Source organism: Phalacrocorax carbo, chromosome 3 (assembly GCF_963921805.1).
Source record: "Phalacrocorax carbo chromosome 3, bPhaCar2.1, whole genome shotgun sequence".
NCBI lineage: Eukaryota > Metazoa > Chordata > Aves > Suliformes > Phalacrocoracidae > Phalacrocorax > Phalacrocorax carbo.
The window spans coordinates 3,838,756-3,960,397 of NC_087515.1; the positions used below are offsets into that span (position 1 = coordinate 3,838,756).

At 42.2% G+C, this 121,642-nt stretch overlaps 4 protein-coding genes and 1 long non-coding RNA gene across 7 annotated transcripts; 3 read left to right on the top strand and 2 right to left on the bottom strand.

Annotated features, from left to right (window-relative positions):
* Positions 1–6,516: 6,516 nt before the first annotated feature.
* On the bottom strand, positions 6,517–13,778 carry LOC135312425 (uncharacterized). The gene is made up of 3 exons (XR_010371936.1): positions 9,800–13,778; positions 7,909–7,997; positions 6,517–6,795 (listed from the first exon to the last, which is right to left on the bottom strand). It is a non-coding gene; the product is annotated as an uncharacterized LOC135312425 (long non-coding RNA).
* FAM89A (family with sequence similarity 89 member A) lies at positions 13,253–19,826 on the top strand. The gene is made up of 2 exons (XM_064445663.1): positions 13,253–13,843; positions 17,787–19,826. Exons 1-2 carry the CDS (start codon positions 13,592–13,594, stop codon positions 17,943–17,945), a joined length of 411 nt encoding a protein of 136 aa, XP_064301733.1. The 5' UTR covers positions 13,253–13,591; the 3' UTR covers positions 17,946–19,826.
* On the bottom strand, positions 19,515–47,250 carry ARV1 (ARV1 homolog, fatty acid homeostasis modulator). 2 transcript variants are annotated; one of them, XM_064445661.1, is made up of 7 exons: positions 47,014–47,250; positions 38,724–38,843; positions 37,000–37,153; positions 35,558–35,782; positions 29,018–35,089; positions 25,183–25,276; positions 19,515–21,047 (listed from the first exon to the last, which is right to left on the bottom strand). In XM_064445661.1, the coding sequence occupies exons 1-5, from the start codon at positions 47,110–47,112 to the stop codon at positions 34,983–34,985; spliced, it is 705 nt and encodes a 234-aa protein (XP_064301731.1). In that variant the 5' UTR covers positions 47,113–47,250; the 3' UTR covers positions 19,515–21,047; positions 25,183–25,276; positions 29,018–34,982. The 2 variants fall into 2 exon arrangements, with proteins under 2 accessions (XP_064301731.1, XP_064301732.1); XM_064445662.1 differs by lacking the exon at positions 47,014–47,250 and adding an exon at positions 42,750–44,244.
* Positions 47,251–47,296: 46 nt separating this feature from the next.
* TTC13 (tetratricopeptide repeat domain 13) lies at positions 47,297–87,431 on the top strand. 2 transcript variants are annotated; one of them, XM_064445659.1, is made up of 23 exons: positions 47,297–47,535; positions 50,947–51,041; positions 54,521–54,596; positions 57,321–57,391; positions 58,978–59,043; positions 60,524–60,616; positions 61,724–61,840; positions 62,599–62,709; positions 64,289–64,371; positions 66,766–66,907; positions 68,381–68,555; positions 68,993–69,149; positions 69,900–70,030; positions 70,381–70,513; positions 71,023–71,115; positions 75,352–75,435; positions 76,481–76,565; positions 78,899–79,008; positions 80,398–80,533; positions 81,239–81,318; positions 82,461–82,539; positions 84,490–84,569; positions 87,269–87,431. In XM_064445659.1, the coding sequence occupies exons 1-23, from the start codon at positions 47,316–47,318 to the stop codon at positions 87,390–87,392; spliced, it is 2,541 nt and encodes an 846-aa protein (XP_064301729.1). In that variant the 5' UTR covers positions 47,297–47,315; the 3' UTR covers positions 87,393–87,431. The 2 variants fall into 2 exon arrangements, with proteins under 2 accessions (XP_064301729.1, XP_064301730.1); XM_064445660.1 differs by having other exon boundaries at positions 78,902–79,008.
* Positions 87,432–92,901: 5,470 nt separating this feature from the next.
* C3H1orf198 (chromosome 3 C1orf198 homolog) lies at positions 92,902–116,477 on the top strand. The gene is made up of 4 exons (XM_064445664.1): positions 92,902–93,354; positions 101,382–101,432; positions 111,574–112,125; positions 114,036–116,477. Exons 1-4 carry the CDS (start codon positions 93,007–93,009, stop codon positions 114,090–114,092), a joined length of 1,008 nt encoding a protein of 335 aa, XP_064301734.1. The 5' UTR covers positions 92,902–93,006; the 3' UTR covers positions 114,093–116,477.
* Positions 116,478–121,642: the final 5,165 nt, after the last annotated feature.

The following is a 121,642-nucleotide window of genomic DNA, read 5'->3' on the forward strand; positions in this document are numbered from 1 at the left end:
AATAAAAGCCAGAAGGGCTCCCCTGGTGCTTCACGTTACACCAAAGCTTCAAAAAGGTACAGATAAATAAATTCAACCTTTGCAAGACAAGGAAGTGAAGCAAAATGTTGCAGAATGACTTATTTAAAGGAGTTTCAGAAATGTGAAGGAAATACACAGCGCTGGGTTAAGACGAAAGGGTGATACAGAGCGGAGTAGTATAAAACTCAGAGTGGTATAAAACTTTCACAGGAAAAAAAGGAGACCGTGAGGAATTAGAGTCTAGAAATTAAAGTTAAGTAAACCCAACTGTTGCATATATGAGCAAACAGGACCAAGTTGGCATAGAACGGCTTAAATTTGTCTCAGCACCTTGCTGCCCCAGGCTCTCTGATAGTCAATGTTTGTCCCTACACTATAAAGGATTTGACACCCTAAACCCTCTGTAGCTTTATCAGTTCTTTGGCCCATGTTGCCGTCATCCTAAACTAGGTCTGGCACAATTTAAGTTGCAGAGGACATGCATAAGGGAATATCCTTGCACGCAGGGCTGTCGTCTTTTTGAAAATCATAAAAGCTTAAAGTAGTTAGCAATTTCCCAGCCACTGACATCAATAAATTATATGAGGAAAGTGGGTTGGAAAGGAACGGAATCTTTGGATGAAGTACAAGAAGAAAAAGAGGGCAGGCACTGCTGCTGTCTTATCAGAGCAAGGACAGGATAAAAGTCTGATCTTCTCATAGCCCTTTGGGCTGGTCCTTAGAATCACAGAATCCCAGACTGGTGGGGGTTGGAAGGGGGTTGGAAGAGCTAATCCCCGCGGGCGGGCAGTGCGGCTCCGGCCCCTCCGGCCCCTCCGGCCCCTCCGGCCCCTCCGGCCCCTCCGGCCCCTCCGGCCCGGGGCTTCGCGAAACAGCGCCGGCTGAGAGCTCGGTGTTCCTGCCGCCGCTGCGGCAGAACGCGGCCTTCCCGAGGACCGAATCCTCTCATTTCTATACTTTTTCCTTTTAAACGAGACACTCTCAGTCATCTCCCCCCCCCCCCCCCGTTTGTAAAGCGCTTACGGGAGCAGCTTCCGAAGTGAGGTCCCGCACCCTGGTCCCTCTTTCCTCGTGGGATGCTGCCATAATCCCAGACTGGCGGGGGTTGGGAGGCACCTCTGGAGCTCACCCCGTCCCAGCCCTGCTGGAGCAGGCACCCCCAGAGCAGGGGCACAGGGCCGCGTCCAGGCGGGGGGTGAATGTCTCCAGGGAAGGGACCCCACAGCCTCTCTGGGCAGCCTGTGCCCCTGCTCTGGCACCCGCACAGGGAAGGGGTTTGGCCTCATGTTCAGGGGGAGCTTCCCGTGTTCCAGCTTGTGCCTGTGGCCCCTTGGCCTGGCGTTGGGCACCGCTGAAAAGAGCCCGGCCCCATCCCCCTGACACCCGCCCTTCAGATATTTATAGCCATTGATGAGATCCCCCTCAGCCTTCTCTTCTCCAGGCTGAACAGACCCAGGTCTCTCAGCCTTTCCTCCCAAGGGAGGTGCTCCAGCCCCTGATCCCCTTGGCAGCTCTGCGCTGGCCTTGCTCCAGCAGCTCCCTGCCCTTCTTGACCTGGGGGGCCCAGACCTGGCCGCAGCCCTGCAGGTGTGGCCTCACTGGGGCAGAGCAGAGGGGGAGGAGAACCTCCCTCGCCCTGCTGGCCACGCTCCTTTCCATGCACCCCAGGGCACCGCTGGCCCCCTTGGCCCCAAGGGCCCGGTGCTGGCTCAGGGTCACCTCGCTGCCCCCCAGCACCCCCAGGGCCTTCTCAGCAGAGCCGCTCTCCAGCAGGTCCCCCCCAGCCTGTGCTGGTGCGGGGGGTTGTTCCTTCCCAGGGGCAGGACCTGGCACTTGGTCGTGTTGGATTCCCTGAGGTTCCCCTGGGCCCAGCTCTCCAGCCTGCCCAGCTCTCGCTGGATGCCAGCACAGCCTTCTGGCGTATCAGCCGCTCCTCCCAGCTTGGGATCATCAGCGAACTTGCTGAGGTTACGCTCCGTCCCAGCATCCAGGTCATTGATGAATATGTTGAACAGGTGCAGCCATGGCTCGCTCTGGGGCAAGGGTGCTAAACAGACTTGAGCTCTTCCTCCTTTCAGGCCCCTACAAGGCAGGCTGAACAAGCAGCACCTCCAGCCAGATCAGGGATGTGTCCCTCTTCCACTGACTAGCTGACCCAGGACTTCAACACCCCTGACGCCACCACTGACATCCATGTTTGCAATTCATTTTGCATGAACAAATTCTGCAGCTGAAGCTTTTGCTCAAAACCAATGGACTCTGTTTCAACTGTCTTAAAATGTAGCTTGTTTTCTCTAAAGGTCGGTTGCAACAATCAGCTTTATTTTTCCACTGTATTTGTATAACCATTCGCTTCTACACCAGAGAAGAGATGATGCCAGCTAAACACAAATTTATGCCAGTATGGCTTTAATGACTTCAGTGGAGTGGAATTAAGTGATGAGTTTAGCCTTGCTTGGTAGTGTTCCCTTCCTTCTGTTTTTCATAAATTAACCAGTTGTGATCATGGGTTTTTAATAAACTGACAAGGTCTAATTTCTTCTTACAGCCATGGGCTCCCTACCTGATTAGCATAAAACAAGGCTTACTAATATCACTATTTTTAGCCATCTTTTAACCTACACTGTTCTTGTTTATATTTCACTGGAGTGCTTCATTTTTTATTTATGCATTATTTTATTTTTTGCCTAAATACCAGTAGAAATGAAGCAATGCGTGATGATTGAGGAAAAATTACCATACAAGCAATGTTTAAAAGAATGTAGTTGAACAGATCTGTAAACTGGGAGGAGAGAAAGAGCCAGAGGGGAATAACCCTTTGTTCAGGCTAAGCTGCCTCTGTCATCCGAAAGGACAAAATTAAGACAGTAGGGCATTGCCAGGCTGCACTTCCTCTGCCTTCTGAGAAGGGCCCAAGCGGAGTTGTGCTTTGCTAGCTGAAGCTATTTTCCTTCCCATCTGCTCAAGTTGATTTAGAGAAGTGCATTACGCAACCTGCCTGCTCTGCCATGGTCCTGCTGTGCTGAGGTTCAAAGAGATGTGGCGGTGCACTTAGCACTGCGAGGAGAAGTTTTGAGGAAAAGGAGTGATCATATCAAACCAGGCTTTTCAGTCTGAAACGGTAAAGGTATTGCTATATGGCTATCAGAAAAAAAGGGGGGCGAGGGGGAAGAAGAAAATAAAATAAAGAAAATACCGGAGGAAAGCTGAAGATTAAAACTGAGAAAGGCTGAAGTACACTCAGCTGTATCAGCAAGAAGCAGTAATGGCATGAAAACCAATCAGGACAAGACTAAGGACACATTACCTGCACAGCTTGCGTGTTTGGCAGCGAAGCCGTGGTGTTATCGTACACCAGCAATCCAGGGTACGGTCACCTGCAGTCCTTCAGATCCTCTCATATCGCTGCCGGTATGGGAAGCAGCATTTGTAAAGCACGCATTAAGTGATTGTCCACAGCTAAAAAAACCCCAAACATTTTAGTGGCTATTTGTGGAATGTGATAAAGCTTTCCTGTTAATATTTAGTTTAACGAAATCCTTCAAATTCCCCACATTTTCTGTGTCCTTTACATAGGCTAGTATTAGAAATGACACCATCTTTCTTGACCCTTGTCTGTGTGATTATTATAAACCTCCCAGCTCTATTTGGCAAATCGGTGTTGCTGTAAGGGCCTAGCTCCCCTGGGTAAAAGGGTGGCAGCAAGTTTGTTAGTCAGCTTTTCTCTGAAATATTCAACATCCAGACACCACAGACATCCAGGTGCTTTTTAAGAGCAGGGAGAAGTGGTTGGTCACAATGATCTGTGTGACCGTTTCCAGCTCAGCCTAGCCTTGTTTCTTCCAGAGGTGAACAAGAAACCCCAAACACCATACTGCACTGATTCAGCAGGGCTATACGAACCTGTCTCGGGCTGTTATGTCACAGGTTTGCACTAGTCCTAGAAGCCCCGTTTTCCCCAAGAACAGTCCAAGCTGTACTTCAGGAAGGTGCGGACACACAAGATGAAAAGCTAAAGAGGCCATACCTCCCTTGACAGTACAGTTGCATCTGGTGCTGGCTTCAAAAATCGCCCATGTGCACTGATTTGGCTCTCTGCTGTGCTGTGTTTATGTATTACGAACAGCTCCAAGAGTCATCGCTGCTGCCGGGATGCATTTGACAACCTTCATTTGCTGCCTCCACTAAAAACTGACATGAGCTCCTCTTTGAGGTTGAGTATCGCTTACTCAATGAGCAGGACAGGCACAGGCCTTCAGTACAGAGCTAATTTCAGTCCTAGGACATAAACCAATTCCCTCTACAGCCAAAGCCAGTGGACAGACTGTCACGACGTCCATGAGATTTGGATCCAGCTTTGCGGGTCTTGTCTTAGGAATGCCAGAGATCTCCAGAGCATATTAGGAAGCATCTTCCTATGAAAATCTTGGAAACTATCTTAAATCACATGCTTCTTGCAGTTTTAACTAGCTAGGGCTTTGCTGTTATTTCATTAAATGAACGAGAACTAAAAGTAATTCATTTTCAGAATCAAGTCCAGAGCAGAGACAGCGAAGTATTTTAAGTTCTGAAATTATTAAAAAATCACGGTATTTATAAATTATTACTTGCTTATCTTCTGATTTACGACAGTTCACCAAAGCGATATAAAATTATCATCTTACCCCTCTCTCTGCCTCAAAGCAATATCAGAGCAAAGAATGGCTTGACAAGAATAAAGTTGGTAAATATAAATGGCTTCATCAAAAAAGCGAGTGCCACAGGACGAAGTAACCTGTTTTCAGAGCACTGACAGAATTATGTCAATTCTATTTTAAAAATTTTTGTATTCATTGAAACATAAAAGAGCTGGTTCTTGTCATTTTTTGCTGACAGTTGAAAATCTATGAGAGTTGTGAGGTATCTTAAAGTTACTTCAGGTCACTGATATTCCAAAAAGTTCTGAAAACTCATAATTGATTAAAAAGCAACTGCACTCTGAAAAGTGGCCATGTAAAAATGGTAAGTTGAACTCAAAGCATGCATACCTTGCTCTCCAAATCTTATTTCTCACACTGTAGGGGTCTGTGGCCTTGTATAAATGACATTTGGTTTACCCTGCCACAGTTTCTGATAAAGAGGCTGAGGGAGTAAGGAGGGTGAGAAGGGAAAAGTTCCTTTTGCCCGTCAGACCTGTAAACTCCAGAGCTGCAAAAGATCTCCCCCGCTTTTGTCTCATTAGCACTCTTTAGGGATGCAAAATCAAGTTACTGGTGGGCCTTAAAATTGACTTTTAGGACGTATTTTTTACTATTGCCAACACTTATACATCAGTACAAAGTTGCTAGTTGCTGATGCACTAGACATTCAGAGGTAAAGGAACAGGCGTCTGTGAGGCAGTAAGCTTGTACAACATCACATTGTCGAAAGTTCATTTTCACAGCAAGCGTTGGACTTGTCAGCAATGGCATTTCTGACGGCTCCTGTGCAGGCAGTCTCTGCAGGCTTCCATCTTCCTTGGCCAATTCAGCAGAGAGACAAAGAATCCTGTAGTTTGCTGTTGCCCAGGCAGAATGACTCTTATTTTTCCAGACTTGCCAAAAATACTTCAGAAATCCCTGTTCTTTCCTTCTAACTCGTCTGTATGCCTGTTTGTTCCTGTCAGCCGCTGATTACGGCTGCAGCGATCGGCTTGATCTGATCTCATTTCCAGCACGTATGTTTGGTTTTTGCGGCTTCCCCTCCCTGCGGATATTTCTTGTCACGTTTCCCCCTGCAGGGGTTTTAGTCTTGTGTTTTGTTTTACTTTAGTTTTTTGTTTCCTTTTGCAACCTTAAGAGATACTGCAGGTTGCCTTTTGGTTTAGGCTCCGTCTGTGCCACGCTCCAGGCGGCACCAAACTGTAAAACGGCAAAGAAATGGCTGGATTATCCTAAGCTTCGATCCTGCCACACATGTGAGTTGTCTCCAACACTACGACAGGTGCCTAAGGGGTGCGCAGGAATCGTTGCACTCCAGCGCAATTCCCACCTGGCAGCGGCGCCTGTTGGCATTACAGCTCTTCCCCAACAGCTCTGCCGAGGGACAACAACTCTGAAAAGCTGGTGGGACTTCGGGGAGGGAAGATGAACCGAGCCGTTGGATGCCCCAGGGCTCTGGATGTGTTTCTCTCGATCTATGCGTCTGGGACCACGATGCCTGGCTGCAAGAAATTGAGCAGAGCGATTGTGTCGTGAAGCACACGAGCTCAGCACGTGATGAGAGGGAGCGTCCTCCCTCCTGGCAGGCACAGCTACAGTTCTTGGGTAGGAGTCAGAGGAACAACCATGCAGTTTGCAGGGCCTGAGAGGGGCATTTCTAATAGAAAAGGAGGGAGGAGAAGAGGGGTGGATTGTTTTGGCGCTATTTGAAATGCGAACCGCTGTGACAGTATTTCTCTGACAGATTCACATCAGGTAAAAAGTCTGGTATTGTAAGGACTTACATCAAGAAGTTATTTTCAAGCATTATGTTTGCTGCATGAATATATTTTATTTTTAAATACTGACAGTATTTTAACGTTATTCCTTTGCCTATACCATTATAAAAGTTGATTGCCCTCACTAAGTAAGGCTCAGTCTTGCTGCTGCATCCTGGTGCACATACTGAAATGGTGCATTTCAGGCGCCTCATGCTGAAATGCTGCAGGAAGCAACGATCATAGTTCAGCGAGTAGAACATCTGCCTCTGAGTCAGTAATTACCGAGTGCCCCTGCGTTGAATTTAGGGGTCACTGGGCTGCTGAATGTGCTGTTCCTGTATGAAATATGAAACAAAAATTCTAATCACTTGTTGGCCATTAAATAACTGGTGACAGCTTCCATCACAGACTCACAATAGCTTTGCTCCTCTAACTCTGCCAGGTAATTACATTCTCTCTACCTAAATGAACTTCCAATTACAGAGAGTACTTTTCTCCTCTGAACTGCTTAGAAATAATGTTATGCACTGTTAAATTATTGCCCTTGTCCCACCTCAGAGGAGGCTCAATTTCAGCAGAAGACAAAGAGATCCAGGTCCATACAAGGATGCTCCACCCAAGCTTTGGCCCAGCCTTGACTCGGCTTCTGGATTCTGTGCTCAGCCTCAACCATCCTGTGCAAGCCCAGCTGCGGGAAGGAAGAGGCCCTACTGAAATCTGCTCGTCTTGCTCCCCTTCTGAGAGCCTGCGTAGGAGCGCAGGCTGCGTGCAGCACCCGGCAGTAACGCCAGGGCAGTACGGGAGAACGGCATTTGGCCCAGCCGAAGTGTAGGGCAGGAATTGTGGGGTTTGTGGCCTCAGTTTTGCATTTGATGATTCAGCAATTCGGGTCAGACACAAATCTGTCTATTTGCATTGTGGGAGAGGGAGGTCATTTTTCAAGACTATATAAAATATATATAAAATTATGCCCCCCTCCTCAGCAAACATTACAGCCATTCACAGCTGAAGAGAAGTGTTTATCTCCTGAGCAGTGTAATCTATGTCTGTCTTATGGAGAGATGTTATCTATCAGATTTTTGTATTCAGCCTGGAGAAAGAATCTCATATATATATCTACTATGGGAGAATGCAGAATAAAGCAAGAAATATGATCTCTTTGTTAACATTAGTTGAACATAATACTATATAGTAACTTCCACATTTGCTTACAATCAACCATTTTGCAAATAAATAAATAATTCTGTTAAAAAAATTATTGACTACTACTCCTCACTCAAAAATGCTTCAAGGCAGCCATCAAACGCTGGACACTCTGCAATACTCTGCACCCTGCAAGCACAAATCCTTCTCACTACTTCTGCACACCCGCAGCCATCCCTGTTCAGCAGCGCTTTCGTTCTGCCGGGCAGTTTTGCCTGCAGATTTAGGACTCCCGTCATTTTTACCTCAGACGACCTCAGCCCAGCTTAGACAGCATCCTCCAGATCTGACCCCGATGCAGATGTCACTAAAGGAAAGGGTCTGCTCAGTGTCACTAGGATAATAAGACAAATACTCTTAAAGCCTGTAGCTCTGATCCCCCGGCTATCTGCTTTCAGTAATCAGATTCTGGAAAGCTGTTACTCTAAGTCAAGTCGGTACTGTTAAGAGTAAGACGCGCGGCGTTGTGAGGCTAACAAACTGAACTAACGGCAGAGCAGCAGTAATAAATGCCCCCTCGAGCCGCCTTTTTGAAAAGGCAAATGCTTATCAGAACTATACTGAGCTTAGAGGAAAGGGGGGAAAATATCAAAAGTCGCTTTGAAGTCCTTTTGTATTTTTGACACAATAAAAGGAGATGAAGGGAAGATGTTCAGAGCCATTAAGAATTGTGGAAATCAGGCTAGTTTATTACATAATTATCTCACAAAACTGCTGGGTTCTTTCACGCCCATGAATTTTCAAATAATACTAAAATAAATTATTAACTCCTACAACCGACCATTGATTCCCATTTCATTTTGGTGGATTTGCTGTTACAGGCTGATGTGAAATACTAAAATGGCTTGCTTTGTTAATTACAGCAGAAATCCTGAAGACAAGGACCACAGCGCAGGAATATGAATTTGCTGTGGTCTAAACGACAACTCTTTTTTCTGCTAGGGTTCACATAGGGGGGAAGAATCTAGGAGACTCAAGAGGTAGGAAAAAAAGATGATACCACTGCATCTAATTTAATAAAGTGTGAGGACAGAGTGAGGAGATTTTAAAACCAACGTTGCAGAGTACTGAGTGATGCACTGTGGAGAAGATTTATAGTTTGATCTAAGGTTAAACAGAGATGTGAACAAGCCAGATTTTGGCACCAACAGGAAAATAAATGGTTGGTTACCTCAACTGGGAGACCCACCAACTTCACTACCAGATCAAGTCCTCATTCCTCCTCAGTATGATCCTCTCTATAATCCTGAACCAGAATTTCTGATATGAAAGTATGGGCTTTGATTCTTTTTTCCCCTTCACAACACAAACCAGCATCACTTGGTAACTGATTGCAATGTACAAAAACACTGAGAGGAATTAGACCCCTCATCATTGCAGAAATGTAACTGCCTGTTTGCCACATGCACATGCTCTTTGGATTTCCATACTGCTTTATGCTGGACTTAAATTAGTTCAAGAACCCATACCATCCTCATTGTGAAAAGGAGGGGAAATAGAGCCCTGCTTTGAGAAGCTGCCACTTGCAAACAGAGAAAAAAAAATAACCCTACATGCACATTATTGCAGGCTGGAAGATGCCGTCAGTGGTGCAACTGTTACTCACACACACTTAGAGATCTCTACAGACCAGCCCCTCCGTGTAACCTCTGATTCCTGCTTCCTTCTGAATCTATTGCCCTTGCTCTGCCCAGTCCTAACCACCTTTCTGTCATACCTACCCCTCATGCCCTGGCCATATTATTTCTCTCTTGTCATCAAAATTTTGCTTTTTTTTTTTTTGGTTCTCCACGAAAAAGGAAGAACAAGAAGACTGACTTCACTGCAGAGAGCTAAGGGCAGCATTAGATATCGCAGAGGACGTGAGGAAGGCAGCCGCGAGAGCACACGTGTGGCAACCGAAGCAAGAGGGACAAAAGCAAAAGGCAGGGATAGGAACTACAGCATCAGAGACCACAGCTAAGGGATGCTGCTTTGGAACAGGGCCCATGCAAGGACAAGGACAGGAACTGGTGAGAAACCAGCAACAAGAGGAACAGGCTGGGAGAGCAAAAGGTATGTGCAAGGGTTTATAACCACATGAATACATTTCATCAAGAACTTTAAACTGAAGCCCAGATCCCCAAATCTCCATACCTCTGTGTTTCTAGCAGTCAGTTTTGAGCCTCGCAGACAAAGGCTGAGATGTCCTCCTTAGGTACCTGTATCTTGGGTATCTGCAGTATCTATACAAAAAGGTAACAGCCCACTATTTCTTGTGTTTACTCAGGTAGCTTAAATAGGAGGCTCTCTGCTCTAGATCTAAGGATAGCGCTTTGCTGGGGACCTAGCTGGAAGCCACTGTGATATTCTGTGTGTTAGAATATACTTGGCTTTTCATCTTTTAGGCATAGATATGGAAATACACCTGGAAAAAAAAGCGTCAAAATTAGGGCTCAACCATTTTTATTTAAAACCACTTCTCTGATGAAAAATGATGCCTAAGAATTGAATGAAGTTTAGCTGAAAATCTAATTTCTCTCTGGATATGCCATGACGTGGCGTCACATATCAGGTGCCAACTACACCAGCATCTTCTAAATCCTCCTTAGCCAAAGGACCGAACTTCACGTCACTCCCAGAGCACCACAGAACAGCGTGATCTCTGTTCCTCCACATCAGTGATGAAAACCATAGGCCTCGTGAGAAATAGAGTATGTTCAGGCACTCTTGACTACAGGAGCAAATGGAAGAGTAAAGCGTGTGTCACTAATCATTAATTTGTCTTGAATATGCCCAGTTTGTGATATCTGGATCCTGACCTGTCCTTGACAAGCAATCCCAACTGCAAGTTAACCCAATGGGAGACATCTTGCAAACACAACAGGGTCTTAAAAAGGCCAATGGCTCGGGCAGATGGGCTCTGATGCACCTTGTTTGGCGAGTTTTAAGATACCCCTACTGCACAGCGGACAGAATGTGACGCTAGCCACATCACTGCAAAATCTGCTGTCTTACTTTAAATCTCTAATAAAGGTGGCTTTAAGCAAAGGTGTTGCTCTGCGCAGGGCAGCTTGAAGCAGACGTCCTTCTGTCAGTTCTGTCGGACAGAAAATCAACTCTAGGAATCACACACCAGGCACTTAAAATTAGTAGATGGTTTTTTCCATGACCTACCTTTAGCTCCCCGTGTCCTGGTTCCAGTGTGGATAACAATGCCACCTTCTAGCACAGCGTTGTCATAAAGAAGAATTTGTTAACGTTTATACGTAAGTCAGTTATTAGAGGGGAAAACTTGACAGAAAAGGCTGTAGGAAACAGTCGTAATGTATCAATTCAAGATACACTATAACGCACATAGATCACCGCATTGGAAAGAGGAACGTTAGTAAATGACGTACAAGTGATACACAGGCATTATGCATCCTCCTAATGAATGAAGAAAGGAAAACACATCACATATGAACATGTAAATTAAAAATATACCATAACACATTTGCCTAAGGAAATGGTATGGGACACCTCTCTTCTGGCACTTCCTAATTCTTTATGACATAAACTACATGTATTTTTAATGTGGGGTTTTTTAGGTAATGTCCTTAGCAAAGGCCTGTTTAGATGAGTAACGCATTTCTGTAGTTCAATTCTAGAAATCAACAAAAACTGAGAGGTTTATACAGCTACCGAAAGCTTACTCCGTAACCAAAAGACATAACTGCAAAAGGCTCCGGCTTCCATTATCACCACGTTATAACTAGGTCAGACTAAATAAAGCAGGAGATTTAGATTTTAAAGGACAGTTAAGAATTTAATATGAATGAAGGCTAGATAAGGTTATCAACTGAGAGGAGGGTCACGAGAACCCAGGAAGTAAATTTTTTTACTTTTTGGATGACAAAGTTAAGCAGTAAGCCAGAATAATGGTTTTTGCAATAGTAAAGGTATGGCAACAAGGTGCCTAAAGGACCCGAGTGTGGAGAAAATGCATCTAATGAGATCAGGCAAGCTGAAAAAAATAATTAGGATAAGCTGGTCTAGATAAAATAAGAATATTCATAAGCTTTTCCAAATAGCTGTCATCTGGAAAAAAAACCAGGGGGGGCTGGTTTGGAAGAACAAATAAATCTATTTGTTAGTAAGCACAAAGATAATACAGTGCCTACATCCTTATCAAACTGAATCAATATTTTTGCTCTCAGGCACTCTTGACGCTTTTAATATAGGGATGGTTTTACATGCCTTTAGTTCCATAAAAGCTATCAGCACTGTTTTATTTTTTGCAATTGACCTGGACAGAAGTAGCACCATGACAAATGGGGGGAAAAAAGTCTTCTTGATTCCAATGTACGAAGCATTAAAAAGCACATCAGGTCGTCTGAAAAAATCAATGCCTAAAGTAGTGTGTAAACATGAATAAAGATTGGCAAAGCTTCCTTCACTGTAAGAAGTTTTAAAACTATCGTCACAGAGTCTGATAACATTTAAACCATGAAAAAGCCATGCGAGTCTGGGAACAAAACTGAAAATCACATAGAGGCTTAACTCAAGGTCACTGTATCTGGTTATTTCTTGAAGAGGAACCCCACAAACAAAGCAGGGTTGTGGCAATAGAGCTGCACCTTTAAACAAGCTGGCTTTGCAATGGCAGCCCATTCCCAGAACTCCAATTTTATACCTGCTTCGGTTTGGATTTTGAATGATCCAAAATGGCTGTAATTTATTCAGGAGACGCCAGAGATACAAACAAACTATCAAGGGAAAAGGGGGTGGAAAAAAAAGGTGCAGAAAGACACTTAGAGTTGGACATACCGGCAGTTTCAGGGACCCCGTGGCACATCACCCCTGCCCAAACCCACCCTGCCCTGCAGCGTGGCGCCCTTTCCATCACCCTTGCACGAAAGCAGGTGGCTACTTCTGTAAGCCAGAGCAATAAACCGCTCTGAGAATAAACCTGGAATAAAAACAGAGAGCCATCTCTCAGTTACTAGTGATAGGATGAGAGGAAACGGCCTCCAGCTGCGTCAGGGGAGGTTTAGATTGGATATTAGGGAAAATTTCTTCACTGCAGGAGTGGTCAGGCCCTGGCACAGGCTGCCCAGAGAGGTGGGGGGGTCACCATCCCTGGGGGTGTTCAAAAAACATGTAGACGTGGCACTTTAAGGCATGGTTTGGGACCCATGGTGGTGTTGGGTTTGATGGTTGGACCTGACGGTATTAGAGGCTTTTTCCAACCTTAATGATTCCGTGATTGAGAGATTTGATTCACAGAGCAGATACACTGAAGCACGTTTAGTTGCAACGCTTGGAGAGAAAGGCTTTTGATACAAAGCACTGCTGCGAGGATGGGAAGGGAAACACCTCGATGGGGAAAGCACCTTCCCGTTACCAGGTGACTGAAACGCCACCCTCGCCACGGAAGAACCGGGCACCCGCCGCCTGTAGCATTTAATCCGCTTCCATGCCTGCTTTCTGCATTTCACCCACACACGCACATCCTCCCCACAACCTCACCGCGGCACCCCAGGACCGAGCCCTGAGGCTCAGCCCCGGCCCCGCAGCCGCCTCCCGCCTCTCCCCGCCCCCGGGCAGGCGGCAGCCGCGTCGCGGGGGTGTCTCGGCGGAGCCCAGGCCCGCCGGCCCCGGCCGCAGCCCCCAGGCCGAGGCGGGAGGCAGGCCGGCAGGCAGCCGGGCCTTGCCCGAGCGAGGGGACGCGGGCCACCGCGGCGCGCCTCGCCTGGGACAAAGCCGCCGTGTGGGCGGCGCGGCGCCGGGCCCAGCCCCTCAGCGCGCCCCGCTCCCCCGGGCACCTGCGGCCCGGCCTCCCCGCCGCCCAGGGCCCCCTCCCCGCCCGCCTCCCTCCGCCCCGGCCCGTAGGCGGGGCGGGCTCCGGGCGGCGCCTCCCGCAGCGGGGCCGAGGCGGCTCTTTCCCTCGGTCGCCGCCGCCGCAGCATGAGCGGGCCGGGGCTGCTGGGTCCCGGTGGCGGCGCGGGGCTGCCGCCGCTGCCCAAGAGCCTGAGCGGGCTGCTGAACTCCTCCTCCTCCGGCGGCGGCGGCCAGGGCGGGCGCTGGCGGGACCTGGAGCGGCTCTACGCGCAGAAGTCCCGCATCCAGGACGAGCTGAGCGGCGGCGGCCGGGGCTCGCCGCGCCCGCCCAAGCCTCCCAACCTGGACGCGGCGCTGGCCCTGCTCCGCAAGGAGATGGTGAGCGGGGCGGGTCGGGCCTCGGCGGGGGCGGCGGACGTGGCGGGCGGCGGCGGGGGGCGCTGCCGCCGCCCTGACGGCCTCCCCGGGGCCGGAAGGGCGCCCCGCTCCCACTCCGGGCGGCGGCGGAGCGGGCGGGTGCGGGTGGGCCCAGGCCCGGCCCCGCGTAAGCCGGCCCGGCTGCTGCGGGGGGCAGGTGCCCCCTGGAAGGCACCGGTGACGGCAGCGAGGGAGGGAGGGGACCCCTGCCCTCGGCAGCCTGCCTCTGTAATGGGGGACACACGCCCTCCCCCGCCTGCCGACCGAGAGCCCTTTAACGAGCGCCGCGGCATCCATTTGAACCCGACACCCATCTTAAGAGGCTGTCGTTAAAAGAGAAAACCAGAAGTATCGGCGCTGGTTCGTTCAGTTCAAGTGAAGTGCAATTAAACATAGTTTCCTTCAGGACTTTGTTTTGATTCCGCAGCGAGCGCGGCGTTGTTGGTGAAATTCCTCCGGGCGACCCGGCGCACCTTTTGATTCAACGCTAATTCGGGTGTCGGTGCTTTGCCGGTGCCAGCTGCAGCTGTCGTGCCTAATAATAACCTCGGCGTTGTGCACTTGGTGGTCTGAAACATATAAAATATGATATTGCTGAAAATCTGCCTGTTTTAAGGCCGTTTTTTTCTGATGGTAGAAAGGGGTTTGAGGACAAAAAACTGTTGAAAGACCTTTCTGTGGGTTTCGAAGGACAATGTAGTGTGCTGAGATCTTAGTCTGCCACCAGTGTTTCAACAAGTAGTTCAAATACGGTTTGGGATATTCTTAAAACTGAGTATTAGAGCTGCCCCTTTGCATTAAAGCCCAGGCAGGGCAAGTGGCTAATGACTGCCGGGGCTTCTTTCAACAGTGCTCTAAGGGGAAACAAGGATATGATGTTAGTTGTCTTAATCCTTTCCAAAACAGCAAAGATAACTGAAGATAAAAAAGTCTAATCTGTTTTTCCCAATGGAAAAATCAACTGAGATGCTTGTTGAAGTCATTCGCCAACTAGACTTCCCCTTTGATACTCTGTTATCCTTGATGATAATTTGATAAAACACTCCTGAAAAAAATAAACAACTTTACCTCTGAAAACATCAAAGACTTTCAAGCAAGTGTCCTCGGTTCCAGGTGTGCTTTTTGGGGCCTGTACAAATTAGAGAGGCTCTCACGTACAAATAGGCTTCCTTTCATCAAGTAGGTGATTGCACTTTAATATTTATATTGAACACTCTCTTCAAGCAGGCAAAGATCGCATTGCTACTGAGTAATGAGCTTGCCTTAAATTTTCAATAGTGAACGAGGAAGAAATGCATAGCAGCATCTTTTCATGCATGATCATGCCAGGTACTATGTATATAAGTTTTTAAAGACAAGGAAGTGGTAGATTTAGATCGGAGGGGGAGGGATGAAAGGAGAGGTTGCTTCAGACTGTGATCTTGAGGGAACTGTGCCTTACAGGTTGCCTTGTAGGCGCTACAATAAAACTCTGGAGTCAAATGCAGATTGGCTGAGATTAAAAACTTTATGCTTGTGCTAGCAGGCTTGGACATTTTTTCAAGCTTTGGCTACCTTGGGGATCATACTTGAAAGCTGTGAAGAGCTAGAGGCTGCATTTTTCTCAATAGACTTATTGTTCTTGTTTGATTGTTTGACACTAGTGGCAGCTACAGAAACGTAAGATACTGAAATACTTGGTGTTAAGGCACGCTAAGTGAATTCTGGTGAGCAATTTCTGTCTTGGAGGTTTGCTTGGCATCAAACTGATCTTCACAGAAAGGACTGAAGAGCTTTAGAGTGCTGAAGAGGGAGAGCTGCTGGTGAAAGTGCTCCCACTTTCCTCAGGAGACAAAGAACCAGTCGTCTGTCTCCAGGTTGAGTTTTCTGGCTCAACTCACTCCTAATCACTCTTTGAACAGTTCTTCACCGCAGTCTTTTTCCTTCAAACATTTAGCTCTGATGCAAGTCTGCCTGGTGGGTGTCATGTTTGCATGTCATAGCGTTAAGGCGAGCTTCACAGCATCCTTTCTCACCCTAAGGCGAGCAGTTTGTTTAGGTGGGGTGAACCAAACTTCATCGACTGCCACCTCCAAAGGCTGATGTTCAGACTTTTATTCTTGGGCAGGTAAACAGTCATTAGCTTAACAAGTCTGAAGAAATTACTTCAGAAGGGCTAGACAGAGGGGTCTGGCTATCGTATAAATAGCACCCTTTTATGTTTCCTCCCGCAGTCTTGGTTTGTTGGTTTTTGCTTTACAAATTTTTGCAGGAGATTTGCGCAAGTGCTGGTTTCCTCTTAGAGAACAGAGAGCAAGGAAGAGCAGCATATGCTTCCTGAGGAGTGCATGCTTAAACAACAAGGGGAGAGAAAGTTGTCATGTTCATTACAGAGGAAAATGGAGATGGGTAAGGAAAGCAGCATAGATCTGAGGTGATGGAAAGGCTTGTCTGTAACCTCCTGGCAGCCCGCGCAGCGTTCTGCGTCTTGTCCCATGTCTTGTCCTAAAGTCCTCTTGTTCGGTCTGTACGGGACATCATGTCTCGGCTTTGTGACCTCGCCAAGTAATTTGTGTTGGTCCTGAAAGATGCCGTATCCTATTTTTCTGAGTGGGAATGGCATAATGGTGTGTGATACTTTTTTCTTTTTATTCCTTCCTCCTCTTCCCACCTTGAGAAAAAGCATGTGGTAGGATAGTTCAGCAATGCCAAAGGAAGATCTTCATACCAGCCTCTTGTGGTTTTCTTGTGTGCCGAGTGTATCCGTCCTTAGAACTTAAATATGTAAGGAGAGATTTTCGAGGTAAGAATTCTCATTCTGAGTGAAATGTAGCGTGGCATTCAGGGGCAGTAAAGGCTCGTATCATTTTTCTTTTTCCCTCTGAACATGAGTTGTAGTGAAAACTTTTGTTTGATGAAGCTGAGGCTCACCAGCAGCAGCCCGTCAGCTTAACGCTTGTTTGAAAATTTAGGCAGAAATGGCCGATTCTTGAAAATTTTAAATGGGGTAGTGGTTTTAATTTACTGCAAGGCAAAAGCTAGATTTAATTTCATCTGACTTGGATAGGTGACAATATCAAATGAACTCTCCATTTTGTTGCCAGAGAGGGAAACCGCTTTGAGTTAAACTGCTAGCTTTATTTTGCTTTGTGGTGCAATGTACTGGTTTTGTGCCTGGCATAAATACGCAGGCTACAAGGTAACTTTTTAAAAATGTTGATCCAAATCTTTAATTAGCTCTGGAGCTAATGTTTTGGAAGTTTGGGGACGAAAATATTGGGCGCTTAATTATAAATCAAGCCTGTGCTTGAATAGCACATGAAAATATTCTTGACAGGCTATGATGTATGTCTTTATCTCACTTCTGCTTTAGTTTTGCTGCCTTCAAGTAGCATGTTGCATTGTGCTAGACATACCTAGCCGTGTCAGACGCCTATGTATGTCGGTCGGTACAGAAAAGAAAACGATAGTAGAAGATACTTAGCTGGAAAGTGGAAAACTAGCCAGAGCTGCATTTGCAACTTTTAATTCCGATACTATGTCAGAAAGATGTGTGAGAGGCACACGGGGTTACTGGAGCAGTGTGTCTCTTGCATTATGAGGAATATAGAGTTTATGTTTGTATCTGTAATGCCTTGGATAGGAGTGACCCGCTTATTGGAAGTTAAGCAGGGCGTTGTAATATGACAAACAACAACACTTGGCTCATGTCCTGCTGTATCGCATTGTGTTCCTTGGTTCTTTTTTCCAGTTTGTCCCGTGGGGAGTCTGTCACCTTAGAAAAGGAATTATACTTCCATATTTCATAACTGTTTAGGGAGAAGGAAGCTCAATCCTCTTTAGCAGCACAAGACACATAGCATTATACTGCCAGTAAAATCACAATTGTAATACTGCTTGTTTGTTTGTATTCTTCCCCCCTCAGGTTGGCCTTCGGCAGCTAGATATGTCATTACTGTGTCAGCTGTACTCCCTGTACGAATCAATTCAAGAATACAAAGGTGCCTGCCAAGCTGACTCTAACGCAGACTGCACATATGCTCTGGAAAATGGTTTTTTTGACGAAGAGGAGGAATACTTCTAGAAGCAGGAAGATTCACCTCCAGGTTGACCAAGGTTCTTTTGTCCTCCTCTCCCTGTAACACACCTCATCAAGAACGACTGGAATCTGTACGGATCTCCCTTCCTGAGGAGGAACACCCAGCTACCCCGAGTTGTGTTAAATTCACTTATTTTAACAGGCTGTCAGTACAGGTTACTCATGCAAATACCACTTGAGGAAAAGTGCTGTACTCTCACTGTTGAAGAGTCCTCAGACATGCTTGACAAGAGTTTTCAATTTAATTTGCAAGGTGGGTGTTTTCAACTTACAAACGTTGGTAGCTTATAACTGGAATTTTAATTGTAGAAGACAGCAGTGACTTCCTGAGTTGTAATAACTTTGTAAGTGGGGAGGGAAGCCTCCGCTGTGGTGTAAATAGATAGAGGTGATTTTTGTTTTTTTGGTCAATGGTATTAATAAATGCATTTTGAACAGGCATCTGGATGCACGCACACCCTCAGCTCTACTAAGCTAGTTCTGCTCTTATCAGCTGCATCCGGTTTTGTACTGGGTGGATTGTTTACACAGTTTAAATTTTTTTTTCTCCGTAAGCTACATCTGACTTTTCCTTATTTCTGGCTTACAAGCTGTACATGTGATAGTGAATGTTATCAGCAGGTTTTTTTTTCTGTTGATCTAATTCACTTTCTTGGTACTGCCACTTGGCATTAACTTTTATACTACGGTCTGGATTTCTCACGTCAGTGTAGCTCTTTGACCTGCTAAACTCTGTTCTGAAATGGTTTGCTTAGCTTTTACTGCACTGCATAGTAAAAGCACAGATTCAAACATAGTCTGTCTGCCACTGTGTGGCTTGGAATACCGTGAACTCTTGTGCAAGTGTTCTTGATCATATGAAGAATAAGGAAACCTCTCATATGACAAAATGGGACAAATTGCAATATTTTATACTGAGTGAACTTTGTTTCTGTAAGGTAGACTACAGCTCTTTTTAAAAATGCAAAAGAAGTATTTTGAGCACATACTTTGCATATGTTAAAACTTTTTATACTAACTTGTTCTTTGAAGTGTAACTTATTTTTGTTCTCAGAACTTACTAAAGCACTCGGTTAAGTTTTTATTGTTTCATAGTGCGTACCCATAATGCTTCATCAGCTTGGGAAATGAGAGTTGCCAACTATCCGAGTCTTCACCCCTCTCTGTTTTAAGTAAAATCAGCTCTCAATGCAATTTTCATTTCTTGACTTTAATGCTAAAGATTGCTGCAAAGCACAGTGCCTGAATCTTGACACAAGCTAACAATTAAGGGCTTAAATCTCAAAGGGTTTTTGCATGGTTCACGTCTGGCATGTATAGAGTTTACGGAAAGAACTGGAGATCACATTCTGGGGTAGCTCCTCTCTTACTAGTTTTTTAGCAAAGGCTAGAATGTTGCAGTGACAAAAGCCAAGAGACTTCCAGGGTGGAGTTTTTGTGCATTCCCTCTAAAACCTGCTTATTTTAGTGGAATTTAAAGGCCACGAGAGTAAAGACTGTGCTGTAATTGTGTATGTGTGTAAGTTCTTAATCTAGTCTGTGGCAATGGTTGGGTTTGTTTTTTTTTAAATGTTAATTCTGGTCTAATTACTTCACTCACCCAAACCTAAAATGAACAATAAGGCAAACACAGATAATCCAAACGGCTACAACTATATTTAAAAAGTTGTGTATGTGTGTATATATGTATGAGTGTATATACATGCATATGTGCATACAACTTAATGCTTTGACTTAAGAATGTATCAGCTTTGAATATAATTTGCTGTGCTTTTGGTATTTAGATGAGGCTTTTTCTAGTCTGTTAAAATACTGCTATTTTCTTGCTCTTTTCCCCCAAAATAAAAAGCATGATGTTTAGCGTAACCTTTAAATGTTGTGTGTATTTTAATTTACCATTTTAGTGAACCCGAACCCTTCCCCCTTCCCAACCTCCCCCTAAAAAACCAAGGACTAGTCATCACCCCTGGATTGAAGCAAGCAATTTAAATTACAGTGGAAAAGGCTCTACCTGCCTATATTTGGAATGGGAATTTCCTGCTTCTCTGTCTTCACTGGATTTTACTTATTTTGAATTCAGCGGAGAAACTCCTGTCTCTACTAGAATTAAAGATTCTGTTTTACAAATCCTTACACGGTGCCATTCATTAATAGTCCCGCTGGTGAGAATGGACTTGAGCAAAATTCATGGTGCTTTCTCTTACACAAATGAAACTTAAAAAGCCACATTATTTATGTTCTAATCTTAACGCAGTGCGCTTGTGAGTTGGGCAATGTGGAATGTTTGGCTGGTATTTGCTGTACCAAGAGGTGCAGAAAAGTCTCCAGGCATCAGTCCACAACATCATCTGCCCTGGAAAAAGCATGAATTATTAGGACTTGTGAAGTTTTCAGCACCTTGTCCCTTTTAATAAAACCTTCTTGCATGGGAGAGGAGTTACAGCGTTTGAATTTGCCTTAGGAATATAGACTATGAAGGCTGGCTAGCTAGCCAAAGGTTTTAAAAACAGTCACTTTGTTATTAAGTCAATACGCAGTTGTTCCAGGGGCAGATTTCTGTGCCCGGTGTTTCCCTTGTGAGCTCTCTCTCTTCGCCGCATTATAACAGCATGAAGTAGGGCAATGGCTTTGCAAGAGAGGTGCTTGGTGAGAAAGTATAGCTTAAATACTGAGTAATTGTTACATGCAGCTTCAAGTCAGAGTTTGGCTGCGTGCATGACAGGACAAGCTGTGTTACTACAAAAGCTTGCTACCCTTGGTCCAAACCACACACCACCAACAATCCCTTTACCATTTTTAGTCCATAGTCCCAATCTGAATTACACATAACCTTTTAAGGATACATTTTAAGGGTATAACGAAAGAAACTCTTGAAAACTTCCCTACCCACTGAATACCGTGCAACTCGCTCAGTCCCGAACAGCGCAGCCAGCTTAGCTGGTACCGAGCAGGCGCAGGAAAAGACACGTTTTTCAAGGAAATAAGGACAGTCGATGCTTCTGTTGCTCAGAGGTGGAAAACTTGAGTGCAGCGGTTCAGAAGGCAATCTACAATGGGTAGCTCTTCTCTGGTCTTTCTCCAAAGGGCCTACAAATGTGGTAAAGCGGTTAGAAATAAGGAATTATTAGGTCTGTGCTAGCTAGATTTGAAGATTTACTTTTTTTAACTACAGACCTCCCTCATTTTATTGCCGTGACAGCTGCAGAGTCATCCAGTCACAATTACATTAGTCCCTTGGAAATGATCTTAGTCTACAAAAAAGAGTCTGGAAGAAGTGCTCCGTTCTGGGGAAAGCAGGTGTCATACAAAACACGGTGGCAGGTGCCCTGGCAGCTAAAACGTGAGCTTTTACATTCACCTTTGGCTCCTGGTGAATTCTCTGTCAGCCCTATTGATTTTAGTGGGGATGGACTTTGATAGTAGGGATCTTCCTCCTGAAATCAGAACTGCTGCTTGGTCTCTTATTGCCACGACTACGGGAGAGCTGCATGGTAGCTATACTGAGATACACGTGGTGTTCAAATACATGCTACAAATGTTTTCAAAGGTACTACTTTGTAATGTGGTGAAACGCAGTAGGAGCTTATCTGATTAATTTGTAAAAAAAGACCAGTGTTGCTTCAAAGAGAGCTTTCCCATAAAGGTGGGGCAAAATTACACTCTCTTCATGGGCAGCTTGGACTTGGATGCTTGCTAAAATTGAGTTCTTAATACAAAATTTAGTGTAGTCACATGGAATTGGAAGACTAGGAGAAGGATTATGCAAAAATTATATTTGTAATTAATTTAATTCTACTCATAGGTAACCAAATAATTTTGCTTGACCTTCAAAATAAGTTGATTTTTTTAAAATTATGTTTATATTTTCTTGTAAATAATACAGTTTGCAAAATTTTAAATGCAATTAAGAGAGTAGCAAATCCCCCAGAATCTTTATTAAAAAGTTGATCCACTTAGTACCTATTTACAAGCGTAGGGTTTTGCCTCATACGTAGTCTAGCTCCTAAGGAAAGAAAGCTTATGCAGTGGCTGTGTCCATACATTTTCTGTCAGACTGTTTGCTATAAACCACATCTGATAGAAATTGGAAAGTTGCTCTGTTTTCACAAACCTCATTAAAAAAAAAAAAGCAACTGGAGGAGGAGAGAGACTCACTGCTGCTGCTTCCATGGACAGGATCACAGGTAAAACTCACTTTTTGATTTCTGTTTGGCCACCCCGCATCCAGAAAGCCAAAGCCGGGTGGTCACCCTGCTGCTGGCAGCTCTGCGGCAGCCCGGGCGTGTTCCGTATCTTCCACGGTGCTGGGTGCCATGTGGGAAGGAGGGGAAAGCCTTTGGCACATCTTTTAGGGAGCGAGGATGAAAACTGGATACGGCAAAGGGCCCAGGGAAGGCCCCAGGTGTTGCCTTTGGGACTAAATGGGACGTTGGAAGGGGTGAGTGTCGTGGCGAGAGATGCCACAGTCTTTGGAGGATGGAGTTTGGAAGGAGATACTGCGGTCACACAGAATCCCAGACTGGCGGGGGTTGGGAGGCACCTCTGGAGCTCATCCCGTCCCACCCCTGCTGGAGCAGGCACCCCCAGAGCAGGGGCACAGGGCCGCGTCCAGGCGGGGGGTGAATGTCTCCAGGGAAGGGACCCCACAGCCTCTCTGGGCAGCCTGTGCCCCTGCTCTGGCACCCGCACAGGGAAGGGGTTTGTCCTCATGTTCAGGGGGAGCTTCCCGAGTTCCAGCTTGTGCCCGTGGCCCCTTGGCCTGGCATTGGGCACCACTGAAAAGAGCCCGGCCCCATCCCCCTGACACCCGCCCTTCAGATATTTATATGCATTGATGAGACCCCCCTCAGCCTTCTCTTCTCCAGGCTGAACAGACCCAGGTCTCTCAGCCTTTCCTCCCAAGGGAGATGCTCCAGCCCCTGATCCCCTTGGCAGCTCTGCCCTGGCCTTGCTCCAGCAGCTCCCTGCCCTTCTTGGACTGGGGGGCCCAGACCTGGCCGCAGCCCTGCAGGTGTGGCCTCAGTGGGGCAGAGCAGAGGGGGAGGAGAACCTCCCTCACCCTGCTGGCCACGCTCCTTTCCATGCCCCCCAGGGCACCGCTGGCCCCCTTGGCCCCAAGGGCCCGGTGCTGGCTCAGGGTCACCTCGCTGCCCGCCAGCACCCCCAGGGCCTCTCAGCAGAGCCGCTCTCCAGCAGGTCCCCCCCAGCCTGTGCTGGTGCGGGGGGTTGTTCCCCCCCAGGGGCAGGACCTGGCACTTGGTTGTGTTGGATTCCCTGAGGTTCCCCTGGGCCCAGCTCTCCAGCCTGCCCAGCTCTCGCTGGATGCCAGCACAGCCTTCTGGTGTATCAGCCGCCCCTCCCAGCTTGGTATCGTCAGTGTCCTGGGACACAGGTTATTTAAGATCCCACATTTCATTAATTCTGCTGTTCACAGCTTGGGAGGATTTTTCATGTCCTTTTCCAACCTGTTTTAGAGTCTGGATATACGCTACTTGTCATGTATTTTTAATGTTACAGTCATTTGTTGCAAATACACAGTTTTGCTTAACTGGAAAGAATGCCTTTTATTTGCCTTGCTGCCTAGCTAAAGCCATTCATTTTGCTTGAGGAATTAGGTTGCTCTGAGGGCAAGGGGAACTAATTCCCCCACTCCGTTCAACTGACTGCTGGGAATGTGAAATGGGAGGATTAATCAGGTACATGCCAAAAGGAACCCTTTCGACAGGTCTTGTCCAACATGCAGCTTTGTGTCCTTCAGCCACTTCAAAAGAATTTACTCCTGTTCTCGTGATGCCTGCCTGTACCTGTAGAGGTTATATTACCACAGTCGTTTGAGGTTCATATTACTTTTTATATACTACATGCATTTTCTCAGAAAACAGCTCCTCAGATGTACATTTTTCCATTCATTGTTATCTTTGGTTTATTTGAAGCTACTAAATTTACCTTGAGACAATGCTGTATGACCTAAGGAAATAACTAATTTGTTTTCTTAGCAAACTAGTTACAAGCTCTGTCTTATTTTCAAACTCATCTTATATTGATTTCAACTTTTTCTGGGAATTTCAAAGCTCCCTATCCTAAGCGCTAAAGCTTCCTAACTGGCTGTTCCATGGTCCTGGCGGCCCTAACGACGCAATTAGCTTTGCAAACATCCGAGGTCTGCTGCAAGGACTAGTTTCTGCCATGGCTTAAAGAACCCGGGGATGGTGGTGTCTGTGCCCAGTGGCCTGCGCACGGTGACAAACTCTCCCCAGCTGAGGTTGTCTGGAAGAGCAGAGGTGGCCCCACAGAGCCCAGATGTGCGCCAGGACAGATGTGATGGATTAAACCGCAGGTGAGGCTCCATGTGTGCTGGCCTGGCGCCTGCAGCTGGCAGGGCCGTCACGCCTTGTAAGGAGTTCTCCCTTGAGCTGACCAGCAGTGAGTTTGGCCATTTGTTTTTAAACAACAGAGGAACTTTGGAGGGGATGAATATTCACTGCAGAAGTCTGTTTCCCTTAGTTTTTTGGCTCCCTTTCATCCTTTCTATTCAGGAAAATTCATTAGATGAATGTGGAAACAACCAGCCCTGATTAATGAAGCCCACATCTGATTTCAGAGGAATGTGCTTTTAGCAGTAGAATTTGCATTTTTCAGATAAGGTTGGTATGCAATTTAAAGAGACAAACCCATTTGTTATTGAAATTCACAGGCTTGTGACTATTTCAACTCTACTGAACTTTTGCTGGGGCTTTAAATGCATTCGTGCTAAGACATTGTTAAGATAACGTCTTTAAGAGAATGTCATCTTTGAGAACTCCTCAAGTTAAAATGAGAGCAGAAATCCTATGCAAATCATAGATTATTAGAATTTAAAAAAAACGTGACCGAAGCAGACTGTTTAGAATTGCAAGTGCATAAAGAGGTCAACCCTGCGTGAAGCCACTGCCTTAAATTCGTGTTAGCAGAAGCAGTTCAGTCCTCGCAGTGCTAATTACTCTCTTCCAGAAATCACAAGCATTTCTCGCCTAGGTCAGAAACATCCCTGTCCCTGTGATTATCTGGCTAGACACATGAGTAAGAGTTTTAAAGCTCGTTTTGGCTCAGGATACCAGGCACTGTCACAAACAATAAAGCTGCCTGTCTGAGCCCCACCAGCTCTTGCTTAAACTCTTCTGACTTGTCAAACAGCAGAGCCTTTTAAATCATTTACAACAAGACAACATAATAAGGTCGTTACCTGAGTTATAAAAGCACCTGGACAACAGGGACAGTACGTCTCGTTATTTTTCCTCTCCACTCAACCCTTTACAGTGTCTTCAGTTTTACTGAACCTGGAATTTAACAAAATCCCATAGCGTTAATTATTTGTATGAAAGCCCTCATGGCCTGCAATTTCATTAAGATATTGGAAAGTTCAAGCAGGGCATGCAGAGGCAAATTAACAAGGAGTGATGGAAAGTTTTGAACAGGTAAAGTACGAGCTTAAACAGGACTACATTTCTAACTTGTTCCATTACTATTAAAAAACGCAATAGGCTGTTCATATAATGGAATAACATTCTTGTTTATATGCTACATTACACAAAAGGTAAAATACTGAAATATTAAAATAGTTGTTTGGTATAGGGGAAGGCCATTTTATCAGAATCAGCTGAAAGAAAAATAATCAAATCAGGATGAAAATCAATTTCTCGCAGTACTACCATATCAAAGTCCTGTTACTATTTGGATTTTACCCTGTCTGAACACAGCACGTCTACGTTCTAAGAGTCTCTGTTCCCTTTTTTTTTCTTCTAATATTGTACAAATCATACGTAATTCTGGCTTCTATCTTTGAATTACCCTTGCTCTTTCGGACTGATACTTAAGTCACGTTGCTGAAATTGCAGCAGCATGTCCTTAAATACATTGCATCATACGATATAACCTGTAGAGAGCAATGGAATATACAGCACCTACTCCCTATATAATTTATACCTCTCTGTGTGTGCATTTTTAATAGCGGAAAGACATTTATGAACAAAGCTCTAGTATATTTTGGGGACCATCATTGTGCTTGCATAAAGGATTAAAATTTAATGATAAATGAGAGAGGTAGAAATTTGCAGTAATCTCTGTGGGGAAGAAGGAATTCTGTTTTATACATTTCTTTATCCTGTCTCACGTCCTTTTCGGTAAGATTTGTCTGAGGTTTGAGCTTTCATATGTAAATAGATTTGTCTTGTCTCCAGTGCTTTATGTGGTTGCACAATAGGACTTTTTTCCCCTGCACCACTTATCACTAGCCAGTCATTCAAAAAGTCCTTTCTGTTTCTGGTGCAAATGTAGGACTGTTCTAGGCTTTCAATGTCACTTCTCATAGAGAATAAAACTCTTTTCTATGCCTTCAAATGCAGGTGCGTAGGGACAGAATATGTCAATCAGTATTAGAGAAGCCAAGCATATCTCACTATTACTGCAGATGTTAATCTGAAAGAGAGTCCGCTTAAAAGTGTGTCAACTATGGAAATTTAAACTACAATTTCTTTTACAAATTAGAAGGGAGGTTGTACAGATGCATTTATCCTCCAGGAAGAGATCTCAATTCACCGAGCCCATTCTCTCATTCCCTTCTGAATTAAATGCTTTAGTTTGTAGGCAGTGATCAGATTTTTGTTTCTTAACTGTGTGTAACCCAATGTGTAAATTCTTACTGGAAGCCTGTAGCAGATTTGAAGAGGTACAGGCTGCCTTATTTATTTAAAAGTCCTAAATGCTTTGCAGTCCTACAGCCAAGGAATCTGACTGATGGATTTTCATGTTGCTGGCTTAGCAAAGCTGTTGCAGGGGGGTAAGCAGAGAATTTGAAGCATGCAACCTGGAAAATAAAAATAGAGGACACAAATTTACTAAAAGATAAAGCCACCATCTTCACAATGGGTTCCTCAAGGAAGATCTTATATTGGCACAAAAACATATTGCTTGAATAAATGGCCATAGCTGAAAAGCTGAAAAACTGGGCATCAAAGCGCCGCTGCACACAGTAAGAGCTGACAGGCCCCCTAATTTAGGAAAGGCAGCTTAGCTTTGGTCTCTCAGAGCCATGATCTCCGGCTGCCAGCGAGCACATCTGTCAAGAGTGCCCGTCCAGCTGCGCGGCTGGAGGAAGGACCAGATGCCCTCCCGGTTCACTTCTAACCCTGTCCGATGCGGTGAAAACAAAGCTGTTCCCATCGGCAGTGGCAGCGGCAGCTGCTGGCTCAGGACAAAGCGCTGAGCCTTCGGGAGCAGCTGCTGCTGCGAGTTTAGAGGAGCCAGCACTTTTTGGTATAATGGCATGAAATTACAGACAGCATCTTCCACCCTGGCATTATCGCGAGGAAGGATCCACACGGGAGGGCTTCCTGTTTTGCCATCCTCTATCAGGATGTTTTGTAGAGGATTAAAAACACCTCTCTGAACTTTCCATCAAAGCACTCCTGCAGCTGAACTAGGTTAGCATCACCATGCTGGCATTTTTTAAAATAAAAGCAGATGAGTAACAACAAGGGAGACGCGATCCGTTCATGTTTCTGATGCTGTTTTATCAGGGACATGGCCTGGTGTTTTTTACATCTGGTACAATCGGTCCTGTTGTACAATAGTCAATCTACTGTGAGGATAAGGTGGCCTTTTCTTTCAGTCAGCGTAGGACCTTTATGTGGTCAGAAGCTGCACAATTTCATAAATACGTAAGGCAGAAAATGCACAGGCTGTAAAAATAGGATTGACCTTCCCTCTCTCCTCATCTACACACCCACCATTTAGATAAATTGCACAATTCAATTGAGCAGGAAAAGTGTTTTGGGAAAAATCCACTTAAAATTAAAGAAGTGTAAAATAAAGTTTGAAAAGATGCCAGTTTTAATACTAAATCTTCTCATATGGTTATATAAAAGAAATGTATAGCTACCATTGTGTTCATCCACAGCAAATTTAATTTGCTTTTCCAAAGGAAAGGTTTTGAATAATCTGTCCAACCTTGCTGAAAAAAAATTCTTCACTGCTGAGCACTGCCTTATCTTCATTGTGCTCTCTCCCAGGATGGAGTGAGTAAGAGATGCATCGTGTTTTCCTTGCTGTGCAACCCACCTGCCATTTCCACACTACCAGGTCAGAAGAATGTTCTCCCAGGGGAAGAGATTGCTGTTGTTGAAAACATTGATAAGGAGTATGCTCAAAGTGAGACATTCACTTTTGCTCCCTATCCTGCAAAGTCCAAGCCATCTTCCCAAGTGCTGGTATGTGGCACTTCATTATGCAGTGGATGCTCTCAATGGAGAATGTTTTCCTCCTAGTTATTATTAGACTTTTGTTGGCTTTTGACTTCTGGTGATCAAGAGAATGCTGCAGTCCCGCTGAGAGAAAGGGATGCTATCTCTGCTGTAGTCAAGACATGATACATCAGTAGCTTTGAAGGTCAGAACCAAAGCTTTATACTGCAAGTGAACTGAGAGACCAAAGAAGGGATCAAAGTTTAGGACTGATGCCTGTATGACAGCATCGGATGGGCTCCAGCATGTGAGGCAGGGAATCACTATGAAGGTAACACCCGTGGGTGCTTACAGAGTGAATGAGCAGTTCTGAGAAGAGAATGCGAGGTGAGTAGAAGCGCTTCTGTGTTGTTGAGGTTCTGTTTTCTTGTTTAAATTTGTGCAATGTTACTGGATTCGTTTACTGAAAAGAAACCAATGGTTTATAATATTTTTTTTAAAATTAATTTTTATGCAAGCCCTACCTGCGCTCTCTACCTCAAAGCCTCCAACTATCAAAAAAGATACCTTAATATTTCCTTTTAGATAGCTGAATGTAAGATCAGTTAATGTGCCAGGTCCCTCCCCACCATGTTTCTTAACGAACTTCAGATTTATCTTGGCACACAGCAGCTGCAATAACTTAAAATTCACAATAAAAGATTAACAATTTGCTGCGTATACCCCTAAAAGTCTTCAGATATGTATGTTATAGAACTGGATGCCAGCAAGGGTCAGAATTAAAGCTTCCTGTAACATAACAAAGATGACTTCTTTAAACATGTCACCTTCAATACTCACATTCTCTGGCTCCTGGCATGTCTGTTTCAATATCTGACATTCATGGTGTTGACTGATGCCCAACAACCTGCAGCTGGGAGGACTTAATGCTTTTCATCTTTTTAAGCGGACATGAACAAATTAATCCTCCCCCAAATCCTGTGACGGTGGAGGTACAATCGTTGTATGGAGCCACATATACGACGTGCTCAAGGTCGCAGCAGTAGGCGGTCTTGTAGCCAGGATTAGGATTCAGGTCCCCACTCCTCTGCTCAGAGAGCTACGGCAGGGACTTCTGTGCAGCTGATGGACAAGCGTTCTTTTGCCTAAAAATGTATTCAGAATTACAGTAAGAGATTAAGAGAAATTATGGGGGTCACCTGGATTGATTTATTTCTGTAGCAGTCAGCACATGTACAAACCGTGAGTTTATACTCCTATGCCACTCTGTAAAGGAACATAAACCACATTTTTACCCAGGAAAAAAAAACCCAGACCAAATAATATCCATTATTCTAATGAACAGCAAATAAAATATCATTGGCAGTATTTCCTAGCCGCTTTGCAGACCTCCCATTTATTTATACAGGGCTCAAAAGAACTTCACAAATTTAGGACAGCAGATCATGTTTAGGAAAAAGATTTTACAAAGCTCCTCATGTTCAGATCTTCTTTCTTGCCACCTCAGTAATACAGTAAGCGTTATTGGAAAGAGTAAGAAGGTCAGAACAGCATTATAAGAGGCAGGAGAGAAAACAGGAATCTATATACTTTCCCACAAATTCTAACTGCGGCAACCTGGGTTTCAGATTAATTCAGCAACAAAATTTCTATTGATTTTTAGCAGTGGAAGAACAAATTCACTATGTCTTTTGCCACATGGATTTTCTCTGAGCTCTGTGAGGCTGCTTAGAATAATCCCAGCTTGCAGGACTGTTTATGTCTTAAAGTGGTGCCGTGCAAAGATAATTTGCATTTTGTAGCTTTCATGGTGCACATATTGAATTGATCTTGATCTCAAGCCACCAAAACAAGTATTTTGCGACCTGTTTCCCATGACTAACTTCACTCTAACATTTCTCCAGACTGAAAGTAAATGGTGATTTTGAAAGCTTGAATCTGTGTTTTGAGACAAAAAAAATTAATCAAAGAATATGTACTTCTAGCCCTTTTACATTCCTTCCAGTTTTGGAAACAATAGTACTTTACTTTTCAACTCCAGATGGCACTGTGGTGCTTAACGCTACCCATGGGGGTAGAGCAGATGGATTGCAACAGCATGCAAGCTCCTGAAAAACAACGGCTTTCTTGTTTTATGAGAAATCAGCTGCTAATAGTTTTCCAGTGCAGATGTCCTATTTTACTTTCAGTTTGGTGAAGACTGGGCTAACAAATGGCAGTTTCAATGCTTGAGATATGACTTGTCGTGGAAGAATGGACTCGCTTGTCTGTATCTGCACGAGGTCACGAGGGTAGTAGCCCTTGCCTCCAGCAGCAAAACCTAATGCAACGCATACTATTGCGGAATGAAGGTCTGCTGTTGCACAGCTCCTCCTATTCACAGAGATTAATTCCATCTCTGTACAATTGGCAATTCTCATAAAAGTGTATTTTCCAGGATGGAGTGCAAACCACTGAAGTAACGATGTTATTGGTAGCTTTTCCAGGGAAGCCCATAGACTTCACTGTTTGGAAGACATCCTTTGCCATTTCCTGTTATCACTTAGACTATTACAAAAATGGAGCAGATCATCTTGGGTGCCACCACGCGGCATGTACAGGACAACCGGCTGATCAGCCCAGTCAGCATGGGTTTATGAAAGGCAGGCCCTGCTTAACTAACCTGATCTCCTCCTATGACGCAGTGACCCGCTTAGTAGATGAGGAAAAGGCTGGGGATGTTGTCTACCTAGACTTCAGGGCAGCCTTTGACACCATTTCCCACAATATTCTCCTGGAGAAACTGGCTGCTTGTGGCTTGGACAGGTGTACTCTGTGTTGAGTAAAAAACTGGCTGGATGGCCAGACCCAAACAGTTTGGTGAATGGAGCTAAAGCTGGTTGGCAGCCGGTCACACGCGGGGCTCCCCAGGGCTCAGCGTTGGGGACGGTTCTCTTTAATATCTTCATCAGTGATCTGGACATAGGGATCAAATGCACCTATTTTGCAGAAGCCACCAAGTTGGGCGGGAGTGTTGATCCACTTGAGGGTAGGAAGGCTCTGCAGAGGGACCTGGACAGGCTGGATCCATGGGCCGAGGCCAATTGTGTGAGGTTTAACAAGGCCAAGAGCCGGGTCCCGCACTTGGGCCGTAACAGCCCCATGCAACACTACAAGCCTAGGGACAAATGGCTAGAATACTGCCCAGCAGAAAAGGACCTGGGGGTGTTAGTCGATAGCTGGCTGAATGTGAGCCAGCAGCATGCCCAGGTGGCCAAGGCGGCCACACATACAATTTTGTGTGTGTAAAAACGTCTACAATAAATAATATTCCTCCTTCATGTTAATCCTTTGAAAATTTAGGAGTAGGACATTCATATACTTGCTTAATCATACACTCACACTCATCTTCACTGCATTAATCTTTGAGATTCTATCCTCTTAGGTTTTATAGTCTTCTCAACTCTTAATTTAAAAGTCTGGCACCTACATTCTTTTAACCCTTCCTAGCTTCTACTCTAATTCTCCAATTTTGTATAATTTCTAAGTATCTGTTACCTGACCTATGGACCCAAAGGTCCCAGCTCCCACTGCACAATCACTAAACCGTTGCTCAACCCAAGTGTAAATAACATCTCTGGTTCTCCTGTGCATGTCATCTGAAGGAATTCTGCAATTTGTTCCACAGGCCCATGACTTTCCCATAGGCCACAATAGCCTCTTTGATTCCAAGCAAAACTCAGAAAGTTTACACGGATTCATTTCCAGGCCATTAGATTTTTAACCCAAGTAAATCCTTTCTCCTAAGTTGAGGAACCAACTGAAGATATATAGAAAGGGCAAGCTATTTGTCATACATCTTCCTGCACAGATGACTATTTCATTATGAAGAATTTATGAAAGAAGAGGAGCTCAAAAGACGAAAAGGAATAAAAGCAAGAAGGAGATGACTACTTTAAACAGGCAGGACCTTAAAATAGGCTAGGTTCTCTCCAGCACCATACAGAATCCTTTTCCTAAGGCATCAAAAATGCACACGCACCTGCCCACACACACAGAGGGCATCCTCAAGTTCCTCCTAGATTTATGAAATACTAGCTTACTTGTCCTGTTAGTTCTGGAAAATGAGTAGCCATAAAACCACACAAGGCAGAATGTCCTACATCACTAGGCAATAACGATGTCTCTGAAAACCTGTACGACGCATTACCTGTACATTACTAGACAATAACAAATAGCTTTCGTTCCACAGCTCCGTAGCTCTTCATTTTCTTCTCCGTCCTCAAAGTTGCATAAGGACAGTGGTGGCTCCTGATAGCATTATGGAGTGCATAACTGATACGTTATTGGCATATGTGACACAATAGATGAGCATTTCTTCTTTCGGAATGTGTTCATGTCCATTCTAGGTCTTCTGAATAAAGCTCAGAAAATGTCCTGAAATGTTTTTAATTCAAAATAAACTTTAATTTAAGGAAATTGATCCCAAACAAAATTTATATACGTTGTATTTACAGTTTTGCTGCTGACTAGATAATATTTACAAGAAATGCAATATCTTCCCCTTGCATTAGTCACACTTACATGTGCTCCACTCAGCCTTCAGACTGAAACCAATGCCAGAGCAGAAAAGGGAGAACTTTTGGTGGGGGGGGATGGGGTGGGGGGGAGAGGGATCAAAAAAAACCCCTTATGTGTCATGGTTACAAACAAGATTAAAAAAAAAAAAAAATCTAAGAGGAACAAACCAAAGCACTGTTGTTACATCATTAGAAAAGCAAAATTAGTGGTAGAAAGAATGTACGTTTCCTGAAGAGGGACACAGAGTGGTGAGAAACTTTATCAGCTGCAATGCTAAGGTTGTACTAAGATGAACAGAGCGCTGGGTAAAAGCCAGATGACGGCTACAATAACAAACAGGGTTTGGCTCAGCGGGCACCAGCATTTTCCTAGTGCATAACCTTCTGTCATCCTCTCTGCTACAGCACAACTTCATTCCCTCTGACGGCAGAAGGTGAAGGAGGAAAGCGAAAGCAGGCCAGACCAGCATCCTGAAGCTTTTCTGAAAGCTCTGCTGCTCCTTCCCTTTGCACCCTCTCAACCTGCAGCCTCTGTTGCAGTGCTGGTGTTGTGGGAGGAACATGAGCCCTATTCAAAGCACCTTTGGCAATGTACAGGTTTTTTAAAAAAAGCTTTTTTGGTGGAGTATCTCCCCAGTTCTAATTATGTAAAGCAAAGCACGTCCTAGGTACTGTGCTGCCAAAGCTGCTGCTCAGGCAGTCAGCAACTGCACACCTACACTTGTCTGGCCACTGATTCACACCAGTAACAAGGTGGATCCCTCATACACCTTCACAACTATGTGCTTGCTGGGGCAGTTGCAGTGTTAAACTGTCTCATGTACTCAGAAGAGGTTGCAGTTTGGGGTTTTTTTTTTTTGCCTTCTCTAGCCATACCATCACATGCTCGGAGAGATGTCAAATGTAACACAAACAGCGCGAGTGGCGTCAGCCTCTGACTTATTAAAACAGAATCAGCAACCACTTGCTTTTCTGACCAAAAAAACGTACTATGGCGCAGACAGTTGCATCGGACAAACATGTCTGACGTCTCCTGTGATCATAATCTAGACTTACTCTACACCTGTTTGGAAATAACTTGAAGATGTTGCAAAATGTTATTTGATGGGTTTTGCAAAACACAGATAGGAGCCTGCATCTGAGGAAAACGAAGAATGGAAGAAGTGCCTGTAGACAGTACAGCCTTCCAACAACTGAAGCAGGAGAATTAAACATTGGATGGAACATCATGGAAACTCCTCTGCATAAAAGTAGCTTTATGTCCTTATCACTGTCTTGCAGAAACCGATTCTGCCTGCTCCTTTAGGGGCTGTCTAGACCTCTCTTTGCCTGCTGGGAAAAGAGGTGCAGAACTTCTATAAATGTTTCTTCACTAATTTGGGCCTAAACATGTTGTGGGTTTTTTTAAGAAAAAGTACTCCTTTATTGCTAAGCAGCCTCATACTTCACTTTTTGCTTCCACTGAACTGCTGCCAGGTGAGGGCTGGGTGCAGGGGATGTGGCTTAATATTAAATGCAGAAGCAGCGGTATCCCAAACAACCGTGTATGCTGGGAGTCAGAGTCCTTTCACTCTCTTTTCAGCCTTCAGAACAAAGCAGCAGCGTTTGAGAGCACAAAAAATTTCAAGCCAGTTAAAACGATAGTTCCTAGAGATTACTCTAGAACTAGAGATTTTATTATTTTAGATTATTATGTGAACACTCCAGAACAACACAACTTAGTCTTCCCACTGCAGTTTCACTCTGCAATACTTGCCTTTTCTCTAATAATCTGTTTGTACATGTTCACTTCTCTCTTTCAAAATCTGTTTTTGCGGAAATACCAATTTTGTCTTTTACATTTTCCCACTGACTCTCTTCTTTCCTCTTAAGGGAACAATTCATCCTCCTCCTGCCAAAATGCAGTGATTGGTAGCAATGCTGAAATTTTTAGTGTACCTTTTTTGTTACAGCCATAGGTACACAACCAGATTTATAAAGCTATTAGGATAGTGACACAATCATATTTTTAATGGGAAAATAAACAAGCTAAGGCAGAGGTTTTGTGGCTAACCACATTAAATAGCCAAACTTCTGAAGTTTCTCATTTTCACTCATCCTAAAGCTGTTTACACTCACCACTAATGCAAGTTTTTGTTATCTATCACCTTCTTAAGTACTATGAAAATAGGATCTTTGGAATTTGCTGGCAGAGATCATTCTTAGAAAAGATGATGTCGGTATTTCTTCAGCTCTGGGCTGAGGTTTCAAACATCCCATCCCATTTTCTGGAACAAGCAGACCACACCATTTTCCAAAATTAATCCAAAGATGATGGCCAACCAAGCGAGCATTCGGTTCAAGTTCAATGTAACTGTGAAAGGAAACAGAACAAATTTATCACCTTTTAAGAAGATCACAGAAACCATGTGAGAATTCGTATTAATTTGTACGTATAAGAAATCACCCAAATCTGTTAAAGTCTGCATTCCAAAGCCATGCCTAAAATTAACATTAATTTTTCATCTTCCAGACACACAAAGAATTCTACTTTATGTTTCAATGATCCACAATGAGTTGTTTCAAATTCTAACTGATGGATCTGATAGATATAATAAGCGTATACGAAGAGATGATGGTTAGATAAGAAGTGCTTTTTCTTTTTTAAAGTGTTTTTTCTTCATTTTCCATTAAATCTAAATAACAGTTTTAAGCTAGAGCTATTTTAGTCACATGCCTGATACCAATTTAAAAAAAAAAGTGATAATGACTTCTATAACAGCTGCATTCTCTCACATCCATTCTACACAAGTAATGTAGTACTAAAAAAGAAAAAACATACCTCTAATTGCCTGGGAGTTTGATATCAAGACAAACACTTTTATAAACACAAGGCATAAAGGCGTGTAGTCATGTTCCCAAATAACAGCTGGAATTAGCAGAAGCTTTCCATAGCTGGACAACAGCAGTGCTTTGAGAAGTAAAATGAAGTCAGACTTTGTTTTCAGCATCTCAGGTCTCATCCACCATAAAGTAATAAATATTCCAAGCAAAAATGAAGTTTGTTCTAAGAAGAAATAAGAGGAGTTGGGAAGAGAGAATGAAGTGCCAAAACCAAGCCCTTTTTTCTATGAGTTTCAGTGAAATTATGTGTCCCAAATGCAACTGACTGCTATTTAAAAAAAACACACACAGACATGAACATGTCCTCTATCTCCTGTGTTCATTCATGAGATTCAAAACAATTCTACCCGGGCATTCTGTCTGTAGGATTTTCATACTCTTAATTACTGACACTGCACAGCACAGGAGGTTTAGCATATGGACTTCCTTTACTTTTCCTTTTAAACCAAAGGAGAGGGTTTTTTTCAACTGTCTGTTAGCCTGTAAAACAAAATCAATACTTGCCTTTTTTGAAAAGGTCACCAGCAATGAACCCTTTCCATCCAGCATGAGAAAACACTAAGGCAAGAATATCATTGAGCTATTGGACTTCTTTTGACACCGCGTCTCTGTGTAACACTGGTATTAATGCAGACGTCAAAGCAACTCTCAACAACTGTAACAGATCAATTACTACTGAAAAACAAGTTCCAACATTTTTACTGACCGGTTAGGAAAGCCTTCTTAGAGCAACACTAGACAATAAATGACTGACATTAAACTCTGGAAGTCTAAGGAAATACTAGTTTTAGTCTGTGGGCTTGATTTAAACTCTATCACCAGAAAAAATACGAGGATAAAAATATTAACCAAAATAAAACAAAACCCTCCTCTGCTTTCAAATTGTCTTGCGGCACAGAAGTATTTACTCTTTACCAGTGATGCTGCTGCTCTGTATCTTTGTGTATTCATGTGAAAAAAACCACCCAGATACAGAAGTAAACAATTGGGAAAAGCTGTAAGGATCATCCTTAATGTTGCATCACCTTAATGAATAATAAGCCATATATTTCATGTTGACTCCAAGGAATAAGGCTGAACTCTACACTGGTCTTCAAAACTATATAAATGGGTCTAGACAAAGATTTCTGAATATTGCCGCTTTTCAGTGTTTCGGTATCTAATGCTTATCATATCAGCCTGAACTGAATCAGGACTGAATTATGCATTTGCATTAAACGAAGGCAAACGAGAGAGTATGTGTATAATCGTTTAACCATACTGGGTAGGACATGACACCAATTCTGTACTGATTTTTGCAATACAGGCTTGATGAAAGACTCATGAAGTTATGCAATGCTTCAGGAGTAAATAGTTCCACGAACTGATCATTGATCTTACCTAAAGAAGCTATACCAAACATCCTATAAAAATCCCATTCCTTGGCATATCTGATTAAGTCATCAGGATCTGTATTTTGGCTTGAACCCTGTAGTTGCAACCACCTGAGATAAGCCTCACAAAGCAAACAAAATATGCAGAGCTTCCCATGAATCTGGTAAATGAAAGAATAATAAAAGCATTAGTATTAAATCAGCATAAATTAAAGTATTAGTATTAAATTGGTATTGAAAATACATTTCTACATCTCCACACAAACAAGCTCTATAGGTTTATTAATTTTGTTTAGAAATATAAGCAAATAACTACTGCTGAGCCACTGGTTTAGCACATCGTCCTTTTAACATAAATAAACATAAGTCAATTATAGAAAATAGGAAACTGCACGAACAGTTCCATACAGACGAAAGCATGTAAGTGTAGTTTGTAATGCCTGCTCTATACCTTTTTTTTTTTAAAATTTGGGAAGGGTGTTTCAGTTCGGAATATAAAAACAATTGTGCCATACCTAGCAGAACTATACTACCAAAAATTTCAGTTTCAGGGCAACTACTCCCTTTAGTAAGCTGGTTTAAATAGCCTTGTTTCTGTTTTTCCCTGGGACAATCTCCATTAGAAGAAACTGGTAGCATAGTCATACCAAAAATATTTCTTAATTCAGATAAGGGTGAAAAACCAAAAATAAATGGAGCGACATAACTAAACAAAACTTAAAAGTATCCTTTGAAGTGACTGCAAAAAATTATGTCATGAGGGTCCATAGTTAGCATGTTTCCACATTAAACAGTCTTTAAGCCAGCATGTATGCGGGGTGAATTCTGATTTTATACAGATTTAAATAAACCAATCCAATTTCTGTGCATGGATTCTACTTTTTCCATTACAGACTAGTTATGCTAATTGCACACACATGCATGGGCTAAGCCAGTGTAAAATTCAACTCAATTTATTTGAATAGATGAAGTTTCCACAGATGGAATAGTTCTTCCAGAAGCCTCATGGAAAACACCATTACCAGTCTCCAGAAGCAGTGAATTCATAACATTTATGCTCGAAAGACGAGGTGAGTGTATCTATCTACACTGCTTAACACTGGACTGGCCAGAAGGTATCAACATGAACACAGCATACACTTAGCTTGGATAGTTGGCTCTAAACTAGCTTCCCTCTCCTAGGAAACCAATCCTTAAAGTAAAAATACACAATTCTACCAGAAAAGTGACACCCCTACACTCCAGCCGGGCAGCACAACTAAGTTGACTACATAACTCTGCATCAACAACGCTTCATGTTAAAGTCACTATCTTTTGCTGTGGTTCTGAGGACAGGGTTAATTACTCAGGAGGAAAGTAATGAGAAATTAGTACAGTAGGTTTCATTGGCACAGTATTGTTAATATGGTATATTATACTACTATAGCTCATTTCAAAAAGAACTGTTTCCAACAGAAATTTAAGTTGAAAACAAACTTGAAATTAGGCCTTTCTCTTCCAATGAGCCCAGTTAGGACTCTCTTTAACATGCAGGATGACTGGTGTATTTGCTGGTTCTATTAACGACATTAGGAACTGCTCTTCTGCCCTTCCACAGGTTCCATCAAGCTGAATCCATTTTGTTCTTGAACAGGTTAAGGGTCTAAAATTTTACAACTATTACAATCAACTCACCAAACCTAAATGTACCTTAAAAAAAATTTATCACAGTGTAGGGGTGTAGCAACTTACATTTATTTTTGTATTGAAAAGAATGTGCCTGTATGCTTGTGCTTTGCATAAAACAGCATTAATCAAGATGATAACAGGGTCATACTCAATATATTTGTCCACAGGTTTCTGGCAGGATTTCTGAAAGTCACAAAGTAATAAAGATTAGAAGAAACAACAATAACAAAAAAAGCGCAAACGTTTATTAAATTTTCCTCTGTGCTTAGCACAATTGCATAAATCCAAAGTAGCTATTCAATTCTTATGAGTCTTTCCTTAATGTAATCTTCATTTTCAATAGGTTTTTAATCCATCCAGAATAAGTGCTTCCCCCCCTTGACACTACAGTTGACATGAGGATTTCCCTTACAAAACACAAAGACACATTACTGATTTTTATAGGCTTCAGATTAACACAGATAATAAACTATGCAAGGATGTACTTAGTTATCATTTTGTGTCCTACAGATGCAAAAAACCCAAACTGCCTTCCCACCACTGAAAAAAACCACACCAGTATCTTGTTAAAGGTTATCTGACCATGGTCCATCTACTGGGTATTTTGAGATTTTTTTTTTTAATTTTTTTTTTTTAAAGAAAATTAATTTTTTATCACTTCCTTCTTTTAAAACAAGAGATGCTTTACTCTCCTATCCTACCTTTTCCCTCCTTTCAAGGAAAAAAGACAATATTTTTTTCCTGTTGCATCGGTCTTCCATACTAATAAGTAGTCCAGATTTTCAATTAATTTTCCATTATTGAACAAACATTAAAAATACTGATTATGTAGTTTTCACACACAGATACAGCCAAAGAGTTGGAAGTTGCTACTGAATCGTGGTAAGACACTAGACCATTACTTCTCCAGCACATCAGCTGGTTCCTGCCATGCCTACTGGAAAGGTTATTTCACCCAGATCACTGGGAACCGCTCGTCATCAACCCCCTGCAGATTTATTGACTTACCTGTATAGGCGGTCACTCCTTGACTTAAGTGAGAAAGGCTAACAAGGCTATTATACGAACTGTGAACAGGATGGTTAAATAACCACCTTACAGAAGGCTCATCTAGCAGACCTGAGGGGGAAATAACTTCTAGCAGAGAGCTGAGGAGCAGCAGCAGCTCATCACAGCAACCCCTCCAGCTCAGACAAAAGCACATACAAACGGGGGCTCGCCCACAGGTCAGCCTTCTGCTGCTGCCCGTCCTCCTGTTCAGCTACTTGTTCCCTCCGACCTGTCCTCAGCTAATCCCGCTCCCCTGGGCCTTCGCATTAGCTGCCATCCTCAGAGCATTTAGAAACAATCTCTATTTCTATTTTAATGCGTGCACGGCTGTGTGCTGCCCGAAGAGAAATCTATGCACACAGCCTTCTGAAATGCTGTAACGCTCAAAAACGCAGCATTAGGCAACACGCACCCACAGACAAACTCCCAGGAAAGAACAAAAAGGTTTTTTCAGTTTTATAGCAATTCCTTGTGTCCAAAGTTAACTTTGCCTTGCTATGTACTAGATTTGTTACTGGAGAATTTGAGAAGCAAAATTTCACTAGCAAACTGACTCAAAAGTCCAATATCCATATCAAGAAAAACGTCCAAATAAACGCATAAGTTGGTTAGAGTGTCTAAGGAATGTTCCTACCACTAATCAGTGTTTCATGGTCCAGCTCAAGAAAAGAAACCCAATAAACTCATTTGGATTAGAAAAGAAAATACTGTGTATGACAGGACACAAGTTAGAGGTACTGAATTAATAACCTGACCCAACTAACCGACAGTTTGATAGGTCTAAAATAAAAGTGAGAGAGATGGAAGAAAGGACATAATTAACAGAAGACCACAGCTAATGCATTTAATAGAGGAAAAAGAAATTGCAAGTTTAATTAAAGGTAGTATCTTGCTTAATTTCTTCCTCCGGGGAAATCATGAACAGATATTCTTATAGGTGGGAATTTACATGTCAAATCTCTGCATTGATGTAGCACAGGAAAACTCAATTTTTTTTTTTAATAGACTTATTCACACAGGCACTGGACAACAACAAACAAAAAGATTATTCTTGAACGCAATGGGTGTCACGAAGGTTAGATGAAGGATATTTTACATACCCCAGGATTTATTATGCTGTCCAGTTTTCCTACAACAGAACATTATTTGACCAGGGTCAAAAAAAATCTTTCTGAAAAGAGTAAGGAATCATCTTTTCAAGTGGAGGGTCCCAACCAAACATCAATCAAAAACCTTGCAGTTAAGAGGTACTGAAAAATTTTCACTGACAGCCGACATGAATTTTAGCCAATTAAAATATATCAGGCCAACCCTCCAGGCAAAACCAATGATGCAGGAAGTTACTGCAGGTATATAAGGAGACTGCTACAAATGAATACATGGGTGTTACCCATAAGAAGGGTCTTCCGTGCCACAGCTTCTGGCAGCCACAACCAAATCTTCTGCAGCCGTAAGAATGATATTTAATTCAGTATTTCAGCATACCGCCACCAAACATTTAAGGATCCTATTTCTCATGCGTTACTTCAACGGGAAAAGAAAATCTGCCGTATTTCAAAAGAGCAGCCACCTTCAAGGACTTTTCATGCACAGACACACACACATTCACGTTTGACTGTCTTGTAGAGCTTGAGGAGAGCCCTGTTCTTAATATACTTTAATTTTGAGTCTCAGGTGTATGAAGGAAAAGCCCTTTGCGCTTACCCCGCTGGTGACCTGGCCAGCACAAGTTCATTCTGGGACTTGTGAGACCTACAAACCACCTTTCTGCGAAAGACTTGCATGTGTGCTGCCATAGGCTATTTGGACAAAATGAAGATGACAATTGCTATACCATGAGAACATTACAGAATTAACAGACACTCTAGGATGACATTTTCTCCATACCTGGCTTTTTAGTTATTTTTTCCAGCTGTACTACTAAAGCATCTAACACTAACATTAGGAAGGAGACTTTTGCCTAGAGTCCGACTTCAGCAAAATCAATGCAATCAGTTAATGCAGTTTAAGGACATGTAAGTTTAACTAGACAGCTTTAACTAGTTAAAGTGATGTAACTCTATGGACATCGATAATCACTAACACTTCCAGAGAAGATCAGTATGAGCAGCTCAGCCAGGGAGAACCGCTTGCACGCTTACTTTTACGACTGTAGCCAGGCAGTTTAGAGTGAACTCCAATAGTGGTGCTCACGTCTCGTTCCCAACTGCAGTTCTGCACAGCTGTAGTCAGTGGCCTGTTCAGCACGACTAAAGAAAGCACATCTTTAACAAAACTGAGCTTTTCCACTCTTCCTTGGGACTTCTCGAAGAAATGCCTCAGTTATCGTAACCAGTTCTAAAATGATAAAAAGAAGTAACTGGATTTCTCTGTGTTATTAATTTCTTCCTTAAATATATAACTAGCATCAGACATGGGAAATAACTGGCGTCTGTCTTGGAAAAAAAAATAGACATTGCTGGAGTAAAAGGTACTTTCAGATTATGTTGCAGAAGAGAAAGGTCAAGCTTGATGCCATAAATTCTATGTACCCATCTTCCTCTGAATTGGTAAATTTAAGCAAAATTACAAATGTTTGACACTGACACATGGAAGTCCAATAGATACTGTAAGAAATTCTAAAAAAAACCCGAAAAAGAGTTTTTGAATGTATTTCAATATTATAATGAATTTAAATGGATATTGGTTTAGGAAGTGTTTGCCTACTCAAATCAATTATTTCACTATGCTTGTCTGTTGTTTCAAAAAAAAAAGCTTCCATTTTCATAACTTAGAAATTTGCTTAGTTATCTTAAAAAAATTATTTTAAAAAATGAGCAAAGGCAGCTTTAAGAAAAAAGAAATTTTCAAAAGCTAGTACAACCATGTCCTTCACAGCATAGTGCATCAGATTCTTTCTGATCAAAGCAATCCAAAACAGTTAAGGAAAGTAACATGTTTTAACAACTCAGTTGTACTAAGACAGACAAAAGAAATAGTGAAATGTTAACTGACTGCATGTTTATCAGCCTTTTATAAGGCATTACTCAGAAGACTTACCTCTTCCTTGTTCATCAAAGATACTCCCCTGCAAACACAGTTCACAAACACATTCCAAACACAATACAGAGTAGGTATTTCCTCACGTATTTGTACAGTCACTGAAGGGCAAAGTTCCTACAGTATATGAACATGACTTTTTGAGTGTTCTCTCCAACACTAAAACATAACTGAATTTTTAAGTAAAAGTATTTTGGTATGGGGCTGGTGGAAGGGAAAAACATTCTTGAAGAGGAAGCCACAGGACACTACAGAATGTACACTGAATAACCAGGCTTCAACCTGAACTAAAAATAACATGAAAACCACACGAGGAATATGTTTGCAATTCTCTGGATATTAGAAACACCAGTGAAACAGTCTCATTTTAGTATTCCTTTCTCCAGGGATTGGCGTTTGGCAAAATTAAGCTACATTTTTTTGCTCGACTACATATACAGCAAATTTTAACAACATTTACCTAGCTTCAACGTGAACATAGGTTCATTTACATAGGTTCATAGGGCAAGCTAACACAGACCCATCATCTTGCGAGAGCGCCCTTAATCCCAGTTGCACCCTTAAACAATAAAATGTAATTAGCTGCGCTGCTTTCAGGAATGTTTTTTTGTTACTTTCAGATGAATTCCATTTCAGAAAACTGAAATTAGAAATGTTGTTTTATAGTTTTCCTACATGATACATTTTCCAGTAGTGAGTTGGTCTGTATATTGAGTTATGTAAATAAGAAAAATAACATACTTTATTTTCCAGGATGGCCTTTGTACTCTCGACAGATTCTCTACCTTACTACACAATTGCTTTGCATTCAAAGCATTTACAAGTCTGTCTGCCTTGCTGCAATGAAAGAGCTTTTCAATTATTTTTTAATTGCAGAAAAGCTAAATGAAGTGTGCACTGCTCAAGCAATTTGCCTTGCTTATTACAAAACACAAGGGGCATCCTGACTGAGCTCTACATATTGCAGTGAATAATTCCTTTCCCTTTGTTAGGGCCTGGAACAATTAACACTTCTGAAACTTTATTTTTAAACACAACAACATATATGTAATTAACCAAACTTAAAAATTGCATGTTTTTCCTTCTATTTTTGAATAAGTCACGTTTACTAATTCCCTTTTACATTCATTGCACTTTGACTGCAGAATTCATTCCAGGTTAGACAAACGTGGAATTTTTTTCCTTATAGCATTAATACTGTAGTTGGCAATGTCATCTGAACAGTGTTTTCTGTTACTATTGTTAATGGCTAGTTTGTAAAATATTCAGTGAAGATTCACTGTATTACAGATCATTTAAGTTTTAAGGATCTCAAAATAATTAACAAAAATCTCCTCTATAAAGAACCACCTAGGCTTACTTTCACCATCACTTTGGTTCAGAATAAGGAAGACATCAGCATGTTGACAGCACAGGACTAGAACCAGACCCACGACTTGCAAAGCAACCACCAGAAGTCACCTTAGCTGGAGACAATCCTAACATGCCTGCGCAGCCCCACGCACACCCTGCCACCCCCCCAGTTACCCCTCATTGTCCTTGATTTCAGAGACAAATTTGAAGCACCACATGAAAGAGCTCGGAAGAAAACCATTTACATTTTTATCACGTACCAGTGATAAATTTTGACTACATGATTTGACTACCAATGATTTGATGTAGTTCATATCCACTACTAAAGATGACCCATTATACTAACAAGGAAAAGCAATGAGAGATCCATTTTTCCTTGCAGTGTGCATGTCTAAAGTCAGTAGAAACCAATCTCTACTACTTCGTTTGTCTTTTACCTAAGAAAACTGCTGATTTCTCCAGTCTTTGAAACGTCTGCAGAGATTTTTGTGCACATTTTCAGCTGGTTTATGCTCGACGGAAACAAGCTATTTTAACTGAGTGCTGGGCTGGGAAAAAGAAGGATGTGAATCAGCTCTTTCTAATATCATCAGTAATTTGTACATATCTTGTTTTCACGGCTTTTTGTTGATAACAGAAGCTGAGCTCTAACATGTACGTCTTTCAGCTTGACCTAACCACTATTTCCCCAAATATAAACTGGCCACAGACCTCTATGATCTGACTGCCTACAATATCTATTTTTGATCTAAGGAATGCTTGAATGACTCAAAGCTATAAAGCTGCAAAGGGATTCATCACAGGTTTCACACAAAGCTTTCTGGTCATCTTATGTTTATAGCTTCATGGTTAGTAACTTAACCTGTCTTCTAGCAGCATTCTCAGAATGCCAAAGGCTACAAAAGTGGCGAAAACAACCACAAAGGAAGTTTGAACGACACACAACTAATTCCTTACAAGATGTTACAAGATTCCTTACAAGAATGTTTACAAGAATTCTTACAAGAATGTTTATTCAACAACTCGTTGAAAAACAAGGTTTCACAATTTTATAAGGAGCAGGTGGGATGCTGCAAAACACAACCACAGATAAAATCAAAGGCTTAGTCAAGATGTATTTGCAGATCCCTTCATTCCAAATTCCCCACACTAAAATCAGGGTGCTAAGTGAGCCAATTTTTTTTTTTTTTTTCCACACAACAAAAAAATATGTCAAAACTAACCACTGGAGATGAGTCTATGTAAACCCTATCAAAATTTGAACACAGTAATTTAGAAATACTTGAAAACACTGCTTGAAAATGTAATTTTTTTTTTCTGCAAGGTCTCCAAGAAAACGTGGAAGACACTAAAGGGAAGGAAGTTGGAACAGGCTGCCCAGAGAGGTGGGGGAGTCACCGTCCCTGGGGTGTTAAAAAAAAGTGTAAACATGGTGCTTCAGGACATGGTTTAGGAGACATGGTGGTGTTGGGTTGACGGTTGGACTTGATGATCCTAGAGGTCTTTTCCAACCGTAATGATTCTGTGATTACTTAAACATTATGAAAACACTATGAGGGGAAAAAATGAACCCTGTGAGAGGCAGAGCGGGAAGGGGGAGCAGTCAACAGCCTAGAACATGCTGGTACCACTTTGGAAAGTACAACCACTGTAGCTGGATAAGCAATACAGAAACCTCTGGGCGTACGATGAATAATCATCAGTGAAAACCCAACATTTATCTCCCACTGTTCACCAGCTTTGCTGATGCTGTCTAACCATGAGCTGCCTTAGACCTGCCCTTTAGCGTGCAAAAAGTAATAGAATCATTAAGGTTGGAAAAGACCTCCAGGATCATCAAGTCCAACTGTCAACCCAACACCACCAGGCCTCCTGAACCATGTCCTGAAGTGCCACATCTACATAGCTTTTGAACACCTCCAGGGATGGCAACTCCACCACCTCCCTGCGCAGCCTGTTCCAATGCCTGGCCACTCTTTCAGTAAAGAAATTTTTCCTAATATCCAATCTAAACCTCCCCGATGGAACTTGAAGCTGTTTCTTCTTGTCCCATCACTAGTGACTTGGGAGAAGAGACCAACCCCCCCCTCACTCCAGCCCCTCTCAGGCAGCTGCAGAGAGCGAGAAGGGCTCCCCTCAGCCCCCTCTTCTCCAGGCTAAACCCCCCCAGCTGCCCCCCAGCACACTTGTGCTCCAGACCCTTCACCAGCTCCACTGCCCTTCTCTGGACACGCTCCAGCACCTCAAGGGCCAACTTGTCCCGAGGGGCCCAAACCTGAGCCCAGCATTCGAGGTGGGGCCTCCCCAGGGCCGAGCACAGGGGCCCCATCCCTGCCCGGCTCCTGCTGGCCACACCAGGGCTGACACAAGCCCGGGGGCTGGTGGCCTCCTTGGCCACCCGGGCACTGCTGGCTCATGCCCAGCCGGCTGTCAGCCAGCACCCCCAGGGCCTTCTCCGCCGGGCACTTCCCAGCCCCTCTGCCCCAGGCCTGGGGCGTTGCAGAGGGCTGTTGTGACCCTGGCAGGACCCCCCGCTGCATGGTGAACATCACACAACTGGCCTCGGCCCATCGATCCAGCCTGTCCAGGTCCCTCTGCAGAGCCTTCCCGCCCTCGAGTAGATCGACACTCCCGCCCAATTTGGTGTCATCAGACAGGGAGCAGAGCCGCGGGAGCGGCGCGCCCAGGCCAAGCGGGACAGCGCTCCCGCGCAGCCGCCCCCGCACAACGCGGGGAAATGGCGGCGGGAAGCGCGGCAGAACGGGAAACCTCCGCCCGGATCGAGGGAAAAAGTCCGACCCACGGGCCTCGGGGCCGCGAAGAAACACGTCCGGCGGACCGGGAGAGCTTCCACCTTGCGGGGAGGGGGACCGTGCCCCTCCCGCTCCCTCACCCCACCGCCCCGACTCACGCAGATGGAGATACGGAGCACCCCGCGCCGGTAGTCCCGGTACAGCTCCGCCGCCTCCCTGCTGCACTCGATGCAGCGGTAGGCGCCAAGCGCCGCCATAGTACTCCCGAGAACTCCTTCAAACCGCTCCGCTTCCGCCCTCGGGGGAGGAGCCGCGCCGCCGCGGTACTCCACGTCTCACGGGATAGCACGGTGGCTTCCTCCGCCTCCTCCTCTTCCTCCTCTCTTCCCTCTCCCTGCCCGCCCCCTGGGCGGGGCGGCGGGGCCGCCTTCTGCGCCCCGGCCCGGGGGGAGCGGCGCGCATGCGCCCTGGAAAGATGGCACCTGCCGGCGGCCGCGGGGCCGTGAGGGGGCTGTGGGTGCCGCTGGCCGTGCTCGCCCTGGCCCGGGCGGCGCTGGCCTTGACCGAGCAGTACCCGGCCTTGTCCCTCCTAAAGCAGGAGTTGCACCGGCAGCGGCGGGGCCCGGCGGGGGGCTGCGCCTCGACGGGGGAGTGGGGAGAGCAGTACTCGGCCGAGTGCGGTGAGTCGGCGGGGCGCTGTCGTGGTCGCCGCCGCCAGCCCCGGTGCCGGGGCGGGGGAGGCCGTTAGCACGGCGGGGCCCGGCCGGCCCTGCGAAGCCCTGAGGCTGAGGGCGGTGGCTGGGGTCTTGGGGGCGGCGGCCTGGCCTCGCCTCGCACGGAGGCGCCGGGGGGACGGGAGGGCTGTGCGCCTCGCTGTTGTTCAGCTGACTCATACCGAGGCATCCTGTGTGTGAGGCGCCGCGTCCCCGCGTAGCGCTGTGCCGCCCCGCCGTGCGGGGCCGAGGCTGCGGCGCTGAGGGGCGGGGGAGCTCCCTCCGCCTGAAGGGGCAAGCCGCAGGGCCTGCCCTACCGCCCGGGGGGCTCCTTCGCCCCCCTCGCCAGCCTGCCAAGCCGAGCTGCAGGGCTCTGCGTGCTGTTTTATCCCTGCGCTCCGCAGTGCGCGGACACGCCAGCCCCTTGTGCTCCTATTACCGAGTCGAATGGGGCCCGATTCATTTTCAGCCACAGGGGTATATGTTTTGCTGGTGAACTGGAGCGCCGAGTTCAGGTAGCAGATCTGGTCTTTTTCAGGTTAACCGACAGGTTGTGATACAGGCGCAGTTAAAACTATTTTTACGTGCTTAAATATCTGTTGTATCAGGATCATGTGCCTGAAGCAATATATCAGGATCTTTGATCACGAGCCCAGTGTGAATTTGCTGTACAGAAATGCCAGTCTGAATCACAATGTTTGTGTAATACAGATGAAGAAAAAGGTTTTAGCAGTTCAACGTAATATAGACACTCTGTTATTTATGTGAGAGTAACCAGGGGTGTGTCATGACTGCTTAGCTGTCTGCAGGGCTTTAGTTTTTTCTCCCCTTATTTCATAAAGTCTGTGCTCATATCAGCAATTGCTGTGGTCGCTAAGGACAATATACAGCTACAGTAATCTATTCAAAATTACAAACTTCCTGGAAATACCTTGTAATGAGTTTTCTACATGTGCATTTTTTTTCCCCTCTGTATGTGTGCTCTTGTCATCACAGCTTAAAATTCTTTGTTTTGTTTATATCATCTGTGTTAAGTAGGTATTTTACATCATCTGGTTTTTGGTTTTTTTTTTTTCTCCCGGGGTGGGCTGGGGGGAGGGTGGTTACAGTGGCTGGGAACCATAGTACATAACTTTCACTATCTAATTCAGTATTTATCTCAGGTGACCATTGCTCTAAATCATTCAACTTAAGCATAAAACCAAAAAGGCTTTCACCCAGTGCTGAGATAAAATTGGTACACCATAACAAGTTAATGAATGGCAAAGCATTTGATTGCATCTCTTCTGTTACTAACACATGAACGATTGATTCGGGATACTCCTTCAGAGCTGTGTCTGGAAGATTATGTGATGATTTAATGATGGATGTTGTTTTTAAAAGACCAGGACTGATAAAAGGAATTCTGCTTAAATCATCAGGTACTTTGCATACAGTGATAATAAGGTAGCCCTTAGTTACGGAACAGCATACTTACCCTGAAATACCTGTATACCATTTCACTCCTTGCTATTTAAATCCTGTGGCTAAATAAATTGCCAGTTGAAAATTTCCCTTAAGCTCTCAGTCTTTTTTTTAGTACAACTTCCCCAGAAGCTGAGAATCTTTTTATCTCAAATAGCTTCTCTTTTAGCCTACTACAAGGTCCAGGGTAATTTGGTTGGTGTTTCTGCTTTTTCATAAAGTTGTTAATGAGGCAGTGTGGCACAGATTTGATTGTATCTAACTTGCAGACAAGGGCAGATCCGTTCTTCCCTATGAGTAAAGCAGTTGGTTGCCCAAAGAGTTGCAAGATTTGAAGGGTCTTTTCCCCTATAGCTTGTAACAGGCTGTTCTTATTCCTTGCCACTTTATTAAAAAATTTCTTCAATAAATTCTTGCTGTTATGCAGAAAATTATTCTGGAGGTAGGCCATGCCCGCACTTCTTTGTTTTGGTTTGTGGAGTAAAAATTGCTCAGTGAGATCACAGTGATGGCTCTTAACTATCACTGATTTGTGAGCACCAACACAGAACAAATAATATGTTAATAATGCTGCTATAGCAGAGGAGGGTTTGGCCAACATGAACGACAGGCAGTGTTGAAACCTGTTACTGGCAATGCTTTTTCTGGAAACTCTGGGTGTTGAGCCACTGTTCTTACAGGACTTTCTGACTTTAAACTTTGACCTTCTGCTTTTCATCGCTCTTGTTTCTGTTGTAAAACTGCTCCCACCAGTTATCATTTATGGCTCAACTTAGTTCCAAGTTTCTATTTACAAGAAATGATTTTAGATGCTATATTGAATTCTCTTTATAAGATGACTATTTCTTTTTCTCTTTTAGCACTGTACTTGTGAGAAATAGGGAGTTGACTAACTGCAACCCCTGTGTAATCAAAGTACAAGAAACGCAATGCCTGTAAAGTGAATTAGAAACACACACTGCTCCCAGCCTTTCAAACTTAGCATCAAGCTTATATTTACAAACATTAGGGGAGATGATAAAATTTGGTATTTGTGACGTGAAATCAAAGAGGTAATACTGTTCATTTGCTTTTTCTTGTTTACCCTTGAAATATTTCAAGGTAATAGAAGCTTTAAGATCTGAAGATTTAAAAGCTAACAATTCTGTTGGGTTAAAGCACCATATAAGTGAAGTAGTGACTTCTATGGTATATCAGTCTAGGGGGTTTTGTTCCTTGTTGTTTAGTTGTTTGTTTCCTTTGTTAAACTTTTTCTCTGCTATGGCAACAAGCTGTGTTTGACTTTTCGTAGATTTGAATTGATCATCTTCTTTTTGTAATGCCCTACTTAGTAATATACCTGTGAGGACCTTTGTATATGTTCAGTCAATTGCAGTTTACTGTTCTGTCTGCTTTTTACTGTGTTTATACCTTTGTTTCGTGCACTTCCAGCAGCAGCTCTTTCTTTACCTCTGTATGGTCCATTCCATTCATTTTCCTCTCTAGGATTGGAATGATAATTTTGTCTTTAATTTCTTGCGCCAGAGAAGGGAATCATAATGCCAAATGGGGACATGCCTACCCCAAACTTTTCTTTTTTGCTTTCAGCTTGCTCCAGCTTCCTCCCTTTTTATACCCCAACCCCCTTTTCTTGTTTTAGCACCTCCATTTTAATTTTTTTCACGTATTTTTAGCCAAAAGCATAAGCAGAAGTAGTGATAAAACTAATTATGTAAAAGCAGTCATGTCAACTGTTGCTTCCCCGGCTGTGTGGATGTAATGCTGCGTGCAGGAGGCACTTCATGAAAGTTCTGCCCTGTGGAATGGCCAGTGGAGAAGCTGTTCAGAAAGAACATGAGGAAATGTGAGATGTGATAATAGAACATATATGTAACTCTTTGAATTCTTAAAGGTGTTTTCTCTCTTTCCTCCCAGATTCATCATTTTTGCACTTCCATGAGTCGGATTGTGACATAGGAGGGTCTTCATCTTGTGAATCTGTGCTTTCTCTCAACACAGAAAAAATTCTGGTATGCTATCAAGAATATAATGGGCAAAACAATTTTTAATAGGTTGTTGAAGTGGTAGATCACTTTAGCTGCCTAACCAGTTAGAATGGAGTTCAGGCAAATAACTCCAAATAGAATTTATTAATCAGTAGGCATAGGTTCCCAAAAGGCTTAGTGTGAATGAACTCAAGTTGCTCGTGAAAGTGTGATTTAGTAGTACTTCATTGTGAGTGTCTTAGGGCTGTCAGCAGTTTCAACTAATTGAAGCTGATGTTTCCATTGAAGGCTAACCTTCACCTACATAGTCTACCAATTACTTTTTTATTTTTAGGGGTGTAGGGGCTCTGGCTGAAAAAGGGAAAGGTGTGTTAGTTTTTACCCAGGTTAAGTACCTGAGGAGGTTTACTACAAAATGCTGTATGAGTAGGAGTGATAACTTGCAATTGCTACAGAAATAAGACTGTGCACAGATGATACAGTTCGTGGCTTCAGACCATATTTCACTAAATGTAATACAGGCATGGTGTGTGGAGGATATTCTAACAAAAGAAGAGTACCTCTTAGTAGAGACTTTGTCGTGGTTTAACCTGGCAGGCGGCTAAACATCACACGGCCGTTCACTCGCTCCCCCTGCAGTGGGATGGGAGAGAGAATTGGAAAAAAGGTAAAACTCATGGGCTGAGATAAAGACAGTTTAGTAAGTCAGGAAAGGAAGCAAAATTAATACTAACGATAGAAGAATATACAAAACAAGTGATGCACAGTGCAGTTGCTCACCACCTGCTGACCAATGCCCAGCCAGATCCCAAGGAGTGGCCCCGCCCCAGCCAACCTCCTCAGTTTTTTGCTCAGCATGATGTCATACGGTGTGGAATATCCCTTTGGCCAGTGTGGGACGGCTGTCCCGGCTGCGCCCCAGCCCGGCTTGTTGTACCCCCCCTGCCCCCTCGCTGGCAGGGCGGCGTGAGAAGCAGAAAAGTCCTTGACTTGGTGTAAGCACTGCTCAGCAACAACTAAAACATCCCTGCGTTACCAACATTATTCTCATCCTAAATCCGAAACACAGCACTGTACCAGCTACTAGGAAGGAAATTAATGCTACCCCACTGAAACCAGGACAGACTTCGAGAGGATTATTTTGGAATTTGGGTTTTCTTGTAACACTACTGTTAACCTATTGATACTGGACAAATACAATCTTCAGTCTACATCAGAACACAGGTTTGATGTTTCTTCTTCAGTCCAGTAGAGTCACAGATAGTGAAAATCTTCAAATAATTCCCATGTGAATATACAAAGAAGCCCTGGCAAATTAGTGTAGAAATTATTGGCTATGGGGGAACGTGAAAACAATATTCTCATTCAAAGCAGCTTCTCCAAAGGTGGCATTTGGAAATAAAGCTACTCTACTGCAAATCTACCAAGCCAATTATTTAACTTGAATATTCTCTTTAGACATTATTTCATCAGATATTGGTCAGATCTCGTGGCTAGCCTAGTCCAGTGGTACCAGCAATTCTTTCTAAGGCAGTGAAATGTATGTTAGTTTGTTAGAAATTTTCCTGTTTCAAAAAAAAAAAAAAATTTTGAAGAGAACAACAATTCAACCTATCAGGAGCTAGTGCTGTGATGAAAATTTTTCTCTCATTTCTTGAAGGCAGAATGACTTGCAATTTTTGCCTGTAGAGGTGCAGGTTGTCTAACCTACAACTGGATTCAGAATTTGCTGAAGAAATATGAATCTCCTTCTTCCCCAGAGATTATCCTATTATTCTATGATAACAAAACAGATGAGGTAGATGAGGGCAGGAGAAGCTGTGTAGTACTTCTCTTGCTGAGTGTCACGTGCAGCTTTAAGTCATAGGATATTAATGTAATGCTAGATTTTTTTGGTTGTAGCTTATTTTCCAGTAACCACTGTAGAATCTTGCTGTATCTTATCGTTTATCCACAGACAAAGAAGTGTAGTCCTTTTTTGTAAATCCACCAAGGAAGAGGTTGTACTTTAGTAAAAATTATTTTTTTCTAGTATTAAGACAATTATAGAAGAATAATGTTCTGCAGAGATATTGAACACAACTTTCTGAAGGAGGTTTTCTGGAAGTTACCTGAAGGCCGTTGATGATATCAAATGGTTCTGTTTGGAGGTGTGTGATTTGTAAATAAATACCTGGTCTGCAATGTAGATTTAGCTTTCTAATTGGTACACCTGTTGAACCTTGCTCATTCTTGTGCTGTTTTTTAATGACTTTTTTCTATGCGGAAAAGAACTTTTCCATTCTGTTACTGTAGGTGCAGCAGTAGGTGGAGTAATAATTCTCAGAATGTTATAGTGTAATGTAGAGTTCATACATGATCTCTAATTTCAGTAAAAACAAGGTTTGTAAAATCCTATCCTAATCGTTCATACCCTCCAAAATACTTGAGTTTGTAGAGCAGACCAAACTTTGTTTTCATTCCTAAGGTTATTAGATGGACAGGGCAGAAACAGTGCAACGGGATTTGGCCAGTTACTTATGTCCTTTGATGCAGCATTGAAATGTCTGTGTCCTGGACACAAGTAATGAGGCTACTTTTGATTGAACAAGCTAAAAAAAGCAGAAGGGAGGAGGACGAAGTGCAGTCTTCTCAGTAGAGGAAATGATGAGTGAAACATGTCCTCTAAAGTTTAAGGTGTTTAACTGTCTTCTCCAAAGTTAAAGATACATGCTGTTAAACTGAAACAAAAGAAGAGAACTGAGCAGTGAGAGGTTATTTTTTCCCCTTCTTGCTTCTTAAAACAGTTTGGAAGGCCTATTAAATGTGTATTTTGTATTTTTGTGAAACAAACTGCTCTGGTAGGGTTACAGCTGTCTATGGAAAATACTTGTGAAAATGAGCAGAGTGTTTCTGTATTTCTGAGGGCCTGTCTCTGGTAGTATTGGTTTCTGTAGGCGCATTATTTGGGGAACAAAAGTCGTAGATGACGCTAGAATTGGCTGAACAAAGTCTGTAACTGACAGGAAGTTATTGTCAAAAGGACTTAATATGGCACTATTAAGTTAAACTTGTCTTTATTGCTGGAGCAATATTCTTTTCAGTGTTTCATTTTCAGTGTTTTACTCTGATGTAATACCCTTCCCTTTGCAGGAGACAAAGGAATGATGAATGGGGTAAAGAGTATAAGCTTTCCTATGAAGTCGCATATGTCTTAGAAAGACTTCCAAAACTTCCTGTTAAGTAGATGCAATACAGAAACATCAGCCACTGGTAAAACGCTGACAATTTCCTTTCCTCTGGAACATTTGGTTAGTGTTATGTTAGAGAGGATAACAGCAGCCCTGACTGAAGAGCCGTTTTTCTCCCTGTGAGACTAGGAATGAATTTGTTTTCAGTTATCTTAAAGCAATCACATTAGTCTTAACTTTTTGATTTGAGGCGTTCTCTTAAGGATTTAAGACACAGCTTTTCTATTAAATACTGTTGTTTGCTGAACACTTAAAAAACATGATGTTTTACAGAGTCAAGCGAAGTTGCTTGCAGAGCAAAAACGATTTCCATTTGCTACTGATAATGACAACACAAATGAAGAATTGGGTAAGATGCCTTATATAAGGTTTGTGCAGGTGAATTACGTGCTAATTATTAGCACTTTATGTTTTGAAACTAAACTGATGATTCCTTAGTGATGCATTAATTTTAAAGTGATCCTAATAAGCCTGGAAATACAGTGAGTGTTCTCTGATCATACAAAGAAAATAAGTATCTCTCTTCCTAAAAATCTTTTCTGCTTTGCTCACTAGAATTCTTCACCATGTCTCCTTAAGCAGGTGTTCAAAATGCATTTTGATTAAATCCTGTTAAACAGTTTCAGCTACTTCCTGTTCATCAACTCTTACAGGCAGCAGGAAGGCTTTCTGAATTATGTCCTTATACAGGCTGCTACCTGATGTTTTTGCAAAGCATACTCAGAAAATGGAGGCATTTCAAATAAGGCAACAGGAAATACTTTTCTCAAAGGACTGGAGGAAGGAATTGCACTGCTTCTCCAAACTGGTATACTCTATAGGAAGCAGAGGTAGTGTGAGGCAGCAGAGAGATTGTTGAGGATGTATATCAGGGAAGGCAGCAGACTGTCATTTATGTAAGAGCAAAGGGAGTCTTTACTCATAAGTTGTCTAATGAAATCACAACAATTCAGTATTTTCTTGACATAATTTCTGCCTTCAGGGATTTATCCAGGAAAATTTGGGGCTTTTAATCTCTTTTCATATTCCTAGCATATCTAACCGTGTTCATAGAATCCTGCAGGTAATACCAAACTTCCATCCAGCAGAAAATATTTTACGCTTTTAGTATCTGCTCTGTAGACTTGGAAGACTGTGCCAGAAGGTCCTTATCCTCATGTTTGGCCTGTAGGCTAGCACCTACTTACGCACTCAAGCATGTCGTGGCGTGAGGAGCCTGGGTCCTTTTTGTTTGTGTGTGTAACTTTTAACTGTTCTGAGGAAAAGTAGTGTGAAATCTATGGGCCATTCTGAAGCGGTGTTGGTACCCAAATACTTAGGCTAATGGACCATTGTTAACCCTTAGATTTTTCATAATAAAGTAATTATTTTTATTTTTGTAGTATTTAATTAAAGGTGAAAAGATTAATCAAAGAGATAAAATTTTAAATGAAATTTTTTAAAGATAACATCTAAGCTGATACTGTGTCAGCTACTAGCTGCCAGTCAGTTGTTTTACAGACATAGTCTACAACCTCCTGCGTTTGCCAAGAGTCTTGGATAAACAAAATAAGCTCATTATCAACAAGACAATGAGTCTTCATTATCTTGCTTCCTCCACTTTTTTCCTTAATGCTATCATGGTTGAGTTGATTTTATTTTATGTGCCAGCTGTTCTGTGTTCTGGGATTGGAACCATAAAGATGATATTAAGAACTGTGTAGTCTTGTAGGGGAATGAAATGACAAAAACTCAAGAGCCCTTCAACCTGTCCTTCACTGCCAGTTTTCTTTCCTTCTTTGGCAATGCTATGTATCTGTACCAAGTGAAGTGTTTTAAGTATTGAAGGGAAAGCTTATATTGCACACAAATATTTTCTTCTGCATAAAAGAAATGCTCTAAGAATGAGGCAAACTCTGGATTAAATAAATTTCTTATTTCTCTTTCATTTAACTTTTTTCCTCCTTGAATGAACAGTGCTTAGCAACACTGCCAAAACAATGTGGCTCTGCCTGCATGAAAGATAAGTGTCTGTGTCCAATTAAAAATATCTTTGTTCTAACTGGCTTACTTTTCTCGTCTCATGTTTGAGTAAATAATTAAGGCACCTCTTCCATTCTGTTTGGGTGACTGCTAAAACTCATTAGGTGTATGGGGAGAGGTGAATTCCTGCTCTTAGTTCCACTGTCAGCTGTTTGTGCAAACTGCCTGGGGAAAAGTTGTACTTTAACTTTCATAGCTGTGGCCTGCAACATACTTGGTTTTTGTGGGAGGTATAGAGAGACCTTAGTCCAGAGTTAAGAACTGTGAGATATTAAATCACGCAAAATGAAACAATCTTAAGATATTCAGCTGTCTGAACTGAACTTCGGTCTTGCAAGCACAACCACAGCTTTCCAGTCTTGTGACTTCACTGTATTTTTATATCTTGTGGAGAGTACAGGAACATGTTTCTAAAACAGTGGCCTGTTTCTTTTTCAAACACTTGGCTTGTATTCCAAAGCAGGGGGCTATGCAAGAACTTCCAAGTTTCTCATAGCTTTAACATGGGTAAAGACTGTGCAGTTCTTCAATCTCATTTTTATAAATAACGGAATCACTATAGTTGAGGTTTTTCTAGATATTCAGATGAAGGAAGAACTTATTGTGAGCAAGGGAAGTTTAGCAAAATGTGTACCAATGAGTGTGGTCAGATGCTCTGTAATGGAATTATAAAAAAAAAAAAAAAGTTAGTATTAGCCAGGCTTGCTTATGATTGAGAGAGCATCTAGGGCTACTAAATGGGATCATGGTCCTCAGTACTTCAGAAGCAAACACAGACCCTTTCCTGAACAACTTGTAAAATGGAGAGAAAAATCCCTAAACAAACCACAATACTCAAAACCAATTCTGATGAGTGCGGTATGAATTCAATATTTAATGAATGCTAGGTAACGGTTGAGCGAAGTCATTTCAGTGGCAGTTCAGAAATCGTTTGACTACTTAAATCGTCAGTGCAGCGCAGGAACTTACATTTTACAATTTTGTTTTATTTAATATATTAAAACAGTAAAAAACATCTGAATTTTTTTTTACATTTGTAATTTTTTCTCAGCGATTGCTTATGTGTTGATTGGCAACGGCTTGTATGATGAAGCCATACGACATTTTTCAACAATGCTGCAGGTAAGTTTTCTGTTTCGACCCCTAAAAAGTCACTTTATGAAATAATCCATTACAACATATGGCTTTTACTAAAACAAAGATTCAGTTAAGGATTTTAAAATGAGAGTAATTATTCTATTATTTGTTCATTTTTTTCCATCCAGACATAAGCATACTCTTAAATCTGATGGTTCAATGTCTTGGTTATTTGATATTTTTCTCATCTGCAGGAATAAACTTTTTATGACACTTTGACAAAAAAAAAAAAAAGCATCTTCAGAAACCTGACCTGTGCAGAATTCAGGTTGCTTTAATTGCCCTCTTAATGTGTAGGCTGAGATATTTTAATGTGGATTTTTTGGAGTGACAGTTAGTGTATTGCCAGTGACATCAGAAAAAAACCTGACAGAGATCCCTTATTGCTAGTGGCAAGTACCGCGTCGCTTTCATGATGGTAAATGATTTTGTATCCTGGGTTTATCCTTCTTCAGTGGTATGCATATGATGAGTTTAATGTATAAGTAGAACTTCAACATTTATTTTTTTCTGACCAAGGTAAAAAATTTGGAATATTCTTCTATGGAGTAGAAGGTAGCCGCTTTAAAACAAAACCAACCCAACAGTTTAAAAGCTGCACCTAAGCTGATTTCAGAAGACTGCATTTTTATGGCTGGAACCTGGGACTACCAGAAACATGGACCTGCTTTTTGATCCAAACTGGTTGTAGTAGACAAATGCAAGCTGAAAGTAATACTGCAAATACTAGCATGTATTTTATTTTTTTTTTTACACTCACATGTCATATGACTCGTACTTAAATCGAGTGAAAGTGCGGCAATTTAATGGAATTATTCCAGGGAATTTATCAGAGGACCAGAATGGTTTTTTGTGGCTTTTTTTTTTGTTTGTTTGTTTTAGGAGTTTAGTGATCTGTCTTTGATTTGGTTTTAATGTGATGAATGATTTTTTTTTTTTACCCTGCTGAGAAATTCTGCTTCAAAACCCATTAGACTTACATAATGTTTCCTGCCTTTTCTTTATTAAGAAGAGAACTTAACCTAAGTGCCTGAGTTGGAAAGCCAGACACTTAAATCTAACCCAAGGAAGATTTGTTTGGATTTTGCAGAACTATTTTAATTCTTAAATTTAAATTACAAACAAACAAGCTTTGAATGGCTGAATTTTATTTGTTTATTATCACTTCAGTGACATTAGACAAAAGAAGTCATATAATTACCAATAAGGTTACAAGTAATGAAATTTGGAGAACAGACTATACTAATGTGTACATAGCTTCTGATAGGTGGTCTCTGACACGATAACTGCACTCTGTTTAGCCCATTTTCCGGACAAACACTCCAGAACAATTCCAGTAAATTGAATTGGAAGTTGGGAGCCTGTGAAAGTATGGGCTGTTATACAGTTTCTTTGCCTGGCAACTGTGATTGTTCATTACTTACTACTTAAGATCAGCAAGAATTAAATACATATTGAAGAAATATACCTCTTTTTAAAACAAACAAACAAACCACCCAACAAAAAAAACCCAAACCAAAAATAAACCAAACCCCACAACTATGGATTGTATTCCTTTTTAATCTTAACAGGAAGAACCAGAGCTGGTTAGTGCAATTTACGGACGGGGGATAGCATATGGAAAAAAAGGACTACATGTGAGTAGATCATTATTTAAATTAACATCTGACTGAATTATTTGAAACCAAAATATAAGAAGGCCTGTAACAGGAGGAGCTAGACTGATGAGAACTTGCTAGGTATATCCCAAAGGGATATTACAAAGTCTTTGTGCTCTCTTATAATGATGTGTCCATCCCTTGGTAGATTCTCTGTAACAGAGGGATCTAGCGGATCATACTGCTCAAGCCATGTGTACATTTGCTTTGTGAGCCTGTGGAAGTAAAAGCAGCATGGAGCAAGGGTGCCAGAGGAGAATATAGGCACAACTGTGAGTGGTGGAGAGTAAGGCTGGGAGCCTTAGCGGCTTGAAAGAATTATCTAATAAGATAACAGGCAGCATCTTGCCTCTGGGAGGCAGATTTATCAAGTCCCACTGAATTTGTCTCCCCAGCTAATCTGTATTTGGAAATCACACAGTTTATTGCAACATGGAAACATCAACTCTTGCAATCCAGTAGGCTTTATATTACCTCTTGATTGCCTATGCCTCTTGATAACGTATACTACCTTGAATTTGTTAAAAAAAATTCAAAGTTAAATTACTTACAGTTACAGATGACTGCTCAAATAATTTCCTGAGTAAAAATAAGTTTAAAAGTAGGCTAGAGTCCTCGTAGTTTGAGTTTGTGGCCTGTTGAGTCATGATTGAATGGTTGCTGGAATTCTGGGAGAAAGAATAGTTGAGTAACTCCTTGAAAATTTCCTTTGTGCAGAATATTGAATGCTTTAGTGGTGCTGATGGGAGCTTGAAGTCCCCCATATTTGCATGTTTTTAACACCAGCATGAGTTTGTTTTCCAAGTTTGGCTAGATGTTGAGACAGCTTCACTTCATAAAAGTTTCTGTAAGTGACACATTCAAGGCACAAAGATGATGATAAGCACATGCAAGATTTCTTTGCCTTGAAAAAGAAGAAAAAGATCAATGAAGTCTAACATAGAACTTGCTGCATAACCAGTTTGGATTTTTTTTTTCCAATTAAGTAGCTGCTTCCATCCTACAATTTAAAATATAAAAATTTATATAGGCCAGATGCTGGTGGCATCAACCCATTCACCAGAACTGCTTGGATTAAGTTACAGACAGGAATGATGAAACCAGTGGAGGTGAGAGTATGCGTTTGTGTTGGAGTTCACGTGAGAGCTTGAGCCAGCTTCACTGCCAAGAAAGGTGCCTATGGAGCTGTAAATCTAATGTTTATTCACAGAGTTGTATTAATAATCAGAGGTATGGCACGAAGATAATGGGTATGAGCAAAGTTTATTTTTCTTATTGATAGCAGGTAGGAGTGTGTTCAGCTATTTGTAGAATACTGAATCTTAATATAATTAGCAAAGGTGTGAAGGGCTTGTAATATAACCCGATACGGTTTCAGAAACTTCGCCAATCTAGTTGTCCTTCGGAGTATATTACTCCATGCACAGTTGTTTACCATGTTTATTTTTCTCTTTTTCAGGATATGAAAAATGCTGAACTTGCTCTGTTTGAGCTCAGTAGGGTGATTAGTCTAGAACCAGATCACCCCGAAGTATTTGAACAGCGAGCAGAAGTGAGCATTTTTTTGCCTCTTTTCAGATTTTTGGAGAAGTTGCAATTATATGTTGTCCTCAAGTATTTATTCACTGATTTAATGACTAGAGCTCTTATCTGTGTTTTTCTGTGAAAATCCCTCCTTTCTTTTAAAATATATATATTTGCTCTCAAGCACTGTAATCTGTGGAATGTTTATTTTTAAAATGAAACATATGCTATATGGAGTTACTATAGCCAATAGACTAGCATATATTATGTTTAAGTCTTTAGGTTTTGACATACTAGATAGCAAGATAGTTGGTTTGGTTGTTTTTTTTTTTAATATAATGACTCAAAATACCACTTGAACCTTACAGTTTGCACTTAGTGTCACCTTAGTAAATTGATTGTTAGGACTAGTTGGTAAAATGCCAAACTTGTAAAAAATGAGGTTTTAATCAAATGTTTTGGTCTTATATTCGTGCATGTAAGTTAAATGTCATTCAGATGCACAGATACTTTTCACTTTGAAAATCATGTTTTGTTTTGCCAATTAAATTACAGAAAATGGGTTTCAGGAAGCAGCTTTGTAGGCAAATCAAAAGCATAGATATTAAAGTCAGTGTACTATATAATAACTGCCATAATATCAGATTGTAATTCACAGTTTTCATGTTTTTAATGATTTGTTAATACATTTGTTGATAATCGTGATCTAAAAATGTGAACAGCATTCAAATAATTGTAAAATAAACCATTTTTTTCATTGGGAATATTTTGTCAATATAAAAAGGTTTATGAGAATACTTTGGTTACATTTCCAGTTGATTGTGTTGAAATAACTTGAAGTAGAGTGTTTTCCTTTGGCTGACTTGTTTTTATTTGGAATACTAGCTTTCTGCAAATGTTTTGGTGATGTTCATGTACACTGATACTTTTCTGGAGAAAAATACTTTCAGACTTTCCCTTTGATAGGGGTTTAAAAGCAATAAGTACTGAAATTTTTAGTAGAACTTTCCAGCCTGTTCTAGCAAATACCGTTAATCTGTTAGATCTGAACGTGAAAAAGAATACTCTTCATATTTCTAAAACAAATTTATTCAGCCTGTTTGTTCTAAGCTATGTTTTTGTTCTATACTCGTAGATATTGTCCCCACTAGGACGAATCAGTGAAGCATTATCTGATCTCACCAAAGCTATTCAGCTACAGCCATCAGCACGGCTCTACCGGCACAGGGGTACCCTTTACTTCATATCCGAGGTTAGTGGATTTGGGGGATTGATTGGTTTCGGTTGTGTGGATGTTGTTGATTATCTTCTTGTTGTTTATGCCAGTTGTTACTTTTTTTTCAAGAGCTTCTTTCCTATTTAAATTAACAAACAAAATGGCAACAAAAGCCCTCATTTTCCTGTAGTTGACTTCGTGACAGTTCAGAGGTATTCTTCAAGTATTTAATCTGTGTATCTATTTAATGCAGAGAATCAGAGGGCAAGTACCTTGCAAGTACATCCCAGATTGTTTTGTGTGTTTGAGGAGTAGGATCAAGACTTTGACTTGATTTATAACCTAAGGCTGCATTTAAGTAGTATTGCTAAATGCCAGTCAAAAAGGAAAACAGTTTTGGCTAAGGCAGTAACTGTCCTGCATACTTAAACCCAAAAAACCCCACACCACACAACAATCAATCAAAACAAAACCCTACAAAAATGCTAACATCCTATTTTGCTATGCAGTCTCTGTGTTCTTACATGTTAATGTAAAACAGGTAACTTAACTTCAAAGATTGTGTAAATATTAAATGGCCGATTTCCCACTTTATTCTTCTGATTTCACTGTTTGTTTCCAGCTATTTTTCCACCTACTTTACTAGCCCTTGCTGTAAAAGTTGCTGCTTAGCCCTGAGGCTGTCTTCATATATTAAAAAAAGTGGTGTAGGTTACTTCTATGAAAATAGAAGTGTGCATTCCTCTTTACTTGTATGGTGTTTCCTCTGTCATCTGAAATCTACTTTATCACAGGATTATGCAACAGCCCATGAAGACTTTCAGCACTCATTGGAACTGAACAGAAATCAGCCGATAGCTATGCTTTATAAAGGCTTAACCTTTTTTCACAGAGGACTTCTGAAGGTAAAGCTATGTTAAATAACAGTTCATGTATAAGAATACCCCCTATTTGAAGTAGAAAATAGCAGAAATATCATAGGTGTTGGCATAAGTGTTTTCTCTCACATAAGGAAGACCCTTTAAGGCGAAAGAGTGCACGCAAAATGAAAAGGTGCCATTGCTGACATGGAAATACTGCTGGTCTTGCAGGATCTTGGTAAATCAATGACTGATGTGTTTATGGAGTGCTTTGAAAGTTGTTTATATTTGGTACCTCTGCTAATATCTGTGTGGTTATATTCAAAATCTCTTTCCATTAAATGGAATTCCAGCTAAATCTGTCATTATTGTAAAGAGCCCAGACAAGTGGTCTGTGCAGTGGGTGGGGAATTGGCTGACAGGCCGCACCCAAAGGGTGGTGGTAAATAGCTCTTTTTCTAACTGAAACCTGTCACTAGTGGAGTCCCCCAGGGATCGATATTGGGCCCAATGTTATTCAATATCTTTAAGTGATCTGGATAATGGGATCAAGTATAGCCTGATGAAGTTTGTGGATGACACCAAATTGAGTGGGGAAGTAGACACTCCAGCAGGGAGAGCTGCTCTGCAGGGAGATCTGGATAGGCTGGAAGAGTGGGCTAACATGAACTTTATGAAGTTCAACAAGGATGAGTGTAAGGTCTTGCACCTGGGAAGACAATCCGGGAGTGCAGCACAGACTGGGATCCACCTGGCTGGAGAGCAGCTCTGTGGAAAAGGACCTGGGGGTCCTGGTGGGCAGGAAGCTCAACATGAGCCAACAGTGGCTGCTGCAGCCAAGAAGGCCAACAGGGTGCTGGGTTGCATCAAAAAGGGCATTGCCAGCAGAGATAAAGAAGTCATTATCCCACTCTACTCAGCGCTTGTCAGGCCACACCTGGAGTGCTGTGTGCAGTTCTGGTCCCTGCTGTACAAAAAGGGTGTGGACAGGCTGGAAGGGGTCCAGAGAAGGGCCACCAAGGTTATCCAAGGACTGGGAAGCTGCCATACAAGGATAGGGTGGGAGAGCTGGGTTTGTTCAGCCTTAAGAAAAGGAGGCTCAGAGGGGATCTCATCCCCATGTACCAGTACTTAAGGGGCAGCTACAGAGCAGATGGAGACTCCCTTTTTGCACGGAGTCCCATGGAGAGGACAAGGGGGGATGGACACAAGTTGCTCTTGGGGAGATTCCGATTGGACACGAGAGGGACGTTTTTCACAGTGAGGTCAGTCAACCATTGGAATAATCTCCCCAGGGAAGGGGTTGACTCGGCCACGTTGGGCACCTTCAAGAGTTGTCTGGACAGGGTGCTGGGCCAGCTTGTCTAGGCTGGGCTCGTCCAACCTTTCTGGGAATAGATGGTCCCTGAGGTCCCTTCCAGCCTGGGATTCTGTGAATGTTGCAATATTTCATTTGTTATATGATGATTATTACTCTATATTTTTTGTAGTAAATTTATGCCTTGTTTGTTCCTTCCAAAGGTTTTGATGAATAACTGTAAATCCATGACTAGTAACTCCCGAGGATGCTAAAATTAAATGAGCTCAGTAAGTGACGAATTTTTCTGTTGGTGTCTTTCTGTAGGAAGCCATTGAATCGTTCAAAGAAGCTCTGAAGCAGAAAGCAGACTTCATAGATGCATATAAAAGTCTGGGACAAGCCTACAGGTAATTGCATTCAGAAATAGTTTTACAGTCAGTTTTCTGTCTGATTGTGTTCTTTAAAATGCACTCTGTTTTACACGTTTGTTACAGAACCGTGCACTATCGTATGTGTATTTGGTAGCTCCTACAGCCAGTACTGCTATGTCAGGATAAGTTCAGTATAAATAGTTTCTAGGCTTGCTTTGTATTTTTTAAGCCAGTTTCCATAGTTCTTTGAGTCTACCAGACTCAACAGTTAAGTAAACAGTGGTTTTCAGTAAGATGTGTTTTATGTATGCTAAATGATTTTTAAATGATGGAAATGTTTAATGCAAACTGTTGATCAATATGCTCATTAGTTGCCATCTGATGTAACTGTGCTACTTAAATTTACAAAAAACTCACTGCATAGTACATATCATTTTATAGAACGGCTAGATGCTATATCAATTCATCTCTCACCAGAGATTTACAGTTCTGAGAATGAAGCTAATTTCCTGTTTAGTGTATTTTTAATATAGACATGTTTCTTACCTATTAATCAAATAATTAAGCAATCTCTGTTTAGTAAGGTAACTAGTCACTTTTGTCTTTTTAAATTTACATTAAAGATAAAATTTAATTTATAGTTGAATAAAATGGATTACTTTAAAGGTGATCTGCAGATAATTACTAAGGAGAAAAGTACATATAGCTTGTATATAACAAGACCAGAACATAAGATAGTCAGCAACTGAATATCTCTGCCCATTGTAGTTCTTCTCCCAACCTGCTGTGTCTTGTCAGCTTTTTATTTCCTGTTTTACATTTTTATTTTTCGAAAGCACCGATCTATAGCATAGATGCTGCTGCAACATAAATGGCTTTTGTGTAGGAAGGGTTAAGTTGGGTAGGGTTGGTGTGCAAGCGTTACACGATCACATGCTCTTTCTTCAGGCTTTGTGCTTCCTTCAGCACACAGAACACGCGGTATTCACTGAAGGCAGCATCAATTAAATTTTTGTTGTTGTTTTTTGCTTTGTGGACTTGTGCCTTATTTACCACGATATCTAAATTCTGAACTCAATGTAGAATCACTAATTTCTTCATGAGTTCTTCTGTGGTACTGGTTATTGTGATGTGTAAGTACTTTCAAGGTGCTAAATAACGGTCAGTAATTTAGCCTGGAAGATGGACAGTTTCCTTCTTACATTTCCAATAAAAGCTTCAACTATTTTGTTTTCTATTTGGTTATGGGACTGCCTCTTGAGTTGATCAGATGTTCCACCCTGTGTCCAAGAAACCTTAATCTGAAGAAGTTTTATTTTGAAGGAACAAAAAAAATCAAGCCTTAAAATGACTCACCTTTGCACTGCGTTGGTGTTTTACAGATCAAAAGTCCCTTAACCAGAGTGTTCCTAATCAGCTTAAATTTGTTGTTTATTCCCTCTCACTGTCCCCGGCCTCCAAAAGTTCTCTGCTCCTCAGGAGTTAAAAGGGGAAGGAATGCAAAGAAATCCACCTCTTCCTTCTAGTTTTTTTTAAGAACTTAATGTACAAAGCACAATTACTGTTGACTCTTCTAAATGCTCAGCAGTTAAAGAAGGCCAAAAGCTGAACAGAATATTATTTAATAACTGAGATTCTATAACTAGTGACCAACTAGTCTGAGTTACTTTTCCATGAACACTCAGGTCTCAAAACAGGCAGAAATAATCATCTCGTTTCTCCAGGGCGCTGTTAACTTCAGCTGTCAAATTCTTCTTGCTTTCTAAAATCTTGTATTTTAAGTTCACACTTGCTTTCTTCTGCCCCAAATAAGTTTCAAATATAATGCTTAAAAATACCTTTTAAAGAGTTCTTTTTATAGTGGAAGTAGACAATACTTAGTCTGATTTGTCCTTCTGTACAACAGGAGTTACAGCATTTTACCCATTAATTCCAGCTTCAAATCTAGTGACTTCACTGTTCATGCATTTATTTGAAACTGAAGAGCTTTCTTCTTGTTCAGCACTTAAGTAGCTAGTATATTTTTAAAAATGTGTTTATGTTTAGAAATTAAAAAACACTTGTCATAGATAGTGCTTTCCAAGAATGCTTTCTGTGGAAGTTTTGTTTCTTTTAGTTTCTGAAGAAATACCATAGGTATGGGTTTTTATGGTTTATGTCCACTGAGGATTGTGAAGATTTGTGGTCTCGTGGGGTTGTATTTTGGAGGACACATTTCTGGGAGTGAAAAACTCTAGTGCAGCTGTTCTGTTATTACCACTGAAGAACAGCTGCAGATTTACTGCTTTTTGTTAAAGAAATTTTCCATTCGTACTGTGTTCCTCTTTAATGATATCCTGTTTTGATGCATTAAAACAACTTTTAACAAGCAATTTCGTTGTCATTGTCGCCTTCTATATTCTTCACTTTCCGCTTTTTGGAATTGCCTAGAGAACTTGGCAACTTTGATGCGGCTACAGAGAGCTTCCAGAAGGCGCTGCTGCTAAATCAAAATCATGTTCAGACGTTACAGCTCAAAGGAATGATGCTTTATCATCACGGTAGCTTAGACGAAGCCCTAAAGAATTTTAAGGTAAGCTGTCCCTAAGTAAATAAAAAAATAAAATTTTTTAACAAAGACTGGTGTTCAACTAATGGAATAAAATGGACAGATGTCGAAGTTTTTAATTTTGAGTGTGTGTGCATTTGAACTAAAATGATTTTTTTGTGAAGCCTGTCTTAAAAGATGGATAAAACATTACCGTTTTTAATTAAAAATGGAATTTTGCTAAAACTAAGATACTTCCTCTAACTGTTCTATGAATTTCTAAAACCAAGCTCTTGTTGAAATGTTTTAACTGTGGGGGTTTTTTAAATTTTTTTTAAAAATTGAGTTCCTACTAATATTTTAGTTTGGGTTGAAACCTAAAGTTTTTTTCATATCTGATGGAAGAAGGAATGTAGTTGTCTTTGTAATTCTAAGCTTAAAATAAGCATACAAAATTCCAATATTTAATATTTATGAGGTACTTTTTTGTTTTGAAAAACTCAGAATATGTTGCGATTCATTGAGCTTGTAAAAATGTGCACGTTTCCGTAGGTAAACAAAATCTTGCGCCTCTCCATTGGCATTAAATAATGGCCTCATTTTGCAGACAGAACAATAAAGGCATATGTCAGTCAAATGTCCACATCCTTAAAAGGAGTGAAATGAGATGTGTAAATGATGATATCCCTTTCTGAATGAGCATGTGCCCATCCCAAGAATACTGCATGTGCACTATTGTGCATTCACCTTCTATAACACAATGTGTAGGTACTGGTGTAATTGAAAAGATATTTCAACTTTTAAGACAGAGGTGCCCTTCTAAAGACATGTGATTGCTAGAAGAATCAGAGCATGAACTTGCATGATAAATATGAACTTGCATGATAAATATGAACTTGCATGATAAATATGAACTTGCATGATAAATATGAACTTGCATGATAAATATGAACTTGCATGATAAATATGAACTTGCATGATAAATATGAACTTGCATGATAAATATGAACTTGCATGATAAATATGAACTTGCATGATAAATATGAACTTGCTATGTGTTTAACCTGTAGTAAATAGTTGACTAACGAAGCGTACTAATGCATGAACTAGCGAAGATACGGAGGGAAGAAATGGCGCAATATGTGTGCTGAACTAGCCAAAACTGATTTGTTACTAATATTGTCAGGAGTATGTTTTGTCTAATTTCACTTAACTAATGTTGAAACTTCTGTAGTGCTAATATTAGAGCAAACGTGATCTGTTGTCATAACAATTAAAGTGTAATCAAAAGCACATTTGCACTGACAGTTCCTTCCCCCCCCTTTTATGAAGCTGATTTTTTTTTTGCATTTGCTAGCAGTTTAAGTGCTTAGCATCGTTTGAAACAAAATTGTCATGGAAGTGGATCTTAATAATCATTAAATCTGTTCATGCAGTCTGCTGACCGAACAGGTTAGTTTATTTGAAGGTAGTCGTTCTTTTTTGATTTATAGATGCTTTGTTTCTTTAATCTCCTAGAGATGTCTACAGCTAGAACCATACAATGAAGTATGCCAGTACATGAAAGGTCTCAGTCATGTTGCAATGGGACAGTTTTACGAAGGCATAAAAGCTCAGACTAAAGTGATGTTAAATGATCCGCTACCGGGTCAGAAGGCCAGCCCAGAATATCTGAAAGTAAAATACCTCCGAGGTAAGTTAGGATTGTTTTTATTTTTTCTTTTTTAATTTTTAATTTTCTTAAATCCTTCGAGAACCATAAAAGTGTGAGCATGCTAGTAGTTATGGCCATTTTAAAGAACCCGTTGTACGTTCTCATGGGCACTGTTGAGTATATCTGTTTAAAAAAAAAATAGCACACTGACTCTTATTTGTTCATACAGCTAAAAACTAGGACTGCAAATGAAATATACATTTCTGTATAATGGTAAAGAGTGTTGTGATACTTAGTTGAAATAGACTGATTTCTGTTGTGGAAATTAGCTAATAGCAAAATTAAATTTTTGAAGAGTAATGACTTACTAAAGTTACGTTGGATAACTGACAAACATAATCTGGTTTTTGTTTTTATGTAATTACATAAGTAGGCTGATTATGCAAATGGTATTTAATTTTATTTCTTTCCTCCAGAGTATTCTAGATATTTGCATGCACATTTGGATACCCCTCTTACAGAGTATAATATTGATACAGATCTTCCTGGAAATTTCAAGGACCACTGGGCCAAAAATCTTCCTTTTCTTATAGAAAATTATGAAGAGCAGCCAGGGTTACAGCCACATATAAAGTGAGTACATTTTTTTTTTTTTTTAAGCCTATTCCAAATGTTTGTTTTCAGTTTGACTTCAAAAAGTGCTATTCCGAGGTATTATAACAGCATAAATGTTTAATACTATGTGAAAGTGAGGTTCCACTGGGTGTGTAAATCCTTTTCAATATCATAGGGATTGGAGTTGGTTTAGCTCATAAAAGAAGAAGAATGAAACTTAGGATGACTTTCTTCACATAATCAATAATAGATATGTTTTCATGTATTCACTTTATCTATGTAAAAAACTGCTGAGTTAAAAATTTATGGCTTTTGTGTACGTGGAACAGAATCCACCTTTTAGCACAAGAAGCTTTTACAGAATTATGGGAGAAGTTATGGAATAGGTGTATAAACTGGAAGCCTTACTCTTTTCTTACTGTTACAGTTCCTCAGGGTGAGTGTAACATTAAAGTTCACAGATAATGCATTATTCTTCATTTAGTATTGCTTATTATGAGCAAATCTGAACGTGAAATACTGGTTGTGACAGTAATAAGATCTGCTGTTGAATTCAGTAAGACCAGGATTTAATCTGAGATATTGAGTGTAACTGCCATGTACGGTATATGTTCGGTGGGGTGGGAAGAGGAATGAGTGTTCTTTATACTGCTTTTCAGTATTTCTCACACAAACGGTATGATTATCAGACAAACAAATCTGTGTTTTATAACTTTCAGGAGTTCTGTTGACAAGTTATGTCTGATGCATGTTTTTCTCCTCTATAAGAGATGTGTTATTTCAGAATTTTGAAAGCTATAAGCCTGATGTGCAAGAGCTCATATGTGTAGCTGATCATCTGGGTTCCATGATGCAGTATGAGACACCAGGATTTCTTCCAAATAAAAGAATACATAGAGGTATACTCAAAATGCCCTGTAAATTTGAGAGCAGGGGGTGGGGGGGGAATCAGTGTGGTGGTAATTTAACGCTATACCTTTGCTATCTGCAAATTAGTTTTATGGTCTGTTCCTTTCAAATCGGATAAGAAGTCTAAAATTAAAATAATCATTATGTCAGCAGTTTCTTGATCTGATTGGGACTGGAAATCATGATGTCCCAGATCTTATTGGCGCTGGCAATTCTTTTCCTGTAAATACATCACTTTGCTGCCTCAGTTTTCCTATCTGTACAAAAACGAGTGTTTGGCTCTAATAGTTTTTCTGCTTCTGTTGTTGTTTGTCCCTCTCTCCTCCTCTCCCACTCCCAGCAATGGGATTGGCCACTCTAGAAGTCATGCAAGCTGTGCAGCGGACTTGGGCAAACTCAAAAGTTCGGATGAATGGGAAAACCAGACTGATGCAGTGGAGAGATATGTTTGATATTGCCGTGAAGTGGCGAAGGTAATGGTACAAGAAGAGTGAGAACAAGCCTTACGTTGGCTGTAATAATGGTGCACCATTCAGTTAACGAAGGGCTGAAGTCACAGAGGAGAAAACGAACACTTGTTACCACTTTGTAACTGTATCAAAGTGTTCTGACAAAAGAGAAGGATGGATTAGGTACAAGGAGTGCACTTATGAAAATACTCCATTTTTCTTTTTTCTTTTTTCTTTTTTAAAAGAGGGAAAGAGTTGGGAAAAGCATTTTCTGGTTGAGGCTGAGGCAAAGCTGTGAAAGACCATAGGATATGTTGCAGCTTAGGCTAACAAAAATTAACAGTTTCAAACTCCAGCAACATAAAAGGCTTTTGAGTTTTGGTTTGGTTTTTTTTTCTTATGGAAAACGTACATGTGTTTCAATGAAGTTTTTTTGTGGTCTCTGAATTCTAGCTTTTGCCTAAAATTATTCTGTGCGTGAACAAAGCTGTGTGTGAAACATGTGCCAATATTAATGTCTTGTGTCTTTGTAGGATAGCTGACCCTGACCAGCCTGTGCTTTGGTTGGACCAAATGCCTGCCCGAAGCCTTAGCAGAGGTTTCAATAATCACATTAACTTAATCAGGTATGAGAGTTTTACCGAACAGCCTTCCCACACACACTAAGGGATTGTACCAAAACTGACCGGCTGTTTGTCAGAGTATTACAGTATTGGATGTATATGTGCTTATTGTTTTGCTTTAATATTTATTTCATATTTTATAATGGAACATTTGGCTTTTGTGTACCTCAGATTTTCCCTCACGACATTTCCTCTTTTTCCTGAATGTTAATTGTACAATTGAGTACAAGACCTAACTAGGATCCAGAAGATGCATATTTTTATGTGCGGTTTTTAATTCCCAAATTACCTTAAATGTAAAAATTAGATTAAGTTCATCACAGTTGTAATTTTTGCAAATGCTGCTTTTAAAAGACAGTGGCAGCAGTAATGAAACAATGCTGGTCTATTAGCTTTAATACCAATTTACAATAGAGAGGAAAACCATAGTTCTTCTAGTTGTTTTCAAAGCAGGCCAAAGTAAATCAAAAACTACAAATAGGTAACAGTTGCACTTTCAAACAAAGGTAAAATTTAAAAGATTCAACCACTGTTGTACGTTCCATCTTCTCCCATGCTGCAAGACTCAGTATTGTAGTCATGACAGTGCTACCTCCCATGAGGTGGCAGAAGTGTGAGAGTCTCCATGTGGCAACATCACTGTCAATCACAGGAGCAGAGTGTTTGTGTAAGTAAATATGTAGCCAGGTCTCATCTCATTTCCCTCCTCCCTGCCCTCCATGGGAAGTATTGAATTTTTGATCTGTCATTCTGCTTTTATATATCTCTCTCTCTTTTTTGATAAGCTGTGTGGAAGAAGGAGGAGAAGGGAAGCAAAGCCTTCTCACGAATTATTTCAGGCAGAGGAGAACAGTGATATTCTAATGTTCACATACAGAGGCTAATGAGAATTTGTCTGTGCTTTTCCTTCCACTCTACGGAAAGGGCCCTAGCAGCCTCTGCTTTACTTTAGGGACTGGTTGCAATGTAGCGTTAAACTCCAATGCAGATCAGTAGCTGCCCTGCAGGATATGCTGCTTCTTGAACAGTCTTATGCTCAGGCTTCTGTCTTCCTTCAAGCCAAGTGTTACATTTAGGCTCCAAGCTCTCCCCCATCTTTGCTGCTGCTTCATTTCTCTCTTCTCACATGTACGATGCAGCAGAAACCACAACCATCTGTACTCGGAGTCAGGGATGCATTCTATACTTCATCTGTTGCTTCTTTTAAGCCTGCTTTTATTTTAAACGGCAGAGTAAAAGCTTAATTTCTAGATGATCTGTGGTGGCAGAAGGGCATTCATGTAACAGCACTTGATTACCATGCTGAAAATAACATTGAATATTTAATCTGGGGAAATGTGTCGCTGTACAGGATCTCTGTGTCCGCAAGTCTGTTTTTCACTGGCCAAAGTACTTTACTACTTTTCTCTCATGCGAGAATGCTAGCAAAACTCCTGATTTACTGTTTCAGCTGTTTTGGTGACTTCATAGAAATCTGAAATAATCTCCATGAACATTCAGAATGGTAGGCCCACAGAGCACCTAATTCTAACCTTTTGATTTTGGCTCAGCCTTGACTTTTGGGGATCTCATCAGCATTTTGGTTGTGCCTTTTTGATAGCCAAGTAGTGGTTCTCTGAAAATTATTGATTTGGCACTTTTTTGGAAGGAGCAATAGATTTGAAGCAGCCTAAATACCAGTGCCTTAGGAGTTGATCATACTTTAGTACTGGGTGGTGACTGCACCCTTTTTGAGTCTGGAAACCTGTACTTGTTTTATTGTTCTGCATCCCAAGTAATAGCTGCTTTCATTGGTCAGCTTTCTGTAGTGATTTGTTCCTGCTTTTGGATTCCCTCCCAGTGATTTCAGAAGAGGTGAGGGATAAAAGAAATTAATATATTAAGTGGTAATAGGTTTCTTTTTTTATTATTTTACTTTCGAAGTATGTTCTAGTCCGTTATGATTTCTAAATAACAGTTTACTCTTACTGGATTATACAGATCTGTATAATCTTCTTGCATTACTCCAACTGCAAAATGGCTGCTGATTGAAGATATTAATAGGCTACAGAACACCTTTTTGTTGATAATTGAGGTCACTTTATAGTCTTGTAACTGTTTTTCAGGAAGGTGTACATTGCTTGATATTTGGCTTATGATTTGAAAGTTATTATCATAAATGTATGACTAAGGCTGAATTCTTCCTACAGTATGGCTACCTGAAAACCAGGTGTAACAGTAGATTATTTAGGCTGACAAATGGCAGCCTTTGTGGTTATTGAACATACAAGGACATAAGCTGTTCAGTCAAATAAGTGTAACAATAGCAGTTGGGTGTTCTTTTAGTATTCATAACAGATGTAGTCATGCTGAGCTCAAGCTGTCTCTAGGTTTTCTTTGGTCTAAATTGTACACCAGTAACTTCTGTGTGGGAAAAAAAAAAAAAAGTATTTGGGTTAGATATCTGTTAACATAACCTTTTTCTTTACTCAGAATCCTTTGCATTTAAAGTCCATTTTTGTTAAGCGATTCCTGTCAAGTGAGCCTTGGCAAGGAGACATTAGCATTCAGTGGCTGCAGAATTAAAGATTTCTTTTCCAGAGTGGCAAAATGTTCGGAGAGTGTCAGAAAACAAGAAGGTTTTTTGTTTGTTTTGAGTCGATTTGGGGACCTTCTGTTAAAGGTGTATAAGAAACGTCTTGCACTTTACAGTGTTTGACAGGCTTCCAGATCTTACCATTCTCAAGATGCAAGTATATCAGCTGTCACTACTTCTTCCTGGGTCTGTAGATAAGCATGACTTTGGCTTATCTCCTTTCTGGCTTAAATGATCAAAGCTACCAAGTTTCTTTTGAAGTAGAGAAAATGTGTTTGAAAGCTTAAGTTATTTTCATAGGCAAAACAAGGGTTTGGGATCAGCTAAACTTTAATGATATACTCAATATTCTCATTAAAAGATCAAAACACTCTCTGGAACACTGCTATTTTTGAATTCCTGGTGGTAGTGTTTATTAAACAAGGAGAAAGAGTGGGCATAAACACAAATCACTTCTGACCACCCACCAAAAGACTTTTTTTGGTACTACTGCTTCTAGATAGCCTTTCAGAAGAATAGGTCTGGTTTGGATGTATTTCCCAAGATGCCACTAAACGAAAATCCAGTTCACTATACTGACACGCTTCTGCCTGTTGTACAGATATTTTTTTAAATACAGATGGAAAATGATGGGACGTACAACAAGGGCAAATTATGTATATAGTTTTGTCTTCATACTTCCGCTTTCCCTGCCTCCCTTTCCTGTGTGCAGATATGTATATGTGTTCTAATTCTGTTCAGTTTGTAAAGACTGATTCTGCCATTATTCTGAGACTAGGCCTATGGAAGTGTGAGACTCTAGAGTGAGATGTTAGACAGGGACTTAAGCTGCCATGAATCACTTAGAGTGGGAAAGAAGGCTAGGTGTACACACCTTCCTGTGATTGACAGTGGTTTTGCTTCCTCAGAGAGCGATAACGTTTGCTTTATAAAATCTTGTTTTGTAGACTGGGAGAAGAAGAAGGACTGCTACAAATGCAATAATGGTATGTAATTTTTCTCTCAGAGTGGTTATAATCCTAGCAGGTTTCTACTAAGTTTTTTATATATTTTTTTTTCCCTTAGTAATCCAAGGGAAAAAACCAACACCTTTTTGATGTTTTTGTTTAATAATTACTACTTGTAACTGTTAGGAGTCAAAGCAAAATTAGTTCAACATAGAGGGAGGTAGGTGAATAAAGAAAAACGTGTGTGGACTGTCAGAGCAGATCAGCACATATATTGGCAAGTATGTAAACTGGAGAGTTGGTTCTCAAAGTAAATCATTGTGCAGATTGAGAATTCTCTCCTAGTTCTGCGATATCTGTGAGTGTAAATGACTGTGTAAGGAAGATTATATACCTGTACAAATTGATAATTATCATATAGATAAGATTTACTGGACATGGGCACACTGAAAATGGGGAAATATGCATGAAATGTAGTTTATCATGTGATACCACCACTAATGATGCATGAGCTTTGCAAGTTCATTATGGAGCCTATGTTCAAAATGGGGGATGGGTCATTCACCACCTCAGGTAAACCTCTAGCTCGTTTCTTTAATTTACAGAGCATCTGTGGATAAAATTCTGTTAAATATTGATGAGTAATATTTGTGTCTTAGCCCTGGAATGTTGGGTTGGAAAAACAAGACTTGAAAAAAACATTTCTTTTCTTTGTAGGGGACAGGTCATTAACATCCGGTACCTGGAATATTTTGAGAAAATCCTTCATTTTATCAAAGATAGGATCCTTGTTTATCATGGGTAACTTACTGATTATTTCCCCCCACCCCGCTTCACTCCCCTGGTAATATGGATTTGAAATTTAAATAATGTTCATTTCAGAAAGTCTGACGGATATCTTCTTAGTTTTAGTTTTCTTAGTATCTATAATTGTCTTATTTCCTACTGGAAATGCAAAATCCTATTCGTTGCCACAAAAACTTAAACGAATAGGGAAAAAACATTGTGAATTACAGGATACCTAGAAACTAATAATGGTGTTGAATTTGTACCCACAGTTTTGGCATGAGTGGTTCTAAATTCTTTCGAAAAATATGATTTATTAAAGATGTTGGGTTTCATTCTGGTAGAACAGAGTACAGTTTGTCTGAATATTGAGATAAATTTATTAAATAGTAGGAGTGAGAAAAAGAGAAAAGAAGATATGGGAACTAATTTTAACTGAAGCTGGTGTTTGACAAGTAGCTCTGAAGGAGCAGAGAATCTTTATTACTTGTTAGGTAGCAGCATCTGACCTTAACCTAAACCTCTGCTAAACCAGAGCAATTTGTGCATGACTTTTTAATAATTTTGTTCTTAAAATCTGGGTGTACAGTGATTAATAAATATTAGAGCACGAGTTCAATAGGTTTCTTCATGGTCCAGCTGTGCCTGCATCTGTAGTAGTTACATACCTTTGAGGCTACACAGATCCATATATTTTGAGAAGAATATTTCTAACTTTATTCTTCCATCTTTCCTCACCAACAGCCCCCTGCCCACACACACTCATGGAAGCACTGTTTAATTCTTTGGAGTGGCCAACAGCAAATTAATAAGATAAATGTGAAGTTTGAAGTTGAGGTTTGAAGCTTGAAAAAAAATAAGCTGAGCTGATATAGGAGGAAATTACTTTTTGAAGAATAGGAGGGCATATGGCCAAGTAGGAAGGAACTTTCAGAAAAGAAATAATTAAATAAATTCCAATAACTTGCTCCACTATGGCTAATTAGGTTAAAGCTAGATGGATTTCTAGAAATGCTGCATGTGTATAACTGTTGCAATTCCATATTTAATTTTATTCCAGTGCTAATAATCCAAAAGGACTATTAGAGGTTCGAGAAGCTTTGGAAAAGGTACATAAAGTAGAAGATCTTCTTCCCATAATGAAGGTAAATTAAAAACTTCAAAATATGATAAAAATAATGAAGCGTATTCTGGGAGATAAGCAGTTCCTCAGAGTAAAACCATTGTGTATAAGCTTCAAATGAGTAACTCGAAACATTAACTTATGTCAAATCTGCATATGTGGGGTATGACCTTCCCTTTGAAATATGTGGGCATGTGATGTATATTTGAAAGGCTTGGCCTAACTGTGAATTGGTAAAGAAATGACAGGAAAACAAAATGTTGAATATAATTCTTTGAAGCCGGCCTTATCAGCCAGGAGGGTTTGTGGTCAGATCCACCGTAACGAGCTCACAGTATGCCTGTGCAGTATGAAGGAAAAAATTGAAGATGTGTGTCTGAAAGATGAGGAACATGGAAGCTCTTTTTATCTTAGGTTCGTTGGTGCAGGTCGGTAAGTGGTGGGGCTGGCACGGGGAAAAGGAGGAACAGCTGCCCTTAGTGACTGACAGCTAATCCGAAAGGAAATCCTGGTTTACGTACTTGTGCTTTTGGAAGAGTGTCAGAAAAGGAGTGGGGAAACCTGCAGACGCTGTTCTTGCTGGTGGTGGCCTTCATAGAAAGGCTTTTGGGTATATGATGTGCAAAATGACTTATACCCTTAACTGAAGCAATAAACCTAGCTCAAGCCTTAAGTAAAGGGTCTTCCCCCTCTCCCCCACTCCCCCAAACTAATCTAGGATGAGCAGTGTGTAAGTATTTGCATTTGGGGAAATGCTGTTATCAAGTACTTCTTTTTAAAGGATTGGACAGGATTTTTATCTAGAATAAAATAAAATCTGGGAAGAAACAGTCATTCTAAATAAAATAGCAATGGCTTTGTCTCTTTATTGGGTGTGTCCACATTGCAATTTCATATCTAACCAAAGCTGATGGATTGCCATAGAACCGAGCTCCTGAAGATAAATTGCTGCTACTACTGGTAGAGCACCTGGGTTTGGATTTGTTCATGGTAGTAGTCCTCATTCACTTGTGTGCTACAGATGTCTTTACAGGAGCTACATGGCTCAAGCACTAAATTTTTTCTAAGGGTGGTTTTTTTTTTTCAGTATGTAGGACTAATATAAGTCTTCAAAGAATGTACCATAATTTTGAAGGTCCTTTTTATATTACTGTCTTGTTCTTGGCCTTGAAAGATGAAGCCAAGTGGATACTAACTAAACCTAAACAAAAGCTTGTAATGAAGAGGTAGTAGATGTTGGGGTGGATAGACATTAAAGTGTTCCCTGCTGACACCCAAAGGTGCAAACAGGGCCCTGTAGAGCACCTAATGTGGCTACTGTTGAATTGTAGGACAGAAAAAAATGCTATTAGTGAAGTTAAAAATATAGGTTACTCCATGCGGATGATGAAAATATATGAGCACAGTGGACTATACCTAACTTATTTCAAAATAAAAGTCTCAACTGGCAGCAAATATTCCTCCTGATTTTCATAACCTCTACACTTTGCTCTGGTTTGAATCTTCTGTATCCCATTCTGAATTGTATGGAAGTGGAACGCTGTTTCTCATTAGAGTCTTTGAGGTTTGTTTCTTTAAAATAAGTAGAGATTCTCTTTAAACAAAACATTCTGGATCACAAATTCTCTCTTTAAATAAATAATTGCCTGAGTAATGCATTCAGCACTATTGCATAATAGTCATTAATAGTGCCTGTAAAAAATGAGTGCTAATATTGGTGTAGTTTGGTTATTTGGGTAGCTGGGAAATGTTATATGTCAAAAGCTGGGCTTTTGGCTTTACTTAATACGGTTTTGCTTGGTTTATACAACCCTTTGGCTACAGTATTACACTTAGATAATGTAGCTTTCTAAAATTCTAAAGCTTTGATCTTTTTCCTTCTGGTGAGGATAAACATTAATTGAAACTGGATCACAGTTAAGAAGTCGTTGCTGTGAGCCGTATTCTGGAATCTGCACTCAGACTAATGCAGCTACCTCTTAGTGTAAACATAAAACAAGCTCTCAGATTCCTGCTTTTGCATTTACGTTGTTACACCAAAATGTTACTATCAACATGCAACTTGGGGAGAAATCTGAACAACTCAAACTGCTTCGTACAGTTGCTTTTCGTAAACGGTGCTGCTTTGTATTCACCCTATACTTGTAAAGTTAAATGTCAAATGTCTCCTTCATTATTAATTATTTCCATTCAGTAGGAAATAAAGGATAAATGAAATAATGTAGTTGACAGCAACTCTTTGTCCTCTTCCCTCTGTTCGTCCGTTTTCATTTCTGCTCCATGTATTTAAAATGTTTCAAAACAATAGCTAGGTAGTCTGTTCACTCTAATATTGCTTATTTTTCCTTTTGAAAGCAGTTTAACAGTAAAACAAGGGATGGGTTTACTGTGAACACAAAAGTCCCCAGCCTCAAGGATCAAGGGAAAGAATATGATGGATTCACAATTACAATAACAGGAGATAAGTATGTTTGCTTTTTTCAGGGGTTCCAGTACACTAAGTAATGATGGAGTATTAGCAATTAATCTTCTCAAATGCCATTTCTGCTTGCATAAAGTGCGTTTTGTTTTTCACTAGTGGCATTTTTGTAAAGAACTAAAAAATTTGCTCATTTGAGGACTTCCAATTCCTGTTGTGTTCCCTAACAAAGAGGGAATATGGATATAACGTTGGTAGAGTAGGTCCCACTGAGATGCTTCTCTAACATGTAGCGCAAAACTGAAGAGATGCCTTGTTACTCGTCTTAGACTATAAAATGCTTAAAGGGGAAAATCTCAAAAATAACAGTCTCTATCCTCATCAAAATACATTTCTTGTTGTAAAACCTTGTCTGTTACGGCAACTGAAAAGTCCTGAACAGAATGGCAACTTCGTGATTGAAGAATGGAAGAGACTCTTCTGTTTGGATTTTTGGCCCTTTTTATGTTTTGAGATGTTTGCACACCTTCTATCTGCAGATGACAATTTAGAAATACCTGAATATATGAGGGTACAGTCGGGAGGCTTTGGGCCACCCTTTGGCTGAGATAGTACATTTCTCACTTTATGGATGCTGGCTCCTCATCTTCCTGAAGAATGAGCATTAATGTGAATCTCAGAAGCTCTGTCCTACTACTGATTAAAACTTTGGCTTATGGGATTTAAAATTCTATGCACTAAAATTTTTCCTAAAACTTGTGTGCTTCCAATGAGTGGCATGGAGGCCAAACTTCCCCTCTAAAATGTTAACTGATCTCTTGGGTTTTAATTTTACATTCTAAATCCTACGCCCATATACAGCGAAATGGCATTAAATATATGGCCTCACTGTTTTGGGGGAAAAAATTTTGGTGTGAGTAAAACGGTCTAACTTTGTTCTGCACCAACTTTGTTCTGTATCAGTCAGTCTTTTGACTCATAGTTTGTAATTCTGCTTTCATACCAAAATAATTCCATTTTGGGAGTTTAAAAGTTAACAAAACTACACTTTACATTCTATACAAAGATCTCAAGCCCATGAAGATATTTCAAACTGTAGGGGAAAAAAAAAGAAATATGACATTTTCAGTGAAACAGTAATGCTTGTCAGGTATTCTTCAATGGAAAGACTTCAACTGTGATTAGACAGCAATCTTCAAGTATTCTTGCAGACAAACTTGCAATGTCACGAAACGGTTTTAATTCAGTGATTTTGTTTTAAACTAAAAGGGGGAAAGTGCACATAATCTCCTGCTTAAGTCAAAATTATAGGAAAAAGGTTATGATGTGGTATTCAATGGGAGCACATTTGTAATTTACCCTGGGTATTAGATTATCCATCAAGTTCTGTTCAAAAAAATTTCTTACCTCCTTTTTTGTTTCATCCACTTGATAGAGTGGGGAACATACTATTTTCGGTAGAAACTCAGACAACAGAAGAGAGAACACAGCTGTATCATGCAGAAATAGATGCGCTATATAAGGATCTAACAGCTAAAGGAAAAGTTCTAATTCTGTCTGCAGAGCTGGGGGTAAGGCTGTTTTAGTAGAATTTTATCATGGAATTAATAATTTCTATTATGTTTTTATACCTTCTGTTTAACTGTCACTGTTGTAATAATTTTTTGACAGATATCTTAGGCAATAAAATCAACTGCTTGCTAAAACCCATTTATGACAAATATCATAAGAAGTTGCCATAATTTTGTGTGCTACTTTAAAATTTGCTATGCTCTGCAGTACTAGAGAGAGTCCAGATAAGATCTCAGTATCACAGCGTGTTCTCCCCCACCCTCCTGTTCTCTTTATTTTTCTCATGGGTCTGTGTTCCCTGTTTCATCACCTTTGTAAGAACTGCTTGGGATTTGGCTTGTGGTGGCTACATACAAGATGAGAAGGAACACAAATTCCTGAGAAGCACTAGAATAGTGTTGGTGTTGATTTGTAGTGCACCGAGAATCTGACTAGATTTGAGCTTGTGCTTTCCATTTTTCATCCTTTAATATAATGTAGATGAACTGTGTTCACCTAAATTTTAAAGCTATTACGAAACAATTTGCTTAAACATCTGTTATTTAGACTTCAACTTCTTAGCTTGGCACTTTTCACATTTGAAATGGTTCTTTTAAAAAAAATAAATCACAGTACTGTAAGACTTTCCAATATGTGCTCCTTTATATGGTATTACCTGGCTATTAAATTATCTTTAATTCACTTTTTTTTTTTCTCTTGCTTAGGAAGTGGATGCTGTTTGCAACTTGATCCTGTCGTTAGTTTATTACTTCTATAATTTAATGCCACTTTCAAGAGGATCTAGGTTAGTGATTGTCTTTATCATGTCTGTTATCTTGGATGCATGCGGTAAAATGTCCATGTGTTGAGGTATCTTAATGTATTTTTTTAATACAAAAAACACTCTGGGTTGAGCTGTGTGTCCTGCACAGTCTCTCATTTTGTCCTTCTGGGACAACGGGTGCTGACTCAGTACTGTTTCAGAAGCTGGTTTGTAATTGCTGATGGTAACTATTCATAGCTGCGTGTCTATTTGACATGATGCATAGTCTGTATTTATGGGCTTCAGCTCACAGATTGAGAAGTGTCATTTTTAAATTGTAATGCTTGGGTTCCTAGTCCATATTATGTTACACCACTGTAACTTCACTCAAGAAGCTTTACTGCTTTATTTAAGATGAAATATACTTTGAGATAACTTATTTTAATAAAATGCACTAAAATATTATTTTACTATTTTATTGCAACTGTTTAGGGTCACCAAATAAAACCCTAGAATAGTCTATGTCACATATCTCTTCAGCTGAAATTCTAGTTTAATTCAAACCTGGCTACATCTAAAACTATCGTGAACCTGTGTTCCACAAAGCACTTAAGATCTTTTTAAGTTTAATATTAAACACAGTTCAGTAGAAAATAAAAATTAAAAGATCCTGAGACTTGATTTTTATAATCAGACTTTGCCTTTATCTTACAGAATGTAAAAGTTAACAGAAATTCTGTCTGAGTTTCACAATTAAAAAAATAAGTGACCGAGCAGTTTTACAGTGCCTCTAGCTCTGTTGCAGTAGAGTTCATAAACTCTTCTGGGCTACAGCTAAGCTTCTTGGGAACAGGAGTTTGCTTTTTTCCCAGCTCTGTGGAGTCTTACGAACTCGTAAGTCTGAAATTATGATTCTGACTACTGTAGAAACAGTGCTCTTCAGGAGTTAAAGTCCAATACCTCTGGCATGAAGTTATGATCCTATGGAAAGTAACGGTGATTTCACTTCAAGTGTTTCATGCCTGGCTTTACTTCTAAAATAAAGTAACTAGCACAGTAATTTTTACTAGCCTTCTGTGAAACAGTACTATATTCTATTTGGTTTGTAGTCTAAAATAGCATAGTGGAAAGATGTTTACTGTACTTAGTGTGTTGGGTTTGGTTTTTTTTTTTTTCTTTTTTAGTGTGATAGCATATTCAGTGATCATGGGAGCACTAATGGCAAGTGGAAAAGAAGTATCAGGAAAAATCCCTAAAGGAAAGGCAAGTATCAACATACACTGGTTCAGCCTTGATGGAGGAAGTAATACTTGTACATGTGAGGAAGGAGCTGTAAAGTGAACAGAAGTTGCACACTTGTTCACGGGAGGTGGGTTAGCTGCATACCATGGTGCCTTGCAGCTTGAGAAGGTTCTGACAATACTGCTGTTCTCACAGCAGGTGAGATTTAGAGACAGTATATGCAATAATTTTGGTTAGTCAAGTTGTAGCAGTTTGTCCCCCACAGTAATTACATTTCTAGTGTGCTGAGCGGCTCTTTCCAGCTTTCTTTGAGAAGGTTTCCTAGAATACTTGGGCAGAATTAGTAACTCCTGGCACACAGCACAAATTTTCTGTCTTTGCTCTCGATGTATTCCAGAGCATTTAGGGCTCGCTAAGTAAAAATGTTATTTGCAACTTCTCTCAATTTCTCCTTCCTCTCTGTATTCTGCTTATTTTAAAATAAGTCCTAGTTTTTAAGTGACTACACTTGAATATTATAGCACCAGGGTTTCCCTTTCTTTATTCAACTATTGGTCTGTTAGCTGTGTTGCCTCTTCAGAATGAAAGGAGTGAGGGTGCCTCTGTCTCTTTAATGTTTTGTCAAAGGAATCAGTGAAATTCCAGTGAGAATCAAAGTTGTTGAAGATATCCCAAGTGGATAACTGAAGAAAGAGCAACTTTCCCTTTTGTTCTAGAAAGCCCTGAAAACAATGAAGTTTGTCCTTTCAGTACAATGAACTCCTAATAGCTTTTAAGAGCAAACTGCTCTTAGTAGCAAGAAAGCTTCCTTTTAGGCATGCCATTAAGCTGGTATCTTCACCATTCTGTGGGAGTTCAAGCTAAGGTAAAAGACTTAAGTGGGTTTTCCCATGCATCTTCATAGTATTTAATGAGGTAGTGCATTTTGCTGACTGATTTTAGGCAGGCAGGCAGAGTTTCAGGATAACTAAAGAGCCGGATTTCTGACTTAGAGGAAGCTTTGGGGACATTTTTACATTTGGGTTTTTTTCCTGAAACAGTACCTGAATTGTAACAAAACCATTTTTAAAGAACTTTTCTCCAGCGGGAAGAAATTGTTTTCCCCAGTTGAATGAAATTGGGCTATTTTTTGGTGTTTTGCTAGATTCCTTAGGAGGGTATTTCTGGTCACAAGCATATGACAGCGTGCGTTATCAGACTGCTCTGAAGACAAAGTAGTCACGAGTCCTGTTGTTGCCTGGCAGGTCAGTCAGTGGCCATGGCTGGTGCAGCTTCCAGTATTGGTTGCGGTGGGGTGTGCAAACCCACAGAGAGCTTCGGTGCCTGGCACGCATGCTGCCTTCCAGACTGGTGACGAGGGACAAAAGGAGTCTGGGCACAGACTAGTTAGTAAGCTTGCTCCTGTCTGCACCAAGAATATAGGTAGCGTGCTCTCAGAACCCTGCCTTGAATTCAGCCAAAGTTCACTGAACCACAAATGTGTCAGCTTAAATGTTTCAGTACGAGGTAACCCAGGTTTTCGACTGCACATTGTTTTGCTGAAAACTTATTTTCAGCTGTAGCTATGAAGTTGCACAGAGTTCTTGGCTGTATGTAGTCAAATTTGTCTGAAAACCCACTGCATAAAGTAGTAATATGGAATGCCTGGAAAGTCCAATATAAATCTACCAATCATGTGATACAATATTTTGCAGAATACAGTATGTAGAAATGAGAAATATCCCCATCTTATTTGGACATTTTAAAAAGGGCTGAAGACGGTCAGTATTTTTCTGGCACTGACTCATTAGTATAAACAACTTCCTAAGAGATTAAAAAAAAATAAATAACTGCATTTTGTCACAAGAGGACGGGTATGTTTTAGAATTCAATTTATGTGTTAAGGATATTTGAGGATTAACTTTCTAGAATTAGAGAACTTAAAACTTCCCTAATTTCTTAAGATCTTTTTTTATTGTGTTGCATTTTCAGCTGGTTGATTTTGAAGCAATGACAGCACCGGGGTCTGAAGCTTTTAGCAAAATAGCAAGGAGCTGGATGAATCTAAAAAGGTAAATCTTTTTGTTCGGATGGGGGGTGGGGAAATAAAATATGAAAGACTTTATATGTAAAATTTAAACCTATACTAAAAAATGTTCCTTGGAAATTGAGTTTAGTAAATGATTCAGTGTATCTTTTAACTGTTTAGGGATTGATAAGATCTGGATTTACACACAGAGTAGTTTATTTCTAGTCTAACAGGGTAGTTAGTAGTCTAGACATGCAGTTATGTGAGTGTTACCCTCTGAGAAGATTGTTTGGGTTAATATTTTCTTCATTTTGTCCAGTGGTCAAATTTGCCTTTTTATTATTATTTTATTTATCATTAGTAAATCTGGCAATTTTGTGAAAAAGCAGGGGAAACCTTTAACTTGGGTTTTGGTTTTTTTTCCATTCTTATGGAACTCATTCATTTGTCCTTTAGTGCTATTTTAATTTGGAGAATGGGTATTTTCATAGTAGGTGGAAGTTTTAAATATACAGAATTATGTTAGTATAACTGCAGGACTTGTGATTAATGCTTTAAAAGTTTGATTTTTCATATGAATTGAGTTTTGAATACTGAACATGTTAATTTCTTGTCAGTGTTATAAATCTGGTGCATTGATTTCTCTGTTAGTGATTATTCCCCTTACAAAATCTAAACATTGGGCCAGAGACAAAACCAGCGTTAGGATCCTTCAAGTCAGGGTCAAGACGCTTGAAGTGCTGAGAGAGCTGGCCAATGGCCTTCCAAGGCCATCTATAACCTCTGAAAGGTTGTGCACGTCACGGGGCGTTTTTGGTGACTGCAGGAAAGGAAATCTTGCATCCATCTTCGAGAAGGCAGAAGGACAACCCAGAGAAACCGTGGGCTGGTCGGCCCCACTTTGGTCCCTGGGAAAGTCATGAAGCGAGTCCTCAAGGAAAGCTTTTCAGGGTATATGAAGGAGAAGGTGACTGGGCACATTCAACGTGGGTCTATCAACCCTTGTGTGACCCAGTATGACTGTTTTCTGTGATAAAAGACTAGGTTTGGGGATTAGAAGAGAGCAACTCTCAAACCAAGATAGTGCATTATGGTCTGGACGAATGGACAGCTAGATGGGTACAAAGCTGTTCGGGTAATCAGATTTAGGGGGTACTCAGCACTTCAGACCACAGCTAGAATATTGCATCCAGTTTAGGGGCAGCTGCAGTAAAGTCTTCAATAATAAACTGGAGCACATTCAGTAGAGAGCCACTGAGGCGGTCAGGGGGCTGGAGCACACGCCTTAACAGGAGTGAATTGGGCTTGTTCAGCCTGGAGAAGGCTTTGACCTAACAGCAGCTTTGCAGTACCTGAGTATTGAGAAAATGGAGCCGGGTGGTGCTTGGTGGGAGGATGAAAGGCAACGTGTGTGAGTTGGAACAAGGTTCAGACAGAACATAATGTTTTCACTCTGAGGATAGTCAAGCATCAGAGCAGGGTGACCAGAGAGGCTGTGCGGTCTCCGTCCCTGGAGACTTTCAAGACCTGAGAGGGTAAAGTCCTGACACCTTGGTCAGACTTTGCAGTTGACCTTGCTTTGAGCAGGATGTTAGATCACAGGCCCCCTGAGGGCTGGTCAACCTGAGTTATTCTCAGGTTAGTGCCAAATATCTCATGCTAATTAGTGGTGTTTAACTTCAGTATCAGTGGTTCTCAGCCTGGTGAATTTCACTAGATTATAAAATCTCTGCCTAAATGAAGAAGGCTCTTAAGAAGGCGCAAGGACACCTTTGTCAGACTCAGGCCAAAAATCTATGTGTAAATGGAGTTAAATTCAGCATTTATTGGGGAGTGACATTTTTAAACTACAGTGTAGCAAGTTGTGGTTTTTATTAAAAGTAGTCTGCATAAATATTGTGACTTGGTTGTCTTGGAAATATAAAATATTTATGGTTCCCACAGTTTTTTACTGTAAATCTCCCGGTTTATATACTCAACCTCTTTCTTAATCTTCTGTTCATGCCTTTTTTTTTTTTTTCTTCTTTTCTTGCCTCTCCATATCTTTATCAAAGGGGAACTTCTGTCTTGGGAGCAAAGTCAGCTTAAGCCATTTCAACCCTGCCTATGTGTATTTGACCCTCTCAGTTGTACCGTTGAGATCTATGGGGGTCTGTAGCAAACCAGATCAGGGAACTGATTTGTGTTAAAAAATAACCTTGCCAAAACCAAAATTTATTTTTAACCGAGACCATTTTGTAGCACAGTCCCAGTGATTTTTTTTTTTTTTTTTCTCTTGCATTGCTGGCTCAAATGAGAGATATGTAATGGGCAAGGAATGAGCCAGAGTGGAGGACATGCTAAAGTTGGCTTTGCTTGGTGCTCAGAAAAATATCTGTAGAACCACAGCCCAAAGGACTTGAAGTAATAATACGAAGGTAATTAACCTGAGTGGCTAATTTGTCTGTGGTAGAAGAATAATAGTGGGTAAGGTAGGTAAGGCTTGAAGACGTCAAGCCTTAAAATTTTGCTTTAACTTCTGCCACTTTCGAAGGTTTTTTACGTAGTCATTCTTTTCCTTCCGTAGAGTGAGTGAGGAGTCATGAGAAGCAATAGCTGGTTGTGAGCAACAGATTGTTGATTTCAGGTGTCAAATATGTTGGAGAAGGGGATGAAGAGAAGAATAAGCTAAGGTGTTAACTTCCAGGTAAATTGTAAAACTCAGCAAAAGATAAGTAATTTTCTTTTTTTCTCCTCTTTCAGTATTTCACCGTCTTACAAGAGCCTACCACCAGTATCAGAGACTTTTCAAACCCTGAGAACAATGATTGAAGTACTAAATACAGACTCATCACATTGTCTAAAAAAAACCATAGTTGTTGTATAATTTATACAAATAAAAGGCCAAGAGGTACTGCTTCATAAATTATTTTGAAGGGGAAATGATGGTCAGAATGGTTTGGGTTTGTTTTGTTGTTGTTTTTTTTTAATAGAGTAAACTTACTTGACTAGTTATCACTGGGGTAAAAGGAATCTTTCCTGATCAATAATATTAAAAAGGAAATAAGAAGCAGAACAGCTGATTTCTCATAGTGAGACACTCCAACAGGAAATCAGGTGTTCAGGGGCCAAACCGAAGAGCAATAAGAAGCTTCCATCACAGTTATGATCTGAACATAATGCAGGTAAAAATTTATTTTAAAAAATAATAAAAGTTTGAAATACCGTTATACTACTTCTGCCTCCCCCCCGCCCCTTTTTTTTTGTTTTTTTTTGCCGAAGCCTCTGTCTTCTGCATGGGAAACTTCATGAGCTGTACATGTGTGAGTAATTGGTAAATGCAGAGGCATTTCATGCAATGCAATCCAGTGAAGGAACAGATGTCAGCTTAAAAAAATGGGTTTCAGGAAAGCATCATTTGGAAACACAAACAAATCACGTATTTGGAGTTAGGCTCTTGCTGAGTAAATGTCAGAAACACAGCAGTTGTGTGTCGGTCTTCCTTTGCAAGTGTCTGGTGGTGGTGGTGGTTGGCAACAGATAGCAATGGATTGACCCTGTACTGGGAGAGCTCGCTACAGCTCCTCGTGTTCTTTTTGCTAGAAGGGCCCGGCAGCGTACTGGAAAGGCAGGCTTCCAGTAGGGCAGAGCTGATTCAGTTCACACAACACGGACAGTACCATGAACTAATTTCTGATTTTAATAGTGGTGATATTATTTCTGGTGAGTCCTAACTGAATTATACTCATCTTAGCTTGAGCTCTGACTTTAGAGCTTTTTATCAGGTTAAGTGATTTCAGAAACAGTGAGCAATGGTGGGGCAAATGTCTGGTTTCCTCCATGGCTTTGATCAACTTTTTTTCCCTGTCTGAATATTCAGCATTTCAGAAAACGTACAAAACTCTTCTGGTTTAGATACGGCTTTCAACTTGTTTAATATTGACGGTTTAAACTGTTGCCGTTGTCTTTTACACAAATACTCCCTTCTTCGCTTTGCCTGCTTCCAATTTTCCAGAGGTTGGGGCTTTGTTGGGCAATTGCAAATATCTGTCCTAACCATGTAATATGAGATATTAGAAAGAATGTTATTTACCAAGGGAGAGGGGAAAACATCTTGCATTCCACAAGCGTACCGAGAGCAGCGGTGTGGTTGCTTTCCTCTGGCTACAGCACAGGGCAATCTCCATCCTGTCTTTAATGAAGAAGGAAATGCAGCAGAGCATCCAGAATGTTGATAAAGGTGACCTGCTTTAGTAGCAGGACTGAAAACTGGGTGGATTTATTGAATGGAGGGTCTTTTCTTGATTATTCCACACAAGTATTTGTCGGATTCAAAGTGAACTCTATGTGTGTGTTTAAGTTCAGGGGTGGGGGGTGGGGAGTGCCACACAGTAAGTTAGAAGCTGCTGTGAGTACTGACGTCTGTTATAAGAAAAGCCCTGTTGATTTAAAGCTAGATTTCACTATTTGTTACCTTGATCACTGCCAGAATAGGTCAGCCACGGGTAGCTAGAGACCTGCACGTTTACGTGTATGAAGGATTTTCATAGAGGCAGAAAACGAATCCCAGAAAGCGGATGTCTGCATTAGCAAGCGGTGCACCCCACCCGGTGTGAGTAGCTCGCCTCCCACACTGTATGCATTTCATAGGTTCTACTTTTGTCTGCTCGTCAGGTTTACAAACTGGCCGCTCGTTGCGTTTGGAGTGCATGTTAGCAGCGCATCTTCCAGTCTGGACATCTGTTAGATGAAACAACACGTATTCTGAAACCTCTGCACTGTGAACCAAAAGGCGTTCAGTAGAGAAAATGCGATGCGCTTCAAAAGTGTGCTCCCGGTTCACATTAAACCCATGGTGCATATATACCCATGGGAACTTTTTTCATAAACTTTTTACATTCTGAGATTGTATGTTGAAAATACAAGGGTAGGGAAAGAATGGGCTTCCCTTCACTTACCGCCTTTTACCATCTATTGCTGAAACATGTTGCTGCCGGTGGAGTAACTCTTCCACCCTAAGAACAAGCGCTGTTAGAGAAGTAACTTCTTGCCTTGCTAACTTCTGGTACCGTTACCAGCCTTGTAAGCACAGCAGAAGTAATGTTGTATTAAGGCAGGGGAAGGAATAGGAGGCAGACTTTTTTGTTAAACTTTTTTTTTTTAATCCTGATTCTGGTACGTCTGAGAGTAGGCTTAGAGTCTATTTCAAAATTTGCATGGACTGTACTGGAGCTACAGTGATAACGTGGTTAGATTTGATTAAAAAGTAGTAACCCGACTCCCAGCCAAGGGAAGAATGACCTAATGTGCAATATCTTGAACTATGAAAATGAACACTTGTTTTGCAAATATCAGAAAGCAAATGGTGAGCCCGTTTTTTTTCCCAGAGCCCGTTTTTTTTCCCTCTCCAGCTTGTTTGCAGGGGAAATCATTAAGTTCAGGTACGTATATCTGATCAGGGGATGCATAACAGATGAACACCCAAAACACAAGGAAATTTAGAAACTGGGGAAACACGTGTTTGGAATCCAAGTTATTAGCCCTCACTGAGCTCTGCACACTTTGTAATGTTGCTAAGCGTTTGGAAGGGTAGGTGTAATTTTGAGTAAGTAAAACTCATCAGAAAAAAAAAAAAGAAGCGGAATTTCATATGCAGACCTGAGGTTCATTAACTAAACCAAAATAAAGGCAGATCTGACCCCCTGTCTGGCCGGTACTAATGAACACATGTTTTAAACTTTCTTGATCAGAATTTACGTAAAGGATGAACGTAGGTATTTCTTTCCAAGTAAGGGTAAAGGAGGCTTGTGAGTTTTCATCGAAAGAGTGGGGTTCCTGTGAGCTGTGACAAAGGTATGTTCCCACCATTCTTTTGCTTGAGCACCTTCCCTTCCCCCACAAGAAATAAGCACTCTCTGCTTCTGTGGTGCTGCCTTTTTAGAGGTCTAGAAGCTTCAGAAACCTCTGGGTTTCGTCATGGAGGAAAGAAGCCTACCTAATGGAGAAACAGGTACAGTAGCCAGGAAGAGGTGCCCAGCTTTATGCCTTGATTGTGTTCTAATAGTATGATCTTTCCTTTAAGCTTAAGTTTTCTTATACCGTGTATTATTCATAGAGAAAGTGGAAATATACATTGGCACTAACCAGAGAGTTCTTGGAACTATAAAATAAGAGTTTTCTTGTTCTAGGGATTAGACCAGAGGGACTGGAGGAGGGGTGGTGGGGAAGAAGCAAATTCCCGGGACAAACGAACCACGTACAGCTGTCCGGCTTTCCTTCTCATTTCTCCTGCTCCCGTGTCTGACCTGATGCCCATCCCCCTGCTGACAGACAGAACGCCGGTATTAATGGGCGGTCGAGGGAGGGTCGGCGTCGCACGTATCACACCTCTGTGAGTGTGTGTGTGTGTGTGTGTGCACGCATACGTGTTTTAAAGGCTTGTTTCCCTGGGTGTGATACAGATGACTAAGAAAGAGCGTGAGCTAAATTCAAATGATCTCAAACAAGTTTAACAAACAAAGCAGGGTTGTATAACTGGGCTGGTATGTGATGACTTGGAGAACTGTAATTACCTCCTAAGAACCAGATATGTGGAGAAATCTAATTATCATTTTCCATCCTCTTCTGTGTCATCTTACACAGCTGCTCTAGCGATATCATTTGAACTCTTAAATGGGAGCATTAAAGTATTGCAGCCCAACCATTTATCTATTAAGAATAATATTAAAGAAGGCAGAACAAGGGAAAAAATAGGCTAAGCGATGAAACCCCATTAATCTGAACCCCAATATTTGTGTGACTTTGTAAGATATTTTGCAGACAGTAAAAATTCCCAAGCAACTACCTAGGACAAAAGGCAAAATAGATTTATCTGAGACCAAATCGTCTGACATATTTACCTGTCTTCGGTAAGTTTGCTTTGTTTTTGTGGAATGGAGCTATGCTTCCCCTCCCTGCCCCACCCCAGGAGCTTCTGGGGCTCTTTTGGGAGTTTGGCAAAGCATTTGCTGAGGTACCCCACACAAAGTTAGGACTTCACACAGGAAAAGAGAGTGTGTGTACAGTGAATGAGGAGCTATCTGAAAGGCAGAAACGAGGTGGCGGGCTGCCCCGCAAGCTAAGGCTAGTAGTGTAGCTTGCCAGTGAAATTTGCAGGTTATGGAAGGTTTGGGTGTGTTAATAAAATGCAGCACAGAATAGCAAGGAGGGAGAACTCAGCATCTAAAAGTACCTGAAATGATTTTAGTGAGTACAACTTAATCCCAAGTGTTTTGTAACAGCCTGATACTGAGTTTCAGGTTTGGGTATTACAAGTTGCAACTAATAAAATTTGCAATGATTAGGTGGCTGTGGAAGAGGCATGTAGAAACCCTCATGTACACCAGGAAAGCTATTAGTCTAGAATTTTTTCGAAGATGTCACACAGCACTGATGGGCTGTCCTCTGCAATACTGGTGTACTGGGGAGCTCTGGGGGGGAGCTCCGGCCTCTGGGGGACAGTCAAGATGTGTTCAGGCAGCACCAAGCAAGGGGGGCCAACAGAACGAGCAGGGTCCCGGAGCGAAGGTTGATTTAACGGAGGATCTCCCTGTAAGTATGTGAGTAGAGAAAATAGCCTTAAATCTTTTCTCTGAGTCTAAAGAGAACCCTACTTTTGATACAAGCTGGTCGTAACACTGGCAGCTTGATTTCAGAAAGTTGCAACAGTTTGGCAATGGAAGATTCTTTTAGGATGTTGGTGTTGTGCTGCAAATGTTCTTCACAAACTACTTTCTACCTACCATTCCCCTAATTCACTGTACCTTTGGAAGAAAGCATTCTTCCTCTTGCAGCACATCCAAGACCAAAAAACCTAGTTATTCCAGCCTATAGGCAAGCTGTTTTACCGATACAACTAATTCCTACTGCGTGGATTTGTTACCCTTAGGCTGAAACTTTTTTATTTAGGAAAATCAAGGCTTTGAAGCGACTTGCTGCTGAGCCTGTCGACTTGGACGAAATAGCCCATCCCAGGCGTCTGACAGGAGCTTCTGGACCTTCTCCTATAGCATCAAGAAACAAGTAAAACTTATTTAGGAGTGAGGAAAGGCAGGTGCCAGCTCTGCCAGCTGAGGCAACTCCTTTCTTGGTGCTCCTGGCCCCGGCAGCGGGGGAACACTGCTGCTCCCCGCCTTCTGCAACGGCGGGGCAGGGCACGGAGGGTCGCGGGGCCCGGCTGGCCGTGCCCGGGGCCTCGGCTGCGGCTCCCACCCGCTCAGCCTCTCCCCCCCGCCCCCCGCCGAGGGCGGCCGGCGCCGCCGGGGGCTGCCGCGGGCGCTGGGCGTGCGGGAGGCGGGGTGTGCGGGGCGGCGGCCGGCCCCCATAGGGAGCCGGGGAGGCGGCGCAGGGAAGGAGGGAGGAGGAGGAGGAGGAGGAGGAGGCGGTTCTCGTTCCCATTCCCATTCCCGCCGTGCGAGCGCGCCGGGCTCGGTGCGTGCGGGGCTGGCGGCGGCGGGGTGGCCATGGCCTCCATGGCGGCGGCGATCGCCGCCTCCCGCACGGCGGTGATGAACGGCAACCGGCCGCTGGACGAGCGGGAGCGCAAGCGGTTCAGCTACTTCTCCTCGCTGAGCCCCATGGCGCGCAAGATCATGGCGGAGAAGGAGCGGATCCGCGAACGCTACGGGCCCGAGTGGGAGCGGCTGCCGCCCCGCCAGCAGGACGAGATCATCGACAAGTGCCTGGTGGAGCCGCACGTCCAGGCCCGCTACGCCGCGCACCGCGGCGCCGCCCGGCCCGCCGCGCCGCCCGCCTCCTACCCCAGCCTCCGCCTCAACACGGGCCAGAAGGTGGTGCGCTTCGGCGACGAGGTACCGGCGGGGCGGGGGGGGGCGGCCGGGCCCGCCCCTCTCGCCTCAGCGCTGGGGCGGGGGCCGGGGGGCAGCGCCTGGGCGCGGCGGCGCGGCGCGGCTGCCTGAGGCGGGGCCGGGGGCTCCGCCGCGGCGGGGCCTGGCGGCGGGGGGTGCAGCCGCTGCCGCACGGGCGGGGGTGGCCGTAGCCTTGTCCCGGCGGCTTCACGGCTGCCTCTGCCCGGCTGTGCCGCCGCCGAGCCGGCGCTGGGCTGCGGGGAGGAGCGGGCGTGTCTGGTCGGTGGCAGCGGGGGGACGCGACGTGCCCCGGCGATGAGGCTCCCGGCTTTTCCCCGCTCCGTGGCTGTGCGGGGGGGCGGGAGGTTAGGCTTAGTGTTAAGCGGCGGGGGCTTGGTCCGACCGTAAAAGCGGGGAAGGCACCAAATCGGAGCTTGTCCGAGATAAGCAGAAGTAACTCTGAGGTGGGTTTTGCAAAGCGGGGACTTAGAGAAGAGGCCGGTACCAGCTGCCCCCGAAAGCGGGGCATGGCCGCGGCTGGCTCTGGAATTAGTCCCTCGCTGAAAATGGGCTGTTGGGAATATTTACACTGAATTAAATCTCTTCCTTTTTGTTTCTAATTTTAGACACGGTTAAAAATAGCAACACTGAAAACATTCCAGCTCTTGGTATTTTTGACACCTGAAAAAAATGCACCCTGTTCTATGTCACATGCCAGCAAAAACAAGGGTGTGGAAAGATAGAAGGCAAAAAGTATGGAGTTTTGAAGCTTCTGAGAGCCACCTATCTAGTAGCAAAGCATGATAGCCCTTCTAGAAATCCATAGGTATAAAAGTACCCAGTCCGGAGCAGTGGGTCATGTTACCGAGCCTGATCCTGTGAAGAGGAAGGTCTAACAATGCTTGCAAAGACCTGACGGTGCTCTTCGGATACTCTATCCCTCTTATGCTGCGTATGAGATTTCCTTTTTGTTTTCTTTTACATCTTGGTATGATTACAGAGACGTTATCCTTCATTATGTTCATATAATACCTTAAAGTGACCTATTGCTCATTAACTTATGTGGCTTCTACCAGAAAAAAGGTAATCTGCTTCTGCATTTGTAATCATCAATCCAATTGAAGAAGAGCAGCATCGCTTTTAGCCTCCTCACCAATATCCCTTGCACTGGGATTTGTAAAAGCGTTTGAAGCACATGGACACTCGGCATCATGGGTCCCCACCAGCCTTGTGCTAGCAGGCTGCTGCCTGTCAAGAAGGTGTGAGGATGTGCCACACACACATCATTCCTAGAGCTAGAGAACATATGGTCAAGCTCGATTTTGTTTAGTCCGTGATACCAGAAATTCTGGGTAAATATTTGCCAGTAATAGACCATAACTCCTGGTGAAAAAGGGGTATAGAAGGACCCAAGACAGCAAATTTGTGCAAGGAGTCTTTGAAAAGAAACCTAAACCTGAAGTTAGTTGCAAAAGGATTTAGGTTAATGACTCTGGAAAATAAATAGGTTCAGCTTTCCCAGCCTCAGACAGCTCTGCTGTGCTTTCTGCTTTGAATTACATGGATCCGGAAGGAAAGCAAGCGTGTTGTAGGTTGTGGTGCTGTGCTGTATGGAAATAATCATTTCCTGCTTGACAAAAAGGCTAGAGTCCATCTGAAATTTGGCAAGTTGATTTCTTTCCTCTCTTCCCCCGAAATACAGCTATGACACATGTAATGTTAGCGTTTGCCGAGCCATTAACCAAAGAAAGCATGGTTCATCAAAATATTAGATGTGGTGTTTAATTTTGGAAGCATCTGCCTCAACTGGCTTCCTCCTTGACTTCCAAGCTGAAGTTAATATGAATCCTGTTTCTGAAGAAAAGAGATTCCACTTGTTTTGGCACCCTCCATTTCCATTTTAGTTCTTCCAACTGCACTATTGAGCCTTGGAGCCTTTCCTGGCTCCTCATCTGATAGCTTCCTCTCCCCCCGCTCCCTTGCTGGCATTCGACCTGATTTTCGGACGTTTGCCCTGGCTGACTAATTGTTCCCCCTTGTCCTGCTGTTACAGAGCTACTGTGGCCGGTATCTTGCCATTTTGGTTCAACTTTCCAGGCTTGCAAATGCTTTGCCTACAAAGCTTTGTTACCTTGCTGTCTTCTGGTCTGACAGCTTACTGAGCTGTGCTACTGCCGTCTTTGTAAGACCCAGCTGCTGCACATACTGTGGTCACCCAGGCCTCGCTCAGGGCAATTAGACTGGTCCTGCTGTCCCTGTCTCATGGTGTACGATATCCTGAGGCAAGGAAACGGAGAGTAGTCTGCAGATCTCAGAATCACTTGTTGATGTTCAGTCTGAGTGTTTCGGTCTGATGATATTCTTGCCGACACCTGCTCCAAAAGCTTCGTGTTTCCAGCCACAGCTCATCTTTCCTGTTAACTGATGTTGAAATCTGTAGCGATCTACCTGTGCTTGCTTAAGCATGGAAAGTTGATCTCTTTCACCTTGTGTTCTTCGGAGGACTTGGGAGAAAGCAAAACAATGATGAATGCTGAAGGTACTGATTTACCCATCCAGGACTCTCACCATTTCAGTCCCACTTTATGCATGTGGCCACTTCGATAAGGTCGTCCAGAGGATATGTAATGTGGTCTTATATCTCTGGACAATTGGTTCCCTCTTTCTGGCCCCCACCGTTTCCAGCCTGTCTTTTCTAACACCAAACTCATCTCCTGAACTCGTAGCCCAGGACTGTAAGTTCTCAAAGTAGAAGCACCTCTTAAGATTTTCAAAACACCTCTCAGCATGTTGGCTGTGTGGGAAGGCTGTGACAGAAAATAGATGTGCAGTAACAGGACCGTGGCCTCCTGTAGCCATGATCCAGTCATTTCCTAGTGCTAGAGCACTGCAGCATCATGTGTGACTCCTAGCAAATGTCTAGAGCCAGCTGAGTGCCGCTGCTCTTTCTCTTCCATTATCTTATCCTCATTACAGCATAGCTACTCGTGGAGTTAATAACTGAAGCAGTGCACGCCCTGTGAATGCAGTTCCTAAAGAGGATTGGTGCCAGGACACCAGAGCTGCTTGTTTAATCTCCTCTTGCTATCGGAGACTAAAGGTATTTTAAAAAGTCTCAAAAAGCTGGATGATAGAAGTGGGAGCACAGGAATCAGGCTCCCCGATTCCCCAAACAGCATTTCTCTCTTAAGCACAGAGTTGAGCTGGGTGGCACCCAGTTCACTTGGCATTTGCCTGCGTGCATCGTGCTGTCATGGGGAGGATGCACCCCCCTGCTAACACCAGCCATTACGTGTCCACCATCACATGTGACGTGGTGTCAAGTTCAGACTTCCTACTTGAAACAGACCCCAGAATACACCAGCTCAATAAACCTGATGGACTTGCAGGCCTTGGTATTTTCCAACACCTCCTCCGAGCGAAACCCAACATCTCTTGCCTCTCTATCTTGTTCTGTTTCCTAGAGTCATGGGGTCTAGGTCTTGCATATATTTTTCGTCTCTTCCAGGCTAATAGGGTCATTTAACACCCCCATGAAAGAAGTTTTGTCCTGTGTGCTGAAGGTTGCCTTGCCATCATCGCAAATGGGCCCAGCACCAGGAGACTATTTGTTGCTTCACCGTCATTTGCTGTGTCTAAACATCCTAGGCCTTCTGGCCTTCAGAGGCTGCAACCTTCAAGCAGAGCTTCCTCGTTTCCAACAAGCCTCCAATTGCTGGCATTTCTCCATTTATTTCTAATGCTCGTAGTGGTAGAAAGTAAGGTTAACTTAGCAGAGGAAAATCTGGAAATAGAATCCGGGGCTGAATATAAATGTAATATAAATGGGCTGTTTTTGAAATACGCTGTAAATTATGAGCCATCATGAGGGGAATAGGTGAAAAACAGCCGTGTGGGAGAGGGTAGCACCCTTTGACCACCATAGTGGTCAGCTTGTGTCAAGCATTGTATCTGATGTTAGTTGATGCCACTGGATCCTCCCTGTTTAGTTCAGTGAAAGATAGTGTAGATACTCAGTTTACCACGAGTTCTCACTCGTCTATTAATATTGTCCCTCTTTATCCACAAATGTGTGATATACACATGGATTTAAGGTCTCTCTTTTTTTTAGGTTGTTTTTTAAGGGATATTGAGAGTTTGAGCGATACTCACCAGCTCAAAGAATTAGACTGGAAATAACTAAACCTTTCATTGCAGAAAATGCCAGGTTCTTTAGGAAGTGGTAGACATTTCATGTGGAGGGAAGACAGGTAGGAGAGCTTGTTTAGCTTCATTCATTGTCTTTTAATAGGGAAGTTTGACTTATCTACCTGAGGGCAGGTATGGTTTCTGTTTTGCTTAGCCTTAAGAGCTTTGACACCAAGCCAAAGGATTGACCCTTTTATCTCCTGCTTAAAAATGCTTTAAAGCAACTAATATGCAATATAGCAATACATTTTGTGTTGGGCCTGTTATGGCTTGGTGCTTTTTTAAAAACAAAAAATGCAGAGCAGCTCTCGAGTGCAGTTAGACCCCAACAACCAGCAAGTCCTGTTCTGAGAACACTTCTAAGATACATTTGTTGGTGACTTTGTGACTGCCTGCTTACCGGCAGCTGCTCTGAGCAATGCTCGTGTCAGATAAGCTGGCACGTTGCTACCAGTGTCTCCCATTTTGAAATTCAGATGCTGTTTTGCAACAAGCTGCCTACATATAGTGAACGTAGTTTGTGATTCTTTTTTATATATTCTGCAGCTGGTTGTTGAAGTCAAGTGTCTAACTGGATTTTTGCCTCTCTTTCTCTTTCCCTCTCTTCTTTTTAAATTTATTTAGCTATGGAATATGTTGCATGAGGCCACGTTTCTTACAAATAGGTTCTTTAATGCTGGTGAACAAAAGTTTATTTATTTGCCTTCTCTCTGGAAGAAGGCTTTGTTGTGTGCTGAAAACAAAAGCTTATCAGATATGGATCTCTTCTAATCTGTGTTGATGATAAATAACCTTGAAGCCTTTTTCTCTAAAATTTCCACTCATAATTCTGTGAATATTGAAATAGTTGACGCTTTTGCTCCCATTTTCTTCAAGCATGTGAGAACTTGTTTATTCTACAGAAAGCAAAGTTATTTCTCCCATTTTGTTGGTGATAAACATGAATCAGATGCATCGGACAAGGAACTGTTGAACACTGTTGTTCTGCTTCTCACTTGGTCCCCTGCGTGTCCTCTGTGTGAGGGCACAGGGGGTGGGGGCCACAGTCTTCCTTCCCTTCCCTGACAGAACCTGGCAGCTGTCTCCTTCATCCTAGCTTCAAGTACACTTCAAATAACCACAGACATCAGCTCCTTGAAGCTTTGTATCCTCCAACCATGTCTTGTCCTGTTTTATCCTTTGCTAGGTCCTGTGGAAGATCTCTTGAATGTGTGCAAAGCTCCTCAGACTTACTGGCTCAGAGGTGCGGTGGGCTGCGCAGCCTGAGATACGATAAGCCATCTTTTTAAGAAGGAAAATCTGTGGTCCTTTTCTTTCAGGGAACTGCCCCTGCCTAACAAGCGTCTACTGCTTCCATCATTTGAAATAATCTATGAAAGTCTTAATTTAGTCTCTGACAAGAACTTTGTAACAACCGGTACCAAAATACTGCTAATTCATTTCACGAGCTTTTTGTCTCTCTGAGCTGGAGGTTGAGGTTACAAGTTGAGGTGCCAGCAAGTGCAATGGTGGTTGAAAAGACATCAGATTCTGTGAGGTGGGAAGCTGACTGCCTGCGCCCTGTAGGCAGTGACATGGTGCACAACCTCATACCTTCGCTCCGCCTTCCCTGTGCTGCTTGTCTATCCCTCTGCAGGCAGCCTTTTGTCAGCAAGACTCACTTGCAGCAGCGGTGTTGTCGCTGAGTTAAGGGTGTCCAGGGAGCCTTGGGTGAAGAGGTGTCCTTCCCAGTGCTCTCTACGCTTGCCTTAAATACAGGAGAATAGAGAGCTGGCTGTCTCAGATCCAGGACGAGGATGGTCTTAGCTTACTCCCAAGTTTAAAACTGGTCCACGGCTGGTTTGCATGTCCTGTGAATGGCAAGAAGTCAGAGGTTCCATTAAACAACATAGGTAAAACCCTCTGACAGCTATACCTACGTGTCTGGAGCTTTAAGGTGCTGTGACAGCACGTAGGAGTGTTACACTGTTTGCTGGACTTAATTTCTGTTCTTTACTGCTGTGGCTGAAATCGAGTACTGATTTGTCCAGACGCCATGTGGACGGAAGGGTTGGTCCTACCTCGTGTGTAAGACTCAATCCAGTGGCTGGGCTCTCCCATCTCTCTTCTCTCCTGGGCCATGATTCCTGTCACGTGCGCTTCAGAAATGAAGTGCCGACTCCACCAGTTTCAGAGGCGAAGGATACGGTCCAAAAATGATTTTGAAATAATTTGACAGCCACCTGCTGCGAGGCATCCCAACTAAGTGGTGTGGCGTTCCCGTGTGGACAACAGCACTCCAGAGCACAAACACTGCTTGAAGTTAGAACAGATACTAAAAAGCAGAATTTAAGTCCCTTCGTTTCCGTTAAATGTTCATAAATATGAGTATCCATTTCCTGGAATGAGAGAACGTGGTATTGCACTTGTATTCTTGGCAAAAATTTCCTCTACCAAATTTCCTTTTTGGCCAGAATATGCAGTCCAGCAGAGCCCAGGCCTGTCCTTTTAGATGGTTTCTATCAGCCCAGTTCTGTTTAAGAGCATGGGATCACCCTCATATATACCACAAATACTTTGCTGCTAGAAACCCTGTGTTTCACAGATGAGTAATAGTTGGAGAATGACACATTTTCATGTTTAGGAGATGGTTTCAGATGCTTCTGACTGTGATTTCATAGCCCTTGGCCAGCAAAATCTGCTTGGGTGAAATAAGAGATGGCGGATCAGCAGAATTCTATCAGATGTCTGAGAAACGTATTTCTATGAAGGCAGAGGTCAGAAATATGAAGAAAAGATGTGGGGTTCCTGTGTTAGCTTAAAACATGGTCTAGTTCTGTTATTCTTTGAACAGCAGGGGTGTGAAACAAGCCCTCCTGTCCTCTCCTTCCCTGTGCATGGTTACCCCTGGCCTTTCTCCTTCCATCCACTGTTCCCATGCCTGTTCCTCCCCTGATGTACTGGACTGGCCAAGCAGTGGTACTCCCAGTATGGAGCGTGCCACTCTACCCCTACCAGCATGAATGTCCAATGTACAAATGGGTCTCATCCACGACTAGGAATAGAAGCGTGATCATTCTGTGGCAAGCCTTGACCAAATGCGAACAATTATTTTTTTATTTATTTGTCAGCCCTTCTTTTTCCAGTGTGGGTCGCATGTGCTGCTGGAGGGCATGCTGCGTATGAAGAGACGATTTAAATTTATCAACTTGGCATTATTTTCAGAAAAATGGCTTCTTAAAAGAAGTTATTTCAGACTGGGATTTTGCACTCGATGTTGTGCAGTTCTTTCAACAGCACTGAATACTTATTTCAGACTGATCGTCATTGAAATGGTGTAATGATATATTTTGTCAGGGCTGGATCCAGCTGTGGCTTGGCCTGATGGAGGCACAGCTGTTTCACTGCTACATGACTGCCTGGTTGCCCACATGCTCTTTAGTCTGCGGGGAGGAGGACATGGGACTTTATTTCCCTAAGGCCCCTGCTCCTCATGTTATTTCTGCCCCTGTGGGTTGCTGGAGGCTACCGAAGAAAATGCCTAATAGAAAACTGGAAATATAATACATATTAAAGCTATTTGTAGATAAACCCTTTCAAGAGGTTTAGACCAGGTTAAACCTTCGTGTATTTTGTAGGTTCAATTGGTATGCTAATAGATAATCTCCCCCTCAGAGAACTTGCTTTCAGTCAGTCTCAAAATGTAATCAGTGCCATCTCTAAGTAGTGCTCTTGCTTTTTAGCAAGCTCTATGGTAGTGGGTGTTATGCTTCCAGCAGTGCAACATGATGTCATCTGTGTGATGCTCCTGGGCAGGCAAAGCTGCTCTTCTGATTTTTAGTCATTCTTGAATTTTATTTCAGGACATAACTTGGCAAGATGAACACTCGGCTCCGTTCTCCTGGGAAACGAAGGTAAATACGCAGCAATTTTGTTTTTAATGTTGGTTTGTCTTTCATACTGTTCCTTGTACATTTATACTGTCTTCATTTAGAGACTTGATAGGCTAATGTCACCTTTATTCTACGAGGGCTGTGTAAAAGGACCATCCTGCAAATGAAATGGGACTGGAGTGCTTCGGCTGACATCAACAGAAACACAGGATGTACTTCATGAGCTAATGTTCTGGCATCAAGTGCAGGTGTAAAACTGATTAGTTACAAATTATTTGGTTTTTCATTGTAAACTTTTTAAACAACTTCCCGTGTTTAGCAAGATTTCCTTTCCAAAAGGCAGCTCCTTCAAAAAATAATGTATTTTTCTGTGGTGGGTTTGGTTTTGGTTTTTTTCCCCCTCACATTACCTCTGGTATTTTGTTAAAGTGTTATTTACAGTGGGTTTCTCATAAGGCTAACACAGAGCCAGACTTCTCCACCTTTCTGAACCTGCAGTGTGAGGAAATATAGTTGTGCCAGATTTGTGGTGGGAAATCAAGTTTAATTCTTCTTGTTGAAGAAAATCTGGGAGCAAAACCACAGCTCATTGCCCTTCTCAACTGGGTATGGTGGGCATTTAAATTTAATCACACATTTCAGACTTTGTGTTTTCTGGCTTTATCTGCCAGAGAAAGCTGCTTCTCCCTCCCCTGTTTCTTGCCTTATTATGCCCTTGAACTATGTAGATAATCTTGTATGAGCTTATGAATATAATCTTAGCCTAATGCAGAGTAATTATTTGGAAATGCCAGTGAATACTAAATTAATCCAGTTGACCCTAGATGACTTGTCAGCCTTCCCTGCTCAAGGTCACTGCCTGTAGCTAGCACCCCATCTGGGCTTTGCAGATGCTGATTAACCTATAACTTGATGTGACTCCTGGATCCCTGCAGCCTACAGTGCTGCAGTTTAAGAGAAACCATTGCCAGTCTTCACTTGCCTTAGAACTGCCTTATAAGCTGTGGTGGTTCTGGAGCCAGTGAGGATTCCCTGCAGTGGAAGCCTGGTGGCTCAGGCAAGCCCTCCTGTCTTGCAGGACCCTTAGAAGAAGCAGCTTTTAGTGTAACACTAAAGAGGCTTTTAGCATGGGTGTACTTGGGTGAAGCTGTCAAGAAAAGAAAAGTGAGAAGAGTGTGGACCTCATTGACAATGAGGTGAAATAAATCGTATGTTGAAGACAGCGGTGTTGTCTCTCCCCTACTTTTTGGTGCAAACCCTAAAACTCAGTTTTGGGAACGTGGCAGCTGTAATCGTATTTCTAAGATCTGCCTTCACAGGATTTTGTAAGATTTGAATACATGAACTTCTGGAGATAGTGCTTTGTGTAATCACTGACTAGTGATCCATGATGAGATGCATCTGCACGCAAATGGATTTTCTCTTTAATTGATAGTTGGCTTTTCTTTTAAATGCTTGTGTGTCTAGTGAAGTGTTTTTCAACCCAGCCTGTGGTTTACCCCTTGCTGATTAAGATTATTTTTACAACCCTCTTGCTGTCTCAAAATGAGGGACCGCAATGAGTAGATGCTCTAGGTTCATGCTTTTCTGTAATGAATGGAGCATCACAGAATGATATGGGAACACTCGTATGGCTGCTGAAGCAAAGTGAGGTGGGGAGGAGGTTGCTTTAGAAATAACTGTCTCAGCTAATCAAGTCATGTCTCCCTCTTTCCCCCCTTCCCTCCTTGCTGACCAGAATTAAAAGCCATGCCTCAGCTGTAGGTTGAAACGTTGCATGACCTTTTCCTTTAGCAAAACTCTAGAGAATCCATTTTGTCCAGCTTTATGTGGTTGAGGGTTGGTTGGTTTATGTGGATTCTTTGTTTTGGTTCCGCCCCCCGCACCAGTGTCTCATATTGTGTCGGTCTTTCAGCCAAATCCTTCAACTGCTGAGTCTTCCATTTCTAAAGGTGGAGATCTTGCTTCATGCTTACCCTTTGATCTCTCCCCTAGCCAGTACTTTAATAAGATAATATTGGAAGACAGTTTCTCCATGAGCTAATGGCTGAGGAAAAAGTATCCATCCCAGTCAGTCCAGTGTTGGGAAATAGTGAAGAAACCTGAACGAGCTGTTTAATAAGGATGATGTGTTGTAATGCACGTTCGGTGTCTTGTGGGCTAGATCTGTTCCCGCTGTTATTTCAAGCTGTCAGGCTCTTTTCTTTCTGTGAGTTCTACCCCAAGATGGGTTATTCTTTCCATAATATTCTTTTCCCTGATCTCCCTTTAATGCAGAGTTTTTGGGTTGGGTTGGGTTTTTGCATGTTACTGGCGTGATGATGAAATTCCTTCATTCTTTTGTAGCTTTGCATGAATGTGCGCTGGCTTCCCCAAGGAAGGGAACGTGGTATTCGCTTTCTGCTGCCTCAGAGAAAGTAGAGATACAAATCAGTAAAACCAACAGGGTTTGGGGTTTTTTTTAACATTGAGACTAAGAAAAATAAAGCAGCAAAATCCATATTTGTCTGTAACTAACTTCAGGAAGGCTTTTGAGGGTAGTGAGAAGAGGGGAGGGCATGTTTTCTGCAAGTTGGAGCCTCTCTCAACTGATACAGGGATGTCAACGATGATTCCAGTTGATCAGGTTCGGACAAATTCTTCTCACAGTAGCTGGTGCAATGGATTCCCTAATTCTATGGCTGTCAAATTTACCAGAGCGCCGTGTACTAAATTGATCTCATTTTGGGCAGAACATTGTTGAAGGGCTTGATAACTTCAGGTCTGTCAAAAGCAAACTTCCTATGTTCTCATTTTAAACACAGGTGTGAGATGTGGCTTAAGTTGTTCATATCACAGCAAACACCTGCATGGGTATCTCCACATTTTTAGCTGTTTGATGTGTATTTAAAGTTCTTTTCTTATCTCTTTGTTTTTAAACCCTCAAACGAGGCAAACAAAGTAGAAACGCAATGTAAATAGCTGAGTTCGCTGTTAGCCAGCATTTAAAATGGAAATGTTTTTAGTAGGAAGCTGTAGCACTTCTCAGAAGGAAAACTACTCGGGAAGCAACCGGTTCTGGTGGCACTGCAACAGGCTGATGTTTTAAAACCAAGATTGAATTGGAGGGAGTGATTTGGATCATGGGTGGAGCCCTCATGAACATAACACGTCTTGAAATGTGGGTTACATTTGTAACTGGAGCTAAAGCCAGGTTTATGAATTTAGGACATTCTATTTATGGCTTCAGGTTTAAGTGGGATGAAAGCTGACATTTTGGCTGAGTTTAGCCTTTGAGGTTTCTTGGTTGGTTTGAAGTAAAAATTCAGTGAAACTCAGCATGGACCCCAAGATATAAATGGAAAACAAGGATCATGCCTGGGTTTGGAAATAAAATTTCTCTGCAACTCTTCCTGAACTCAGAACTTTCTGGTTTTGGTGTGGTTTTTTTTTTTTTTTTAAATAAATTTAGTAGTGGGCAGAAAATATCATTTCAGTCTGCCACCTCAGCTAACATATTGAATGCACACAGCAGCATGGGAATAAGTTGGAATCTATTTCTAATTCCTGCTATCGACTAAAGCAGGTTTTATTCCAAATACTTAAAATTGACATATGCACATCTAAAAATCTGTTGGTCTTCAACAGGTGGAAAAGTTATGAAGGCAGCTTTAGAGAGTCCTTTTTGTGCTTTTTTCTTTTTAACTCCTAGGTTTTTCCTCCTTCAGCTCTCTTCTCCTTTCAGCGGGCCCTCAGATATTTGTTGAAAAGAGAAAGCCTGCAAGGTGTGTTTAAGAACAAACCAACCAAAAAAAGGCAAAAAGGGAAAGTGTCAGGCTTCAGTCCCTTCAATAATCCGGTTGCTGCCTCCCTGTCTGAATTCCCTAATTGTATTGCTACAGAAATGATCTAATCCCAGCGATGATTTAGAAAGAAAAAAACTTATGATACACTTATAAAAATGTGGTTTGCGAACTGTTTCCTTTGTCTAAAAGCAGTCTTCAATATCCTTCTTTGTACAATTCATAGTTGTTTTTGTGGTTTGTTCGGGTTTTTTTTAATAGCAAGGAAGTGGCAGAAAATAATTTCCCTCCCCCCCCCCTTCCTCAGCAGCCTGATAATTAGAATTCTTTGCTACAAACTATACTTTGGTGTGATTATTTTTATCAAGCTGGCATAGGTGGCAGTGCTTCCTTGGAAAGAAAGAAGAGTGATGCCTGAGGTTTTGGGTTTTCCCTTCCTTTTTTGATCTAGACTACAAATATTTAAAACACAGTGCTGTAAGACTACTGTTGACTATTAATTCTTGAGGAAAAAAAAAGGCAAACCAAAAACCCAGGAACTTGTGGTGATAGTAGCTGTGCTCGAGGTTTATTTTAATCTGCATGGCCAGATGTTCTTGGGTAAGGATTCAAGTACCTGCATTGGTCTTTAAACAGTTGTTTTTGAGTGTAACGCCATGCACATACCAATATGTCAGTATGAGTTTGCTCAGGCTAACCAGTAACAGTGGCAGACCAGAGTGCTCTTCATACCACCAAAGAGTAGACCTTGAAATTTCCTCTCAAGCTCCACAGTCTTTGATGTTGTCTTTTCTGTATGGACTAAAATTACTTAAATTGTTTTTAAGTGCTTTGCTCTATTTTTGTCCTTGCGGTTGGTCTCTGCTGACCTAAGGATTTCTTTCTGACTCTGAAAAGGTCCTGAAAACACCCACGGTGTGCACAGGAAACAAAGCAAAAACTGCAGCTACTTTGGGACCCCATATTGGTTTTGGTTTTGTCCATTCAGCAAAGCAAAAGCATCTTCTAAATCGTTTTAAATTTGGCTTTCTTACCTCTGCGTATATCGGGCTGTGCTTAAAACAAGTTGCTTTTGACAGTGTTTCTGCAGTCTTTGTCTCAACAATTTGAATTTTTCAGGCTGCCAAGCAAAACAATTTGTTTTGGCTGTATTTGCTTGATGTTTAGTAAAATACTATACATTCCTGATGAATGAATAAGATGCTTGAAAAACAAAAAGCTCCTGGGTGCTTTGTGGTGATCTTGTTTTTAATACAGACTTATAAACTGAGATCTGATTTTATACAGTATTATTAAATCATTATGTTCTTAGTGTGTGGTGCCTGTCTTTTAGACTACATTGTTTCCCACGAGTATATACAGCCAGTATTATGATTTGGTGGATTACTCCTGCCTTGAGACTGAAGTTAAGTCTACATTCTTTTAATCCAATAAACAAAATTCCTAAATACCTTAACATGGTCTTTTTGAGGAAAGATGGACACACAACCCTAAAACCTGCAGTTTTTAATAGTACTTGTATTTACTAGATGGAAAGATGATCCAAGACCTAGGCATCCTTTATTTTAACCCTTGCAGTGGGTTGGGAACAGAGGGATAAGAGTGAAAAGGACAGAGACTTCTAGGTTCGCTCTGCTTCAAAGTACTATTTTGTGAGTGCTTTGATGTGCACTCGCTCTCCCCTCCCCTGCCCCCTTCATGTATGGAGAATGGCTTGCTCTCGCAGTATGTTGAAAATACTGCTGCTTTGAATAGCTTTTATTTGAATTCTGATGATAACTTCTAGAAATTGCAGTTAGGACTGTACTAGCCTGCCTGTAAACTCTTGAGACTTTCTGGGCTGAACAGTTCTCACAAATACAGTTTGGACAAATGGTAGGAAAAATAAAGTATTTTTATTTTATTCCTTAGATGGGGGATTAAAGCACAGAAACTGCAGCTCATTCGAAGTCATACAAAGCCTATGAAAGCAGCTGGGGACTGAAACCCTATCTCTAGAATCCCAAACCGTGCCTAAATGGCAATTCACTTTTGACCATCAAATCTTACCGCGACGTTCAGTGTTTGCTTCCCCGAGGTGGCAGCTGCAAGACGTGCCGCAAGTGCAGTTGTGCCGCTGAATGCTCACGCGCGCACCTGCAGCTCACGGCAGCTCTGCCTCAGCCCCAGGAGGGCAAACACGCCGTATGGCCCTTTACGGACTAGCTGCCACTGTAAGTTTCACAGAATCACAGAATCCCAGGCTGGAAGGGACCTCAGGGACCATCTAGTCCAACCTTTCTGGGAAGAGCCCAGCCTAGACAAGCTGGCCCAGCACCCTGTCCAGACGGCTCTTGAAGGTGCCCAACGTGGCCGAGCCAACCCCTTCCCTGGGGAGATTATTCCAAAGGTGACTGACCTCACTGTGAAAAATGTCCCCCTCGTGCCCAATCGGAATCTCCCCAAGAGCAGCTTGTGTCCATCCCCCCTTGTCCTCTCCATGGGACTCCTTGTGAAAAGGGAGTCTCCATCTGCTCTGTAGCTGCCCCTTAAGTACTGGTACATGGGCATGAGCTCCCCTCTGAGCCTCCTTTTCTCAAGGCTGAACAAACCCAGCTCTCCCAGCCTATCCTCGTATGGCAGCTTCCCAGTCCTTGGATCATCTTGGTGGCCCTTCTCTGGACCCCTTCCAGCCTGTCCACATCCTTTTTGTACAGCGGGGACCACAACTGGACACAGCACTCCAGGTGTGGCCTGACCAGCACTGAGTAGAGCGGGATAATGACTTCTTTCTCTCTGCTGGCAATGCCCTTTTTGATGCAGCCCAGCATCCTGTTGGCCTTCTTGGCTGCAGCAGCCACTGTTGGCTCATGCTGAGCTTCCTGCCCACCAGGACCCCCAGGTCCCTTCCCACAGAGCTGCTCTCCAGCCAGGTGGATCCCAGTCTGTGCTGCACTCCTGGATTATGTTTTCCCAGGTGCAAGACCTTACACTCATCCTTGTTGAACTTCATAAGGTTCTTGCTGGCCCACTCTTCCAGCCTATCCAGATCTCCCTGCAGAGCAGCTCTCCGTTCTCTGCAGGGAGATTTGATTGGGGCCAGGAGAGACGTGCATCAAGGTATTCGCAGGGCTGTCAAATCTAAAGGAAAAGGAAATGGTTTTTTGGGGTAACTCTGTGTTAAAAGTTCTTTCCTTCCCTCTCCTGCTGACCCAGTCAGTTGGCAATTTGCAATCTGATGTAAGAAACTGGGAGCAGAACACTAATTAAACTCACATTCCTAGTGTCTAGTGACTCATCGGAACATACAGTCCTACTCATGACTTAAATGTCAGCATGGGGTGTTTCACACATGGGTCGTCTTCTGTACGTGAAATTATCTCCCTACTTATACTGCTGCTCTGTTGTGGGTTTGTTGTTTTTTTTTTTGGGGGGGAGGGTGTTTATAGTATTTTATTGCCAATTTTGAAACTTGAAAGGTGCTGCATGTTAATAATTTTCTTTCATCAGCTACATTTCTTAGGGGTTTAGATGTCTTAGATAACCTTGGAAATCAATAGAAGCATTATGTATTTCAGGGAAAATAGAATAACTTGTGGCTGGTCCACAGAAATTCTTGTCTTCTCAAGCTAAATGCTGGAAGCAGAATTATACATCTGACCTCTCCGGGCTGTATTTACATCATGCTGAGACACAGTGCTTTCAGAACCTGTCAGGGTAGTCTTGTCTTCTTTGCCTTCCCGGGGGGAGAAAGCAAGCTCCTGAAGTATTTTCATTCAGATTATTCCCTGTCAGGTTAGGAACGGTTTGATCCCCAAAGCGTGCCGTGACACAAATATGCAATCTTAAATGTTGGGTGTGAAATGGAAAGGCACACCCCACGGTCTCCCAGCGCATGCATCCGCCAGCGGGTTGGAGAGGGTACAACTGCCTGATGTGCCGCAGTGCCACACTCTTCTCTACACGAGAAGCCGTCTGCCACTTCCAAACCAGACCTCTGAGTTGGTGTTTGGACCCATACGAAAAGGACATAAAACATGACCGCAGGCAGTGGCTTTTGCTCCACAGCGTAAGAACTTCCCAGGAGGCCTGGCCTTGCTTGTCTCACAGCGCTGAAAGGCGAAGCCATCTTGTTGGTTTTCGGTTTTCTGCTTTTTGTTCTACCAGACCCTGCTTCCCTTTCCCTTCCATCACTGTTTTTGCTGGATTTTGTTTCCAGTGCTATTCTGGTGGATCTGGGGCTGTGATGGCCCCGCCGCCCCCAGGCACCGATCCTCCCTCTCTCTTGGGCTGGGGGGTGAAGGAATCATTTTACCGAAACTGATTGCTGTTGTGGTGGCCTTTAGCTACTGTCATCTCTAGTGGGAGCCTTGGGACAGGCTACTCAGCAGAAGGAAGACTGTTGAAGGACAGAAAGTAGCACTGTTTTAATTCCCACATGGCAAGGTACTTAAGTCTTCCAAGAAGAAAATTTAGGATTTTTCTCCCCTTGAATATTGGGGAAGTGCAGGTCTATTTTATGTTGGTTTTTTTTAAGCTGGGGTTTTATCAGTTCTGAAGTCTTAAAGCATCTTAACTTCAGGGTGGTAAATTATCTATTTGGTAGTATTGCCAAATGAGCTCAGGGGAATAAATCCCTAAATTTTAACATAGGGAATGGCAATCACTGTAAGTAATCCTCTAAACCATTGCATCCATATTTTGTTTATGCAGAATTTATCTAAGGAAAAATCTCCTGCTCTTAACTTCACATCATGACTTTTGTTTAAAAAAAAAAAAGAAAATTGGAGCACTAAGGTTTTCCCTATTAGGTTTTTGCAGGAAGGGTGGGGTGTTGAGCTGTGTGGTAAGAGTTGCGTGTATCCTTGCACTCACCTTATTCTAGCTGAGCTGTAATTATTTACAGCTTGTTTATGTTCTGCATCTTTTGATAACACAGTATATTCGTAATGAAAACACGGAACTTGGTGCTTCCTTGCTCGTAACCTTGGAAAAAATGTCTAATGTATCTAATTCTTTAGAAAGGTCAGATATTAGTCCATGAATCAAATTATGTTTAGTCAGCTGCTGACTGTTTAAAAAAAAATGTTTTATAAATAATCAGTTGCTGAGCTAACATTTGCACTTTGATGGGAAGTTTCTGAATATTAAATACTAGGCATGTGAGACCTGATAGATGTAGAGTCCCTTTGAACTTAACATGCACAATGATGTAGGACTTGAGATCAAACACCTCTAGTGAAAATTATATACAACTAGGACTTGTTTTAGACTCAGGCCCATAGATGCTATTGCGGTTTCATTCAGGAAAGGCCAGGTAGTGAAGTAGGATGGGGAAAACATCACAAATCTGTAATGAACTTCAAAAGTACCTGTTAACCGCTTGTAGCAAAAGCTAGGGTTTCGTATGTCCTCTGAATTCTTTCAAAACTGAGCAGGCCCATAACGACAACAGCATAGCTCTAACAGTAAATGCAATTTTTTTAAAAAAAAAATTTGCATTCTTTGTTCCATTTTACAAACAAAAGTCTAAACATTAGGTTGTTCTTTTCTGGCACTTGCTATGGTGCTGTGCTCCTAAATACAGTAACGCTTACGTGTTCCTCAGAGTGAAATAAGGCTGAACTTTTACTAGCCTAAAGAGTGTCCAGCTAGTTGACAACCAAGGTTACTGAAGCGGTGGTAAGTAAAATGAACATTCTGAAGCACTGTTCCCCTTTGCAAGATCTGTTTCAGCTTTAACTGTGGTCACTTACTTCCTTGACACTGTTACCTCTCAAATGAGTACAGCTATCTGTACTGCAAGTAAAACCAAAGCAAAGCTCTGGAATAAGTGAAGAAGTGGTCCTGCTGGAGTTGTTTCTTTTCCTTCAGAGGGACATTAGAATTGTAAAAACCACTTACCTACCCATAACCATCACATCTGATCCTTTATCTTAGAAGTAGATGGAGTTGTAACGCGTTGCCAACTATTTCAAAGCCTGTAATGGAAGATTGCCTTTTAAACTACACTGTAAAGCTTTTTTTTGGTTTATATTTTCATGTAAAACATCTATGGCTTCAAAATGCATCCACAGCTGTTCTAATGGTTTAGTGCTGTGCATGCTATGCACTGCTGTCGTGGATGGCACTGAGTAACTCCAATACTGTTGTTTCCTCTGACTCCTCTGAGGCATGTCTAGGACTCCTACGTTTGTTTGCAATTCAGGCTTTTAAAAATCTCTATTCTTATGCAGTTACATAGACATTTATGGAGAAAATAAGTTAGCTTTGCTGTGGTATCTAATGTCTGGGAGTTGCCTAACCATGGGTAAGGTGTTACCTGTAGGCGGCAAGATCGGAAGTTCAAAACTGTCTTTGTGAATGGCTTTGAAATGCTGTTTTTCTTTAACCCTGAACAGAGTCAGATGGAGTTCAGCGTTGCATCTCTGTCCATACAAGAACAAGGTGGTGCCCAGTTGCAGAATGAACAGAGGCAGCCCATTAAAGCAGCATCTGGTGTCCAAGTCCTTAAATCTTCTCAGGCCAACAAGACCCCTGGCTCTGATGGGTTGATAGCATCCAGAAAGGAAGAGGAGTCCTCTTTCTGGAAGATAAATGCAGAGCGCTCAAAGTTCGAAGGAGACAAGTCTGAGTTCCAGTCCCTGACCCCCAGCCAGATCAAGTCCATGGAGAAAGGAGAGAAACCCCTTCCCTCTTTTTACAGACAAGAGTCTGCTCCAAAGGAGATGGCAAAAGCTGAGAAGCCCAGCATAACTAAACCAGAGAAGTCTGTCGCCCCCAGCCTACCTTCTGTATCTCTCGAATGGGAGAAACCTCGACCCACTCAACTCCCTGCTAGTTCTCTAGATGACTTCTTTCTTCCTGACCCACCACAGGACCTGGCATCATCTAGGACAAACAAGGAAGATACTGATGGTACTATACTTACAGATCCACAAATGCCTGGACAGGTAAGGACCGCTATATCTACTGTCCTTAGATTTAAAAACTGTATAGCACGTTAAAATCTGACAAGGCCGCTCCGAAAGATTAGGGACTCCATAAAGCATTAAGCTATAGCTAAGCTTGCTGGCTTCTTATCCTGTAAATTTAAAGTCTATTTAACCAACATTTTATGTGCTATTGTTTGTTTCAGTCAAGTATTTTTTAATGTAGTAAAGTGCATAGGCATTGTTTAAATACAATACCAGAAGCGGTGACGTGGCGTCCAGTGGCCAGCTGACAGCAAGCAACCTAACAGCTTTGGGTAAAGAGGATCAAGTAAAAGAGTTGGGTTTTTTTTTCCCTTAAAACAGCAAAACAATGGCGAAAAGATGTTTTTAAACTTGAAAAGTAGATAAATTAGTGTCTAGGATACTTTGTTGGTACACACAGCATAGCGGTGAATGGCAAACTAGTTTCTCAGCAGTTTTAAGCAGTCGCCTAACAGCCACTTCCCAGTGCTTTGTCCCAGGCAGCTGGGCTGCTTTCAAATGTGTTTTCTCTTAGAGTCCAAAATGGAAATGGAATGAGCTTCCAGAATTAGCCTTCTTAATGTTTGTTTTGGTTTTTTTTTTAAATAAAAAAAAAACCAAACAACCCAACAACAAAAAAAATAACCTTAAGCAGCTCGATAGCCAATCGAAGCTATTTAAAAAGCAGATGCTGATCTGTGAGAAAGGAAACAACAGGATATGACATGGCGAGGGAAAGAAAAGGAAGAGATCTGAAGCCTGAAAACTGAAGTAGAGAAGAGGAGTGGTTCTTCAAACAGAGCAGTGCAGCTCTCTCTGGAATCTGTAGCCTCACTCTGGCGTAAGCCTGACATATTGCTGCACACCTTAAGCATGTCGCATAGCTTTTTCTCTACCCTATTTTCCCAACAGTGATTGTTTAAATCCCGAATAAGATGATGTAAGGTCAGAAAGATGCAGGGTGAGGAAAATCCTTGCAAGAGAAGTGGCAGCACTCAGGAGACAACAATACTTAAGCCACTTCAGTACTTGGAGCCCTATGTTCAGTTATTTTTTTCTGAAGCGAAGTTAAAATGCTGCTTGAGCTGTTTTGCTACAAATCGTGACTGTGGTAGTCCGTTAATTTCAGTCAAAGGCTTTATCATGTTTTTCTACAAATTAATGGTTTGTTACAATTTTAATTCCTTCATGAATGTTTTCTCGCTAACTGAAATAGTTTGAAAATCCTGATTTTCCTCTCTGTGGGGAAACAATTCTCCCACATCAAAATGTGAACAGAGTAGCAGAGGAGAGAGTACGATTGAATTTTCTTTCTTTCCTCTCCTCTGGATTATCTTCCCTGTTCTGGGGAAGAGAGCCGTGCTCTAGGAGGAGAATCCGGAGACTCAGCTGTGTCCTGTGAAAGTCTTCCCGAACACTGAAATCAACTTAAATGTCATGGCTCAAAGTGCAGCACTGCAGGAGCGAGCATGTTCTTGATAGCCCAGTAAATGACTTGTCAACAAAGTTCAAACTGTATAGTTTTCTGGAAACAACTGGCTGTCATTGGAACAGGCAATCCACTGAATTCCTCTTGCTTACATTCTGTGTTTAATGCTCTGCAATTCCTACTGCAGTCTCAAAATTGATGTTTATGAATTTTTCCATGGACGAAAAAAAATAATGTTTTGCCTGCAGACCACTACAAGATTTTTATTTTCATCTGGAACTGCCTTTTTGGTCATTGTGAGTACATTTCCATGTCTAGCATTTTCTGGTGTAGGTTCTTAGGTATCCTAGAGCAAGGTGAAGAGCTTGAAATATTGGCAGACAACATTTTAAACTTCCTTTTGTAGGTAGGCAGCCAAGTACCGAGTTTGTAATACCATAATTAACAACCACATCTTATGTTTTTTCTTTCCTTGCAGACTAGTACAAGCAATGTTATCTTGAAGACTGGCTTTGATTTTCTGGACAACTGGTAAAAGATACTTCAAAATAGAGCAAACCAATTTTGGGGAGGGAGTGGAATATCTTTCTCCTTGTACGTTAATTTACTAGCATTTGTGTCTTTTTCTAGAAGTAACTTTCAAACTCTTAAATGTTGCCTTTGTATAAACTTTTGTAATACCTTATGCGTATTTGTTTTCTAAACAGTGATAGAAGTGTGGTTTCGTTTGGATATTTTTTAGTACCTGTTAAAATTTTTAGTAGCTACTGTATTGAAAGGATGGGGGAAGTTACCGTACCCATGTTAAAGAAAAACAAAAGAGAGTCTCCATATCGTAGAAATGGAACACACAGGACCAGGTTGCTATTTTCAGTCGAAACCTTGCTAGCATGGCTTGTAAGAGATAGTGTTGCACATGCAATGGTTCCAAATAAGTAAATAATTCCATACTTCGAAGAATAAGCATACAGAAGACTTGTATTGATTTCTGTATTTAGTTTGAAAGTAACTTTTGTACCGCTTGTTTGAAAACACTTTTCTTTTGAAGAGGCCAAAGGCATTGCCAAAACGATGGATCCAAAGAAGCACTGTGTTTGTACCCTACCAATCTGCTGAAGTAACATCAGAGTGTTAGAAAAATGACCTGGGGAAAAGTCAGGTGTTTCTGGTCTTTGGATTAAAGACTTGGGGGTGGGTGGAGGGGAATGGGAAAACACCTAATGAACGGGAGAAACTGTCTTCAGGGAACACAAGCCTGATGATTTCACTGCCTCCTTACTGGAGCATAACTCCTCATAATAGTAGTGCTGGAAGTACAGCACTGGGAATTGCTGGAGTGTGGATTACCGTTGTGTCAGGAAACCACTATGTTTATGGGAGGTCATAGCAGTATAAGGCTTCTTTGGTTTTTTAAGCAGCTTATCGTCTCAAGGACTCATCAACTTTGGTGCTTTTTCCTCCTTGTGGTACATTCTCTTCAGCGTTCAACATCTGGGTTGCGTTTGTTCCCGAGGTGCAGCGAGGCATCTCCAGGTGGCCCTCAGCAGACTTGCCTCCACTTCTGCTTTTGAACGGTCTTTGTTTGGTGTTTAAAACGTAGAGAACAAGACTAGCTGTCGTTTGAATCTGTTGTCTCTGAAATGCAGCATGATTTACACACTGACTCTCACTGTGTTTACCTCACCTTGAAGCCTTAATTCCCCCGACGCACAGCCAGCGACTGGTCTGCTCCAATGCCAAAGGTCTGACCTTTCCATTTACCTCAGCAATAGTCCCATAGCATTTGTTTGGGGTAGAAGGCAAAACACAGGGCTCTAATGGGTCCCAGCCAAGGCTCCGAGAAGGTCGCCATCTCCTGGACCGTAATTGTGCTAGGCTTCTCATGGATTAGCACTTGACATTTGGTTCAGCGCCAGGGGCGGTTAAATGTGCAGAATTGGATGCTGCAGGATTTTTTTTCTGCCTGTTACAGGAAGAGTTTGAGATGTCCTGGAAGAATCCTTGCCTCTAATTGGTGTGCTGCTTGCTCTGAAGAAGCAGAGGATGCTGATAGAGCATTAAAACTTACTTGTTGATCAAGGAAAATGCTGTAAGCTACCCCCTTCCCCCCCCCTCCGAAAAATAATAGAACCACCAAGCTCAAAATCTCCAGTTTTTCTAGTGTTTTCTTAAAAGGTTTCTTAGCTTAAGGGGAAGATTGCTACAGAGTGTAAGTCATTGTGTAGCCTTATTTATAGACTTCTGAAAGCTTCTTTACATGCTTCCTGAGATGTACAAACTCCTATAATTTGTGGTTGTCTCTGCATTCAGCAGTTCAGAGAATACTTTTTTCTACCAGCTGGGACTTTACTGCTGGTTTTTTTTGCAGCAGACCTTTTTAAGCTTTTGCTACGAGCATCCAGCATTAATATAGCTTAGAACAACTTCAGCGCAAATTCTTTAGGTATATCATGAGTACTGACTCGCACCCTCTTTTCAGAGCTGACAAAAGTTAACCCTGGGGTTTACAGTTACCAGTGAATCTAACTTTCTGTACATTTAGCTGCTGAAAAGTTACAAATCCGAAGTGAAGATGCACATTCTCATCTTAGTTTGATACGGGGAGATCTGAAAGCAAAGTCTCCTGCTGTTGAGGAGTGTTATTTTCAACCTCTGCTAAATACCTTAAAGCTTCTTAGGGAAGGACCTGGGCTGCCTGTCTCTTCCATCGGCTAACTTGACCCGAATACACATTGGGACCAGCTGGTAGAACATGCTGCAGAACTTTTTACTTATCCTGGTAGGTTTTTCCTGTGCTTTGACAAGAGTTGATGCTCCTTCTTTCTTTAATATGTTTTTATTAAACATTCTTACAAAAAAAAAATTGTACTTGGTCACATTTTATATTAACAATGTTTTAATAAAGTCACTTTAAATAGAACATTCAAGGCTTTTGTGCTGCTTTGTGTACTGTTCTTTATACTCCGCTTTCTGTGGTGCCATTGGAGTTGTTTGGGGCATCTTGGATCTGCCTGAGAGTCAGCCAAGAATGATCTGGTCTAGAATTCAGAAACTGATTTTTTCAGATCAGGGAAAAAAAAAAATCAATACACTGCAGCTGTTTTTCAAGATTTTAAGTGAGGCTGTTTGGGGAACCATTGTTGCTTTATCATTTTATCTGACAGCTGGGGACAGGATGAGATCTGGTACTTTATGAAGATTAAAATCTATTTGTACCTCACTGTCATCGGCTTAAGCCTCACACATGCACACCCCCAATATCTTCAGGTAATCCAAAGCAGTACCTGGATCAATATTCCAGGAGCAACTTGAAAACCGGAGGTTGTGGTTTGACCCCAGCTGGCCACTGAGCACCCCACGGCTGCTCGCTCGCTTCCCCCGGGCAGGATGCGGGGGAGAGTCACACGGGTAAAAGTGCAAAAACTCAGGGGTTGAGGCAAAGACAGTTTAATAAGCAAAGCAAAAGCCGTGTGTGCAAGCAATGCAAACCAAGGAATTCATTCGCGACTTCCCATCGGCAGGCTCGCTGTACTTACTGCAGATGACCAGAACTGGCAACGACAAACTTTCAGGCAGTTTTCCTCTCAGCTGATGGTTATGTGCGGGTTTTAAAAGCATGTCACGAAAAGGAAGATGCTAACAGAGGCTGCTGGGTCGTCTCGCTTTCTGCCTTTTGCCTTGCGCAGCAAGTCCTCAAAGTGTAAGAGAATCAAACAGGCAGCTACAAGGGTAGTTTTTTAGTTTTTCTTCTGCGTGCCCACATCCACTTCTTCCAGAAATGTATTTTGAAGAACAACTCAATTTGTTTTGTACTTGAGCTGAATTTCTACCAACAACTAAAGAGGCATTTGAAGAAGAATTTGGTTTGGAGAGACTCGGCAGCCAATTAAGGGGTGGTATTCCAACTATATTTAGGATCTGGCCTACACGTAGTTTGCTTCAGTCTTGTTTAAGCTCTGTCTTAACTTTTAAAAGTCCTCTCTAATAAAGGCAAATCCACAGCATCTGGGCTCCATCTCGGCTGTGGAGTCAGCAGGTCTCATGACTGAGTGAAGACTTGTAAAGGCAGACTAGAAAACACGCTGGGCTGCCTGCCGAAGGACAGCGATGGATTCATTTGTTGGTGACCAGTCACAGTTGCTGAGGTTCGGGCAGCACGGAGCTGTCTGCGGCCACAGCTGGGGGTGCTGGAGCAGCACCCGGCAGGCAGAGCCCTGTTGATCGCTCAGCAAAGAGCATCCCTCAAAGAGGCTGCAAGTCACATCCCTGAGATACAAACCCAGCTTTGTAGGCGTTATTCACAGACAGACCCCCGGGCTTTGCTGCCCAAGTTTGTCCGTGATCCACCTGTATCGGTATATTCTTGTTACTGTAAGGACAAACCCATAACTTCGCCGTCCTACATTTGTGAGTTAATGAGCTAATGCCAGTGGAAGCCTTTACAGAGCAGGCAAGCCAGGCACGTGCGATTCTTCTCAACAGGCCACTTTCTACATTTCTATTGAAAATCTGTTGTCCCCTTTTCACAGGTGGGCTTTACACCTCAACGCATAATATAACCGAGTAGTTCACCACGAGGATCTACATCTTCATCTGACCTCCCACCACCTGGGGAGCTTTGACAGCACCCTCAGGAGTCAGTGAATGGGAGGTGGGAGATGACCACGAGATTTGTTTGCATCCCTAATCCGGCAGTTCCCCAGTGGTGCTGAACCGCACCCAAAGGATGCTGATCCTAGACCAAGTTTATTCCATCCTAATGGGGCAGAGAAGGAAATCTCATGATTAGCTCATCCCTCCATCTCCTTCAGCAGACCCCCTGTCCCCTAAGCTCCTCTTCCCAGGGGCGTTGCTTCTTCCTGTTCTCCCTGCTGTTCAAGGGGAAAATGCCAAGGGATGAGCAACAGCTCATCCTGCTCACCAGCAGCCTGATTTTTTTGCCAGGACAAGTTCATGTGTTCAGCACAGTGAAGGTATCTTCTCTTAGGGCAGCTGCTGGGGTGGGCAACAGCCCGTTACCCCCGAGCCAGGCTTGGCTGGAGCCTGGCAGCCATGTCTCTACTCACCTTCAGCTCAACACGCTACTTTGAAAGCTGACCGTTTTTCTCTAAGTATCGCTGTGGGTTTTACTCTGAATGTTTTCCGGGACAAAAGGTTCTATTAGGCAACCTCTAAATCACAGCATTTATCAGCTCTGCTGCCTAATGGCTGCGAAACTTGGGCCTCCAACGGGACCAAGGTACAGGGCTAAATGCCCTTGGCAGGTCAGGATTTTAACGGGAATGCCAACAAGTCAAAAAACATGTAGCTGCCCTGAAAATAGCTTACTGCAGTTTTCCTATAATGCTTATCTCCAAAACAAAGGAGGAAATTAAAAAAAAATGGGTTGGGGGTGGGGAGGGAAAGGGTCTTCAGTGTTTTTTGGGTGTTTCAAATATTTTCAGTGACCAACCAGAGGTTTACACAAGGGCCTGACCTCAGCCTTAGCTTCCCTTCTTACCAAAAGTGGCAAGAGTGCCGGCGACCCTGAGGTTCAGCTGGCCATTCGTCTCCTGGGCTCGTTCTCTGAAGTCCGATAACCAGAGCGAAGGCAGCCTTTGAAAACTTCCCACATGCAGCTAGATGCGAAGTATGTCACAAGGGTTGTTTTTGTTGCTGTAAAGTGCCGGCTGCTATGAAAAGACGCAGTGGCATGCAGCACCGCACCGGAGACGGGAGAAGAAGGAAAGGTGATGGAAGAAGGAACAAAGTTCAAATGGGAGGAGAGAAATGGACCGCATGAGTCCTCCCCACCCTGACATTTCCCAGCTACGTGAGCTGAAGCACTGGCTCCAGTTAGCTTGGTGGCAAAATTTATTTTGACTTGTAGGAAGCCCGGATTTTATTACAGCTGTTTGTTATTAAAGGATTGACTGAACATCCTGCTCTCCTTGACACATTCTTCAGAGTTTCAGAGTTTACATCTGCCAAGAAGGAAACTTCTGGTGTCTGCCTATAAGCTTATGTTTAAGAAACACTGCTCCAGCTCATGCGTTGTACCGAACCCTTTGGCTTCCACCCGTTTGGCTGCAGCTCAGTTTCCCCGGGCACTGAATGCTGCAAATGCTTGTGGCCAGTAGTTACGGCATTTTTTTTGACTTCTCCATCCTGGAGAAACCGAACTGCTGCCGGTGATTCAGGGCACCTGGGAGCTCCCACCAGGCTGGCAGCAGTGCAGGCAGCGACCGGCAGCTGTGGGGGGGACTGAGCTGCTGGGAGCAGCTGCCGAGGGCTGTGCCGCTGCTCCTAAGCCCTTCAGCAAACCCCATGACCTGCACTCTGAGACACACTGCGCTGGCTCCAGAAACTGAGTCTGGCCAAAGTCACATTAAAAGTACCAATAGATAAGAGCTTCTTGGCCCACTGCCCTGCCAACACAGGAATACTCCTTGTTGCTCGTCCTCTGTTTTGTCCTCTCGGGCTCTCGCTCTCTGACAGGATGGTCTTGCTGTCACTGAAGTCATGCAGTGTCATCTTAGCAAGAAGATATAAAGTTGCAAGACGTTTTAATAGCACAGATGGGTGTCGGGTACTTGCTTTCATGAGGCATACCTGGCCTATTAAATTTCATGCAGATCTTGGCTGCATTTTCTCCAGAAACCCCTAAAAGGATTTGAGGAAGGGGAAAAAAAAAATCCCAGATCAAACCATTTTGAGTGCCCAGCCTTTGGTCAAGTTGTACCATATCTCTACTACCCAAATTTTAGGTCGACCTGCTAATTGTGGCATCACCTCGACTGGCTGTGTGGAAATCCCACAACAGCCCCAGGGAAGCTCCTCGTCACTAAGATTTCACCAGTAATGTTACAGGAGCACAGATGACTAAGAACAAGCTTAGCAAAGAGCGACATACGCTCCTATATGGTCTTTCTACCAGCTGGTTCAAAAAGAGTGCTGGCTGGGAGCAAACAGCGCTTGCTTATGACTTAGATGAATCAACTTCTGCCCTGTGGCCCCGAGCAGTCCGTCATCGCTGACGCGTTCAGCACCACTCTGCCAGGAACACGTTTGCTCCCCCCATTCCCATCAAGGCAAGAACTTGTCCAAGCACCAAGCCAGGTCCCTCAGGCCTACAGCCGTGCTCCAGCGACTGAGACTTCTGCTGCCAGGACAGTCACTGCTCTAGGTCACTTCTAGCAGACCTAGAAGTGTCCATTTGGGCTTATCTGGGCTCTCCAGGGCTCTAGCGGGGGGATTGGTGCTGACAAATGGAGCAGGAACCGGGAGCTGGCAAAGTGGGCACTAGCTGCCCGCCTCCAGCCCAGCCTGCTCCAGCGCTGGGCTTGCCCTTTTAAAGGAAGGTTTCCCCTCCCGGGCTGCCGGTTTGCTCCCCAGCAGCGCACTTTGTTATTGCAGAAGCAGCTTAGTGAAAGGCGCCGTGCCAGGACGGGATGCTTTCCCTTTGAGGCATTTAGCTGTCAGTAGCATGTAAGCCAGGCACCAGAGCGCTTCTGCACCCCACTGGTGGGATCCTCATCATCCTCAGTGCAGAAAAGCATTTCATCCTGAGCTGTTGTCCACTCTCCAATTTTCTGCCTTCCTGCCAAAGGCCCCGTCCCTGCAGCAAGCACCTCGGTGGCCAGGCCACAGGAAGGCTTCGCCAGTTACACCACAGTCTCCTGAAACGCTCAGTTTAAAAGTCCCTGTGCAAACTTCTCACGCATGCCTGGAAAATCAGGCTCAGAAGCATTTGCAAAGCATGGCCATTACTAGACCGCTGGATTTTTGTGGGCATTCTTTAAATATGTTATTTTTGTCTCTCTCAACATCTTTTTTTTCCACCCTAAAGGGTGCAGGGCCCTGAGATGTGCAGAAACAGACTTCAATCCCTTTGCTGGCATCAGCCCAGAGGTGGACATCAGGGACCACAAGGTCACCAGCCTCCCCCTGCCCTGTCCTCACACCAGAGCCCAGCTCTTTTTTCACTCCAACACCGCTCCCTGAAGTCAAACGACTTTCACCAGCGTAAAGCCAGAAGAGTAGAGGGAAAAACTGCATTGTGATGGTAAAGTCCTGGTAAGGGAAGTTATACAGTGATAAACAACA

What these genes read in the sequence shown, in the direction of transcription:
- C3H1orf198 (XM_064445664.1), top strand. Translation starts at nt 93,007, where the DNA reads ATGGCCTCCATGGCGGCGGCGATCGCCGCCTCCCGCACGGCGGTGATG. An exon ending in TGGTGCGCTTCGGCGACGAG is followed by an intron (nt 93,355 to 101,381) that starts GTACCGGCGGGG and finishes ATTTTATTTCAG; the next exon opens with GACATAACTTGGCAAGATGA. An exon ending in CGTTCTCCTGGGAAACGAAG is followed by an intron (nt 101,433 to 111,573) that starts GTAAATACGCAG and finishes AACCCTGAACAG; the next exon opens with AGTCAGATGGAGTTCAGCGT.
- ARV1 (XM_064445661.1), bottom strand. Translation starts at nt 47,112, where the DNA reads ATGGCGGCGCTTGGCGCCTACCGCTGCATCGAGTGCAGCAGGGAGGCG. An exon ending in TGCTCCGTATCTCCATCTGC is followed by an intron (nt 38,844 to 47,013) that starts GTGAGTCGGGGC and finishes TGTGACTTTCAG; the next exon opens with AAATCCTGCCAGAAACCTGT. An exon ending in TTTTCAATACAAAAATAAAT is followed by an intron (nt 37,154 to 38,723) that starts GTAAGTTGCTAC and finishes TTCATTTACCAG; the next exon opens with ATTCATGGGAAGCTCTGCAT.
- FAM89A (XM_064445663.1), top strand. Translation starts at nt 13,592, where the DNA reads ATGAGCGGGCCGGGGCTGCTGGGTCCCGGTGGCGGCGCGGGGCTGCCG. An exon ending in CCCTGCTCCGCAAGGAGATG is followed by an intron (nt 13,844 to 17,786) that starts GTGAGCGGGGCG and finishes TTCCCCCCTCAG; the next exon opens with GTTGGCCTTCGGCAGCTAGA.
- TTC13 (XM_064445659.1), top strand. Translation starts at nt 47,316, where the DNA reads ATGCGCCCTGGAAAGATGGCACCTGCCGGCGGCCGCGGGGCCGTGAGG. An exon ending in ATCTTCTTCCCATAATGAAG is followed by an intron (nt 76,566 to 78,898) that starts GTAAATTAAAAA and finishes TCCTTTTGAAAG; the next exon opens with CAGTTTAACAGTAAAACAAG. An exon ending in ATTACAATAACAGGAGATAA is followed by an intron (nt 79,009 to 80,397) that starts GTATGTTTGCTT and finishes TCCACTTGATAG; the next exon opens with AGTGGGGAACATACTATTTT.